The 135,766-nt window shown below is 51.8% G+C and overlaps 8 protein-coding genes and 1 long non-coding RNA gene across 17 annotated transcripts; 4 read left to right on the top strand and 5 right to left on the bottom strand.

Annotated features, from left to right (window-relative positions):
• Positions 1-4,277: 4,277 nt before the first annotated feature.
• CRABP2 (cellular retinoic acid binding protein 2) lies at positions 4,278-9,194 on the top strand. Its single transcript, XM_081121729.1, has 4 exons — positions 4,278-4,502; positions 7,760-7,938; positions 8,151-8,267; positions 8,734-9,194. The coding sequence occupies exons 1-4, from the start codon at positions 4,433-4,435 to the stop codon at positions 8,782-8,784; spliced, it is 417 nt and encodes a 138-aa protein (XP_080977855.1). The 5' UTR covers positions 4,278-4,432; the 3' UTR covers positions 8,785-9,194.
• On the bottom strand, positions 4,705-10,595 carry LOC308549261. Of its 2 annotated transcripts, none has more exons than XR_013997742.1 (3): positions 10,477-10,595; positions 5,970-6,076; positions 4,705-5,811 (listed from the first exon to the last, which is right to left on the bottom strand). It is a non-coding gene; the product is annotated as an uncharacterized lncRNA (long non-coding RNA). The 2 variants fall into 2 exon arrangements; XR_013997743.1 differs by lacking the exon at positions 10,477-10,595 and adding an exon at positions 7,637-7,743 and having other exon boundaries at positions 5,970-6,070.
• Positions 10,596-20,715: 10,120 nt separating this feature from the next.
• Positions 20,716-29,645, top strand: NES (nestin). The gene is made up of 4 exons (XM_081121728.1): positions 20,716-21,658; positions 22,705-22,829; positions 24,575-24,648; positions 24,893-29,645. Exons 1-4 carry the CDS (start codon positions 20,876-20,878, stop codon positions 29,134-29,136), a joined length of 5,226 nt encoding a protein of 1,741 aa, XP_080977854.1. The 5' UTR covers positions 20,716-20,875; the 3' UTR covers positions 29,137-29,645.
• Positions 29,646-37,886: 8,241 nt separating this feature from the next.
• On the bottom strand, positions 37,887-54,369 carry BCAN (brevican). Of its 2 annotated transcripts, none has more exons than XM_081120798.1 (14): positions 54,215-54,369; positions 50,256-50,366; positions 49,242-49,616; positions 48,754-48,928; positions 48,364-48,491; positions 47,601-47,894; positions 45,801-46,034; positions 44,606-45,247; positions 41,059-41,166; positions 40,319-40,477; positions 39,645-39,727; positions 39,135-39,279; positions 38,673-38,863; positions 37,887-38,347 (listed from the first exon to the last, which is right to left on the bottom strand). In XM_081120798.1, the coding sequence occupies exons 2-14, from the start codon at positions 50,344-50,346 to the stop codon at positions 38,240-38,242; spliced, it is 2,733 nt and encodes a 910-aa protein (XP_080976924.1). In that variant the 5' UTR covers positions 50,347-50,366; positions 54,215-54,369; the 3' UTR covers positions 37,887-38,239. The 2 variants fall into 2 exon arrangements, with proteins under 2 accessions (XP_080976924.1, XP_080976925.1); XM_081120799.1 differs by having other exon boundaries at positions 44,606-45,205; positions 54,215-54,330.
• A 10,472-nt stretch (positions 54,370-64,841) lies between these two features.
• On the bottom strand, positions 64,842-69,617 carry HAPLN2 (hyaluronan and proteoglycan link protein 2). The gene is made up of 8 exons (XM_081121243.1): positions 69,512-69,617; positions 68,802-68,860; positions 66,894-67,005; positions 66,317-66,670; positions 66,060-66,176; positions 65,762-65,944; positions 65,210-65,486; positions 64,842-65,109 (listed from the first exon to the last, which is right to left on the bottom strand). Exons 3-8 carry the CDS (start codon positions 66,979-66,981, stop codon positions 65,106-65,108), a joined length of 1,023 nt encoding a protein of 340 aa, XP_080977369.1. The 5' UTR covers positions 66,982-67,005; positions 68,802-68,860; positions 69,512-69,617; the 3' UTR covers positions 64,842-65,105.
• A 5,973-nt stretch (positions 69,618-75,590) lies between these two features.
• GPATCH4 (G-patch domain containing 4) lies at positions 75,591-81,877 on the top strand. Of its 3 annotated transcripts, XM_081120404.1 has the most exons (9): positions 75,610-75,683; positions 76,098-76,170; positions 78,255-78,392; positions 78,832-78,905; positions 79,004-79,096; positions 79,198-79,284; positions 79,890-79,981; positions 80,238-80,288; positions 80,498-81,877. In XM_081120404.1, the coding sequence occupies exons 3-9, from the start codon at positions 78,314-78,316 to the stop codon at positions 81,342-81,344; spliced, it is 1,323 nt and encodes a 440-aa protein (XP_080976530.1). In that variant the 5' UTR covers positions 75,610-75,683; positions 76,098-76,170; positions 78,255-78,313; the 3' UTR covers positions 81,345-81,877. The 3 variants fall into 3 exon arrangements, with proteins under 3 accessions (XP_080976529.1, XP_080976530.1, XP_080976528.1); XM_081120403.1 differs by lacking the exon at positions 76,098-76,170 and having other exon boundaries at positions 75,591-75,683; XM_081120402.1 differs by having other exon boundaries at positions 75,658-76,170.
• On the bottom strand, positions 75,924-84,737 carry NAXE (NAD(P)HX epimerase). Of its 4 annotated transcripts, none has more exons than XM_081120406.1 (6): positions 84,491-84,728; positions 84,272-84,380; positions 84,038-84,148; positions 83,844-83,957; positions 82,700-82,894; positions 75,924-76,134 (listed from the first exon to the last, which is right to left on the bottom strand). In XM_081120406.1, the coding sequence occupies exons 1-6, from the start codon at positions 84,670-84,672 to the stop codon at positions 76,009-76,011; spliced, it is 837 nt and encodes a 278-aa protein (XP_080976532.1). In that variant the 5' UTR covers positions 84,673-84,728; the 3' UTR covers positions 75,924-76,008. The 4 variants fall into 4 exon arrangements, with proteins under 4 accessions (XP_080976532.1, XP_080976533.1, XP_080976531.1 ...); XM_081120407.1 differs by lacking the exon at positions 75,924-76,134 and adding an exon at positions 80,097-80,264; XM_081120405.1 differs by lacking the exon at positions 75,924-76,134 and adding an exon at positions 82,032-82,439 and having other exon boundaries at positions 82,747-82,894; positions 84,491-84,737.
• A 1,695-nt stretch (positions 84,738-86,432) lies between these two features.
• On the bottom strand, positions 86,433-94,152 carry TTC24 (tetratricopeptide repeat domain 24). Its single transcript, XM_081121231.1, has 9 exons — positions 94,092-94,152; positions 91,895-92,601; positions 91,490-91,693; positions 90,864-90,992; positions 90,580-90,692; positions 90,136-90,234; positions 88,844-88,938; positions 87,379-87,534; positions 86,433-87,278 (listed from the first exon to the last, which is right to left on the bottom strand). The coding sequence occupies exons 2-9, from the start codon at positions 92,595-92,597 to the stop codon at positions 87,197-87,199; spliced, it is 1,581 nt and encodes a 526-aa protein (XP_080977357.1). The 5' UTR covers positions 92,598-92,601; positions 94,092-94,152; the 3' UTR covers positions 86,433-87,196.
• Positions 94,153-97,874: 3,722 nt separating this feature from the next.
• Positions 97,875-134,435, top strand: IQGAP3 (IQ motif containing GTPase activating protein 3). 2 transcript variants are annotated; one of them, XM_081121668.1, is made up of 38 exons: positions 97,875-97,945; positions 100,807-100,894; positions 103,285-103,441; positions 104,072-104,149; positions 105,458-105,534; positions 106,258-106,325; positions 106,417-106,530; positions 106,757-106,935; positions 107,359-107,446; positions 107,945-108,108; positions 108,636-108,723; positions 109,847-110,007; positions 111,403-111,560; positions 112,742-112,863; positions 112,964-113,127; positions 114,015-114,105; positions 114,937-115,104; positions 115,196-115,335; positions 115,439-115,609; positions 118,623-118,706; positions 118,847-118,918; positions 119,020-119,089; positions 121,733-121,941; positions 122,693-122,845; positions 123,143-123,306; positions 123,652-123,876; positions 124,739-124,879; positions 126,541-126,625; positions 127,040-127,272; positions 127,627-127,759; positions 127,893-127,995; positions 128,715-128,841; positions 129,885-129,972; positions 130,754-130,966; positions 131,458-131,624; positions 131,909-132,010; positions 132,462-132,570; positions 133,196-134,435. In XM_081121668.1, exons 1-38 carry the CDS (start codon positions 97,909-97,911, stop codon positions 133,307-133,309), a joined length of 4,905 nt encoding a protein of 1,634 aa, XP_080977794.1. In that variant the 5' UTR covers positions 97,875-97,908; the 3' UTR covers positions 133,310-134,435. The 2 variants fall into 2 exon arrangements, with proteins under 2 accessions (XP_080977794.1, XP_080977795.1); XM_081121669.1 differs by having other exon boundaries at positions 97,880-97,945; positions 107,368-107,446.
• The last annotated feature ends 1,331 nt before the right edge of the window (positions 134,436-135,766 follow it).

Below are 135,766 nucleotides of genomic sequence, written 5' to 3'. Positions count from 1 at the left end.
ACAGAGACTCAGTCCAGACCAGTGAATCCCACCTCCTCTGTCTCCCTTGCCCCTCCGTTGGCTCAGCCTGACCTGCTCAGCACGCTGGCCCAGCCCTGAGGAGAGCATTAGCAGATGGAGCTGGGAACCTGGAGGCAGAGCCAAAAACAACAGAGGAGCCGCCTAGCTGCCTAGGTGCTGTGCAGTCCATTTCTGCTCGAACTATAATGCCTCCTATTGCGGCTCCTTCCCCACTGTGGTTCTGACCCTACTGGGCCACACCTGCCTCCCTTTACCAGGGCCTGGAGCTGACTCTAGAGGTCACTGTCAGGTGATCTTTGAGTCCAGCTGCCCATACCTTCCCTAGTTCTCAAGGTCTCTCCTCAGTGCCCAAATGTTTCTGGGAAATGAGTCGCCTATTTTCTGGATCTCTGGCCCCATCTCCCAGCTTGTGCTTCAGCTTGCTGGAAGCCCTTTTTGGTCTAACTCCCATCCATCCTGCTGCAGTGGCAGTTTTATTTGGGAGAATCAGAGCCTTACCAGATTTGAAAAAGGCTGGTTCCCTGAATCCAGGGAGACCGGAATGGAACATTCCACTTTGTATGGAGGATCAGACCAGACCGGAGGCAGGATGCTCAAGTCCACACTCTGTGCTAAGTGAAATACTGAGGGTTCAGGGAAACCAGGAGACACAACTGTCCTGGCCCAGCCACTCCAACTCCTTTCTTCCACTCTCAGACCTCCCACCCTCTGTTCAAGTCCTGCCTTCTTTGCTGCCCCTACATGGAGTGTCAGAGACCCGGGTCCACCCCCACCTGGGTTTCATTTTTACATGACTCCCAGCCAACAAATTCTCTGACCCAGCAGATGCAATAACACTGCTCAGGGTGAGGCCCTTCCACAAGTGCTGAATTTGGCCAGAGCTTCTCTTTGGTCCCAGTTGGGGGTGAGGGTGAGGGGTACATGACCCTCCCACTCTTCCCATTCCTCCTCCCACCCAGCCTCAAGGGAGTGATGGAGAGGGATGGGGAGCCTCCTCTTCCCGCAATACATCCACTCTCATTCACACTTCTCCGGCCATTCAGAAGCCTGCTCATCTCCATTCCTTCTACTGCAAAACCAGCCACTTTCCTCTTAGCCACACTACAATGCGAACAAAGTCCCAGAATATTCCTTTCCTAACTCTCTCTAGCCTGCTTCCTCCTCACCCCACCTCCATCCTGCCTCTGTTCCCCCAGCTTTTCTCACCAACTTTGCACCTTCCCCAACTTGAGTCTTCAAATTCCTGGGGAGCCCCAAGAGGGGTACTACCAAGGCACCTAGAAAGGGGGAAAGAGTTGCCCCCAGCAGACCTGCCGCAGATCTGGTCATAATTAAAAGACCAGAGATACTGAAAAATTCCTTCTTATTGATCCCTGTGGGAAATTAGAGCCAGTTGTTTGTGACTGAGTGGCTGATGCTGACTAAGCTCCTCCCCATTGCCGGGTTCCAGGGCCCAAGTCCTTGCCCCTCTCTCTAGGCTCCTCCATTCTCCCATTATCCTTAGTCCCCTTTCTCCAACCCATCCCCACCCCCAGCCGTCTCATCCCATTCCCTTCCCCCTACTCCCTGCCCCAGCATCTTCCCTAAGCTCGACCCCCACCCACTCTGTGCCCACCCCTGCACTTTACTCCTACGGGGTAACAGGGCTGCTGGAGGCTGAGACCTCCAGCCTCGCTGCTCAGCACCCTCCTCCAGACCCTCGGACCACCTCCCTCAGCCACGGTTGGGGTGCAGGGGCTGGAGCTCAGGCCAGAGCTGCCAAACCACAAACACATCTGGAAAAAATTCCCCTCCCAGCCTGACTTCCCTTTGTCTTCTGTCTTTTTGGAAAAACTGGCCGGCTGGGTGGGGGGGAGAGTGAGGAAATAAAGGGCGGGGAGTGGGCCCAGGCCTCCCTTCCCCCACTGAGGGAGCTCCTGTCCAGCCTCCCCAGGATCCTCAGCCAGACCATGTCCCTCCTTGGTGCTACTGTAGGTCCAGGCTCTCTCATCCTGGTGATCATCTTCTGGGTGAGGTTTTAATATCCTCAGTCACCAGGCTTGTGGGGGCGAGGGCCTGCTTTGGCCCTTCTGTTTGCAATAGGTTATCTGTTGAGTGGGAGACTGGACTGTCCTGCCTGGGGGCTCAAGGGGGCTGGAGCGGAGTGGAGATGGACATAGTGACTTGGGTGGAGGAGGCAGGGGGCAGTGAGGGGGAGGAGGGGCAGTGGGAGTCTGGTTTCAGCCATATGCCCTCCCTTTGGCTGGGAGCCCGATTTCACTGTCAGAACCTAATCCCTCTCCCTTTACCTACAGCACGGCTGGAGCCGTGGGTGGGGGAGGAGCACAGGCAGAGCCTGCAACCCCAGGCCCTGAACATCCCCCAGGGACACCCCCTTCCCACTTCCACCTCTGCTTTTGTCTGTCCTTTCTCAGAGAGCTCCTCTACTTGCTGCCCTCTTACTTCCAGAAGCCCAGCCCTCTCCACCCCAAAATAAGCTCGGCTGCATAAAACCAGGACCCCTAAAACCAGGCTGAAGCATCCAGCTCCCTTCTTCAAGTCTGACAGTTTATTGATTACTGCTGATGTGGGGCCCCATCAAAAAGTCCTCTCTACAGTCTAACCTCCGTCTCTCCTGCTCCAGAGTCACCCTAGATGCTTAATTTTTTCCCCTTCATATCTATTATTCAGAGATTTCCCTCCTTACAGCACAGGGGGTCCACCCCCAGTGCGTTCTACAGTCCTCGGTCAATCCTCCAGCCCCTGTCCTTTGGCTCTAGGCCTCTAGACCCCTTCCCAGCTAAGGCCCCCAACCCTCCGGACCGGTCCGGGCTCTAAGGGACAGGGCTCAGAATCTGAGAGCCTGTCTTCTGCCCCACCCATGGCCACGCTGGCAGGGAGAGACCAGGGCTGGGACCAGATGTGGGGTTTCTCCTCCCCGCCTCGGAAGGAGCTGGGAGCGTAGTCCTGGAAGGGTGGCGGGGGTGGGGAGGGTGGGGACGTTGGGGCAGCTGGGCCTAGCGCGCGGATTCGCCCAGGGCACCTGAGCCGCAGCGTCCCTCCGCGCGGGACAGGCCCGGACCGCTCCGCGGGCTCAGGGCACCGCATCCCGCCCCGAGCCGTTCCTCCGCTGCGGGCAGTCTCGGGTCTCCAGCCAGTCTCCGAGGCTCGCAGCCTGGCCTCCATTTCTGCTTCGTGGTCCCCCGGCCCTATCCTTAGGGGTCTCTGCGGGAAGCTGTGCCCTGCCCCCCCCTTTGATCTCCCACTTCAAAGCCGCTCCCCAAGGGGCGGCCGCTCCTTCCGCTCGTTTTACGGCTGAGAATGGTGACACCTGAGACCCTGCTCCGCCTCCTTCCCCGGGCACCCAGCCTCCTTCCAACAGAGGCAACTCTGCGCGCCGGGCTCCGCGTCCGTCCCCGCCTCTCCCCCCGCAGCCTACCGCGATCCCTCGGGGGTCCGCGCAGCCGAGCTCCGGGGAGGCTCCCTAATAAAGACCCCGTGTCAAGTGATTGGCTGTGACCTCTGCCCTCCCCAGCCTCGCGCCTGCGGCTCCTGTTTAACCCTTTGATGCGCGCTCTGCACTTTAAGAAGGACGAGTCTCCCAGCTCCCACTTCTGAGGTCCCCAGATTGTACTGGACCCCGAAACCCAGTGGGGAGTCGGATGGGGGGGGCTGCCCCGTTCCAGCCCCTTCGAATCGTTCCAGCAGGAGGCGGTTTCGCCTCACTGAAGAGCCTGGCCCAGAACCCCGGGGCTCCTAGCCGGTCTCTGAGTTCAGAGTGGTCCCCGGGGATCCAATTCAGGCTTCAGTGGAGCCGGAGCTCGGGCGCCCCTTCTCTTCCTTCACCAGCTCCGGCTCGCGAGCGGGGGCTCACCCGCTGGTGATGTCGCCAGGTTCCCGCACCAAGGAGTTGGGTAGTTGTGGGGAAGCGGCAGGACATGACCCTGGGGCTCGGACTGCAGGACCTTAGACCTGAGCGTCTGCGCCCGGGGCCTGCCCCCCCCCCCGCCCCCGGGCTGAGCGGCGAGTCCTAGTCCCGCTCTGGGTCCGCTCCCCATCCAACCTTCGGCGCCGGGCGAGCTATCTCGGTCCCCAGCAACCCCTGGTCCCGCCCACGGAGCTAGATCTGGGGGCTGGGGGCCAGGGGGTGGTGGCGGTAACGCAGGGCCAGGGCTCAGGGCCCCCCAGGTGGGGTGGGAGGCGGGGCGGGAGGAGGGGCCACCTCGTTTTTTGGGCAGGGGCGGGCCCGCACAGGGTATAAAAACTGCCCGCGCGGGAGCCCAGGCCAGCTTCGGGGTTGTCCTGGGACGTGTCCTTCTTCCTGCGTCTCACGATCAGGCGAAGGCGGCGGCCACATATCTTTTGACTAAAGGACTCAGCGTCCAGTGCTCCAGCCGAAGGATCTAAGGGTACTGCCCCCAGCGCCGCCACCATGCCCAACTTCTCTGGCAACTGGAAGATTATCCGATCGGAAAACTTCGAGGATTTGCTCAAAGTCCTGGGTAAGGAGATTTTCCAGCACCTGGGAGAGGGGAGAGGAGTGGGGGCCCCCGGAACATTTGGAGGTGGGTAAGAGAAAAAAAAAAAGGGGGCTAGAATCAGGGCTTGGGAGCCGAAGCCCCCTGCATCCCCAAGAAAAAGGGGCCTTACACCTGGGGCCCGGGGCTCTGGGTCGGGACACCTAAATCCTGCTTTCTCTGGCCGGGCGCCCACCGATGCCAGCTCCTGCGGTGACTCAGCTGTGAATCAAGTAGAAACCAGAAGCACGAGGTCGGTATCCCTTGGGGTGGGGAAGAGGGGCTCTCCTCAGTTCAGAAGCTGCAAACCCTGAGAGGCAGGGAGCCTGGGACCCTCCCCCACCCAGCCCCTCGGAGACATTTGGGCCTCCTTCCCTTGTCCCCACTGGTCGCCCAGTCCCAGGGCAAGTTCATTACCCCTGCTCTCCGCCGGCCAGGTGATGGCCACCTCAGTGCCCCCTTGGTCCCTGTCCCATCCCCCTTCAGCACTTTCCCCTTGGCTCCCTCCTCACCCCCATCTGTGAGACACATATTTTCCTACTGTGAGCTCGAGTCCTAAAATCGCTCTAGATAATTATCACTTTCTTCGATTTCAACAAATGGCCTCGTGTGTAATTTCCTCACTCCCCTTTCCCAAAATCTGAGTTCTTGGCTCCCTTCCTCCCTGGAGACCCACCACAGCCCAGCAGGGTTAAAGATAGGGGAAGTGGTGCCCACCCAGACGGCCCTTCCCAGGTCTTGAGGGCCCTCTGTCTGGGAAAGGGGTGAAAGCTAGGAAATGGCTGGAGAGGGGGCTCTGGGAAGAGATGGAGGTTAGTTAAGCAATTGAGAAGCCACTTGGGAGCCCTAGAGCCATACGTTTTGGGACTGAACAGAGAAAACCTAGTCGGGCTGGGTGGGGAGGTGCACCTTGTGTGGGGCAGGGAGCTGTAGGAGTGAATTTGAACCTAGGAAGGGTCTGGAATGCGATAGGGAAAGCAGGGATATCCATCGTTCCTTGCTGTCAGTTCTTCTTGCAGTCTAACCACAGTACAGGTAGTCACGTCAGTCTTTCCTGTTCTGCCCTTGCTGAAATGAAAGACTGAAAAGATAGAAAATTTCCCTTCAGAAAGCCTAGATGTCGTTCCCTCCCCCATCTTCTCTGGATTTGGCCCCTCTCCCCCAGTGGATGAGGCACCCGCAGTCCCCAGCTGGACAATAAGATCCAAGGCTCAGCCTTGTTGTCTGTCTGGCTTCATCTGTTTGTCCTCCCTGCAGGGTCTCTCTCAGAGCCACGTGCGCTCCTCAGGTCCTGCTGGGGGACAGATTGAAAACAGAACCATTAACACAGTCCTGAGTCAGCCCAGGTTGGCTGAGCCTGGACCCAGCTCCACAGGCTGCAGAGGCTGGCTGGAGGGTGTCTCTTCTGAACCCCACAGCCTTGCCTCCACAGGAACCTCAGTCCCTTCTCACCTTCTTTTGCCCTAGTCAAGGGTCCTTCTTCTAGTGAGGGATGCTCAGGTATTTGGAGGATAGCTGTCCCCTCAGTATGATGGCCATGGCATGGACAGGTTCTGCTCCTGTAACAGGAAAGATGGGTGTTAGATAGTATGATGGACTCCCCAGGCAGCAACAGAGTGAAGTAGTCTCTGTGCAAGAAGCTGGAGTGGGACGTGTCTCCTCTACCAAGTCAATTGGACCTGGAACCTCAGTCATTTCTCCCTGGACCCGAGATTAGCAGTCAAGAACTGGGCTCCTGGGGCTCCTGAGTGACAGGGCTCTCCCCCTCCCACTCCCGCTTTCTGGACCAGAGTGGGCCTGCTGTGGTGCCAAGAGGAAAGAGGATTTGTTTCTCTAGGAACCCAGGTCTAGAGGAGGGGCAAGGAGTTTGGGCTAGATCAGGAGTGGGGCAATCCCGCTCACCCGGCCCAGCCCAGCTTGGCCCCCTCATCCCCACCAATGGCTTCTCTGAGGGATTCTGCTCCAGTCAGGGTGGGAGCCCAGGCCAGGAAAAGTGGCTTTAAGTTTAGACCTGGGCCCTGGCCAGAGGTGCCTCCCTGCCTGCTTGTCTTTCTGTCAGAGGGGTGCTTTCTTCTAGCTCCCCCAACCCTCTTAATAACTGGGGAGCAGAGGGAAGTCCAATCTGGGAAAGACTATGGGGGACAGGCACAGGGACTCTGAATGAGAATGCCTTACCACTGAGGTGGGGAGGGTGACCCTGGAGTCGGGGACATATCAGGGGAGATGTCCCTTTCTGTCCCTTGACTGGAGAAGGGTGTGGGAGCCTTCCAGGAGGGTAGGTGAGCAAGAATCTGATGCAGAGAATGTCTGAGCCCCAGCTCTGGCTTTTTTCTTTGCCTTCCTTTTATCAGTAAAAGTAACAGCAACAGTAAGACTAGCTACTGTTTCTTAAAAATTCAAAGGTGTGCCTGGCATTGTGTGCTAAGCCCTAAACACACCCACCTCATCACGTTTGCTAGACTTTAGAAGAAGCTATTGTCTCCATTTTACAATTGAGGAATCTAAGGCTCAGAGAAGTTAAGCCATTTGCCTAGGGTCACCCTGTCTGCAAGGAAGGCTGAACCAGGTGGAAATCAGGGCCTAATGGATCTTCCTCCAGAGCCTCTGTCTTCCCCAGGCTGCTGGTCACCTCTTCCCCTGCCAAGAATCCCTGGTCCTTCTCATTTTGGGGAGGGACAGAGATGGGGCAAATGAAAGCCTGCCTTGCACCAGACAGGGGAGGTGGATAGCACAGAGAGGGAAGTGGTCCCTACTTCCAGGACACAAGTGTGAGGCCTGGCCTGGGAGCATCTGCCCTGCACTTGGGCAGAGGTGAAGACACAGTGGCTCTAATGAGCCCACCCCAGCAGAGGGTCTCAAGTAGGGTAGACAAAAGGCCAAAAGTGAGGTGGGCAGAGCCAAGGTGAGCCCATAGCAGGATGCCTGCTGGGTGAGAGGAATGGGGAAAAGCCCCCCCTGAGAACTCTTAGAGTGAAGAGCTTATACTGGGGGGGGGTGGGGGAGTGGTAAGTGATCTAGGATGACTCATGGTGGGGGCGGGCAGCCAGGAGCAGGATCCTTAAGGGCTGGCACTGCCTCTCTGCCCCTCCCTAAAGCCCACCACCCGTCAGGGCTGCAACACTTGTCTGCTCCTTCAGTGCACTTTCTTGGAAACTAGGCAGACTGCTCCAGCTGTCTCATGGTGAGGGTGTAAACCAGGTGCCTGGAGCACCCCGAAACGTGAGCCTCTCTCCTCTCTTCAGGGGTGAACGTGATGCTGAGGAAGATCGCTGTGGCTGCTGCATCCAAGCCAGCAGTGGAGATCAAACAGGAAGGAGACACTTTCTACATCAAAACCTCGACCACCGTGCGCACCACAGAGATTAACTTCAAGATCGGGGAAGAGTTCGAGGAGCAGACTGTGGATGGGAGACCCTGTAAGGTGAGTGCCAGGAAGGAGTCCCTCAGGGCCATGGCTTTATTGTCCTGCCTCTCAACATGCCATTTTCTAGTCTTTTCCTGGATTCCTTACTCTTTTTCTAATGGAAAGTCTCTAGATAGTGGTGACTGGTAGAAAGGGGGTACATTCCCTACCCCTCTCACTACATTGTCCCTGCTGTGGACTCAGCTCACTTGGCCACCTCTCTCTTGCAGAGCCTGGTAAAATGGGAAAGTGAGAACAAAATGGTCTGCGAACAGAGGCTTTTGAAGGGAGAGGGTCCCAAGACCTCCTGGACCAGAGAACTGACCAATGACGGGGAGCTGATCCTGGTAAGTCCTGCTTCTTCCCAGCTAAGAACAAGCCCACTGCTACCTCAGGGGATTTTCTGGGACACTCCAGGGTGCAAGGGGTTCGAGGACAATCATGGTTGGTCTCCCCAACTCCTGATGGGGCTTCTGGGGTGTAACTACACTGTCCCTGCCTCATACAGTGCAAATGAGAAATGACGTCCTTTCTGTGTGGAACAATGGACATTCATTGAGAGGTCCCAGCAGTTCTTCAGGGGATCTCCTTGGCTTGGGAATGAGGACATGGGGTAGACCCCTGAGGCTCTGTTGCTACCCTCCTTCCCATGATGCCCAGGCATCTTGGTATCAGCTTCTGACTGTTGGTCCTGTACCAAGAAGCAGGTTTGGGCCTAGAGACAAAGCAGAGTTCCTTCATTCAACCCTCCTCTTCCCAAGCCACAGGACCAGAGGCCTCCCAGGCTAACAATGACTTCTAATTTCCTTCCAGACCATGACGGCGGATGATGTTGTGTGCACCAGGGTCTACGTCCGAGAGTGAGTGGCTATGGGCCTGATAGATGCCCAAGCCCATCCCCAGCCCATGCTCCTGTTTCACTCCCCTATTCCTTCTAGGCTAGCTCTCCCCTTCACCCATGTCACTTCCCCAGGGAGCTGGGATGCCTCCTGCAGGGGCTCTGCTATTTTTGGCCCCTCCCCCCCTTCCCTATACCAACAAAGAGGGATGGATTGCAAAATCCCAGATCACCCATTCCAGAATCACCCCGACCCCCGACCCCCTCCTCCAAATAGGCAGTCCCACCCCAATCCAGCCCAGAACAGCCTCTCTTTCTGTGAGGGGACCTGAAGTCCTAAGAGGGAAAGACCGGCCTTCTGGCTTCCACTTTGTCCCTGTAGCCTAAACAGTATAGAATATTTATTGGTTAATTTTATTAAAATGTTTTAAAAAAATAACCTGTCCCTGGCTCATTGGAAAGGAGATGGACGTGTTTAAGTGTGGGAGCTGAGGTTTCGGCAGCAGGGATGTGAGTTACGATCCTTCCCTTCATTCTTCTCACCACCACCCCTTCATTCGCTGCTCAGTCTATGAGCATCACCTCCCCTTTCCTTCCTCCAGCCTCCTTGGTCCCCCCTCTGGCTTCCAAGGTCACCAGGGCCTCATCCTCCTGACCTCTCAGAGGGGTGCTTGACACTAAAGAGCTGATTCCTATATTCTCCCACGTTCTCCACTAAGGTGACACAACTGCCTCCTCCTCCTTCCATTGTTCCCTCTCTCTCCTCCAAGCTCAGTCTGTGGGCACCCCAGGCCTAGCCTTGGCCTCCCACACGTTCCAGATGAGCTCATCAATGCCCCAGGCTGGCCTTGCTCCTGCCCAGGTCTCTGTGTCTGAGACAACCCTTCTCTGCCTTGAGATCTCTCACATAACCTTTTTGCCCTGGCTCCTGGATCTTCCAGGCCCCTGGGGTCCTTCTCCCACCCACCCTCCTGAACCTCCACACTCAGGTCTGTACTGCATTTTCCCAAATTCCATCCCGATCTCTCTCAAATGCTTGCCCTTCTTCCCCAGGCCACTGCCCTAGGTCAGACCTTGTTATCACTCACCAGGCTTTATACAGCAGCAGCTTCTAACTGGTTTTCCTGTCCTTCTCTTTCCTTCATCGTGTCATGACAGAGCAAAATGAGCACAAGAGTTAGAATAAGAAAGTTTTGAATCCTGGTTCGGCCACTTGCTTTGTGTGACCTCAGACAAGTTAGTTTCTCTAAGCCTTAGCTCCTCGCACAGCCTGAAGCGGCCTCTCCCTGCATCAGTGCTGACAGTCTTTGGACATGCTTCATAGGCTCTGTGTTGGCAGGTGAGCATCCTCTCCCTGCAAGACTAAACTGCCCTGGGGCCAGGGCCTACTGCTCCTGCCCCATGAGAAGCCACATACTGCAGCTGAGGGCAGAGGGTCAGGGCCAGGGAGTTGGGGAGACAGAGTCCAGAGTCTCCTCTGAGTGTAGGATGGGGAGGTGAGGGGTCCTTTCATTTAAAATCATCTCACTCTCATTTCCTGAGTGCCTCCTAGGATCTGGGTACCCTCTAGGTGCTGGGAACACAGCTATGAAAAAAATAGACAAGATCCCTGCCCTCATGGGGCCTGTGGGGAGAAACAGACCTTTAATGGGGAAAGGTAGACAATTGAAAAATAAACGCAGCACCTGGCTGGCATGGCTTAGCGGTTGAGCACTGACCTACGATCCAGGAGATCGTGGTTCCGGTCAGGACACATGCCTGGGTTGGGTTTCGGGCTCAATCCCTAGCAGGGGGCGTGCAGAAGGCAGCTGATCAAGGACTCATATCATCATCGATGTTTCCATCTCTCTCTCCCTCTCCCTTCTTCTCTCTCTGAAACCAATAAAAATATATTTAAAAAAACAAATGCACCAATAAATAATTGTATATTGTGCAGGTTCTGTGAAGGAGAGGGGAGCAGAGGGGAGTGCATGAGAAAGGAGGCCTCGCTTAGACTGGGGTGGGGAGAGGTGGCGGGAGGGCAGGTGTTTGGGAGGGCAAAGCACTTGGGGGTCCTGAAGCACCTAGTGGGGTAGCGCAGAAGGAAAGGTGCTCTAGGCAGAGGAAACCACAGGGTAAAGGCCCTGAGGACAATTTGGGGCTGAGGGCAATCTTCTCTAAAGTCCAAGCTTCTCAGAGCCCAGCCACAGGAGGGTGAAAAGGCTCAGCCACTGAGGCCCAGGACAGGAAGGCAAAGACAAGGGAGGGGGCATGTGTGATTCTCCCTGGGGTGGGGGCTGACATACATGGCAGGGGCACCAATAGGCTGGGAGAGTCTGTGCCAACATCTTAGGAAAGCTGAGGTGCATTTGCAAGCACATACCCAGGACACAGGAGCATGGAGCTCGGAGGGAGGCCTCGTAATGTCAAAACCAAGAGATTCAGGGCATAGCTGAGACCAGAGAAGAGAAAGCCTGGGGGGAGCCCAGGGTCCAGAGTGGTTTTGAGGGCCCCAGAACCCAAAGGCAATTTCCTGCTTACATGTGGCAGGAAGAGCCAAGTTATAGGAACCCATGAGGGAGGAGCTGGCAGAAGTGTGGCCAGAGACAGGAATAGAGGAAGAGAGAGACAGAGACGCAGAGGGAGAGACCGGCTGAGAGAGACTGGGGGAGGGGGACACAGTAGAAAGTAAGTGGGGGGGGGGAGGAGACCCAGACCAGAAAGGAAGAGTGGGGGAGGGGGAAGAAAGGGCCCCAGGGGTTGAGGGGGTCAGAGGAGAAGGGACCTACTGGTCAGGCCCTCTGACCCCAGGTCCCTACAAAAGGCTGCCTCAGGACCTCCACAGGCACAAGATAGATGGGATGGAGACTGAGGGGCCCTTTGTGGTGGGGGGAGTGGGGATTGTAGGAGATGAAAGGGAGCCGGCTCTGAGGAGAGTCCTCCAGGGTCCCCCACATCTTGTTGGCTCCCTTTCCCCTCCCTGCAGTGACCTCGGGAGTCTTCCAGAGTTAGTGGGGGATGGGGGAGACACTGAGGGGGTAATGGGGAGGAGGGGAGGAGAGGAGGAGCTGAGTCCAACCAGGTATTTCTCCTGGCTGGGCCAGTCATTACCTGAGAAAGATGGGTGACAGAGCAGAGGGACAAGGGGAACCTGGTGGGGGGGTGTCACTCAGTCTGTATAGATAGTGAATCAGAGCGTTGTCCCAATACACTAAGGTTGCGGTTCAATCCCCAGTCAGGGCACATATAAGAATCATAAATAAGCAAATGCATAAATAAATGGAACAACAAATCAATGTCTCTCCCTCTCTCCCTCCCTCTAAAATCAATAAATAAAAAGAAAATGAAAACGAATCAGTTATGCACAAAAAAGACACAAACACAGTGCCCACAGAGGCCCAGCAGTATGGCTGAGACTATTGTCTCAACGCCGGTCGGGGCCCCCTGGTCAGGTCCTCCCACCTCTCCTTCAAGCCTGCCACTGCCCTCCTGACCTCTTGGCTTCTTCCTGCCAGTCGAGAAACCAGTTCTGTTTCTGCCCTGGATAAGGATCTCTGGGCTGGGCTCTTCCCAGGCAGCGGCAGAAACCTGGCAGGCCACCCCCACCTCCGCCCCTAACCGGGGCTGCCAAGTTCTCCACTCTAGGCCCACCGAGGGGCCTGGTTCCTTCCTCACATTCTCTCCCCTGGCCAGCACCGCCTCCCTCTGGCCCCTGGGCACACACCCCTTGCTGCCTCCCCTGCCTCTGGGGCAGCTTTGTAGCTCTTACAGAGGAGGGACCCTGGGGAAGCTCCCTCCTGGCTCTGGGTCCCTAGGTCCCCAGGAAGTATCTAAGCCCCTTCTCTTCCAGTGACACTTGGAGCCTCCAGAGTTCCTTGCCAGCTCCATTCCTACCTGAGAACAAGTTCTCCTCGGGAGAGCCGTGTAGGAGGCAGGGTCTGTCCCTTGGCTTTTCTCCTGGGTGTCCATCCCCACTTCCCATTGTTTCCCATTGGTCTGCATTGCCTGAACCACCTCTGCCTCCTTCCTGCCCTTCCCCTGGCTCCCCACAGTGCTCTACAGTTGCTCCCACAGCAGGGTCAGCCCTCTGCACAGTCACTGGCACTAAAGGGGTAGGGTGAGACAGGGTTGACCACGCTTAACCTCAGCCTATGGACTCCTCTGGAACCATCATTCATTTCCCAGGACATTCTAGTCGCTTACTCATCCCTTGTAGCGGCAGCCCCAGACTCTTGCAACTAGAAGGAAGTTTAAAAGGTCATCACCTCCATTCTTCTGCCTCCTCAGGTCTGCCTGACCTGTACCTCTGCCCAGAACCCCAGAAACCTCAAACTGTTCCCTGTTCCTGTCCCAGCCCACTATAGGGTTGGCCAACCTCTCCCAGCTTCCCCCAGGGCTCCAGCCACTTGCAGGGGGCAGGGAAGGTTCACAAACAGAAAGGAGGCAATTCTGGAAGCCATCAGGGGAGACCTGGGGGAGTCTGGAGGAGACAGGACTCAGGCCTCGGCTCCCACCTCCACCCCTTGAGGTGAGCAGGTGTGACAGGCCAGGCTGGGATTCCAGCTGGTGACTCAAGCTGGAGCAGCCTGACAGCTTCACAGTCCTCAACAACAAGCCCTCCCTTCTGGCCATCCCAGGTGGAGCCTCAGAAGCTGGGAATTCTAGAACCAGAGAACAGAGTCCCGAAAGAAAGGGCCCTCAGGGATCATGCCTCTCCTTTGTTCCAGAGGAAACTGAGGCCCAGAAAAAGGGTGTGGCTCACCTGGGGAGTCACTCAGGCAGCAGGGGCAGGGAACTCACTGGTAAGGTGAAGGGGCTGCTTGAGTTCACTACAAACTGGCATGGTTACAACGGGTGTCAGCTGGACCCTCCTATCCTTTCTCTCTAGCGAGGGGAGCAGATTTTACAGTGTGGAGAGAGATATTAGCTTTCCCATAGTCTATCTTCCATCTCTCAGCCTTGAGTGGGCCAGGCCTGTGCCCCTCAGTGGCCCTCTCTCCTCCTGGGCTCAGGACAGGTGTGGGGCCCTTCAGGCTCAGGTGGGGAATTAGGGGCTAAGGTTTCAGCGGGAGCCTAAGGGCATGGGGATCCTGCACCCAGCCTGGGGAAGGAACACTAAAAGAGATTATTTTTTTATTTTTTTTGGTAGTTTTTTAAAAAATATATGTTTTTATTGATTTTTTTAGAGAGAAAAGAAGGGAGGGGGGAGAGAAATATCGATGAGAGAGAAACATCAATTGGCTGGGGATCAAACCCACAACCCAGGCATGTGCCCTGACTGGTGACTTCTCCGTGCATGGGCCAACGCTCAACCACTGAGCCACACTGGCCTGGCTGAAGGCGATTCTTTAGAGGCTTAATCCAGCCCCCAAAACCACTTCATCCTACACAGGGATGTGCCTGAGTATAAGGAAAACCAAGGCCAGGTCATTGCCTACTTGGCCACACTGGGCACAACTGTCATCACTGTTTTCAGGGGTGCCTATGAAGGCAGGCCCCAGACCTGGGCCAGGCCTTGAGCAGATGGGCAGCATTTATTCTTTTGACTAACATTTACAGAGCATCGGTTATGTGCCAAGCACTGTGGTGAGCAGGGCCAATGCAGTCCCTGACACAAGAGCTTCCCTTTGTCCTTCCACCCAGTGAGGAAATAGTCACAGTCACCGAGCTCCTATTATGTGCCAAGCATGTTGTTCCTGCACTTCTCCTCAGTTCCAGAGCCAGGATGGGACCTCTGCAGCCATCTCTGTGGGACAAGGGGTCAAAGAGGGCCCTCTCTTGCCATCACTGGCTTCTGCCATCCTCAGGCTGCTCAGCCTCAGCTCCAGTCCCTTTCCTCACAGCTGTGTATAGGGGCTAAATCTTTCAGTGAAGCTTTCCTGTAATTGTCCCGTCATCACAGCTGGACTCAGAAGGCAGCCAAGGAACTGCAGAAACACAGAGGCAGAAAAGTGAGGTCATCCTGTCTGGCAGCCTGTCTCAGGGCCAGAACATGCGCCACAACCCAGCTGAGTCCCAGTGCCTAACAGAGAAGGACAAATCCACCCTCCCACAACCTTCCCATTGTCCCCATTCCTCCAGGGAAGTCCTTCCTGAGGGCTAACTTAATTGCCTCCTGCTTTAGCTTCAGCACCTCAGCAGGATGGAACCCAGAAGACAGGCTCCTTTCCTCCAGTGGCTTCAGGGACTAGGAAGGGGAGGAGTGCGGGTGCCCCCGGTGGGGCACTTTCTCCACCCCTCTCCCCTTCCTTTTCTTTTTCTCTCCTCCGCCCCTCACTCTCCGCCTTCCCTCCTCTCTGCTCAGCTGCCTGGCTGGGAGCCAGCATTGTTCCGCCTGCTCCCGCTCACTCCGCCTTCTTTCCTTGCCCCTCTCCCCAGCCAGCCCACTGGGCACCGGCAGGCCCAGGCCCTGGCGCAGTGGCCCTCGTGGGGGGGGGGGGGAAGACCGTAGTCCCGTCCTCCGCTTCCTCATCACCCTGCTCTTCTAGTCCCCACTGATGGCCTCCACCCCAACATAGAAAGCTGGGGAGCTTGGGTTACTCAGGGCCTCAGGTTATTTTTAATGCCGCCAGCTCAGAAGATAAATATACCTCCCCCTCCCCCCAGCTGTCCTAGACACCCCACCCCCCTCCACACACACACACACACACACACACACACACACACACACACATTCCCTCCTTCTCCCACCATTCAGCCAATCCCCTCGGACTTGCCTGGACTCTAGTCCTCACATTCCCTCCTAGTGGGTCCCCCTCAACACTGGACTCCCAGCAGGAAGAGAGCTTGACCCCAAATCCCGCAGAATAGGCGGGAGGTGTCCTGGCTCCACCTAGTGCTTTCTTGAGACATCACATCCAACAAAGGGCTCTCTCTCTGCTAATCCTCACCAGAGGATATTTTTTCCATTGATTTTTAGAGAGAGTGGGAGGGGGAGCTGGAGAGGGGGAGAGAGAGAGAGAGAGAGGGAGAGAAAATTCAGTGTGAGAGAGTCACATGGATTGGTTGCCTCCCACAGAGCCCCCAGCCAGGAGGATGGAACCAAACTCAGCTCTGGGGTGTTGTCAGACCAGCATGCAGTAGGGAAGTCAGTCAGCAAACACCTGGTGGGAGCTCGGCGAGATCCTATGAGAAACTGACCCCACCTGCATCTTCCTCCCTGGTATCCTAGCCCAGCCCCTGCCAGCCTTCAGTTTTTCTTCATCTACTTCTCCCCAAAACTGAGTTGGAGCGAGGGTGGGATAGGAAGACTTGATTTTAACCAGGGGAGAGGGTTTGAGTCCAGGATTGGTCATCTCCTGTCCCCATGGGGCCTAAGGTGGCCCTGCTTGAGGTGCTAGGAGAAGCATGAAGCATAGGTCCTCTCTGACCCATCTCCCTATCTCCACCATCACTTCCTTCCCAGAGAGAGGGAAGTGCAGGCTGAGTCAGAACTCTGAGTTCAAGCTCTAGCTGTGTGATCTTGGGCAGGTTACTTATGATTTGTTGCCTCAGATGGAAAACTATGGGTGACAATGATGATAATATTACCTGCCTCACTATAAATCATCTTGCTTTAAAAAATCCCGCTTCCCAGCAATAGCGGCCCCTGGTGGTCATGCTCTGCTGCAGCACCTTCTACTTTCTCCAGGGTGGAGACCTAAACTGAGTCAGGACTGAGGCCCTCTGCTGCTTAGCAGGTTGCTCATTAAAACCACAGGCCCAGAGGGTGAGAGACTGAAGGAAACATCTCATTGTTCTCCCTTAACAACATTGTCCATGCTCAAGGTCCTTCCTTATCCACCCACCCCTACATTGCATCATCCTTCTAAATCAAAGCCCCAGCCCTCACAGTTCTGTGCTTGCATCCCTCCCTGTCTCTAGGGCCAGGCCCTTTACATGAAAGTCTTCCCTGTCCACTTCCTCCATTCCCACACCTAACTCTTCCTGGAACTGATACATCCTAAATATTCTCACATCTCTTCCCCCCTCTCTGCCCCTAGGTTCAGGTCTCATTACCACAAGCCTTGATGGTGGCAACTGCCAGGCCATCCTGCCTGTCTCCCCCACCTCACCCCAATCCTCCACAGTGATCTTTCTAGGCTAGGTCTCAGGTCCAAAGACAGGCAGTGGGGAGAGAAGTGCTCTGCTTTTCACACACACACCCCTCTGGTCTCTCTCAGGCTCCCTCCTCCACTGCAGAAGGGAGGAGGGAGCAGGGGCGAGTGCCACCTACCTAGTACTACAGTCAGCTTCCCTCAGATGCAATCTCCCTTGGGGCTAGTGATGCCCAAAGCTTGCTGACCCACAGGGGCTCCTTTCATGGAGTCCTCTTGGCCCACAGAACCTTACTTCTCTCTCTGTGTGGCCCCCTCTATTCCTGGCCACCTTTCTTCGGGGTCTGTTTCCTCTACTCAGTGAGGCCCAGAGGGCAGAGGAGCAAGACCCTTGTCCTAAAAGACAGCTGCCCAGAATCAGGGCACCAGTGGGTCCTTCAGTCAGACCCCCAACCTTGAAGAGTGGTTCCCATGGAAGTCCTCACCCACTGACCGTGGTGGCCTCAGCCTTCCCCTCTGAGCAGAGGGGCAGGAAGCCACAGCCTCTGTCCGTGATGCTTCACACAGCCTCTTTGCACCCCACCTGCCTACTCTCCTGTAGACTGGGGCAGGGGTAAGACCTTCAGGGTGGGTCTGGCAACTTTGTTTAGGATATGCGTGGTATCAGAGGCTATTATTTTTATTTTCAGGGCTTAGCTGCAATCCTGAGACATGAGTAGATTCAGAAAGTCTTTATCAGCCCTGGCCGGGTAGCTCAGTTAATTAGAGCATTATCCCCATATGCCAAGGTTGCAGGTTCGATCCCCAGTCAGGGCACATACAAGAATCAACCAATGACTGCATAAACAAGTGGAACAACAAATTGATGTGTTCTCCCTCTCTCCCTCCCTAAAATTAATAAATAAAAATTTTAAAAATGTCTTTTTAAAAAAGTCTTCATCAAACATTCCTTTACCATCTAGTTATCTTTCCCTGGGATCAATTCCAACCCGTAAAGGTCCCTCTTAAAATACAGTATCCAGAACAACACTCCAAGTGCAGAGGGCAATGAGACTGTCACCACCTCTGATCTGGACCCCTTCCATCTATTAGTCACTTATAATCTTTTTACTTTTTTAGGCAGCCACTGCACAGTGTCAGCTCATAAAAGGCTTGTGGGCTGCTACACCCACCAGGGTTTCTTCACTAGAAATGCTCTACTCTTTATTCTTCCTTTTTATGCTGGTTTTTTAAATTGATTGATTGATTGATTGATTGATTTTTATAGAGAGAGAAAGGAGAGAGAGAAACATTGATTTGTTGTTCCACTTAGCTAGGCATTCATTTATTGATTCTTGTATGCGCCCTGACTGGGGACACCTTGGCATATCAGGACGATGCCCTAACCAATTGAGCTACCTGGCCAGGGCTTATGCTGTTAATTTTTTAAAAACCAAAAGCAGAATTTTACATTTATCCCTAGTAAATGTCATCTGCTTCACTTTTTTTTAATTCTGTCAAAATCTAACTCTTAGTTCTTGCATAATCTGTTAATTTGATAAATACGGCTTCTATGTTTTCATTCATCTTTAATAAAAACTCATGACAGTCAGGACCAAGGACAGAACCTGATTAGACAGCCCAGAGCCCTCAGCTTGCTCATGGACATCTCTGGCGACAGCTACTGAACTTTGTGTCCACCACTGTAGTATCACATGGCCCATGTGTCCTGGGCCCAGAGGTTCAAGAAGTGCAGCCAAAAACCTAACAAAAATCCCAAGACTCCAGTGCAAGCCCTGGGGGAGGAGAGGAGGCCGCTTGGCCCACAGAGTGCCTGTTGAGTGCCTGCTGGCCCCCATGCAGGACTTCATTTTTCTGTCTGTCATTGTTTTAAATACTGTTTATCTGTTTAGAATCCGCTGAGCATTGATGGAGCTCTGTCTGCTAAAACCTACTTTCTCCTGCCTTAGGAAAATCAACACCATGCTCTTCTTTAGCATTCTAGATCATCTCTGCTCCCCATGGTCCCCAAAACTCACTGCTCCAGCTAAGTGGCTTTGTACAAAGAGCTTCCCATACTTGGTCTCGTTTGATACTCAAATGAAATCTATTAGGATGGGGAAATATTAATCTCCTTTACCAAACTGGTAAACTGAGGCTCACTTACAGAAGTTATGTGACTTTCCCAAGGTCATTCAGCTAGAAAGTTCACAAGTCAGACCCATTGCTCTTTGCACCAGACACAGTGCCAAATGTCTTCCCCTCTGCATAAGAGTGAGGGGTCCAGGAGAGAAAGTCACCCCTTCAGTGCCACCACACCTCTCCAGGAGATGTCCCTAAGGATTCCAGGGGATCCCAAGTATTCAGCATCTCTCTCCCCATAGGAAGGAAGTGAAAGAGGAGGGAGAGATCCCAATCAACTCTCTTGGACACAGCTCTTGGGGAGCCCCCAGCCTAAACCAAATAGTAGAATTTGTGAGGTAATGTGAGGAAGGAGTCTCTCCCCTCACTCCACATCCATAGGCCCTCCTGGCCTCCATTCCACATATTGGTGGTGAATTCCAAATCCCAGCTTGCCTGGGGATGGGAGGGGATGGGTAGGAATGGCCTGCTGGTCACTGACCTTGCTGTAACCCAGAAAACCCTTTCCATTCTGTGTGTTTCCCCAACTCCCTGCAGACACCTTGGGAGATAAGAGGGGCAATAATCTTATTATGTCTACTTCCACCACCAGACTATGAGCACCCGTCACTGTTGCTCTCACATCACCGATCTATGAGCTCTTCCAGGGCCGGGAGTGAGTGCTGACACATACTAGGTGCTGATCAACACTTGTAGAACTGGATTAGATTTATGTGAGCAGAATTTCTTCCCTAAGATCTCCTTGGTTTCATTTTCCCTGACTCTCCTCCTGTGGCCCTGCTTCTTTTTTACTCTGCAAACCCCAAATTCTACTGTCTCTCACTACCCAGGAGGAGGACCCCTCCTCCTCCAGAAGGCCTTCCCAACGACTCCCCCCCTTACCATTTCAGGTGAGCTCTCTGCTTCCTGAAATGTAGAACCATCAAAGGAATGTTTTGAGGATTAAGTCAGATAATGTAAGTAAAATGTTAGAACACGATTTGGCACATCACAAAGGCTCAATAAATCTGGGCTAGTTGTGATAAAGGAAAGAGCCGCTGCTTTTCTGCTTCTTCTTGGCCTGGTCTGTATGCCACCAGGGGGCGCCCTCTGCCCAAAAGTCCCTGGCACCTAGACCAGGATGGGGGCCTTTCCCTGAGACTGGGGGAGGCCTTGGACTAAGTAAGGTGGGTATGTGGACCTCAGGTTATGTGGAAGAGCAGCAGGAAGGATGGAGGTGAGTAATAGAGAAAGTACCCTTTCATTTTTCCATTTTCTGATGGATACAGAGGCAACAGTGTGTGCATATCTGTGCAGAGTCTCCCCATACAACATGTTCTTTTCCCCAGGCAGTGTCTCTACCTCTCTTTGCAATGCTACCTTCTTCCAGTATTTTGGGCGGGTGAGCACTTGCAATTTACAAAAGAACAAAAACAAACAACAAACAAAAAAGCATGGGATTTCCATCATTGCTCTGGAATGATGAAGAAACTGAGTCTTAGAGGAATTCAGTAAGTGATACCTTTCTCGGGTGTGCTGAGTATCTGAGACTCGAGTCCTCTCCCAAGCCTGAACCCCCTGGTACCCCCTCCACAGGCTCAGTTCTGTGCATAATCTGCTTTTATCAGAGGTTATGACCCTTCCTCACTGCCTCCTCCCTCAGAAAGCCACCACCATGGGATCAGATTCTCCAGGCATGGCTTTTCCTACAGTTCCACTCTCCATCCAGCGCACCAGGCCGCAGGGACACAGGATGCAGCTGCTCCTCCAAACTCTAAGGGGTTAAGGCCGAGGTCCCGCCCCCCCGCCCCCCCCCCCCACTGGCGGGAGTATGAATAGCCTCGCTCCCACTCCCAACTCTCTGTCGCTCAAGCTGCTCCTCACCCTGTCCAGTCATTGTTCCTTCCCATCTCCCTTCCCCTTTCATCCTAAAAACTTTAAGAGCCGCTGGCTTCTCCCGGTACCTAGCGTCTCTCCGTCTTCGGTGGGTCAGACGTGCAGGATGGAGGGCTGCTTGGGGGTGGAATCTTTTCAGATGTGGGAGCTCAACCGACGTCTAGAGGCCTACCTGGCTCGGGTCAAGGCGCTAGAGGAACATTATGAGCTGCTCAGCGCGGAGCTCGTCGGTCTCCGGGCACAGTCCGGGGACTCTTCCTGGCGGGCCCGTGCCAACGACGAACTGGCAGAACTGCGGGCCCTCGTCGACCAGCGCTGGCGGGAGAAGCACGCGGCCGAGCTGGCGCGCGACAGCCTGAGGGAAGAGGTGGAGAGCGTGGCGGGCCGGTGCCAGCAGCAGCGGCTGGCCCGCGAGCGGATGGCAGAGGAGGTGGCCAGCAGCCGGCGTGCGGTGGAGGCGGAGAAGCGCGCCCAGGCCTGGCTGAGCAGCCGGGCTGCGGAGCTGGAGCGCGAGCTGGAGGCTCTGCGCGCCGCGCACGAGGAGGAGCGCGCGGGCCTGACCGCGCCGCCCGCGGGGCCCCGGGGCCCCCCCAGCCCCCCCCGCGGGCCGCCGGCGCCGGGCCCCGAAGTTGAGGAGCTCGCGCGACTGCTCGGCGAGGCGTGGCGCGGGGCCGTGCGCGGCTACCAGGAGCGCGTGGCGCACATGGAAACAGCGCTGGGCCAGGCCCGCCAGAGGCTGGATCGCGTGGCGCAGGGCGCCCGCAAGGGACGCCTGGAGCTGCAGCAGCTCCAGGCCGAGCACGGCGGCCTCCAGGAGCGCAGGGCAGCCCTGGAGCAGAGACTGGAGGGCCGCTGGCAGGAGCAACTGAGTGCCACTGAGAAGTTCCAGGTGAGGAGGTGGGGGCCTGGGCGAAACACGGCTTCGAAAAGTCCCCAGGGGGCTCAGAAACGCTCTGGGGAAGGGAGTGGGAAGTGGGGGTGGAGATGGCTGCCCATTCGGGGACTGCTTCTTAGAAAACTCATAGCTGGTGCCAGAGGCCCTAGACTTTCACAGCTCCCTGAGTAGGGTGGGAATGGTGGCGTTCAGAGCCCTCAAATCAGACCGCCTGAAAGGGCAGACAGGCCCAAGACGCATGCAGCACCTTCCCGCTCTGATGGCCTCTGGGCCCCTCCCTAGGCTCTGCGGTCACTGGCAAGATGCCAGAACTTTCCTTCTCAGTGCTGCCTTATGGTCCTGCTACTCAGAATCTCCAACGTTCCTCACCTCCCTTATCCCCTGACAGGTGGGGGTGAGGGGCCCTGCAGGAGGGGCCATCTGCCCTTGTCCCGTGTCGTGGCTTCTTAACTCCCTGAGCACATTCCAGAAGCCTGGGACAGCTGCTCCCCCTCACTACACAGACGTGACCAGCAACTGAGAAAACAGCTCCCTTGCTGGGCCAGACAGAGGTCTCACCATGGCCACCTCCCCAACTCTCCTCTCAGAGGAGACAGATTCCAGGACATGTGGGAAGTGGAGGGGGTGGGAGCCTGGTGTGAGGAGCAAAAGACAGTGATTGGGACTAGGGCAGTTTGGCTTTCAGTCCTGCAAGCTCCAGGCCTCTTGATTAATCGTTTTTCCTTCTGCTTCCCTCCTTTCCCCCCCCTCTCCTCCTCTCTGTAACCCATCTCCTCCCCTCCTTCATGTCCCCCTTCCTGTGGAAGCTGAATTCTGAGAGCATGTGCAACCATTTAATCAGCATCCTCAGAGGAGGAGCCCCATGGGAGAGGGCTGAGAGGGGCCCTCATGCTCTTTTGGAGGCTCTAGAGGGGCTTCTCTGGGCAGGGAGTGGGATAGGGAGACAGGAATCTGCTCAACAGAGAAGTCAGGAGCAGAAGGTGCTGCTGCAGCAGCCAGGGACCCCGCCCTTTACTGACTGCCTCTGGCTTGCTCTGCAGCTGGCGGTGGAGGCGCTGGAGCAGGAGAAACAGGACCTACAGAGTCAGATTGCCCAGGTCCTGGAAGGTCGGCAGCAGCTGGCACACCTCAAGATGTCCCTCAGCCTGGAGGTGGCCACATACAGGTACAGGTTCACCCTGACCCACCCGGACATACAGATGGACACGTACATACAGGCTAGGGTGGAAGCTCCTCAGCTGAAGGCGTCCAGAGCCATGGGTGGTGGCAGTTCTGCCACCATTAGGTTCTGTGACTCTAGGCTGATCCCTTTCACACCAAGATATTTCCCATCTGAACTCACTTAATCCCCTATGGGTTCAGGACCAGAGACGTAGCCTGTGCCCAGGAAACCCCCCAAGGAGAGGTGATATTGCTGAGTGGGGCAGCCAGATGAGAGAGGGCAGGACATGTGTGGGGCATCTGTATCCAGACCCTAACCCCAAGGGGCTGGAAAGCCCTGTCTGTGTGTGTATGTGCTCACACTAAGGAGGCAACTGACTTGGGCAACCTCAGAAAAGAGGAACTGCAGGTGTGGGTAGCTGGCACTGGTTTGCACTGACAAGTCTCCTTGTTTGGAAGATGGAAGATGGGCTGGGTGACCTTCAAGGCCCCTTCCATCCTGAATGTCTTGGGGCCTGACAATTCTCAAATCCTAGTCCCTTGGCCCCACAGCCCTTCTGCTAGCCACATTTCCTGTTGGCTCAGGAAAGGCTGCGACTGCTGCGAGGGCTGCTTCTCTGGCCGTGTGGCCTTGGGAAAACTCACAGCCTTTTCCGGGAAACTGACTTGGTTGGCTGACCATGTAGGGCTTCGTACACCAAACCCACTGTGAGGGCCAGGGCTAGACAAGCTATGAAGACAGTGCTCCCCAGAATCCACAGGCAAACAAAAGCAGGGGTCCTAGGACAGGTTCTGGAGGGGAGGGGAAGCAGGGCCCAGAGTGGAAGGTCAGTGAGGACCCAGGGATGAGTGAGTGTTGCATGAGCTCAGAGGGCAGGATGCTGCCTGGAGAAGATGGAGGTGAGACCACAGACAGTACTAACCAGACTCAGAGATCTGGAGGAAGCATTGAGAGTCGATGTTCAGCATAAGCTGTTGAATCAGTTGTTTCCCCCTCCCCCTATTGGTCCCCTCCTCCTCAGTCCCCAGGGGGCACTGAGGCAGGGGCATGAACACAAAGACCTCCATTGCCCTGAAAGGCTTGGGATCCAGAGTACTTAGAGATCCCAAGATGAGGGCCTTGACCCCAACCCAACCACTGAGGGAAAGGGTCTGCGGAAGGCTTAACCTCTGGGTTTTTGAGGCTTGAAAAGGATTTGGATGAATTCTTTTGTTTTTTTTTCTGTGACTAGCTCCTGGGGCCCTGGGGGAGGAGGAGGGAGCCTATCCCATGGGAACAGCCTGAGAATTCCCACTTCCCCTGGGAAGCCCCCTCCTCAGACCCTCCAGATGGTGGTGTGGACAATGGCAGCTATTAGCATGAGAATGGGCCCCACACACAGAGTATGAGGTCATTGGCCTGGGGTGGGGAGGAGGAGACTAGTCTGAGCAATGTGTGTGTGTGTGTGTGTGTGTGTGTGTGTGTGTGTGTGTGTGTGTACACTGTGTCTACTGTGTGGGAATCTGCTTGTGTGTCTGTGAGCTCATCTGTGTGTCCCAAATATGTGTGTGATGCTGTGTGACCAAGTGTGTGATGTCTGGATATGTGATTATGTGATTTCATGTACACAGCCAAGTATAACCCCACCTGTGGCTTTCATGTGATAGTGGCAAAAATGAAGAGGAAGCCTGCAAGGTCAGGGGTTTTTTTCTGGCTGGCTTGCTTACTGGCCTGTGGACAGGGCTCACCCAAGTTTTCCTCATCCCTAGGACCCTCCTAGAGGCTGAGAACTCCCGACTGCAGTTACCTGGTGGTGGTTCCAAGGCTTCCTTCAGCTTCCATGGTAAGAGTTGGAGCCAGGTTTCCCCTCCCTAAAACTCTACCCTTCTTTGTTTTTCATACCCCAGAGCAATTTCTTTCTTGAGAGGCAACAGTCTAGGTCTTGACTCCTTGGCCCCCAACAGCTCAGAAAGTGGGAGGAAAGGACAGGGCCCATGGACACTCTTGCCAGAAATGGTAACTACTCTGTGGCCACATCCCTCCTGCCAGTACCTACTGACACCGTTTCTTTTCCTCCACCTTTCCAGACTCCAAGCTGGAGCTTCATTTTCCTGGGACCCCAGAGGGCCAGCGTCTAGGACCTTTGCTCTCTGTCCTGGGCCCTACTCCCCTCTCCTTACCCTTACCTGATACCCTTGAGACACCTGTTCCAGTCTTTCTGAAGAGCCAGGAATTTCTCCAGACCCGTATCCCCACCTTGGCCAGCACCCCAATCCCACCCACACCTCAGGCTCCCTGCCCTGCTACAGATGGAGAGATCAGAGTCCAAGATGCCCCTCTTGCTGTGCCCCAACCAGAGGTTGGGAGGCAACAGTGGGCTGAAGCCAATGTAGCTATTCCTGCCAGCATCCTGCCAGGACCAGAGGAGCCTGGGGGCAAGCAGCAAAAGTCCAGTACAGACAAGTTCCCTGAGGATCATGCTTCCTTGGCCCCACCCCTTAGCCTTGATCACCCCAGTTTAGAGGCCAGAGATGGAGAACCCAGTGAGACTAGAGTGTCCAGCAGATTCCAGGAGGAAGGTGAAGGGCAAATGTGGGAGCTGACAGAGAAAGAAATAGCCATAGAGGTCAAAGTGGTAAGCAGCTTGCAGCAGCAAATGCAGCAAGAAGAGGGGGATCCAGACATGAAAGAAATCCAGGACTCCCAGGGTCCTTTGAAAAAAGAAACTCTGAAGTCTCTGGAAGAGGAAATTCAAGAACCACTGATGTTTCCAGAAAAACAGAGCCATGAGATACTGAGATCTCTAGAGAAGGAGAATCAAGAACTATTGAAGTCTTTAGAAGAAAAGGACATGGAGGTAGTAAGAACTCTAGAAAAAGAAACTCTAGAACTACTTAAGCCTATAGGAAAAGAGGACCCACAGACATTGCAATCACTAGAAAAGGAGAATCAAGAACTAATGAGATCTCTTGAAGATAATCTACAGACATTTTTATATCCAGGGAAGGAAAATCAAGAATTAGTGAGATCTGTAGAAGGGGAGAACTTTGTGTCCTTGAGAGCACTAGAAAAAGAAAATCAAGAGCCACTGAGGTCTCTAGAAGAAGAGAATCAAGGGACCTTGAGATCTCTAGAAAAAGAGAACCAGGAACCACTGAGGTCTCTAGAAGAAAATAATCAAGAGACCTTGGGATCTCTAGAAAAAGAGAACCAGGAACCACTGGGGTCTCTAGAGGAAAAGAATCAAGAGACCTTGAGATCTCTAGAAAAAGAGAACCAGGAACCACTGAGGTCTCTAGAAGAAGAGAATCAAGGGACCTGGAGATCTCTAGAAAAAGAGAACCAGGAACCACTGAGGTCTCTAGAAGAAAATAATCAAGAGACCTTGGGATCTCTAGAAAAAGAGAACCAGGAACCACTGGGGTCTCTAGAGGAAAAGAATCAAGAGACCTTGAGATCTCTAGAAAAAGAGAACCAGGAACCACTGAGGTCTCTAGAAGAAAATAATCAAGAGACCTTGAGATCTCTAGAAAAAGAGAACCAGGAACCACTGGGGTCTCTAGAGGAAGAGAATCAAGAAACCTTGAGATCTCTAGAAAAAGAGAACCAGGAACCACTGAAGTCTCTAGAAGAAGAGGACCAAGAAACAAAAAGACCTCCAGAAAAAGAAAACCAGGAACCACTGAGGTCTCCAGAAGATGAAAACCAGAAGACAATGAGACCTCTAGAAAAAGAGACTCAACAGCCACTGAGGTCTCTAGGAGAAGACCAAATGATATTGAGACCTCTGGAAAAGGTGGAACCAGAGCCACTGAAATCTCTTGGAAAAGACCAGGAGATATTTAGACCTCTTGAAAAAGAGAATCAAGAGTTATTAAGGCCCCTAAAAGAAGAGAGTGTAGAGGCAGTAAGATGTTTAGAAACAGAGAATCTAGAATCAATAAAGTCTTCAGGAGAGGATCTGGAAATATTAAAGTCTACAGAAACTCAAGAGCCATTGTGGTCTCCAGAAGAAATGAATGGGGAGACAATGAAACCTCTAGAAAAGGAAATTCAAGAATCACTGGGGTCTGTGGAAGAGAACCAAGAGTCATTGAAACCTCTAGAAAAGGAGAATCAAGAATCTCTATCTCTGGGAGAGTGGAACCTAGGTTTGAGATCTCCGGAAGAGGTAGACAGGGAAAGTCAAAAGTACCTGGAAGAGGAAGAGAACCTGGAGAAGGCAGAGAACCAAGAGTCGCTGAGACCTCTGGAAGAGGAGGGACAGGAGCTGCTGCTGTCTGCGGATCAGCAGAGGTGGGAAGATATGGTGGAGAGCCAAGAATTGGATCAGGAAATGCCCTCTGGGAGGGCTGGAGTGGGCAATGAGGATGAGGCAGAGCTGGACCTGAGGGAATGTGATGGCTTCTCTGGAAAAGAGGAATCTGCAGAGGAGGGAGAGCTGCAGCTAACTGTCGCAGGGGGCGCCTGGAGCACAGGTGAGGGACACCCAGGGAGCCCAGAGCCCAAAGAGCAGAGGGATCCAGCTGAGGGCACCAGTAGGGAGGGAGGTGGTGAGGGCCTTCAGGACCTTGAAGGGCAGCCAGAGAACATGGGGGACCCAGGCCTTCAAGTTCCCTGGGGAATGTCAGAGGTGATAGAGCCAGCGTTGGAAAATGAGGATGAGGCCCCAGGGGGTGACCAAGCCTCCCCAGAGGTCACTTTGGGGTTGGAGACAGCCATGGGTGAGTCTGCTTCAGGAGCTGAGCAGGGACTGGAAGAGGAGGTGGTAGGCTTGGAGTTCCCAGGCCACCTGGCCAGAGAGGAGGTGATGGAGCCTCTCCTGGGGGAAGAAGGTTTGGAGGCAAAGAGGGTGCAGGGCTTGGGAAGGCCTGGAAAGGACCTAGAGGAGGATGCTGCTCTGGAGCCAGAGCTTCCCATACTGCTCAGGAAGAGCAGAGACTCTCTGGAGTCTCACGGGACTGGGGAGAAGTTGGAGCCTGAGGTCCCCTGGGGAGAAGAGGAGGAGTTCCCTGCTGAGACCTTGTGCCATGATGGAAGTGATACCCCTCAACCCAGGCCCCTGGGGTCAGAGGAAGCTGAGAAGGATGCAGAACCAGTGCCAGGGCCCTCCAGCCCAAGGCCCCCTGAGCCCTGTTTGCTCACCCTAATCCCCAAAGATGCCCCTGAGTCCCAGCCCCCAGCTGAGGGGAACCAGGAAGCTAGCTGGGGGCTGACAGGAAGGGCTGAGGCCCTGGAAAAGGTGGGGGGCGAGGAGGAGGAGTTGGGTCCTGGGGGGCTCCCTCCGGCCCTCCAGGATGAGGCGGAGGAGAGCAGAGATGAGAGCGAGGCTGATGAGCTGGGAGAGACCCTTCCTGACTCCACTCCCCTGGCCCTCTACCTCAGTTCCCCTGCCTCATCCAAGTGGGACCCAGCTGGAGAGCAGAGGCCCTCCCCTCAAGGCGAGACCAGAAGGGAAGGCTGGGATTTTGCTGTCCTGACCCCTGAGGGCCAAGGGACACATCCAGAGGAGGAAGAGGAGGAGAGGGGGGGAGATGAGGGTCAGGAATGTGGCCAGGACTCTGACCTGTCGGAGGAATTTGAGAACGACGTGGGGACTGAGGCTTCTGTCCTTCCTGGGGTCCCTGGGGAATTGATGGAGCCCCTGGGCCAGGTGTCCCAGGTGCTCCTGGAGCCTGCAGCCTGGGGTCAGGATGGGGAGTCTGATGGGTTTGCAGATGAGGAAGAAAGTGGAGAGGAGGAGGAAGAGGAGGAAGAGGAAGAGGAGGGAGGGGAGCCAGGGGCCGGGCAGTGGGAGCCAGGGCCCTCTGCTGGCAGCCTTCCTGCCCTGAGCAGCGCTCAGAGCAGCAACCTCTTGGGGTCTGAGGCTGTGGATGTCAGCGCCCCCTGGGATGATGGCTCCAGGGGTGCAGCAGCTGATCCCCCTACAACAGCCCTAGAGACTGAGTCCCAGGACAGCACTGAGCCCTCCGGCTCAGAGGAAGAGTCTGACGATGCTCCCTTGGAGGGGGAGGACCAAGTTCCTGGCCCTCTGGGGACCCTCAGTGGGACAGAGGATACCCCTGGTGTCAATGGCCAGGGCCCCAGCCTGAAGAAAGAGTTGGAGCATGTGAATGGGGGGTTGGTGAATGGGGTGGAGCAGTCTGAAGGAGCGGGGCAGGGAAAACTGGGGGCCCTTGAGGGGGACCAAGGGAGCCCTTTGGAAGAGGAGGAGGGGGGTGCCCTGAAGACCCCTTCTGCAGCCATTCCTCTTCATCTGGGCCCAGGCCAGTTCCTGAAGTTCACACAGCGGGAAGGAGATGGGGATTCATGGTCCTCAGGGGAGGATTAGAGACAGTGCTCATCCTGCACTTCGAACTTTAGTGGGGACATGTCCCCAAGCCCCCTCCCTGCTCAGGGCCAGCACCTTAACTTATGATCTCCTGTCCTGTGGTATCCATCCGAGCGGCCTGGCTGGCCAAAGTGAAATGGGTGTGGAAAAGGGACAGCTGTTCCAAGAATGGAGGCTCTAGGAATAAAAACCAGCCCCTCAGACCCTGCAAAGGGGACACGCTGCCTGCATTGTCCCGTGAGGTTTAAGCCAGCTGAACCCCTATAGGACTAGGCCCCTTTTCCTTGCACCCCCTTTCCCCCTCATTCCTTTAGCTGGAAAAGGCCTGGGGCCCTGCGGCTCCTCCAAGGAGAGGGTGGCTGTGGTGGCCTTTGTGCTGGGGTTCACCAGCCCTGCCTCTCCTCACTCTCCACCCTTATGGGGTGTCTGCTCCTGTGTCCTGACCCCCCATATTCCTGCCCCATGTGGCCCTGTCTAGCTCGTCACTGCTTGAATAAAGTAATGCTTCTACCGACAAAGTCTGATTTCTTTCTTCCCCAGTTCAGGGGGTCCTCGGGGCCAGCACAGGAGCTGGGGAGGCTGGGGAAGTATCGGGAGGTGCTGGTGTTGGGAGGGGCTGCTTCCTGAAGAGAGGAGGCCTGGGAGGCCTCATGGGAGGACAAGGCAGATGGACTAAGGCTGCAGCAGCAGTGCTGGGACCCCAGGGAGGCCTGGGGTTCCAATCCAGGTGATCTCAGTGCCTGAGCATGCAGGCGGTCATCATCTCTGCCACAGGGCTGATTACAGGGAATAGGACTTGTGCCACCCCCACTTTTGCCTGTCCTTCTCCCTGCCCTCAGTGCCGCCAGCATAATAAGCCCCTTTGCCCCCAAACCCAAACAGTTGTCTGGCCTGTGATGTCTGCATGGGCTGGCTGGGTCAGAGTGGGGTGAGGAAAGAGGAGGCCCCTTCTGCCTTATGGTTGTGTGGCCCCAGGTCAGCCTTAAATCTCTCTGAATCTCACACTCAGCCACACAAGATGGGTGCTGGGCTGGGTGACTTGGGGGGCCTTCCAGTGCAGGGAAAGCAGGAGGAAGGCTAGGGGAAGCCAGAGGGCTGCAGCTTTGACCATGAGTGGTTCTTTCCTCACTTGCTGACGCAGGAGACAGGGAAGCCAGGAACATGGAAGTGAGGAGGGGGAGAGACTGAAGAGCTAAGGGCTGTGTTGGTAACTGGGGTAGACAGAGGGTGAGGAGCACAAAGCCACAGCTTCTCTCCACTCCCTGCCCCCTTTCCAGGAGTTTTCTGGGTCCCTGTATAGGGCAGGAAGGGACCAGAGGTTCCTGGATTAGGTGGGGCCTGAAGGCTTTGAAGTCAGGACACCCAAATAGAAGCCACTCCCCAGCTCAGCTCAATGGGGACGGAAGATCTGGCGACACTTCTAAATATCTTTGGTGGGGGTGCGATAGGGGCTGCCAAACAAATATTCCATGTTTGGAGACAATCTCAAGTCTGGGAACAGGCTGAGGGCCTGGGAAAGATGAAAGGATGAAGCCTCAGCCGATCTGGCCCCAATTTATGTCCTCTGGCCAAGGGGGGGTGGACAGGAGGCCCCCTGACAGAGTCTCACTGTTTGCCTCTCTGCCTGTGCCTTTCTCCTCTATCTGGGAGTCTCTGTCTTGGGCACTCAGGCCCCCATTCCACACACACCCCTGCCCTCGGGGTCCAAGGTTCTGTCCCTCCCCACCCTTCTGGCAGCCCAAGCCCACACTCTCCTTCCTGTACTCACCACTAACAAGGCCCTGTGTGCCAGGGTGGGGACCAGAACACTGGCATACAGGCAAATAAGGCCCACTCCCTGACCCTCTAACAGGACACAAGAGCCCTGTGCGTGATCTCCCCGGGCCCTTGGGCACCTCCGCCTGGGCAAGGGACCAAGGACAGAGGCCAAGCCAAGAGCAGTCCTTCTCTCTGCCTGAGTGACCATCCTGTCCCACACACCAGGGTCCCCGGTTCCCCGCAGAGTTATCCAGACTAGCTGATTCTGCTAACAATCCTCAATAAGGAAGGACGTAAGTTAACAAAAGTGAGGACTTTCCTAAAGGGGGTATGTGATGGTAGGTGTTCTCTCTGGAAATGGTCATCTGTCTACACAGCAAGAGAAATGCAGGCTTGACAATAACAGAGACATTCCTGGTGCTGAGAACAGGAGCGAATGCCATTTTTCGACAAATATTTACTAAGCATCTACTATGTGCCATGCACTATGCAGGCACCGGGAGTCGAGGGTTCCTCGCTCATGAAGCTTTATCTTCTAATTGAACAAGGGCTTGAAAACAGAGAAGTGCAGGAAGTAAGGGGAGCAAGGAGCAGAGGACCTCGCCTGACCTGGGCTGAAGGAGGCGGCCAGGGAAGGCTACCCTAAGAACCTGAAGGGTGAGCAGGAGCTGCTCAGTGGTGGGAGGAGGGAGGAAAAGGATTCTGGTCAGAGGGAACACCATGTGCACCATCCTGGGGCAGGAGGGGGAAGCTTGTGCATTTGAAGAACAGAAAGATGGCTTGTGTGGCCAGAGGGTGGAGACAAGGGAGAAGATTGATAGTGAGACTGGAGAGCGAGTGGGGGTCAGTGGCCGAGGCCTTGCCAGGCAGCCAGAAAGTATGGACTTCTCCCTGAGGGATATGAGGAGCTGCTGAGGAGCAAAAATCCAGGTTTGCTTTTTTTTTTTTAAGATTTTTGAAATTGAATTTTAGAGAGAGAAGAAGGGAGAGGGGGAGAGAGAGAGAAACATAGATGTGAGAGCGAAACTTCGATTGGCTGCCTCCTGCACTCCCTCTACTGAGGATCAAGCCTGCAACCCAGGCATGTTCCCTGAACAACGGCCACCCAACTGAGCCACAATGGCCAAGGCCAGGTTTGCATTTTTAAAAAACCCTTCTGGTTACTGTGAGCATGGCCTGGAATGGGCAGGGGTGCTTCAGGGAGGCTACTGCAACAGTCCAGGTATGGTGGCAGGGGGATGGAGAGGAGGCATAAAAGAGCAGCAGAGTCTCAGGACTCGTGATCCACTGTGGGAGATAGGGGGATACGGCAGTGCCTGGGCAGCTGGGAGACAGTGGTCCCATCTCTGAGCTGAAGAATCCAGCAGGAAGTTGTGAGTTCCAAGAGGAACTGCCCTCATGGAGGGTAAGATATGAAGCTCAGGAGAGAGGATCAGATTGGAGACAAGAATTGGAGGGCTGCTGGCCTTGAGATCACCCATACAGAGCCCCCAGCAAACTCCTGGCAGAGGAAACACTTGGGCAGGGGCAGGAAGAGAGGCCAGAGAATAGGAGAACCAGGGGACTGTGGCACCTGGGAGGATCCTGCCATTGTAGAAAGCTCCAGAAAGCAAGGCCTTTGTCCAGCCTACTACCAAGGGTGTTCAGGAAATTTGGATTGGATAAATGAACTAATGAAGGAATGAATGACCGAGATGAAGTCTGACAACAGGAAGCACTTTGGAGGGTGGCGTCCCCTCCAGAGAAGGGAATGAGGAGACCGCACACTCTCTCCACCAGCAGGACAAGTGGGAGGTTATTTTAGGGCCTCCTCTGGGTAAACATAGCCTCTGAGTGGGGTGGGGGCAGGGTGGGCCTGGGCCCCCCTCCCTAGGTGGCTTCCTCATTTGTTTGGGGCACTTCCTTATAAGGCTGTGCAGGCTGAGGGCCATGGAGGGTGAGGTCAGGGCTGAGCTCTCCATTCAGCCCAGCCTGATGCTGTCCCTGTTGTCCCTGTGGCTGCCAGAGTCTCAGAGGAAATCAAAGGCTGAGACTTTGGGCTCCAGCCAAGGGAGCTCAGAGTGGGGCCTCTTAAAGGGCCCCTGAGCCTTCATGTCTGTTGTGGGGGCCCAGTTCAGGGATGGAGAGAGGGTGTCCTTCAGGGTCCTTTTGGAACGTAGTGCCGGGGACCCTGGTTTTCCCATCTGCATAATTGGCTCATCCTCTGAAGCTCCGCACAGCTCTGACACCCTGTGGTCTCACCTTTATCCCTTCTGCTGCAGGGGCTGCCCCTCTTGCTGTGGACTCTTGAGAGCAAAGACTCATTCACTACTTCCAAAGGCCCTGGTTCCTCAGCTCCCCTCAGCTCCCCCTTCTCAGCCCCTCTTTGGGGAACCAGCTGCTGCCACTTGACCCTGTGGTGTCACAGCTGCTGTCAGCTATGCCATTCTTGCCAGGCAGGGAAAGAAGAATGTGATTTAATTTCAACTGGAATGTGCTCTCTGAGGCTGCTCACAGAGAGGGGAGGGAATGTAGACCAACCCACCCAAGCTCAGGAAACCCAAGAGGGCTCTGGGCTGGGGACAGGCTCCTATGTCCTTATGGGGCCCTGCCCCCAGCCCAGAGGGGAGGCTAAGCTCTGGAAGGGCTCCTGCAGCAGGGTGGATCTTCATAGTAGGTGGGAAAAGAACAGGCTTCTTGTGAATAAAGAAAGGACCCAGGCACCTGTTCCTGAGTCCACAGGCCCACCTTAGAAAGATATGAGGAGAGTCTCAAGTCACCTGATCAGGGAAGGGACGACTTGGCTCGGGGGCAAGAAGAGAGACAGAATGGCCTGGGGTGAGGGTCCATAGAGTCTGCAGTGGAGCGTAGAGGAAACCACGGTCCTGTTTCCTCGCAGCGCTCTGAGATCCCATATGCTTCCATCCACTCTGGGAGCCCCGTTCCCTCTCCCCTCTTTCTAACCCAGTACCCCAACACTCAGGTCAGGCTTGCCTCTTTGCCAGCATTTCTGGAGCAGGAGACTCTGCCTCCTGCTCCCCACACCTTCCTCAAGCCCATTATTCCAGGCTCTCCAGTGTGGATGTCCCTCCTGTCACCTAACACTTGTTTTTTGTTGTTTTTTGGGGGGTTTAAAAAATATATCTTTTCAGAGAAAGAGGAAAGGAGAGGGAGAGAGAGAGAAACATCAATGATGAGAGAGTCATTGATCGGCTGCCTCCTGCACGCCCCTGACTGGGAATCGAGCCGCAACCCGGGCATGTGCCCTCACCCAGAATCAAACTGCGATCTCCTGGGTCCTAGGTCAACGCTCAGCTGCTGGCTGGGCCCTAACACCTGCTCTTGATGCTGTAGCACCAGTCCCTCTTGTCCCAAAGGGGTGGACCCCAGGATCCAGAGCCCAGATCCTAGAGCTCTCTTCCCCCAACAGTGTCCTCCCCTCCCAGCTTCAAAGTCCCCTCCCTTCAGCCCCATTCACTTTCCCCATCCCCATGACTCAGCTGTGACTCCAGAAATAAACGGAGTCAGGAGCCAGGGGGCCACTGTCGAGGAACCACTTCCCAGCAGCTGTGGAGTCAGCTGCTGATAAACCGGAGCCCCAGGGTCCCAGGAAGGGTGGCTGGGGGACTTCAGCAATGAGAAGATGCCCAACTGGTTGGCTCTGGCCCCTCCTAGATCCTCTGGGACTCCATCTTCCCTGCTAAGAGAACACTCCTCCCTGTCAGCCTCATTGGCCACTCACTCTCCTTCCCCATCACCTCTCCTCTGCCTTCCACACACCCCCATCTCTTCCAACTCCTGAATCACTTGGTGTCTCCTGGATTCCTTCCTTTTCTACTCATCTCATTCGCCAGGAAGTTGTATGTCAGAGTTTCAACTCACCTTGATGGGGAAACTGAGGCACAGAGAAATATCCCTTGTCAATGATATTAAGAGTCCCTAGATGCCATTTGGAGTCCACAGAACATGGGCCAGGTGGCTGTGGGTTGCTCCCCTTAAGTGCTCCAGTCCAAAGTGGCCAACAGCCTTCCCTCTGTTAAGCTATCTAGAGACTCAGGAAGGACCACCAGGGGCCACAGGTCCTCCCGCCAGGCGGTTGAGTAGAGCTGAGTCTCCCAGAGGGCATTTTCTCACATCCTTCCTCCTTCACCCTCTTGCCTTTTCCTCTTCTCCTTCCCGAGCCCCTCCCTGTGCTGTGCCCTGAATCTTTTAGTTCTCTCTCCCCAGGAGGAAGGAGGTTGCTTTATAGCAGGCAAGGTTGAGGTTAGATCACAGGAAGGACCTCTAGTCTGGGGAATAGGAGAGAGGGACCTGACTGCAGCCCCCACGGGAATCCTTCCCTCCCACCCAAAGGGGTCTGATAGGCTGAGCATTTTGGGGAGTCTTTGGGAGCTGCTGTCACAGCAGGCAGGCAGGACAATGGGGCCCTTTTCTCTCTGCCCAGAAGCAGGCCCACAGACAGGACTTCAGGGCTGGGACAAAGACCCCAGTGAAGTCAGCACATCGTGGATGAGTCAAGGGTGGGGAGGTGGGGGTTGGGGGAGGAATAAGGAGATGGGGTGTGGACCAGAGCAGCCTGGGGGGAAGCTGGGGGCCATGGCTATTGAGGACCTTGGAAGGCTCATCTCACTGGGCTCTTAGGCTCCTCTGCAATGCCCAAGCCCCTGACCTCCACCCAGGCTGGACCTCCCTCCTCCATTAATACCAATACATTCCCTGATCTCCCATTCATCCTTCATCCCCAGGGAACAGGAAACTCTGGGGGGACCCCATTTTAGACATGTGGGAAAGGCTGAGGGTTAACCACACACCCAGGGCTTGGCAGGTCTGTGGTACATCCCGGAGGCAGAGGCAGATACAGGTGTGCCCCTGCTCCAGCCTCCCAAAGAGATAGACACTCGTGAGGGGTCAATTCCCTTTCCCCAGGCCAAGACAGGCCCCATTCTCTCTCTGTCCCTCCCTGGATCAGGGTTGGATTCAGTGCAGGGTGTTGAGTCACCCCTGGTCCAGCTTTCCCTTCCCCAGGAAGCCCAACAAAGCCAGAAGGCTTCCGTTTTAGGCAGTCATGCCCAAGCAGCCCAGCAAGTGTGTGTGTAGGGGGAAGTATTCTAATTCCAGCCCTGTATCAACTTCTGGACCGCTCCTCATCCACAGATCAGAGAAGATGGTGGACCCCTGTCTACTGCTTGGGGGGGGGAGGGGGGGAACAGATTCAATGAGAAAGTGTTAAGTAAGGGGCTGGGAAACCAAAGTCCCTTCCAGCTCACCCCCAGGGTCTCTCTGGGAAATACAACCTGCTTTCTAAACTCCATCTCTGTGAGGATATACTTCTCAGAGAACTTCCCTTAAGAACCCAAGGACAGCCCAGCCAGTATGGCTCAGTGGTTGAGCATCGACCTACAATCCAGGAGGTGGAGGTTTGATTCTGGGTCAGGGCACATGCCCGGGTTGCAGGCTGGATCTCCAGTCAGGGCATGCAGGAGGCAGCTGATCAATGACTCTCATTGATGTTTCTCTCTCTCCCTCTCCCTTCCTCTCTCTGAAATCAATAAAGACATATTTTTTTAAAAAGAACCCAAGGAAAGACACTGTCCCCTCAGCCTTCTCTTCTTCAGGCACTATGTTCAAAGGCCCATCTTGGTATTGGACCACTCATGACTCCAGCTAAATATCCTGACATGCCTAAAAATGGAATGAGTGAGCAACTGAAAGGTTGTACAGGATAAACTGGGGGTCTATTCTGGTCCCCAAATCATCCTCTTCCCTGTAGCTCCTTAAAAAACAGCCCTCCTCCCTAGCTATGCTAGCCTGGGCTGTCTGGGGAGGACAGAAGGTGGGACAGGTGAGCCTTGGGGTGAGGTGAGGAATGTGGTGTCTCAGAGACCAGCTGGTCGGGGGTTTGTATACAGGGTGGAGGAGGTCCAGGAGCTGGGCAAGGATGGCCTGGAGAGCCCGTTTTTCTGTCTTACCTCACTGTCTCTGGGTCTTTCCCTGTCACTCAGCCTTTTGTTTCTCTGGATCTGTCTCTGTCTCTTCATCTTACAGGTTTTACTGACTTTTAGGAAAAAGAACAAGAACTGCTCATGTGGGTGAATGTGGTGTCACTCAGGAGTGTGTGCACGATAGTGTGCACACGTGTGGTTAAATGTGAGGATCTGCAACAAGAAGATTCACCCCCATCATGGAAACAGATGGCATCCTAACACACACACACACACACACAGCTGGTCATTCTCTGTCCACTTCTGAGAGTGACCTCACTACTTCAACCTCCGCTGACTCACAGCCCCCAGGCCAGCTCAGGCTGGCGGAAGTCTCACCCCTCCCCTTCGCCTCCCCCCCTTCTTGCCCCCCCCCCCAGCTTTCCGACTTCCACGCCCTGGGTAACTCAGGAAAAAAGACCGCAGCGCCCTCTGGCGGTACCCTAGGACTCCTCCCGCCCGGCTCCGCTCACGCAGGCGCACACGGCACTTTCAATCCCACGTACCTGCAGCCGCAGCGCCTTCTGCTGGCTACAGCCTATGAGACCTGCAGGTCATTCAGAGCCCAGCCCACAGCAGGGCTGGTGGATCCCTCCTTCTCACTTATCATGTGTCCCTTCCTGCATCTCTGCCTTCTCTGCTGGAAGTATGCCTTATTGCAATCCCTTCACCCTCATCCCCCTACCCAGTGACCCCCCCCCCCAGGAACCTCAGAACTGGGACAGCTATCTGCTTTTCTTTCTGGGCCCTCAGCCCCTACCCAGACTGAACTCATCTAGGTCTTTTTGACTGGGCACTCCAACTCCTTTCAAACACCCTGATGCTGTCCCCCCAATCCCGAGGGCCCCTTCATCCCATAAATACTTACTGGGCAGCCGCTCTGTGCCAGTCACTATTCTATCCCCTGACATCTTGGGGACTTCTCTGGCCTTCAGAAACCAATCAACCCCAAAGGTATATTTATATTTATCCTGTGAGGCTAATCCCAACCCCACTTCTCTCTGTCTCTTCTCAGAAGCATCAAACTCAAATGCACCCAAATGCAGCTTTATTTCCTGCTGGTTTTACAGGTATGCCATCCTGCAAACTCATTCTCTTGAAAAACTGAGAATGAGTGGCCACAGAGCCCCCCAGGGGAAAGGAGGGGACAGGGTGGCTGGCAAGGATGGGGCAGTTGAGGCACTTAGGGGCAATTTAAGGCCCTGAGGGGAAAACCTGATGCTCAGTGTAGAAGGGCCTAGGCTGGGCTGTAGCTGCTCAGGTATTTCCCAGAAGCCCCTTCAGACACTGTCACCTGGACTCCAGCTCCACCCCTCTCATGTAGTCACTTCCCATGGAGGGGCATGAGGGCAGTGTCGGGGGCAGCAGTATTCAAGGCCTTGCCTTTACGGACCTGGAACATGACTGGAAGGAGGGGTAAACAGCACCTTCCAGTGCCTCAGTAGCCTCCCCTGACGTCCTTCTGTGGCCTTCATTGGGCGCAGAGCTCGAGACTGGGGAAGACACACACACTCACCCTCAGCCCTGGGCTCATCCCCCTTCTCTTCTCAGAGCCTGCCCTCTGGCATTCTTGCTCCTTGATGCCTCATCTCATCAAACACTTGCCCTGGCTCAGCCCTTAAGGGACCCAGAGCTTGGCCAAATGTTCTGACATCAGCGCTGAAGAACCCCAGAGCATCCAGCCCACCTCCTTCCCTTGGCTCCAGAGAGGGGTAGTGATTACTCCAAGGTTACACAGTCAGTGACTGGCAGAATTAGGATTGGAGCCCAGTGCTACTGTTGGCTAGTTCCCCCCACCTGCCTCCTCTTGACACTCACAGGCCTGCGGGGCACACAGGAGATCTGGGGGGGCTCCCAGTGACCATTCTCTTGGCAGCGGATCAGTGGCAGGTTGCGTTGGGCCAGCCCCTCCCGGCACCGGTAACGAAGCACCGTGTCCACTTCATAGCGCTGTCTCGGGCGGCCAAACACTTGAGCCAGGGGCAACTCCGGTGGGGATCCACAAGACACTGTAGGGGAGACACAGTCAGAAACTGGGAGCCTGGCTCTATGAGTGACAGACAGTTCCCAGAATCAGGATGAAGATGAGAAGAGTGGGCCACAATCTGATACAAAAAAGAGCAGGGATTCTGAGTAGACCCATCTAATTTGTTATCCCTCCCATGCTCATGGCCTGGGACCCATTTCTGACTCTCTCTGCAGCTTTGCACCCTCCTTCTATACACACATCAGTTCCTGGATCCCGAGCCCCCACCCCTCCTCTCCCTTGTCCACCCTCACCCAGCCCCATCTTGCAGGTGTAGGACAGGTGGTAGTTGCAGGGCACATCGCTCCATTGTCCCTGATCATGCCACACCATGACCACGCAGTTCTCTCCCGACAGGAAGTAGCTGTCAGGCTGCCCAGGGTTCCAGTTCTCATAGAGCTAGGTGGGTGGGGATGGAGGAGGTGGTGAGGAGCTCCAGTACAGGAGCACTGAGAGGAATGCACCTGGAGGGCATGGGGAAGAGGGGTGGGAGGGGCACAGGAGAGGGCAGGCTAAGGGAATGGGGAGTAGGGAACCCCAGGAGGGGGAAAGGAGAGGTGAGGGGCTTTGGGGGGAAGGATAATGGGAACCAGAAGAGAAGACAGAAGGACACAAAGAAGGGAGGACCCAGGGAGAGAGAAAGGGCAGGGGGAAAGGAAGGAGCCAGAAAAAGGAGAGGGAGGATTGGGGTAACTGTGGGGTAGAGGTGGAAATGCTTCGAAGAAGCGACCTAGAGAACTTGAGAGGCGGCAGGAGCCTCTCACCAGAGGGACGCCATCTGACCACAGGAAATCGCCTTCGATGGTCCTGTCATTGAGCCCAATCCACTGGTACTCCCGGTATCGATCTAGAAAAGAACCGCAGGGGAGACGGTGTGCAGTGAGCCCCGCTGCCAGCAGATGGCGATCATTCCCCAGGATCGAGCGGTGGGTGGGTGGCCGCTGGAGAAGTCCTACCCGCCACCCAACCTCCTGGTTTCCATCGCTCCCACCTCTGCACGTGGGCCTGTGGGAAGGCAGGGACGTGGTGGGTGAGGGAAGAAGAAAAATATTACCCGGGCTAGAAAAGGGAAACTCTAGAAAAACAGTAAAAACGTTCAATGAGGTCAGGGTCGGGGAAAGCAGATGGAGGTAGGAGAGCCAGGGAGGTGAGAGCGCTGAAGGGGGCCCCTGGGCCACCCCCAGGCTGATGCAGGTGCATTTCCAGCTCTAACCTCAGCTTCCCGTCTGAAGCCCCACCTCCCACGTGTGGGGTGGGCAGGAGGGAGAGAAAGGAAAAGTGAATTAACAGAATGAGGTAAACCAAGTAATGAGTACCCGAATTAATGAATAAGGGAGTTAATTCATTAACATAGTCATTAATTAGCTGGTTAAGGAGTGAGTGCGTGTGAGGGAGAGAGAGCAGGCGCCAGGGTCCCTCCCGCCCGGCCCCAGCCCACTGTTGATGAAGTTCTGTTCCTCGGGCGTGCTGATGCTGGCCAGGTGCGCGCCATACATCCGGCACTGGGTCTCTGCCTCCTCCCAGCTCCTTCGTGTGGAAAAGTGCTTGTAGCAGGCGCCCTGGAAAGCGTCCCAGCCGGGGCTGCAGAAGCGGAGGCCTGGGGCGCAGAAGGGCAGGCAACTTAGGCGGGAGGATCCGGGAGCTCAAAGGGGCCTGGTCACCTGAAAGGGTCTTGGCTCCTCCCACCGCCGCAGCCTGAGGGGGCGGGGCCAGGGCAGGGGGCGGGGCCAAAGAGCTAGTAGGGAAGGGGGGGAGGGGGAGCCGGGAGGAGCCCTGGTGCCCTGGACCTGATGACTTTCTTCTCTGAGCGACTGGGGACCGGGGTGAGGGCTGGGAAACCCGGCCTGGGTCTCTGCAATTCTCCATCCTAAAAAAGAGCCCTACGCTCCTCTCTTCCCAGGAGAATGGAAACTGACATGTATTGACTCCAAATGCCAGAAGTATGCTAAGCAGTCCACCCGCACCGAACCCCTGAGAAAGGCATTTTTGGTTCCACTTAACAGGTGAGGAAATCGAGGGTAGGGCTCAGACAGCTTATGTGATTTGCCTAAAACAGGTTAATCAACGACAAAGCCAAAAAACAGTGCCCTCTGTCCTTCCTCTGGAACCAGCATGTTGTGGCAGGGTACAGGTTTCAGATCTATCCCCACCTCCCACCAGCCCCTCAAGCACACTCACCAACATCGCACAGGTCCCCCCCATAGCCAGGCAAACATAGGCAGCGGACCCCCTCCTCCTCCTCCAAGCATGTCCCACCATTGTGGCAAGGGCTGGGGACACAGTCACCTGAGAGGGGAGAGAAGTGAGGTGGAGGGAAGCAGGGGAGCATGGCCCTGCTGCCTGAGTCCTTCTGGAGAGGGTTCAGAGAGTCCTCAGCCACAACCCCCTTTTCCTGGGAGCTAAAACAGCACCCTAAAAATTCTCCCTGGAACCTGCCTCTGGTTAGAGCCCAGAATGAATTCTGGATTTCTCTCCACCTCCTGGGTCGTGTCAAGGCCCCCACTTCAGCATTGGCTCAGCTCTGTGCTAGCCATTGTCATGGCCACCAGTGTGGGCTTACTCTAACAGGAGCTGGGGGAAAGTGGCCAGGAAGGCCCTCAGGACTCAACCCCACTAAGAAGAAAGATATTGGGCTGTCAGTCATGAGACTTGGCTCTTGTCTGGCTCCCAGCTCTGCTGGGTGACATTGGACAGGTCACTTTATCTCTCTGGGAGTTTAGTCTCCCACCCCTTGTCTTTGTGCCAGGTCCCAGAACAGTTCTGTACAGTCCAGGTGGGCTCCATGGAATTGGAGGAGAGTCCCCACAGCCACCAGTGAGTGTGGCCTGCCCTTTACTGCTCCTGGGACCTGATATTGGGGGAGGGGGGCCAGATGGGAGCTAACCATTTCTCCTGCTGTCCACTGGGCAGAGTCAGCCCCAGAAACTGTGAATGAAGATCCAATACACTTCCCTTACTTTGAGCCCTACCCCCTCTCTCCCAGCTCTGGAATGAGGCTGCAGTGGCTCCCACTGTCCTGCAGTGTTGGCCCCCACACTCTCTCAACATCATCCGACCTCTTTGCCTCCCCTTTTATCTTCACAGACTCTTCCTCTTTACCAGACTTTCCTTTCACCCTCTAGTCCAGGTTTTCTGCAGGTTTGTTAGCCTAGAACCCCCTCTGATCCATCTCACAACCTCCTTTTGGCTCTCTCTTCTCCAGGCAGTCTCCTTAAGACTAATACACTACCATGAAGGCCTGTAATCTGCTGTCTGGCTCCAGCTCCACCTGGCTAGGCCACCTGCCTTCTCCTCTGGACACTCTCTAGATCCTGGGGCTGAGCCTGGATGCTGGAGGGGCTATCAGATTCTACTGCTTTCTGGTCCTGATGACCCAAGGAAAGATAACCCCACAGACTGAATGACAGCACAGTTCAGGGCTCTCAGCCCTGAGCAATAAAACCATCCTTGGGCAGGATCCTTCAGATTGTGGCACCCACCCCCTAGCAGCCAAGGCCAAGGCCCACATGCTTTACTTTTGCCCAAGATCCCAATGCCTGGTAGGGATCAGAGCAGAGGTGGGGGAGGGGAAGATGGAATTGATTCAAAAATTTTTGCTGCTGTGATCTAGCTGTTTGGGGTAAAACGAATCAGCTGTTCCAGCACCACTCTCCCTGTCTTCCCAATAGTTTTACCTACCCACCAGGGAAAGGGGGAAGGGGAGGTGTTTTATTTAACCCTTTAAGCACCAGACCCCACAGAGGGTAGGAGTCCTGAACCCTTCCCTCATTCCTCACATTTTCCTGCTCTTTCTGTTGTCTTCTCTCCAATCCTCCAATCCTGGGAGACAGAAACTCTCCAACTTGGTCCCTGGTGCCCTGCCCAGGCCATAGGTCCTTCCCCTCTGGCTGAACCTGAGCCAGGATGGGTAGATTAGGGTGAGATTTTCTGGTCTGCCTTCCTCCCCATCTGGGCCAGCTACTATACATGACCAGAGAGTTTTGTCTTCCATTCTGCTGCAACAGTAGCCAGAAGACCTTTCCGCGACTTCCAGGTGGGCAACTGCCCATGGTGCTCCTCTTCCCACCAAACCCCTCCCCACCCCACCAGCGCTGAAATCCAAGGCCAGCTGGGAGGGAGCCAACAGTTGAAATGTGTGAGCCTGGATGTGATGCAGGGACACCAGGGACACCCTGGGCCCTCTGGGAGAAGGGTTCCTGGGACTGAGGGCATCCCAGCCTTCTGCAGGGGCCTCCATCAGGAAGCTCAACCTTCCCTGAGCAGGTAGGGCTTCTCTAAAATGCCAGAACCTATCTCTCCATTCCCCTCCCTCTCTACTCCCTCTCTCCCCTTGCCTCCTGATCTGTATCTTCTCAGCATTAGGGACTTTGAGATCCTTTGGGTTTAGGGAGAGTAAAAACATTCTTCCTAAGGGGTTGGGATGGCCATTAGTGCAGGGGTTAATGGAGGAGAGGAAGGCTGTGGACAGTGGGATGAAAGTTAGACACCATTCCCTTGCTGAGATGCAGGGCCCCCCAGGGAGGCATGGGCCCTGGGGTACCTCAGGGAACCACACCTAGGCTGAGAGAGTTTTTCATCACTACTCTGTATATGTTCCTCTATATGGGATCCATTGAGATGGACCAGAAATGAATACAAATGTGTGTGCACACACGCACACACACACACACACACACACACACACACACACTCCAGGCTGTGGAGGCTTCTCCCCTCCAAGGGTGAGGGACCACACCTCCCAGCACTCATGCAGCTGATGGACAAGGACTCCTGTGGGTATGTGTACAGTCAGATTTTGGATCTCAGCACTCAGGAAGGAAAGTGGAGAGAGACCTGAGAACAGGATGAGAGAACAGCAAGGGGCTGTTAGATTGCTAGGACAGGAAAGGGTTCAGGCTGAAGACGAAAAAGGAAGCAAGGCAGAGCAGTGGGGGGGGGGGAGAGAGGGAGGGAGAGAGAGAGAGAGAGAGAGAGAGAGAGAGAGAGAGAGAAGAATCACAGAACTACCCATGACATGAATCTATGGAATGTAAAGGGCAGACAGCTGGGGGTGGAGACAGAGGGTGCCAGAGTTTTGGTTATAAAGCAATTTAATAGAGATTTATTTCCAAGGTTTGTTTTCCATGAAACAAATGAAAAAATACTTCACAGAAGTAGTCGCTTAAGGCTCTGTGGGATTAAGGGCTCTCCTGGACCCCAGAGGTTGAGAGGTGGGGATGGGGTCCCAGGCTTTCCTGATATTAGTGGGAGGCGTCTGAAGGGCATGGCACCCAGGAAGGGGGAAGGGAGCAGTGGGAGACCAGCCTGGGCCTTGAAGTGGGCAACAGGCGATGAGGGCTCCCTAGTGCATGAGGCATGAGGGTGATCCGTGGGGTGGGTGAGATGTGAGTCACAGGTGGAGAGCCCAAGAGTAGGAAAGAGTCTAAGGTGGTCAGTGATGGGGCTGGAGTAATAGAGTGAGCATTTCAGAAACAGGAAGAGTGTCTTAGGGTGAGGTTCAGGGCATTGGGGGCCATAGGGTGAAGAATCAGAGCTGGGGTGGAAGTCACATGGTGGGGTATCCAAAATAGGAAACCCACAGGTAGAGGTGGGTAGGAGAATAAAGGCAAAGGACAGGAGTTCGGGGCAATGGTGGGTTAAAGGACTACAGGTGAGGTGGCTCAGAGCTGTAGGGGTAGAAAAAGGAGGAAGAGAAATAGGGAAGCTGAGCCTTGGGCAAAGTTACCTGATGAGGGGGCCACGGCCACTCCACCGTGGCTGGAGCTGTCAGTGGGCAGCACTGGCTGGGCCTGCACTGAGGTCCCTGCTGGGACAATCCTTCCAGAATTCTCTTCTGAGGGGGCCTCCAGCTCCCTGGTACCCTCAGGGGCCTGTGTGGCTGGAAGCAGAGCAGGGGCATCCTCGGAGCTCCCTGTCTCCTCACTCTCTCCTCGAGGGACTCCGGACAGCTCAGGACCCCCAGTCTTTCCCCCCACCTCTCTTGCCCCAGTTGGAGTGAAAGGTGGAGATGCCAGGTTCCCCTCCCAGGGAGTGGGCAGAGTCTCAGTGGGTGGTCCTAGGACTCTTGGAGGCCTGGGAGCCCCTGGCTGTCCATTGGGAGGTGGCGATGCAGCAGGCTGTGGGACTGTGGATGACTGGGATGCCCGCGAGAGTGACTGGTCTAGGGCTGGCTCGCTGGGCAGAGGGGTTTCTGGGTCTGGGCTGCTGAGCTCGCTGGGCCAGGCCCACGGGGCCTCGTCTTCCACCTCCTCCTCTTCCTCCTCCTCCTCTTCTTCTTTCCCATCTTTGTTTTTCTCTTCTTCCTCCAATGCCTTGCCTTCCTCTTCTGAGGACCGCATGGGAGGTACAACAGATTGGGGTTCAAATTCTAGGCAAAGCACAGAGGATTCAGCACCAGGGACAGCACCACCCACTGGAAGAGGAATGGAAGAGGCCGGGGAGAAAGGCAGCTGGGGAGGGTGGGGACTGGGGCAGAGGACAGAGCCTGCACTGGGGAGAAGCTGTCTTTGCTCCACACCAGGAGAGTTTCAATAGCAGCTGCAATGTTGAGGCAACACTTGAGAAGGCTCTGTGAGCTGTCATTATTAGCCTGGGGAAACAGGGTCCTTGCATCTCCCTCTCCTAGTCTGTTAAAATTCTCTAGTCTAGTTTGGGTAGGTAAGGGAGAGGAGAGACCAAACAAAGGCTTGTCCTTCCCAGAGGGAAGCTCCTTAGTCCAAATATCTCTAGACCCAGAGAGTTGGAAGTGGAATTTGCTGGAAAGGCAAAGGTTGGAAGAGGGACAGGAGAGATGCCTTGCACCATTGAGCTGCTGAGAAAGTACAGGGCAGAGCCGAGCTGCCATAGCCCCATTATCAAGCTGGGCTCCTGCCCCTGACCTCTCAGGTGCAGACCTGCCCAGACTAAAGGACTTGAGTTACCTTGAAGGGTCCTAGGAGCCTCTGCTGGGTCTTCTGGAGTGGAGCTTCCACCTCCTCCATCCTCCAAGATGGGAATGGAGTAGATGGCTCCTCGGGACTCACTCTCCACAGCTTCCTGAGGCAGCTGCAGTTCCTCCAGGGTCTCTGTCACTGTTACAATGGCCTCCAGTCCATCAGAGGCTGAGTCAGAGCCTGGATTGGAGTCCTCAGGGGTGGCAGAGGGCTGGGCAGAGTCTGTTGCAGGAGTTAAGTGCCAGTAAGGGAATTAAATAGGTGGCTCTGTCCCCCCGGGTCATAGCCTACATGTGAGGGCTCTGGGTTATAACTCAGAGACCATGGAATTCCCTCAGTTCTCTCTCATCTTCCCTGTGGAGCACCCATGGGGCCATGGAAGCACCCTAGGATGTCACCACTTGTTCCTCAAGCATTAATCAAGTTCCCACTACATGTCATGCTGAGCATTCTCCGGGGCATTGAGAATACAGTGAAGAGCAAAACAGCAAGCTTCCCGCCCACAAGGGAATTTATATTCTATGTACAGGTAATAAGCAAACAAACAAGTATTAGAATGTTACCATATAAAGAAAACTTAAGCAGAGGAAGGAGGTGGGATGGGAAATACTGTTTCAGGTAGAAAGGTAAAGAAAGGCTCAGGGGAGAGATCATCCCACGAGTAAGGGATGGCAGCAGAAGGCTGCACAGAATGGCCTCAGCACCTTGGGCTTGGGGCAAGATGTGAGGGATCCCAGTCATCTCAAGACCTTTGAAATGGAAGGGGCCAGGCTGCCACCACTAGGAGAGCTGAAGGGCACAGGGCAGGAAGAACACTGAGTGGTCAACACCTGAGGATGTCAGTACTGAGGCAAAGGAAGGGGCCACCCTATCTTTCCGGGGTCTGCTCCCTTCAAATAGCAGAGATTTAGAATAGATTACCTTGCCTCTAGGGGAGTAAACCAAGAGAGGAAAACCAATGAAGTGAAGGTGGAATTGGGCTAAGAAAAGCCCTGAGGGCCATCTGTGCTCAGCCAGATGAAACAGGACAGCATGTCCTGCCCTTGTCACCTGCTCCAGTGAGCCTTGCTAATACCAGATAAGCAAACCTGTGCCCTGCATGCCTCTGTCTTCCACCTGCTTGCAACCAGAGTCATCTCCCCATGCCTCCTGATTCAGTTCCTCTCTCCATTTTCCCTGAGTTTTAGTCACCTTTGGCCTGGGCCCTGTGCCTCTGGGGGTCCCAGGCATTGCCCCCCTCATCTCCCAATATAAGATGTGGGCAGGAAGCCATCTCTACACCCAACAGTCCTTAAGGACCTGCTCCCTGTGGGGGAACCTGTATCTGTCCATCAATATTTGGTGTTTAAAGATATGACACTTTCAAGCTGAAGGTTCTGGAAACCCCTTTAATGGCTCTTGAGGGCATTTGGTTAACTAGAGCAAATCATTTGTTGGATTCAGAGATTGTCAGTCATCTCTGCTCTGCTAATGAGCTGGCCAGAAATGGAAACATAGTTGGTAGCCCAACATGGGAGAGGCAGTTTTGAAACTGGAAGAGACAAGCCTGGACTACTGATGTGGAGGGAGGTGAGAAGATGCAGAGAAGTGAGCACTCCTGGAGGCCACATAGCCAAGCCAGAGGATGTGACCAGAATTTAAACGCTAGTGACAAGCTGAACATGACCCAAGCCTCCTTCAGGCAAATGGCAAAGACCTGAGAGGAACTGCTCAGAGTTGGGGCAGGACTTCAGGGCTGACTCTGTCTCTGTGAGGTTGGTCTCAATCCCTGCAGGAAGGCGGGCTCACCTCGGAAGCAATAGACGTTGAAGCGGCTATGCTTGTTAGGGAAGCCAGTCTGGTTGGGGAAGAGGAAGAGAGTCTTGACACCAGGCAGGCCCCCACCGCAGCGCTGGCTGGGTGTGATGATGGGGTAGCGCACACTGCCGTCGGCCAGCCAGCCTGGGCTGCAGCGGTCCAAGCCACCATCCCAGGCTGCATACAGCTGGCCTGTGGTGGCGATCTCTGCTCCCCGCTCCTGGCAGTATGCCCGTGCTTCCTCCAGCGTCAGCTTGTCTGGGGGAGCACCCAGGAACAGCTCTCCTGGTGGGGAAGAGGAGACGGGGTTGCCAGGAAGTTGGTAGCCCCTTCTACCCTGGGTTCCCACAGGGACCCTGGGCAAGCTTCTCTAGGCCTCAATCTCCTCATCTGTGACATGGAGTCAATTATCTTACTTCATAGGACCAAAGTCTGGATAGAACCTCAGGATGGATATTATTGCTCAGAGGAACCTGGCCCGACTTCCTCATGCTGCTAAAAAGGAAACTGAGGCCTAGAGATGCTAAGAAGTAGAGATGCACAGCAGGTAACAGGAAAGCGAAAGTGCAAACTCAGTCTCCTATGCGTGCCTGAGGCTTTGACCATGAACTTGCCATGGTCAAGTTTGTTTCCTTACCCCTGGCTTCCCCCTTAAACACATGAAGGGCAATAGGTCCAGCAGAGGCCCCAGGAAGACCCATGGGCAGCATTAGATAAGGGGTTTGTCCCCTGGGAACCCCTCAGATCCAATCACCATTTAGGTCTTCAGCATAACAGTAGACATCATAGAGGTCATTTGGGTCCACCAGTCCATAGTTTCGGACACCAGGGAAGCCATCCATGTCTCCATAACAGGCCTCTCGTGGAGTCTGGATGGGATACCTGGGGAGGGAGGACCGACACCTTCACCAGGAAGCCGTCCCACGGTGGCCTTCCGAAATCACCTTGCTGTTCCATGCAGCCAGTTGTCCTCCCAGCTCTGCGGGGATGCACACCTCCAGGGCAGGTCCCCACCTATTCTCTACGGACCAACTTCATTCCCAGGAGGCAGGGAGCCCTGAGGCAGCAGGCAGCCCCTGGCAGAACCGGAGGCCACAGCTACCTCCAAGACAACCAGAAGTTCCCGGTCCACAGCCCAGCCTACCTGACAGTCTGGTCGGACAGCCAGCCAGCATCACACTGCTCATAGCCCCCAAGATAGGCTGCATAGAGCTGCTCAGGGGTGGCAATGCGGGCTCCGATGCGGGCACAGGCCTCCTGGGCTCCAGCGAAGGAGAAAGCATAGCGGGCAGAGCCTTCCCGGTACAGAAAGACGACCCCTGAGGGGCAGAGAGGACTCCTAGAGGCATGGTCACTCTGCACACTGACCTCCCCTCACCCTTCTTGTCACTCATCTGTCCACAAAAGGTAAAGTCCAGGTTACATTCAGTTTACAGAATAAGAGGCTTAAGTTCGACTCTAGGTAGAACTTCCCCCACTTGAAGAGAGAAAGGAGGTAACAAAGGCCTGCATCTCTGCATCTCATCGGCCATTGTCTTCCAGGTGTTAGCTCCCCCCTCAGACTGTGGGCTCCCTGAGGGCCAGAGTCCTCCCCTCCCCTCTTTGAACTTCTCCAGGTTGCTGCCCTCTCACCTTTGACCTTGACCTCCACTGCGTCGCTGCTGTCGTCGATGCCGTGCTGGACCTCGCAGCGGTAGATGCCCGAGTCGTTGGGTCTCAGCTCGCTCAGCGCCAGGGAGACGTCGGTGAGCGACGCGGGGTAGGCGGGCAGCGCCACGCGGAACCGGTAGGCCTCGCTCACCTTGACCCGCAGCCCGCGCGCCACCAGCACCTCGGCCTCCCGGCCCCCGGACAGAAAGGTCCACTTGACCCGCGGGGAGCCCAGCACGGCCCTGCGGCCCGACGGCGGCCGCGAGTAGTGGACGTGGCACGGAATGGTGAGGGCGCCGCCCAGCACGCCCTGCAGCGGCGGGGCGCCCGCGATGCGCACTCGGAAGGCCCGGTCCTCTGTGGGCGGGGCAGGACTGGCTGCGACTTCAGCCCGCTTTCCAAGCCCCTCTCCGGGATCCCTCCCGTCTCACCCCAAGATTCCCGGGCCTTGTCTTTGGGTTTTCCTAAACTGTCCCCAACAACCTGGGCCCCAGCCCCCAGGGTCCTGCAAACCCACCTCTAGATCCCCAGACAGATCCCTGAAGTCTCCCAGTCAATTCGCCCCCAGAGGACTGCCCTAAGGTTCCTGGCCCCCCCCCCCCCAAGGTCTTCAAACCCTGCCCCCTGGGTCCTACAGTCCTGTGCTCAAAATTTCTCAGTCTGTTCAGGATCTTTTCCAACTCCACCTCTGTTCTGCCTCCCAGCCCCTCATCCTGTCCCAAGGGTCTCCCACCCTCCACTCTAAAGGCTGGCAACCTTGCACCTTGTGCCTTTCCCCAGCCCTACCCCAAGTTTCCACATCCTACCAGGGACCCACAACTCATCCCTTCTTTCAAAGGGTCCCAGCCCAGACCCTTCCCCATAGTCCTCCAAATTCTATCTCCTCCCTGAGCCCCCCCAAGCTGAAAGAGGTTGGTTAGGGCAGAACAAGAGACCACTCCCTACCACAGGGAAGATGCAGGAGACAGAGGAAATGACCCTAAGCGGGTTGCTTACCTGAGCTGTCCCCTTCCAAGGCATCAGCTAAGGCCTCAGGGACCCCAGCCAGGGTCAGGGCTGCCAGCAGGGACAGGAACAGTGGGGTCATGCTGCAGGCTGATGGGGAGACTTGAGGAAGAAAGATAGGGTTAGACCTCAGGATGGACTTACCCTGGCTCCCCAACATATCCATGTGGACTCACATCTGGCCCCAGAAGTCCAATGCCTCCACCTCACCAACACTGTTTCTGATGACCAAAATTCTTATTCAAAGCCAATACCTCATTTCTAGTCATCTCACTGTATGACTTAAGGCAAGTTCCTTACCTTCTCTGGGCTTTTGTTTTCTTGTAAAAGAGCACCATTACTACCACCTCACAGCTTGTGATGAGGCTGTGTGTTTTGAGAACACTTTATATTCTAAAAAATCCTGTACAAATACACAGCATCCAACACACAGTAGGAGCTCAATAAATGCTTATAGCATATAGAATGAGTGGTGGGTGCTATATATCTATAAGTGTTTAGAGTTCTCTCTGCCTCTCCCAGTGCCAGACTCCTTCTTCATACCCAGAGTCTTCTCCTCCCACAGAACCCCCCCAAACTTCCCTTCTTGTCCCTTTCTCCCTGAGTACCGTAGCCACCTGGCCTCCTCCAGGAGGGCCTCCTAGACTGAACCCAGGCAATGCACAACTTTTCCCCAGCACAGCCCCTCCTTGACCTTCCTCCACCCCATCATTACTTATAAGGAAACTCTTCTCTTTACTCCCCAGCATCCTCCGCCCCCTCCTTGGCTGCCTTCTCTTTTCTTCCTCCCAGCCTTTCCTTTCTGTCTGGCACAGGCTTTCCCACCGGATCTCCTGGCTCAGAAACTAGCTGGGACAAAGCCCCTGTCTCTGCCAGTCTGGCCTCCATCCAGCCTCTCCCTTCCCCCACCCTAACCCTGGATTGGGGGGTGGGCTAAGAGGAGTGGGTGAGAATAAATGAGAGGTGCTATCTCCTTCCTGCCCTTGGTTATAAGAAGCTCTTTGAGAACCCAGAGTATTTCTCTGAAGATCTCACAGCATTTACACTCTCATAATGGAGGGATGGGGCTGTAACATTGAGAAATGGAGCCCAGAGAGGGATAGCGCTGACCCTGAGTCCCCAGTGAAGCCAAGGCAGGCACCAGGCCAATGTGCCCCCAGGACAGAAAGCTGTGGAGCTAGTGTCCAATGTCATCTTTAAGGGTAAGGCTAGAATTAGAAGACCATGAAGACCCAAGTCTGCCATGTAACAGACCAATGGTGCAGCAGGAGAGATGAAGGTTAGATTGCAGGCCAGACTTACTAGAGATCAGACTTATTCCCCCTGGCTACTCATTCCCATATCAGGCCCATTGTTCAACCTCCATCTTCCCTGCCTTCATACATGTACCACTTTCCTAAGCCTGAGCTGATGAGAAAGCCCGGTCTTCTTCCAGGTTCTACTGAGGATGCCTCCTCATCAGTGTGAGCCTCTGCTTCCCCCACTGTGATGGCATCATTTCCTCATGGTCAAAGTTGGGGGAGGAGTGGCTGGGGTCAGATAGAGTGGCCCAGGGCATCTCTCTGACCTCTGATGTGGCCAGATCAGAGGTGCTGAGACTGGCTCTGGATATGGAGGCACCTTGGGAAGACTGTTTTCTGGGGTTGGGGGATCTTTGCGGATGAATACCCAGTGCCTGTGGTGCTGTGGAGACTGTCAGCCATGCATTTGAGCTGTGCCAGGTCCTAGGCCAGGTCTCTCCCTGGAGCCCTCCCTCCCCTCTCTCTGGGCTGAAGCTGCTCACAGACCTGGCTCCCAGCTCTCTGATGGGTGGCCCAGAAACCCATATAGTTGGAGCCATTCTGGCAATGCCCTGGGCCCCCCTTTTGCCTCTGTTATGAAGGTGGGGGAATGAAAGGAGAATATCTGAGGCTGAGGACCTGGCTTTCCTGGAACAAGAAGGTTTCCCACCCCCACCTCTAGGAATGGAAATCACTGATCAGAGACAGAGTGGTCCTAGTTGTACAGTTCTTACAGTTAGAGAGCTCTGCCACCCCACCCCACCTGCCAATCACACCAAGCTTGGGCCTTAGTCCCTTCTTGGTACAGCTAGGAGTCCTGAGAAAACTTAGGCGTCCCTCATCAGGCACCAGACTCAGACCCAGGGATCCAGGCCTTGCCTTCTCCATCCCACACACCCGTCCACCTCCACTCCATCTTCTCATCAGCCAGAGTAGGACACACCACTCCACCCCTAACCTTGAGAGCTCAGTAGTCCTCCGGTCCCTTCCCCTGATGCCACACTGTCCCTCACTCCAGCTCTCTCTTGCTCCAGCATCTGGATTTCTGTCCTTGTTTTGAGTTTCTCAAGCTGTTCAGGAAGCTTTCCCCTTGTTACAGTATCATCTCTCTTTCTGACCATGGTCCTCCATCTCCCTCACAGGCGTCATAGTCCCAATTCACAGAGAATCAACACCAGGCTGTGTGTGTGTGTGTGTGTGTGTGTGTGTGTGTGTGTGTGTGTGTGTGTGAGACCCAACAACTGCCATCTCCATGCTGAATGCCCACCAGCTGGAATCCAAGGTCCGCTCCATGGGAACCGAGCTCCAGTGCTCAGCAGGATCAGCTGGGATGCACAGGAGGCGAGAGCTCGGGTCCCAACAGGAGGGAAGCTCTCAGCTATCCCCTTAGTGGCTGTGTGAGCAGCAACAAGAACCTACACAATACAGCCAGGCCTTCGAAGGGCCTGCAGGAGTAACTGCAGTAATGGTATAAATAGTCCTATTTACTGGGAAGCACAACTAATAATACCATTAGCAACATTACCAGATGAGCTATTGTAGCTCCTCTTAGTATAAAATCTGAAATGTAGACGATGCTCTTATCAATGGCAAAGTTAGCCATGACAACACAGCCACTGGTAGTACTGTGGGTGGGTCTATGGGTACTGTCCCTTGGTATTACTGGTATTTTCTGGAGTAGAAGTAATGCAGTTGTTTGTGTGTTTTTTTCTACCCTCACCCAACGACATGTTTTCATTGATTTTAGAGAGAGAGGTAGAGAGAGAGAGAAACATCGATGTGAGAGGGAAACATTGATCAGTTGCCTCCCAAACTCACCGCCACCAGGAAAGAACCCACAACCTAGTTATGTGCCCTGACATGGAATCCAACCCACAACCTTTTGGTGCTGGGGATGACACTTCAACCACAACCAACCGAGCCACCCAGACAGGGCAAAGTAATGCAGATATTAGTGGTGATAACAAAATTCATGGTCCTCTTAAAACCACGTGGGCAGAGCTATTCTGGAAATAGGGGAGAGTTCCTGGCAGTTCTAGGAAGGGAGGCAGGAGTGGTACCGGAGCCAGGCCCTTGTTAAATGCCTCCCAGGTATAACCTTAACTTTGTGGGGGAAAAAAGCTGTTTGGCCATTACACTGATCAGGAACCTGGTGTTCAGGGAGGTCAACTAACTTGACCAAGGTCACAACAAGTAAGTGCCAGGGTGGGATTCCAGCTCCAGTGGGCGCCGGATTACCCGCCACAGCGGCTCCTACCGGCCGTCCTGGGGGCTACGGGAGGTGCCCCTGGAGCAAGGGCTGCTCGCCCCGGCTCCTCTCGCGGTGCCGCCCGCAAGGCGCAGGGAGCCGGGGCGGCTCGGACCACCGCCCCCAGCCCGAGACAAGGGCGGAGATGGAGCGCGCGGCAGGGAGGGCGCGAGGACCGAGAGGGGCGTTCCCGTGGGCTCCAAGGGGGCCGCTGGTCAGACTGCGAGCACCAGAGGGGGTGCCAGGGGCAGAGATGATAGGAGGGGCCGCCGGCGCGCGGAGGCATCAGGGGTGGGAACACCTCGGCTCCTCAGAGGCAAGGGCTGGGGGGTGCGGGGCGCGGACCCCTGGGCGCCCGGCGGGCGCGCCCTTCTCTCTCCCTCCCGGGTCCCGGCGGCCGGGCTGCGGTCGCGCTCACCTACCGGCGTGCGGCCGAGGGCCAGAGTTGGGGTGCGGCGCGCGAAGTTTGTCGCGTCCCCTGGGGGTCTCCGCCGGGTCCACGGCTCGGTCCTGCTGCTGCGGCTGAGACTGCGGCGGGGACTGCGCGGGCGCAAGCGGAGGCTGGGCCCGCAGGATGCTCGGAAGAGGGCGCCGGGCCGGGCGCCGCACAAAACCCCCTTTCTTCCCCCCGTCCCGCCCTGCCCTTCCCCGGGGCTGCCCCCGCCCCCTGGCCCAGAACGCGGGGGGCTCGGAAAAGTCACGGGACCCGCTGCCTCCTCGGCGTCGGTTGCCGGCGGCAGTGGAGAGAGCAAGGACGAGCGAAGTAGGACATCCTTCTGGAGATGAGAAGCCGAAGACTTGGAGTAGGGAGGGAGGGCAGGCGGGGCGGGGAGGGAGCGGATGATGTTGCAGCTGGAGGGATGGTAGTTAGACAGCCAGCGGGACTTCCCCTTGGTCGGGGCAGAGGTGGAGGGACTCAGACTTTGAGACTAGGGAAAAGGAAGGAGAGAGAATGACACCACGCACACATAAGAATGGGGGAGGGAAGCCCGATTTTTGGAGGCCAGATGAGATGCGAAAGACCTTAGCCACCTCCCTGGAGGAAGTCCTGATTGGTTTTGTCTCCTGTGGTGCTTGCACTCCCCAAACCGAGGAGGAGCTGACTTTGCAGCTGGAAGGGTGAGGTTAGACAGCAGATTCATAGATTAAGCAAAGCAAGTCAGGATCTCTGGACACGGGGGAGCTGGGGTGGGGGCGGGGTGGCCCTGTGAACGAACATTACTGCTCAAGCAAACCAATGTGCAAAATGCAGAGGTTGCTGGGAGCCCAGAGGGCCCCCTGGCCAGGGCTGTCGCAGATGAATGTGCAGTCTGGTGCCAGGAGGTGGGCCTTGACTGCTGCCCAGCCATTGGGAACTTCTCAGCGCCCAGAATACCAATGACACCCCCCTCCCCAGCTCCAGGGCCTCTGCTTCCCTCTTCTTTCCCAGGCTTTCTTTCCCCTCCCTCCTCTTTCTCCCCTCCTGGGACGCCAGGCAAAGCCCCTGGCACAGACTGTGGGCAGGACAGCCAGACGCCTGGATTCTCTCCCTGTATACCAGTGGTAGCTTCAAGGAGAGCTTTTCTGAGGCTTTGATCCCCATAACCTTCAGCAGCACCCCCCAAATATCCCAAGGAAAGTGAGGTGCCTGCAATGCAAATGCAGACTAAGGGCAGGTTACTGTCCTCCCATCTGGACTGCACCCAAGTCCCTCCTGTATGGGAATTCTGGGCTGCCTTCTACTGGATGCCCCAACTGCCCCATTCACCCCTGCCTGGGCTTCCACTCCCAGTGCTATGAATTTGGTTCCAAGGCCTTAGAGAAGCTCACACACAAAAAGCTCCTCCCCCCCAATCCTTGAGGATCTAAAGATGGAGTTCTGGCCCCTCCCCAGAGACTTTTCTCCTGTAGAGACAGGACAAGAAGACCTAGGATGGAGGGTGGTACAGTCCCTCAGTAAGAGAAATGCCCCAGGCAGGGATGTGAGACTGAAGGGGACAGAGCAATGTTCTGGGGATGGTCTGGGGAGGAAGAGACTTCCGTTTATTGATTTTATTAAATAAATATTAACTGACTGTCCACTATGGACCAGGCACTATTTTAGGCCTTGGGAATGCTGCTCCAAGTCCTCTAGTGAAGAGAAGGATCTGAGGCCTTTAGGACAGATCAGCACCTGGTAGCCCAAGGACCTCCCTTGGCTCCACCCAGACCTTGTATCCCCCAGGCTGAAAGAGAATCCCCTCCCCCAGGACAGTCTCAGATGCGTGTGTACATCCAGCCTGTCCCCATATGGCTCTTCTCCGTAAGGGTAAGGGCACAGTGGAGCCAGGCAACCAAATGGTTCAAATTCAATCCCAGTGGTGGCTCACATGTAACCACAGTTCTTGCCTCCAGAAAACCTGTCTATGACCTGGGAAGACAGAGAAAGTGACCTTCCTCACCAACTCTCCTCATGACTAGAACTGTGGGCACAGTTTAGTGCCCTGGGGGAGTCCAACCTTGACTGAGGCCAGCAGCACCTGGATCTGGACAAGGGCTGCTACCGAACAGTCTGTTCCAAGACGCAGACCCCTGGTGGGAAACCAGACATAGTGAGAGAACAGTCAGCTGCTGCTGTGAAGATCTTGATGAGAGCCAGGATTTGAGTCATGGGCACTGAGGCCAAACTCCTGTTTTGCCATTTGCAGTGGCAAAACCTTGAAAAGGTCTTAGTTTCTCTGAAACCACTTACTCTTCTGTAGCAGCATCTACTATGCTGGGTGACGTCTATTGCACTGGGTGACATCTGTACTGGGTGATGTCTACTGCACTTGGGCTGGGTAAGGGAAGCACATGTCCCACCCCACCCCCATCCCCACACACATACACAGTAATCTCCACCAGATCTCCTGGCCAGGTAGTCAGTGGGCCACTCCTCTGTGAATGGGATGGGGGCTCAGTATTTGAGAGGGGAATCCATTCTTGAGGATTTCCTAGGAGAGGAATAAACACCTCCCCAAGACTTTTCCAACATTGCCAGCTGTAAAAATTCACACTGAAGTCTAATCATACTTTGCACTGGCAGTTGCTGATCAGGGACTTCCTTTATTGTCTTCACTTACATCTTAGCCCATGGCCATGTGATCACCCTCCCATTTCTATTCATTTTCTGAGCAGAGGCAAAAACCAATACCTTCCCTGCTAGGTCTCAGAAAGGGGCCCTCAGGGCCTGACTGACAGCAAACACAATCAATGGAAGCAGGGAGAATGCAAGTCAGATTTCAAGTAGAACTACTGGCCGAGTAACAGGAGGAGAATGTCTCAGGTAACCTTAGGTATCTCCTGGACAAAGAAATTGAGACCCAAAGAGGTGAAGTGACTATCTGGAGTCACACGGCAGGTAACGACTGACCATGACCAAAATGAGTCTCCTGCCTCCAAGGTCAGGGTCTTGCCAGGGCCCGGAGCTGTCTCTCTCAGGGGACAGAGAGTCGGGGAGGTGGAGAGAAGACAGAGAGGAGGGAGAGTGGGGGAGCTCTCCTCCCTTCCCCACGTGCAGCCCAGCTGGCTTGCCTCCCAGCCTCCTGAGCCCTGGGGAGTTTTCCAGTCTCTCCAGATGAGGACAGTCAATCTCCTGCCTCTCCCCCGTCGGCTGAGGTCACCCTCCAAGTTGAAGAAACAGAATCTCCCCTCCGAGCTCTCGTACCCTAAGAGCGCTCCATCTCCAGTGTCAGCCTGGAGCCTTCCTCACTGGATTCCCAACCGCAGTGGCCACTGGAAGAGCCTGTCCTTCCCAGCCCCTTGAACACCTGCTCCCACTTCCGCAGGCTTGGGGGGTAGGGGCCCAGGCAGCTTAGTTTCTCTCTGAGGCCCTGCGTGCCACACAGGCACCTGGGGCCTATGCCATGGGGATGCGCAAGTGGGGCCAAAGGGGAGAATGGAGGCAGTGCTCAAGGCTGGCACAGCTGTGTTAGGAGAATGGGGGCTTTGATAGCTTCTGAAAGGGTCCAGGAAGCAGGGGCTGCTAGCCCAGGCGAGGGGGTGGCCAGGAATGGCTGGGTATAGCTCTGAGGGCTCCTGAAGCTGAAAGAGAGTGGGGGATGGGAGGGGAGATGGGGTGGTGAGGAGACAGTGGTGGGGCCTACAGGCTGAAAAGCATTGTGTAAGAACCCTCGCTGTGTGAGCAGGAGCCACTGTGCTCTGAGCTGACAGACCCTCTCTTTAAGGGATGCAAACTCTTGTGTTCAGAGGAGACCGCCAGTCTTTTCCCCAAAGAACAGCTGAAGGTACTGAAAGGCTCGACCCTGAGTACAACCAAATCTACTTCTTATTTATTTTTTTATATGTTTTTATTGGTTTCAGATAGAGGAAGGGAGAGGGAGAGAGAGATAGAAATATTGATGCAAGAGAAACATCAATCAGCTCCTCCTGCATGCCCCTACTGGGATCCAGCCCTCAGCTGGGGCATGTGCCCTGACCCTGACGGGGAATCAAACCACGACCTCCTGGTGCATGGGACGCTGCTCAACCAACTGAGCCACACTGGCCAGGCCACATCTACTTCTTGTCAAAAATCCCCTTCCCTCAAGCTCCCTGCAGTCCTGTCTCTAGCTCCTAATGAGGAAGACCATTCACTTTTCTATGATGCTAGGCCAGCTATTAACTTCTCTGAGCCTCAGTTTCTTCACCAGCAAAATGGCACTAACACCTTGTTTTATGGTTTTGGTGTGGAACTATGTAAATGTTTTATATAATTAAAACACAAAATAAAATTTAAAGAATTAAATTACTTTTAAATTAAATTTAAAAGAATAAAAGTGCTTCAATCCCTTAAAATCTAAAACTTAAACAAATGCACCTAATTATATATGAAGTTGGAAGCAAAGTCATACAAAAGAATTTTCTTTCAAGTGATTATAAAACTCAGCATTTTTCCTATACATTTCTAAGAGCAAAAGAGCCATGGATAAATCTTAATGTTGGCATTACTATTTCAAGAAGTTCTATTCATTGTAATAAGGCAAATAATTATAGCAATAGTGTTAAGAACTAAGGTTTGCAGTGTGAAAAAAATGAAAGTTAAGCAACAACTACTAACCTTTAATCTGACTTGAACATAATAGCATGAACTCATGATGTGTGTGTGTGTGTGCACTTGCGTGCGTGTTCTCCAGTTTATATATATGTAAACATATATATAACAGTTTATATTACTTGTGTATACAGTTTACTTCAAAAAAGTAACAACCCGACAACAATGAGTGCTCATGCCCAGATCATAGTCTTGAACTTTCCACTAAAAGGAACCATGGCTCTGGAGGAATTCCAGGCCCGAGGCAGGATGATTTTTCATACTGGAGAACTCAGATCAAGTTCATGTGAAAAGGACCCAATTGCCAACTTGACAACATTCCCTCTGGCCAAACAACTTTAGCATTAAAATGAATAATGACTATAAGAGATGGAAGCACATCAAGTAAAAAAAAGTCAATGAGTTCATAACGCTACTAAAAAATAAAACCACTGGTCACCTTTGGGCATTGATAGTACACCAACTTACGATTTTGAAAATCAATAGGGTGTAGCAGATTCTGCTGATGACCCTGCTTATATCCTCTTAGCAGTTACCTTGACAAGCCAAAGGCTGCTGAGGATTTTTTCCTGATTGGGGAAGTATGCTTGGCCTAAGTGCACGGTAAGCCAGAACACCAGAGGATGAATGCCCCTGGAGACTGCCTTCAACCGGTGACAGGGTGAGTTGGTAGGCTAAACCCCGGCCCCTCACTCTCAGGCAGCAACACTGTGAGGCAAGTTCTCTAGTCTCCAACTGTCCACAGTCATAATCTGTTCAATTATTCGGATTACTTAATCAATTACTTATTAGATGTCTTCCCTTCCCTGTCTCACTTTCCAGATTTATTGAGATCAGGGAATTTTCAAATCCACAAAGTCATGAGCACGTGTGGGCGGGCACAGTAATCCAAAAAGGCACATTGTGATTGGGCAGTGAGTGGGTTCAGAGGGCACAAGTGAGCTACGTGAGCCGGAAGCCCAGGCTCCCACATTACTTGTCTCTGTCACACCCATGCCTGTCTCTCAGCTCACCCTATAGTTTTGTAGAGTGTCTCTGCGATCAGACTCCAGAGGAGGAAAGAGCCAGGCCTGGTTCATGGATGGGTCACTCTGATATACTGATGTGAGCTAAATGTGGACTGCTGCCACACAACAGCCCCACTCGGGGGTGTCCTTGAAAGATAATGGTGACAGAGGATCTTCCCAGGGGTTTCAGACAGTACACTGATCACCTAACTTTGCAGTGAGAGAGGGGACTTGAGGGAAGTATATACATGAACTCTTGGACAGTGGCAAATGGCTTTGTTGGTTGGTCAGGGGCCAGGAAAGGGTAAGACTGGAAGGTTGGAGGTAAGGAAGTCTGAGGAAGAGCTACATGGATGGACTTACAGCAGTGGGCACTGGGTCTCATAGCAGTACCATTAAAGAACATTCGCTGCAGCAGAGGCATGAACAACCAAGGGAACAGAAGGACTCCAGTGGGTAACAGCCAGCCTTTGTCTTCTGCTATGCCAGGGATCACACTGTGGGCCCATGAATGGAGTAGCTGTGGCAGTGGGCATGGGGGCTATGCAAGGGCTCACCAGCAAGGGCTCCCTCTCACCAAGGCGAATCTAGCTGCTGCCAGTGCTAGATGTTTGGCCTGTCAGCAGCAGAGACAGACATTGAACCCTGGACATAGTACCATCCCTCAAGGAGCCCAACCAGCCACTGGGCAGCATGTTGGTTACAATGTACCTCATTCAATCTGGGGGAAAGAGCAATATCTCCTTATTGGGAATAATATTCTGGATGTGGATTTACCTTCCCTGTCCAAGTGCCTTGGGCAGCACCATTATCCAAGGACATAAAGGAGATGATTTATCATAGTGAGATCCCATATAGTATCACCTCTAACTAAGGGGATCCACTTTACAGTGAAGGAAATGTGACAATGGGCATAGGACCATAGTCTCCATTGGCCCTATGATATACCACATCACCTTGAAATTGCTAGCCTGATAGTCCATCAGTATGGTCTCTTTATAGCACATCTAAATACCAGCTTGGGGAAACATCCTCTGGGATTAAGCTACTGGCCTTGGAAATACAGTATATCTTTTGAACCAATGGCCATTGTATCCCAGACAGCTAGAAATCATGGGTCAGGAACCAGGGTATGGAAGTAGAATACCCCTCTCACAATCAGTCCCCATGATCCACTTGGGGACTTTGTGCTTCCTGTTCCTATAAATTTAGGCTCCGCAGAATTAGAAGCCCTAGTTCCTAGGTTGGGAGATGCACCTATCAGGAATCTCAGTAAGGGTACCACTAAGCCTAAGGCAATACCAGCCTTTGGGTCATTTTGGGTATCTCATGCCAATTGACCAGTAGACAAAAAAAAAAAAAAAAAGGTACATTGGCAAAGACATTTGATCTTGATTACCCCATGTCCAATGGTAATCATGAACAGGCAGTTGCTGCAATGTTGGCCTCTCAAGGGCATGGAAATGAAAGGCTGAAGCCTTCAAGGATGAAGGTCTGGGTTTTTCCATTGTGAAAACCCAAGAGACCAACAGAATGAATTGTAGAGGAGGGAGATGTTGAATATTGATTACAACCTTGGAACCAACTGCAGCAATGGTTACTGTAGTCTGTGCCACGAGCCCTCCTGTTGCAAGACTTTTTTTTTTTAAGAATTAGACATTGCAATTAGCCACCACGTTGAAGAACCAGTGACAGGACAAATGAATTTAACATGGGGCTACAAGTGGATCTGAGCACTGCAAAGGCTAGATTGTAGATACGGCCCATATCAAAAGACTCTTAATGAACATCTGTGACTGTCTAAGGGCTTTTTTTTTTCTGGCTTTGGGAACATGTTTGAGCTCAGGACTAGCCAGGAACACTAGAGGGTTAATGCTTCCAGAAGCAGCTCTCAAACCTCCCAACAGGAAGTTTACCAATAATACCCTAGATCTTTTTCCCCTTGGGTGGGATTCTCTGAGACAGGTTTTACACTATCTTCCAGAATTCCCCAAAAGGACTGAGCCTCAGTTGCTCCACCTGCTCTATTACACAGCTTTCAATGGCCTCCTTCCCTTTCCTCTCAGTTCTGCACTCCTCCGCCAGTGCCTCTTAGCATGACCTTGTACTCAAAGTCTTGATTTGACATCTGCTTTTAAGGAACCCCATTGTCTCAGTCAGTTTGAGCTGCTCTAACAAATACCACGAACGGGTGGCTTAAACACTAACATTTACTTCTCACAGTTCTGGGGGCCAGCAGATCTGGTGTCTGGTGAGGGCCCCTTCCTGGGGGACTGACAGCAGCTTCTCATTGCATCCCCACCTAGTGGAGAGCAGAGAGAAGAAACTAGCTCTCCAGAGTCCCATCATGAGGGCTCCACCCTCAGGGCCTAGTTACCTCCCAAAGGCCCCATCTCCAAATACCACGGCATTGGGTATTAGGGTTTTAACATATGAATTTGGGGTGGGGTGGGGGGAGAGCACCAGATATAGTCCATAGTACCTACCTAAGAAAAGTGGAAGACAAGCATTGAGCCTACATTTCTTGAGTGGGTTATATACGTGTTAGGGTAACAAAACAGTTGATGAGGGAAAGTTTTCTTTATAGATGATTACAGATTATAGCTAATAAATGCAGGAATGACAAAAGGAAAACATCTCCATTTTGTACTCCTCGTGAAATAATGGCTCTAGACAATGATCGTCAGCAGCCATTACATAAGTTAACGGCTGTATGAGTTGATTGACAGCCACAAAAAGATATGTCCGCGTCCAAATCCCTGAAACCTGTAAGTGTTCACTTGTTTTAAAAAGGGTCTTTGTGTGGCCCTGGCAGGTGTGGCTAAATGGTTACAGCATCGGCCTGCTCATGGAAGGGTCATGGGTTCAATTTCAGGTCAAGGGCACATACCTGACTTGCAGGTTTGATCCCCGGCTGGGGTGTGTGTGGGAGGCAATCAATCAATGTGTCTCTCTCACATTGATGTTTCTCTCTCTCTTTCTGTCTCTCCCTTCCACCTTCTCTGAAAATCTATGAATAAAGTATCCTCTAGTGAGGATTAAAAAAATAATAAAATAAAATACTCCAGCAAAAACAAACATGATGAGGGGATTGATGAAATAAGGGCAGAATTCTGAAATGACCAAGCTGGCTGATGAAGTGGTTCATTACATCTTCTACTTTCTGTGCATTTGAAATTCTCCATAATAAATAGCAATGTGTAAGAATTAGTGATCATGTGTTTTTATGGGTAAAGAAACAAAAATTTGCATCAAATGGGAAGCTCCTGCCATGACCATTTCTCTTGACAAAGCCTGAAGGCATCGTTCTAAAGAAAAGCCATCTCTGCCTGCGGGCTGAGCTGCTGGACCAAGGATATTGGCTTTCTGGGCTCTTGACTCCATAATAGGCCAGAACTTAGAAGACTCAGAAGAACGGTGGGGGAACAGGGGAATGGGGGAATAGCAATGCGTCCCAGAATCTATACTGCCCCCCTTGGTGCTTGTGGTAGACGTGGGTACTGCTGCTGCCACCAAATAGTTCCAATTGTGCTTCTAGGCCAAGGTGACTGTTCTTTCCTGCCCCCTTGTGGTTGAGTGGGGCCATGTAATTAGTTCTGGAAAACTGAGTTGTGAACAGACGTGACAGGTGTCTCTCTGGGCTGCAGCCATTAATTGGCTGTGTAAGAGCCTCCAGAGCTTTTTATTTTTTACTTCTGGCATAGTGACTGACAGCATTTGAGATGGTGACTGCTCTATCAGCCTGGGTCCCTGAATAACTAAAATGAGAAGAGCCATCCGCTTGTTGACCACCATGCACATGTAGCCTGAGCGAGAAATAAATCTTTGTTATTTTAAGCCACTGATTGAGGTTTGTTATCACAGCATAATTTAGCTTGTCCTGGCTAACACAATGCCATACGGCAACCAATCCTATAAACTACCTGCTAAGAACCCGAATAATAATTGTTCTATTATTATTATTATTATATGTACCACTTACTGAATGCCTCTTATTTATAGCTGGCATGTACTACCCTGTACATTCATTGTCTCAATTCTGCTCACGGCAAACTTGGGAGGCACATATATTCAATGACCAAGACAGGAGAAATAAAGCTTAGGAACTGGAACAAATATTTCATTTGCTGAGGGTTATTGAAGATGCTATTCATTCGATCATTCTCTGTCCCTCATACAAAATCCTATGGGATAAATTCTCTTTAACAATGATAGCAAGAACCCTCTTGGGGTGCAATTTTACATATGTCAAGCGCCATTAGAAGGTTCATACCCTTTGCTCCAGTCATTACTGTTCAATAGAGCAGGCTTTTGTGGTGCAGTTAGATTGCATTAACAGTAAACAACAAAAAAATGATCTATGTGAAAAACAAATTAATGACATTCAAGTTTGTATGCTGAGTTACTGGTATGTTTCCTTTAGCCGGATGTTAAGAGTGCTCCTGGTCCAGCTGGCCCCTTTCCCTGGAGGCCATGGTGGTGGTGAGGGCTAAACCAGACGACCAATAACACCAAGTATCACCCTGTGGGGCCATGCTGGTGTGGTGTTCATGCTGCCTCCTCCTTCCATAGGGTTAATTTCCCGTTAGTTGTAACAGCGGTATAATTTTCCTTCCTTTAATAGTAGTCCTGAAAACCCTTCTGGGAGACTGGCAGGATACAAACAGATTTAGAAATATTTTTAGGTAGCTCTTGTATTTGTTCTGTGGTGCCCAGGGTGTAGGCCTGCGGGTAGGAGAGCTCCTGGCAGATTTGAAGTAATCTTAGGTGGGTTTGTGGCTCCCCCTGGTGGTGGTTGGCGCAACACCCTGGGTTCTCCGCGTCTCCGCCCGGCCAGGCTGCCCCCGGCGTCTCCAACTCTCCTTCGCCCTTCGGGTGCTCTCCCCTCGCCATCCCCTCTCCAGCAGGCAGGAGCCCCTCCTAAGCGCAATCTGCAAGCTTTGTCCGAGTTCATCCCCCTCACCCCGACTCCTCGCCACGCTTACAGCAGCGCCCAACACAAAAACTTCCCTTTATTTTATGGCTGTATACAGAGGTCAGTTAATGCCCCCTGGGCGCCCCTCTCGCCCCCTAGCAGTGGCTGAGTCGTCTGCTGGGGCACGCGAACAGCCACGGGGCCTCGATCCGCAGGTCCGAGGGTCGTAGCTGCACCCCGCCACCGGGGACGCCACCACCTTCCCTCCGTCCCGACACCCGACCAGCGGGATCCGCGTGCGCAGCCCACGGCCAGGAAGGCGGGTCAGGAGGGGCTGCCCCTCACCTGGCGGGAGGAGAGGCTCGAGAGAAAGGGGCGGCAAGAGCCTCCCACCAGGCCTCCCAGGCTTCGTCGCGCGTGTTGAGGGTGTGCGGCGGACCCCTACTCAGAGTAGCAGTAGGTCCCATAGCTGGCCTGCTGGGGCTGCGGGAAGCCGAAGCTGCGCACTCCGGGATCAGGGAGGCCCCCGCAGCGCGGCCGCGGCGTGGTGATGGGGAAGCGCACGCTGCCATCCGCCAGCCAGCCGCCGTCGCACTGGTCCAGCCCCGAGAACTTCCAGGCGGCGTAGAGGTGCCCGACCTTGGCCACCACGGCCCCGCGCCGCCGGCACGCCGCGTGGGCTTCAGACAGCGTCAGCCGCCCGGGCACGAAGAACACTTGGCCTGGGGAGCGCAGCGGGTCACTGACCGGGCGAGGTGCAGCGGGGACTGAGGCCCCCAGGGAGCAGAGTCGAGGGGTAGGCTGCGGAGGCGTGGGGCCGGGCTGGGTGGCAGGGGCGGGAGCGCTCAGGCAGGGGTGCAGGTGGGGTTGCGGGAGGCCAGCTGGCGCGGGTGGGCGGAGGGACGCCGGCTGCAGAGACGTCCCAGCCCCGCCCCATTCCCAGGCCCCGCCCACCCCAGGCCCCGCCCCCGGCGCCGGCGCTCGCCCCGCCCCTCACCTGCCTGCGCCGACGTGAAACAGAAGGCGTCGTAGCGGTCGCGCTTCCGGTCGCGGGGCCCGTAGCTGCGGATCCCGGGCCGACCGTGGCCGCCGCACGGGGCGCGCGCGGTGAGCACAGGGTAGCGCACGGAGCCCTCGAGCAGCCAGCCCGCGTTACACCAGTCCAGGCCCTCGGTCCACGCTGGCGGGAGATGGGGGGTTAGAGGCGGCAGAGGCAGGATCCAGACCCGGAGGTCGCCTCCGCTGGGGTCCCGGCAACAGCCCGGAGGGGGCTGGGCGGTGCGGGGGCCGCTCACCTTGGTACAGCTGGGCGTAGGTGGCCAGGCGCCCGTCTTGCTCCTCGCACGCCCGCTTCGCCTCGTAGTAATTGAACTGGTACCGGCCCCGGCTGGGCTGGTACGGAAACACCACACCTAGGGGGCGGCGGACGAGGGCGGAGGCGGGGGAGTCGGGCGGGGGAGGGGAGATGCTGAGGGAGGAGCCCCGGGAGAGCCGAAGGCCGCCCCACCCCCACCGCAGCGAGAGGGGAGGGGCTGGCACCGAGGGGCCTCACCCTCCAGGCGCAGGGTCAGCGCCACGCTCTCGTCCTCGATGCCGTTGATGAGCTCGCAGCGGTACCGGCCCTCGTCCTCCAGGAGCACGCCCGCGATGACCAGCGAGGCGTCCAGCCGGTGCGCCCTCCGCATCCTGGCTCGGCCCCCCAGAGCCCCGTAGCCCCGGGCGTGCAGTCCGTTGGTGATCAGGATCGGCGTTTCCCGGAGCTCCCCTGGCTCCACTTTGCTCCAGCGCACCTTGTAGCTGGGAGGCAGGGTGCCCAGGACGCAGGGCAGCGTGGTTGTGGCGCCACGACGAGAGTGAATGACCTCGTGGATGGGGGGCAGGAGGTAGTGGGGGCCCCGGTAGGATGCTGAGCAGAGGGGGCCACAGTGGCAGGAACCCCCTGGCCCCCCACTGCCCCAAGTGCCCATCCAGACCCTGTTCCCCAGGCCGCGCCATCCTCTCCTCCGCTGCCCACTCAGCAATAACTCTCACTCCCTGGGTACCTCCAACAGCTGCCTTTTCTACTTTCCCCACACCTGGAGCTTCTCCCCCACTGTATCCTAGATTGTGGGCAGGAACTGAGGTCTTACCTGGGTCTCCCAGGGCTTTGTGGAGGGTGGTGAAGGCCCACGGGAGAAGGAAGTGACAGAGCGTGGGGAAACTGAGCCAGCCTTGCATGATGGGGAGTCAGCCTAGCTGGGTCTACAAGGCACAGAGGGTGGACCATACTTTAGGGCTAAAGGAATGGGGGCAGGGTGGGGAAAACAGGGTTTGAGATTAACTCCCGGCAGGGATTTCTCAGAGGGACTGTCTGGCTGGAAGCCATGGGGGCAGAAAAAGGGGCTTATATTCATGGCAAAAGGAAGGTGGTGGGGGAGGGGGTCAGTAGCAACCACACTCCCACCCCTGCCCATCCTTCCTCTCTCTCATCCCTTTTGGCAGCAAATCCTCTACCTATCTCCTCATCATAAGCACCACTTCCAAGTCTTGCCATCTGGATTGCCAGCTCTCCAGTCTCTATCCTCTACCAACACTCGTTCCCATCTGAAGCCAGAGTAAATATGATCTGGTCACTCTCCTGCTTAAAACTGTCTCTCTGTTGCCCTGAGAATAAAATCCAGTCGCCTCACCACAGCTTCTAAGGCTCTGTGATCCAGCCTCTCCCTGCCCTTCACCACCTGCCCTCTGTGCTGTGCCCCACACGTTTGGACTTCTGGTTCAAACAGTCCAAGTTCACTCTCACCTCCTCACAGACATCAGTTTGGGCCTTGCCTTTTTTGGGAAGCCCCCCCCCCCCCCAGTTCACCACACTGCGGTGCACTGTGATCCACTTGTCTGGTTCCCCTACTGCACTGAGTTGAGGATTTTTTTCCCCTTAGAAGTATTTTTATTAGCAGCTAAATCAACAGTGTGAATTTGAAAGTTATACATATGCAAATGTAGTAAGGTTTTCAGTAATTATAAAGTATAAAAATTATAGCTATAAAAAAGATTTTAAACACAGTTGTCTATTTCAGTAGTTATTTTCTCCTTTATTGTATCTATTCTTCATCACCTTGATAATTTTTTAAAACTGAGGACCCCTTAACCTAGTTTTATTCATTTTTAAGATCTGATCCCTCCACTTCCTAACTGCATGACTTTGAACAAGGCACTTAACCTCTCTCTGCCTCAGTGAGGACATGGAGTAAGATATGGATAACAGCGCACGCCTCCCTTACTGAGTAGTTGTGAGGATTTGATGAAAATAATATATGCAAACTGCTTAAAATAGTGCCTGATATGTAGTAAGTGGTAGGTATATGTTTGCTCATTTCTGCAGCTCCCAGCATAGTTTCTGGCATACAGTAGGTACTAAGTTAATATGTGTTTGTGTGTTAATGAATGAGCTCAGATTAAGGCCTTCTGGGAAGGAGAGCTGGGACAAGGTGAGGGAGGAAACACTGAGGAGGAGTCAGAAAGCTTAGGAGCTGAGCATCTTTCTGCAAATGAAGGCCAAAGACGACCTTGCAGAAGGAGAAATGGGGGTTAAGCACAGAAAGGACTTCCCAGTGGCTAAAAGGGAAAGTATTTGGGACAGGGACATGAGCAAGAGAACCACTTCTGTACAGGAGAACGTGGTAAGCAGAGCCATAGTGGGAACTGAGACCGACTGAGAGGCCAATAGTAATGGCATTAACCAGTTTAATGTGCCCGAAATGGCTCTAAGCACTTTACATGTATACTTTTATATTTACACCTCTCAGCAATCCTACAAGGTAGGAACGATTATTGAATCCCATTTTATATACTCAAACAAAGGTGCATGCATTTTAGTAAACTTGAGTGAGGTAAACAGCTTGTAGGGAGGAGTTTTCTGGGATTGAATCCGGGTCTGACTGAGGCTTAAGCTCTTAATCACGGATCTATATTTCTGTATTTTAAAGCAAGGGCACACACATCTTCTTTATACTCCTTACAGAGAATAGAGAGGGGCCAACAACAGCTCCAGGGCCTACCTGTTAGAAGCTGGTCTCTTCACAGAGATGGAGGGAGCAGTGATTGGCAGCTTTTTGTCCTGCTGGAGGAGAGGTTCCAGGTGAAGGAGTTGCCTGGGCCACTGGGAGGTCCAAGCACCTCAGAGCCCTGGACTTGGGCACCTGGTCAGTGCAGCCTCTCCTTTTGCACCTTTGAGGAAAGGCTTCTGCCCTGAGATCACAGAAGAAGCCAAGGAGCCAAGAACTCCATTACCCATTACTCCACTAAGCTAGGCTAAGTGACCCGTGTCCAGCCCTGTGACCAGGCACTGTATCTGTGGTGCTCACTGTCCTGGGCCCAGGGGAAGATGCTGGGCTTGGGATATGGGGCAGGGACCCACTAAGGGGTATGGAGTAAAGGAGGCAACCAGGAATGGTCACCTGGATGACTGCAGAGAGTGAGGTGCCCCGTTTCATCTAGATGCTCTTGCACCAGAGAAGGGTATTGATTGGTGGGTATGAGGATGTTGAACCAATGGGCATGGCATGGGCATGAGACTCAAAGATCCATAGCTGTCAAATTCAGATGCCTCCATTTTTCCATATGGGCCTCATCTGCAGGCTGAGCTGTGGGCCAACAATCTTGGCTTTCTGGGCTCTGACTCCATAATAGGCCAGAAGTTAGAAGACCCAGAAGAGCAGTGGGGGAATGGAGCACCCCTCCCCTCCTCCTTTCCCAACAAAATCCTCACCTCTGCTCTCCGGTGCCTGGGTGCTCATCGCCTATGGGAAGAGGCTCTCGAGGTGGGAGCCAGACTTTCAGGACCTCCAGCTGCTTCGAGAAACCTGACCCCTTCTGTCCAGCCCCCGCATCTGTCCATCTGTCTATCCTTTCCTTCTCTGTCCCCACCCCATCAGAAGCACAATTTTCCATTGTCCCCATCTTTCCCCCATTGTTGAACAACAGGGGCCCTTTCTTTATCCTGTGGGCAATGGCAACAAAATGTCAACAGCTGGGGATGTGGGATGCAGGACTGGCTGGCACACACCACCGGAAAAAGGGTCTGGGTGGGGGTGGGCTTAGAACAGGAACTGACACCCCCAAGGAGGACAGAATGGGATGGGGGGAGAGAATGGTCAGTGAGCAGGTTGAAATGGAGTCTCCCTCAATACTGTAAGCTTCGAGGCTTTAGAGATCTTATGTGAGGCTGGGCTCCATAGAGGCCAGAGTGAGTGCTTAGAATTGCAATCGGGGAGATGGAAATTAAACAGCAAGGAGGATTTTTCTGTCTCCAGGAAGGAACATGACACGGGAATTCCTGAGGATGGAAGGGTTTGGGGAAACTCTCCAAGAGCCAGGTCATATTTTTTTTTTCCTCGCCTCCTCCCTCAGCACAGGTGCATAATCTTAAAGTTCTCACGAGAAGGGAGATCCTTAACTTACCTGGGTAGAAATTCACTTCTCTAAAGTCTCTTGTTCGAAAGTTTTTTCTGAAGTCTAAACTCATTTTGGAGTTCAAGCTCATTTTAAAAACCTTTCTGTTGAGGTATAATTTACAGGCAACAAAATGCACAGCTCAATTAATTTTGACATGTGCACGCACCATGTAATTATGCACCCCCCCGACCCCCCATCAAGACATAGAAGCTTTCCAACACCCAGAGTGAGCAAGCACATTTCTTTTTTGTTTGCTATCAATGCAGAGGGAGGACTCCCTCCATAAATAGCCATTTAGAAATGTTCTGAGCTTCGAATTGCCTCTTAGCCTTCTTTTACCTCCGCTGAGCAACCACACACCAGTAGTTTAGTGCTTTTAGAATCATCCACGTTCAGAACCGAGGGAACCTCAGGGTGCTTAGCCTCCTCGGTTATCAGAGGAAGAGGAGATGGAAGGGAAAGGGACTTGTCCAAGACCCTGCAGAAGGCAGCTGTTGAGTCAAACCGAGAACTTGCCGCTTTTTTCCGTGATCCATCTCCCACTCCTCTTCTTGACTCTCCAGGGTTTTCCCTGGGGCCAGATCTAATAACAGGAGCTCTCCCATGGCACTCCTGGGGGCTTGATTGACTGTCTGCTCCATCCTGTTTCTAAGCCCTTCCCTCCTCCCAGAGAGACAAACAAACGAGACAAATAACCCCCTGTCTCCCGGGCCAGGACACCCTGATCCCGCGCATCTGATTGGCTCCCACCCAACTCAAACAAACAGCCTCCCGAGGGAGGGAGGGGCACAAGGAAAGGCCCCGCAGCCAGCCTCGGCCACCCCCCAGGCCGTGCCTCACCCAGCGCTCCTTCCTCCCCAGATCACTTCTCAACTGTGGCTTGGAATCTCTGGTCTCTAAATCCACAAAAGGCTGAGTTTGGCGTGGGGGAAAACCTCGAACTATTTGATAGATGCCAAAAGAACCGTTTGAGGGTAGAATGAGAAAGGAAGAGATCAGTAATAAACACAGCGAATAGACAAGCTGTGTTTAGTTTGCTCAGTGACACTTTCATTCTGAGTTTTCCCCAAGACACTGCAAAAGAAGAATCTGCTCAGGCTTGAGTTGCCACCTTTTCATTGAATTAGCATCTTTCAAAGAGAAACTTTTGCCACTTATGGTACCTCTTGACCAGGGTGAGGTGGAATCATCTAGAACAAGCATGGGGTCCTGACACCTCTTTTCCTCACATCACGGGCTCAGCTTACACCCTCCAGGCACATTTGGCTGACTCATTTTCTTGACCCCTGCTGACGGCACGATCCCAGTTTATTGCTGGGATTGTCACATGAAGGACTAGAAGAGTTGGCAAAATGGCACTTTAGGGGAAAGATCGGGGAGGGACTAGGTGTGACTATACTCCCAGCTGCCTCCACCACCACCCTGCCTCCCTGCAGAGCTCTCTGGAGGTGCTGTGGGCAGCTTCACCTCCTCCTCTGCCGGCCCTGCCTTTCTCCTCCCTGGGGTCCTCCAGGCCGCCCTCTTCCTTCCTTCAGGTGTCTTGTGGGGCTGGATCCTGGCTGCACTGCAGGACAATGGGGGGGGTGTGTGTGTCCAGGGAATCAGCCTTGAGGAAAGACATGCTTTTGACTCAGGGGACCTCTCTGCACCCTGAACAGCCTTTGTCCTGTGGATAGAGCCAAAGGTGGGAAGGAAGTGGGAGATGAGGTCCGTGCCCTTCGGGAGGCTGCCAACCTGAGGCATGGGGCACGAGGCCATGTGGGCTATGGGAGCAACACTGGACCATGATTCAGGAATCCTGTTCCAGCCATATGCTAACCTCATATGAGATTCAAGAGCAAACTCCTGGAGCTTCAGGCTCTGTATCAAACAGGCACATCTGCCCCAAAGGACTGGCCAGTGTGAGGACAGTGGAACGGAATTCTACCAAGTGAAAAGCACACAGTGAATTAGGTTCATTGTTCTGTGGTTGGTTCAAGTTGAAACAAGGCTAGAGTGGGGGAGAACAGGGTGGGGAAAAGATGGGACCCATTGAACTCACTCACTCATCCTTGCGCTAGCCACATCCTCTAAAAACAGGTGGGCCCATCTGTGCAGTGAGGGTAAGCAGTGGCGTGTCCCCAAAGTCTGAGGCGGCAGCACAGGGGACGAGGGAAAGGGGAATAAGGAAGGAAGGGGGCAGGGGAAGCAAAAAGTGGTAGAAGGCCAGAGATCTTTTCCCCTTACTCTCTGTATTTCCATGTCTAGGGAGGGCGTGAGGCTGTCTCACTTAATTATTTTTATTTATTTATAACAAAAGTAATACATACACATAATGAAAAAGACTTCAACCACTACTAAAGGGGTAAAACAAAAAGCCAAGTCCTTCTTTCCTTCCTTCCTTCTCGCTTCCCCTGAACAATTAAACCTCTTCTGTGTCTGTCAGAAGTTTTTAAGACTCTATGAGAATGCAGATAAATAGAAACATCCATGATGCATATATTCTTTTAAAATTGATTTTAGGTAGAGAGGAAGGGGGGAAAGAGAGAGAAACATTGATTTGTTGTTTCACTTACCTATGCTTTTAATGGTTGATTCTTGTATGTATGTGCCCTGACCAGGGATGGAACCTGCAACCTTGGCGTATTGGGATGATGCTCTAATTAACCAAGCCATCCAGCCAGGGCCTTTATGTTGTTTTTGAATTGAATTGAAATCATATTATACAAACTGTTCCCTACCTTGCTTTTTTTACCTAATAATACGTTGTGAGCGTCTGTCCTATCAGCACATGGCATAAAGCTTCCTCACTCTTTTTTCTGTCTGCACAGTATTCCAGTGGGTGGCTGTAGCATAATTTAGTTAATGAGATGCCTACTGATGAACATTTAGGTTGCTAGAGGTTGGGACAATTAATTAATCACCTGGGAATGAGTCCATAACTCATTCCTTAAACTAAAAAAATTTCAGGAAGCTCAAAGATTTAAACGTGAGAGTAAGTTGCTCATTTTTCCTGAGAATAAGTTGCTCGTTTTTGCCCCCATGCATACAGGAGGTATACATTCTATTAAAATTCTGTGTGTGTTTTTAATTAAGCCAGGATGAATTATAGAATAATGATTTTTTTTTAATTAGAAGGCACATTTTATTGCTTTTTTAAGTGATTACACAATGATACACTTAATTGTAGACAATTTAACAAACAAAGTCATTTTTAAAAATGAAAATCCCCTTTAATCCTACCAAACATAGAAAATAACTTTTAAGGCTTTGTTGCCTATGCGTCTAAACTTTCAAGATATTACGTGTGTGAATTTTTTGTCGATTTAAATAACATGCAATACATGACATAGCCAGCAGGTGGCGGGAGAGACTGCATTACCGCTCAGATGGGCTCTGCAGAGCTCGGGCTCCGCTCGGACCTGGCGCCCTGTGGCTCATCGCGAGTCTAAGGTGGAGTACGTTCGGAGGTGAAAATGCTGCGGTAGAGAGCTTGCAACTCTGGGGGTGTCCTTCAAACTCTCGCTTTTCATGGGCTCTGCTAAACTGTAGTTGGGGGGGAGGTAGCCCCAATTTCTCAAAGCATTTTTCTTCGTAACTGTAGCAGCAGTGCCAAGAAAAAGACTACGGTGCCTTGCTGTTTTTAGTTCCAGCGGGTCTCTTTCCCACCTCTACTCTCACTAGTATTGGTGTGTGTTTTTTTGTGTTTTTTTTAAATTTATTTTATCGATTTGAGAGAGAGAGAAACACTGATTCGTTGTTCCACTTATTTATGCATTCACTGAGTGATTCTTGACCGGGGATCAAACCGGTAAGTAATCATGGCATATCAGGACAACCTAGCCAACAGAGCTACCTGGCCAGGGCCAGAGTATTGGTGTCTTTTATACTGCCTGGTTCAGAAAATTTTCCACAACATTTTTACTGATGTATCTGAAAATATATTTTTTTAAAAAGCAAAGCAAATGGATGTATGTGTCTGCTACCTTAAAACCAGCCTGCAATCCTCTGGGAGGATTTTTTTTTTTAAATGTTTTTTATAGATTTCAGAGGGAGAGACAGAAACATCAATGATGAGAGAGTCATTGGTCAGCTGTCCCCTGCATACCCCCCGCAGGGGATGAAGCCTGCAACTTGGGCATGTGCCCTGATGGGGAATCTAACCATGACCCCCTGGTTCATACGTGGATGCTCAACCACTGAGCCACACCAGCTGGGCTCTAGGAGGATTTTAGAGGTGGCAGCAAGCACTGAAAAGAAAGAGGACTCCTGTTATGCCCCACCCCCACCCCCACTGTTCATCTCCCCCAGCACACTGGGGTGTTCAAGCCCCTTCAAAGAAGCAGACACTGAGGCCAGGGAAAGGAAAAGAAGAACTAGAAGGACAGTGATGCAGGGCTCAGAGACGACTCTTGACCCCAACTGCAGAGAATGATGCTACCAAGGGGCAGATGGCAAAGGGGCTTCAAAGAGAAATAAATGTTTGTTAAGCAAAATCCACACTGGATTGCATCAAAGGCAGCCTGTGGCTGAGATCACAGTATTCTCATTCCATTGCCTTTTTCTGTGCTGTCTGGTTCTCAGTTTACTAACCTACAAATAGGGATAACTACATATAACACGGGACTCTGGTGAGAATAAAATATAATAATACTTGTGAATATGATATTTGAAACTGTAAACCACTGTTTTAAATAAAAACTACTATTTTAAAATAGTAAATCACTGCACACAAGGGAGTGGGGGTGGATGCCGGGTGGAGGGGATCACTGGGGGGAAGGGGAGACATCTGTAATACTTCCAACAATAAAAAAAAATCAGTGTACACAAGGTATGGTAATATTTTTATTATCATGAACTCAAATGATTAATGAAGTAGGAAAATTAGAAACTGCCTAAACCAAGGATTAGGAAATAATATGAGCCTTAGAAAAACCCTGTAAGACACAGGTGCACCTTTTTTTTCCTCAACAGAAAGAAAAATAACATTCTATCACAGCAATTTTCAACAGTGTGCCACAAGAATTTTTAAAACATGCAATACCTGACTAGTCAAGGGCACTGACCTCTTTTCCCTTAGATTGTCAAATAAAAAACTGACAACAGCCAACACAATAGTCATCTGGTGTGAATGAATCAAGATTATACCTATTTTTAAAATCAGATTAGCAAAAAAGCATATTTTGAGGGGTACTGCAGAATTTTAGTAATTAGCTTATGTGTGCCATGAGACGAAAAAGATGCCTTGGTCCCTCAGGCACTGCAGATGGGCAGCCAGGGGCACACCTCCAGTACCTCCGGAAATGGACACGCTCTGCGGCCCAGTTTCTATAGCAACCATAACAGCCCACCCCATGCTGATTCTCTTGGGAGGACCAGGATTTGGTTCCTGGATTCGTCTCTATGGTTTGGACAGCCTAGAAGGACCAAAACGACACTTCCGGGAAGGTGGCGGCTCCCGAGTCAGGTCTGGCACATGTTTCCGCCCAGGGCCTTCCGCAGTGACGGTAAGGGGTTGCTGTCTCCTGAGTGGTGGCAGTTGGAGCCTGGGCTCAGGAGAGTAGTTTTACCCAAGTAAAACTGCGGCGCGGGAGGGCTGGAATTTAGACCTCAGAAGGAAGGAGGCCTAGGGAGAAGGCAGCCGGCTCTTTTGACCCGCTGTAAAAAGAGCCGCTTCTCCTGGACACTCAGGTTGGCTGGAGGGGAGACAGTTCTGAAAGTGTGCTCGCAGCCTTCACAGAGATTGCGGCGCACAGCCTGGGACCTACTTGCTTTGGTCCACAGGTATCCATTGTAAGTCCGTCACAGAAATTCCCACCTAAGCCGTTCAGTTCAACAAATAACGACTGAACGCATTCGCGATTCCTGGCGCTGCACGAAGTGCACTGAGGTCAGGGAATAAAGCCTGTCTCCGACTCCAGGGCGCATTGTTTCGAATTTCTGCGACAAGAGACCAGGCTGTGGGAAGACGTACAGCAGAAAGCTCAAAGAGCGGTAAGAGGCCAAGGAATGTGATTAACGCCAACTCTGGAATACCTGAGATCCTGGATCTACTACCTGCTACTTATTTGATTTGGGCAATTAATTAAACCTCTCAGTGCAGTTCCTTCGTTTGGGAGGATTAAATGAGAAATCTGTGTTAAGCAATCAGCAACAGGCTGTCATTGAGTAAATGCATAAGTATTATTATTCCTACTGAAATCTGGGGGCTGATGGATCAGAAATAACTTCTGAGAAGAGGCAGAGTTTTGAGGTGGCCTTAAAAGACCTCACTGTTTGAATTTTCTCTTTAGCAGTATCAAAAAGCAAGATAGGGCCATTTTCTTACTCAATGCTTTTCTGTTGGGACTGTCAAGGCACCAACTAGGTTTACAGGTAATTGTCCTTAACAGTAGAAATGTGAGTCATTCTGAATTTGCTATTCTTCAAACCTAACCAGACTGGTCATCATACTTAAGCCTAATATATAATGTTTAGGAGGGTGACAATGATATATCTCATTTTTTTAAAGCATCCTTACTAGACCTTCCTAAACTCACATGAAAGTTTTTTGGTTTTGTTTTTTAATATATCTTTATTGATTTCAGAGAGAAGAAAGGAGAGGGAGAGAGAGAGATAGAAACATCAATGATGAGAGAGTCATTGATCGGCTGCCTTCTGCAGGCCCCCAACTGGGGATTGAGCCCACAACCCGGACATGTGCCCTGACCGGGAATTGAACCCTGATCGCCTGGATCCTAGGTCTACGCTCAACCGCTGAGCCACACCCGGCCGGGCTCACATGAAAGTTTTATCTTCAGAGCTGTCACTTTGGGGGGCTACAGGATTACTCCAGTAGTGCCACTGATCAGCTTTAAAAATAGTCTGCAGCACCTGTAGTAAATGATCTATACAAGTTAACTAGTGAGTCAAGTCAGCAGTTGTAGTCTTAGTATTGAATGTCTTGTGTGATAAGCCGTCTTAACCATTTCAGAGGCAAATTTGGTATATAAGTTCAGTGCCATTTTGGCTGGTGTGACTCAGTTGGTTGAGCATCATCCTATGCACTGAAAGGTTGCTGATTCGATTCCTGGTCAGGGCACATACCCAGGTTGTGGGCTCAATCCCCAGTTGGGGTATGTGCAGGAGGCGGCTGATTGGTGTTTCTCTCTCACATCAATTTTTTTTTCTCTCTCTCCCCTTCTCCCTTCCTCTCTCTAAAGTCAATAAAAACACATTTTAAAAAAGAAAACATTATAATAAAAAAACGCAATTAGTTGGGGATGTGATAGAAAGAGGACCACTTTAGAGTCAGGCAACTTGGGCTCATATCCCAGCTCCATCTCTTATTAGCTGTGTAACCCTAGGCAAGAAACATAGGTTTTATTTTCCTCATTTGTAAAGTAACGATAATACCTAGTAGGACTGTCAGTATTAAGTGAAACATAGTATGTGTAATCCACCTGTTGTGCTCAATAAGAGTGCCCTTCCTAAACTGTACAATTTCAAGAGGGGTGTTTCAACAAGATCAAAAGACTAGCTGTGGGGAAGAGGAGTGTAGCCCCCACACTGAGAGGAGTGTAAATGCTAGTGCATGGGTATAGGATATGGGCTCTATTAAGTACTGTTATAACTCAGGTTAACAAGCATCTCATTGCTTTGTTTTTACATGGTAGTAAACCACGGGATATGTTTTGGACTCTGCACACAAGCTTTCTGGGTTTGAGTTCTACACACATTATCTGTGTGACCTTGGGAAGGTCATCTAATCTCTTTAGGCTTCAGTTTTCTCATTTGTAAAATAGGGATAATCATGTTTTCCTGAATGTAAAGTTCAGGAAATCTTCCTAGGCTGGGAAGATTAAATGACATACTCTGCGTAAGGCCTTAGCATAGCCTGGCATGTGGTGAGTTCTCTGTAAGTGTAGGTATTATTAACTTCTGACATGTTGACATTGACCTCTCTATGGTTAGACAGGGAGCTCCCCAAGGACCAGGCCTCCTTCCACTGTCTTGCCTCAGTTTCAGGAAAGAATTCTTATAAGAGCAATAAGGATGGATTTGATGTATGATTTGGCACTCTCTCCTTTCCTCTTAAGGAATGGTTAAGTGACTTCTTCTCTGGTGAGGACCTGAGGACGGTGACCCTTTTCTCACCATGAAGGATACCCCGGAGGTCAAGAGTCATGGGATGAAGTTTGCCGAGGAGCAGCTGCTAAAGCATGGATGGACTCCAGGTGATCCCCAATTCCCTGCCTACCTTCTGCCCAGGGGAGGTGCATCACCCTGGATTACCCCTATGTAGTCCACTCAATTGGACGAGGAAAAGCTAGCTTAAAGGGAAATTTACAGAAGAAAATTTCTGACTTTTCCAGAAAAGGGGAGAAGAGGAAGAAATTTGACAATGGATAGTAAGAAAGAAGTGGTTGGGAGGACTGGGACAGAGGGGAAGAAACTTGGTACCTGTCCTGAAAGAATTATGAAGGAAACGAGCTTGACCTCAGATAAAGGCAGGGGGACTGCATGGAGAGGTGCTAGAAAGAATGGAACTTGGAGGGCTTCTGAGAGGACAGTTTGCCCAGTGCTAGGTGTATGGAATGGCAAGGAGGGGCATGTGTTAGGTCACTTGTGGGGGCTTGGGACAGGCAGAGTAAGCTAAATTACTGTCTTCTGCAGGCAAAGGCCTGGGCCGGAAGGAGAATGGCATTACCCAGGCCCTCAGGGTGACACTAAAGCAGGACACTCATGGGGTAAGACTGGGCAAGCTGGGGGAGGTATGGATAGGGAAGAGGGGGAACCCTTGAGGACAGGGAGGCAGGTTCAGGGTTCATACTTCTTCCTCTGGCAGGTGGGACACGACCCTGCCAAGGAGTTCACAGACCACTGGTGGAATGAGCTCTTCAACAAAACTGCAGCCAGCATAGTAGTGGAAACTAGGCAGGTATGAACTGTAATAGATGGGCATGTGAAACATGAGCGCCTGGGACATATGGAGGTGAGGGAGACAGGGTATGTCACCCACTCCCTGATACTTCCCCACAGGATGGAGTACAGATAAAGCACCTTTCTAAGAAGACCACCCGCCATAATCATCCCAAGCCCAACTTGCTGTATCAAAAGTTTGTGAAGGTATTAGAGGCTGGGTGTGAGAGGGTTCATCCTTTCTTCCTTCCCTGGTGTTCCCTGGAGCCTGAACAATTGCCTTGTATGCTCTACGTATTCTCAGGATTGTCCTAACAGTAGGGTCTTGTGACCAACCTTGCTGTTGTTTAATTAGACTGCCCAGACCCTGGGCAAGAATTGAGATTTCAGGTTACATGGACCCCCACCATCAGCTGAGGGGGCAGCAACAGAGTGGGAGGTAGGGCATAATTAGGAGCTGTCGGAGTGAGGCAGGGAGGGGGTGACCAATTCAAAAGACTTAGAAATCAGAGACTTGAGAGATTATCTGACCTATCCTCTTTATTTTGCACATGTGACCAAAGAGGGGGAAAAGGGGCTTACTGAAGAGCCCACAGCTGGCTAGTAATGGCAGACAGGACTAGAACCCAGGTCTTCAGACTCCTGCCTACTAGCAGTTCAGTGCACCTCTCTGTGGGTCTGCAAGGAGCAATATCGGGGGCTGGCAAATTTGTACCTGTTGGTCTGAATTCTTGGGGAGGCGTCCAGGAGGGAAGAGGGATAGCAGTGGTATGTTGAGTGGGCCTTGTCCACCTCATGATCCCTCCTTCTAGACTGCCACACTGACTTCAGGTGGGGAGAAGCCAGACAAGGACTTGGAAAGCTGCAGTGATGACGACAACCAGGGGCCCCAGCCTCCAAAAATGTGAGACTTCATTTTAGTGCTGGGGGTAGGTAGGAAGAGATGCTGCAGATCTTAAGAGAAAGGACCAAGTCTTAAATGCTTGACTGTGGGCTTCTCCAGGGTGGAACTGTGTTGTACTAATCTTTGCATCTCCTGCACCTAGAAAAGTGCCAGGTCCTGAATAGGAACTCAGTGTTGAAGAAATGTTTTAGAGGGGAGGAGAGGTCAGGCTTTTCCACCAGATCTGTAATTCCTGATCTCCCCCCACCCCCACCAGTCTGACTGATGAGATGCTGCTCCAAGCCTGTGAGGGGCGAACAGCACACAAGTAAGTAGTAGTTAGCTCCTGGGTCTCACTTTTCTCCCTATCACAAGCCCACCCCTGAGGATGGCCTATACCACTTCTTGAGTCTTTTTGACCCCAGGGAAATTATTTATTCTACCTGCCCATCTCTGAACCTACCAATTTCCCCTACCGTCTCAAAAATTAGGCCTATTTTTCCTGATACTCTCCCTCTGACTTTGTCCCTATTTCAGGGCTGCCCGTCTTGGGATTACGATGAAGGCAAAGCTTGCTCGGTTGGAGGCCCAGGAGCAGGCCTTCCTGGCTCAGCTCAAAGGCCAGGACCCTGGAATCCCTCAGCTGCAGTCTGAGAGCAAGCCCCTCAAAAGAAAGAAAAAGAAAAGGAAGCAGAAAGAGGAGGAAGAGGCTACAGCAATTGAAAGGAATGCAGACAGGGAGTACCCAGAACACACTGACCAGAGCATCAAAAAAAGCAAGAAGAAAAGACATCAAGAAGAAAAGGTCACAGATAAGAGAGAGGGGACCACTGTAGGGGATGAGGAAGAGGCCGCAGGAACAAGAGGGCTTGGGGAACTGAGGAGCAGAGAACAGGCTGATCAGTCTCCCAGGAAAAGGAAGAAAAAGAAGAGGAAGCACCACGAAGAGGAGAAGCTAGGGGTATTAGATAAAGGAGGAGATAAGAAGGCTGTAGGTGGTATCAGACCAGAGGAGGGAGAGAGCCGAGCACACACTGATCCACGTAGCAGAAGCAAGAGGCAGCAGGATGGGAAGGAAGACTTGAATATAGAGGATAATGAACTTGAGGAGGCTGTTGTAGATGGTGGTACCCAGGAAGCAGAAAGCAGAGTATGCAGTGATAGGAAAAGCAGAAGCAAGAAAAGACAGCGGCATCAAGAAGAGGAGGGTGTCTTGGATGTAAGGGATGGACACGAGGATGGCAGGGCTAGGGAAGCGGAGAACAGAGCACACTCTGGCTCAAGCAGCAGAGGTAAGAAGAGGCAGCAGCAAGCAGAGGAGGAAAGAGTCAGAGTCAGCACTGACCAGAGAACAAAAAAGAAGAAATTGAAGAAAAGAGACTGAAGGTCAGGTGAGGGTGGGCTTCGATTGATTTCTTTTCAGGAGTTGAAGCCTCAGAGACCTGAGATGATGTAGGTCTCCTGCACCCTCCCAGTGAGGAGTCCTTCCCAAGGAGGAAACTGAACTCCGAAATACTAGCCTGCTGAGAGGAGAGCAGTAGCACCATGCCTTCGTTGAGGGAGTGGGCATCTTCCCCTTTGCAGCTTCTAACCCAGAGATCATGAATTCAAGTGCCTATAGGAGCCAGGCAGCCAAAAGACAAGGAGTGCCTGGGGCCGTGGGAATAAGAATGCAAAAACCCTTTGAAGAGGCATCCTTGCTAAAAGAAGCTAAAAATGTAGACATGTGATATGTCCTGATTTTTAAATATTGTGAAACTAAGTATAACATACAAATTTAGGTCTATGAACTGGTTCTAATACTGTGCCAAATGAATCAATAAACATCAGCTTGGGCTCCTGGCTTACATATAAGTCCTGACTGGCATCTCCATTCTCAGCCTGGGAAGGTCCTAAATACAAAATAAGTTTCCTTGGTGTCTTTGAAGAAATTCCTTCTGTTAAATTGGCTGTGGTCTTGCTACATTGTTGACTGGAAGGGGAAAGCTTAGAGAACCTCATCCAGTGTCCTGTGGCCCTAATGGGCAAGAATAACGAGTATGTAAAAGACAAGCACACCTCACGTGGGAGCCTTTTTTAGCATCTGAGTCAATTTTTATTGCCCCCAAATGCCACAGCAACCTCTCTTGCTTATTCTGCTTCCCCAGAGATGACGTCATATCTCCATCGTTGCCTGCCACCCATTAACCTTTACTGCCAGAAGAGCTCTCGGCTCTCCACAGTTCTGGGGGAGAGAGGCACTAAGTCTATTGGGAAGAACACCCACACACCTTCCCTCACTGCAGACGATACACACACTCCGTGTCAGGGTACGGTGGCAGATTCAGCTGGTACTTCTTTTCCAGAGCAGGTGGTACGAAACGACCCCCCAGGTAATGGTAGCGACCTGTGAACTGGGTGGCAGACTTTTTGGGTGCAGTCAGGGAGATGAGCAAGTCTGGCTGGATCCCTCCAGAGTTTCCCTTCTCCACGTCCCATCCTGAAAAGAGGGCTGTACTCAGGAAGAGAAGAGGCCAGATGTCCTCTTCTGAACCTTGCTTTACCCTTGTCCTAAAGGAAGGGGAAGCCCCCTGCATCCCCACCTGAGGGATTTGCATCCTGGGAACTCATGTACTGCTGAAGCCAACATGTAAAGCGTGCTCCTGAACTCTCTGCTCCCCGGCTATGTTCTACACCTCTAGACTCATTTTAGACTTGGCTGGAGCCTTGGATCAAGAATCAGGACTCCTAAGTACCTACCTCAAGACAGGGCATGACCCTAATCCCAACCTCCTTGGACCCAGCACCTGAGGGAATGTCGATGCTGGCAATGGGCACAGTGAGTCCATTCAGGACACTCAGGATGCTGCGGAATGGCTCCCGAACATCACCCTTGAAGCTGAAGCCAAAGATGGCATCCACCACCAGCTCATATAGCTCATCAATCAGCATGGCCTGTGGCAGAGCAGGAAAAGTAAAGGATGTCAGAACAAGCAGCTACACAAAGAGCTCTTAACAGGAGAGGGCTGTCCTCTGCACCCAGAGGCACAAACACAATTTTGTCTCATTCAGATGGCATTCTGAGGCCTAGAGTTAAGTGCAAGTTGGTCCCTGATTCAGGCCAAGCCACGTCCAGACACCAAGTTCTGCCTGCTTGCCATTAGACTGAGAGTCAGGAGGGCCAGGTTCTGGTCTCAGCTTTGCCACGATCTGGTCTGTGACTGGAAAAACCACTTTCCTTTGCTGCACCTCAGTCTCTTAATCTGTAAAATGTGTTAACTTTTTAAAACTACCAAGCTCTCAGGTTTCTTGCCCCTAAATCCATGCATCTGCAGAAAGGGGTTAGGCACTGACTTCAGCTCCTAAGATAATGTGTTTACTGCATCCTAGGGGAAGAAGAATGACTACAGAGTAAAAGGAGTGACCGGGGAGATGAAGGGGAAAGGAAGCTTTATTTATTTATTTTAAAAATGTTTTTTATTGATTTTGGAGAGGGAAAGAGAAACATGGGTCAGCTGCCTCCTGCATGCCCCCTACTGGGAATTGAGCCTGCAACCCAGGCATGTACCCTGACTGGGAATCGAGCCTCCAACCTTTTGGTGGATGTGAGGACAGCCAACCACCTGAGCCACACCAACCAGGGCAAGGGGAAAGGAAGCTTTAGAGGTAGTATTGAGAACTCACAGAGCACATCTTATGGGGGAGGAGAAGGCTCTTAAAAAAAAACAAAACACTGCTTCTATTCAAATAGCATACTTTAGGCACCTTTTGTGCCAAGCACTATTCCTACCCTCTAAGAGTTTAACATCTAGAGGAAGATAAACAGATGAGCTCAGCCTAGAAACCTGAGGGAAGAGAAGAATACAGTGGTTATTGAGGAGGGCACTGAACTGGAGCCACCTACCTCTGGAGGCATTTCACTAAGGAAAGGGATGTCCATTTTCTGACATTGGGTCACCAGTGCAGTGAAGAGTGGCTTATTGGGTCTTTTCGGGTAATAGATGGTTGGCTGGTAGCCCTACGAGGAAAGGAAAGGGGGCAATTCATGTTCAGATCCTAGAAACCTCACAGCCTCCCCACAGCCTTTCACATACTCACAAAGAGTTTGAGGTGTCGGGCACAGACCAAGCCATCTCCTCCATTATTCCCAGGGCCACAGATGACCAGGACAGTAGGGGGATTCCTGGACAATGACGTGGGAGGATAAGCCTGAGAGTAGAGGCAGAGGGGATTCAGAGCAGCTTTGGACGGTAACAGCCCAAGCGTGGCTCAGCTGGCCCTCCCACTCCATTGTGCATAGGCCAGGGGGCCAGGGAGAGGTGCACCACTGACCTTGGCAATGGCTGTAGCACAGCTCAGCCCAGCCAGCTCCATAAGTTGGTCCACGCTGAACTGGTACTCGTTAAACAGCTCCTGGTCCACGGCCTGAGCCTCCTCCTGGCTGTGCACACCCTCCGTTCAGGGGCTCGGTCGCGAGAGCCGCGCTGCATCCCAAGTCCCGCACAGTAGGGAGCGCCCTCCGACCGCGCGCCTGACCAGAGCCCCGCCTACCTCAAGTACTTCACCACCGCGCTTGCCATGACCTCTGAGTCCCCGCGGCCACCCGAGCTCTGCCGCCGCGGTCCCCACCAGGTGGGCCCCGCACGACAGGCGTCGGCCTGGGACCTGACTCGCGGCAGGCGCGAGCCCGCCACCAGCAGCCCGAACCCGAGCACAGACCACAGCCGGGACATCCGGCTCTCGGTGCGCGCGCCTCCGGCCCGGCCCGCCGCCCTGGCGCACGCGCAGCGCTCTGCCCGCCCCCGACAGGCCGGAAGTGCCTCTCTGCTCCTGGGCTCTATGCTGTGCGCGCAATTGCTTCAAGTTTACCGTAGCAGTTCGCTCGGGTTCCTGTCACCTAGCTAAGGGAATTTGGACACTCCAGTTTCCTGTCTGTAAAATGGGATAAAAGTACATTTCATAGGGTGGTAATGCATGCAAAGCGTCGACAGGAGCGGTGCACAGGGCTCAATAAATTAAGCTAGTGTTCTTATGTACACTACTAGGCGTTTTGTATAACTTAGGACCCCTTTCCTTACTGCATTAGCTCTCCCTAACTCGGTTTACGATGATAGCACAATGTGCTTCCTAATCATACAGAATACTTACCTCTTTATCAAGATAAGAGTAATAGAAAATAGGTTGAGTATGCCATTGTCAAAAATGTTGAAACTATAGACTCCAGGTCATGATAATATTTCGAGAAAAACCTGGAGAGGAAAGTAAAATTTTTTACCCAAGACCTTTTAAGAATGCAAACACACTCTTGCATGGTTAAGGCACTAAGATAACTGTCCTGGTGGAATGAAGGTCGTTTTTAAGCTAGATTTATTCTTTTTCTGTATCATGAATTGCCTCCTGGCTAGTTCACTGTGAAAAGCAAGAACCCCTCCACATTTTAACTTCTCTGATAATCTTTTTAATTATGAGGTTTATCATCTCCTATGGGATGTACTCTTGAACTCCAGCTATACTTATTTTTACATTAAATGGTAGATCCAGTGATGGTTGATATTGAATTGGCAATACTCCTGGGTGGCAGATGCTGCTACTTGTCCCTCAAAATCTGTCTTTCTCCTTTGATAACAGAATCCCTGAGATTTATCAGGCCACATGGCTGCCCACCTAAACACTACATTTTCCCATCTTCTTGCATCAGCTAACCATGCACGTGTGACTAAACTCTGACCAATGAGATTTCAGCAGAAATGACATATGTCACTGGTAGGTCATACCCTTGAAAAATAAAGAATGTTTTCTTTCACTTACTCTTTTCTTCTTACTGGCTGGAAGGAAGGTATTCTGCTGGAGCTGGAGCAGCCATTTAGACCATGAGATGTAAAACCCAGGTTGAGGATGGCAGAGCATCTTGCTGGCTCCCCAAGCTCCACAGAGCCACTATATTAGCCCTGGGCTACTTATATGAGACAGGAATAGAGTCCTTTCTGGATAAAGGCACTGCTATGTTGACTTTTGTTATAGTTGGTGAATCTGCATCCTAATGAAGACATGTTGAATGCCTAACAAGATAATATACCCCATTTACATAAGGAAGATTAACAGCTGTGTCCCCAGCACCTACTTCTGTGCCTGGCACATAGTAAGTCCTCTATAAATATATTTTTTAATGTTTTTATTTGTTTCAATATATTTTTACTGATTTCAGAGAGAGGGAGAGAGAGATAGAAACATCAATAATGAGAGAGTCATTGATAGGCTGCCTCCTGTATGCCCCCTACTGGGGATCAAGCCTGCAACCCAGGCATGTGCCCTGACCAGGAATCAAACTGTGACCTCCTGGTTCACAGGTTGACACTCAACCACTGAGTGACACCAGCCAGGGCAACAATAATTTTTGAAGTGACTCACCTTAGTCAAGTCTTCTAAGGATTCAACTTTATTTTCACAGAAACAGTGCTTACTTTCACACTCTTGGCTCACTGATTTATATAATATTTAATTAAATTAGAAATTACAATAACACATACAACCAGCATAAATACATTTGTTGTCAAGCACAACCAACTCTTGGTAAACAATGGAACTGCCCAGCATTATAGAAGGGACTCACTGCCTAGGTTAGAATCATGGCCTTTCCCCTTACTAGTTGTGTGACCTGGGAATATAAACAACTTAGCTTTTGTGCCCTTTTTTCCTCATTTGTGAAAGGGGATTCACCTTTTGTGATAAAGGAGAAAATATTTGTGAAGCACTTAGAACAATGTGTGGCATATGCCAAGTGATCAAAAAACCTTACTTAATATCATTGTGGCTGCTGGCAGCAGTTGTCCTACAGGGAGGAAGTGGAGTGCATTGGTTGATTAAGCTGTACCTTTTACAGCATAGTCCCATTTCCCCTATGAGAAAATGGAGGTCTGGAGAGTCATTGACTCCAAAGCCTTTTGGCCAAGAAGTTGTAATTTTTAGAACTGGAAAGGACCTTAGTGATAATGAGGTTTGGGTCCAGAAAGAAAAGGGGGAGATTCACATCCATTTTCCTTTTCGATTTTTGCCTGTTGAGTCCAAAACTCCCAGCAAGGAGCAAACAGCCTAAGTGCTGAGATTGCAAAGCCCTTGCCCAGCCTGCTCTGGAGCTCACTTGCTGACTGTGTTGTATCCCGTGTCTATACAGCACTGAACAGCTGGGAAGAGGCTGGGTCCCAGAAACCCATCAAGTGTGTATGTTGGGGAGGTACCACTGAGGTCAGCAGGGTGGGGTCACATGATCATGCAGAAGCCAGATGTGGTGGGTCTCCTCTGTGGGTCCCTGCTGGAGGTTTCCCTGGGCTGTTTGAATGACCTGAAGGAGGCAGGGCAGAGCTTGCCAGTGGGAGTGGCTGTGGAAAGAGCAGGGACAGCCTGCTTTGGCTCTAGCTTCTGTTGCCCTCTCTGACCCTTACCTTTGCTGGTGGGCTGCAGAGCAGTAGTGAGCAGACTTAAGCTGCATATCCCCCCATCCAGCGGAACTCTTCCTTTCTCTGAGGTCTACAGTCAGGCCGTGCAGGAGGCAGGGAACATGCCAGGCCTCCTGAGCTGGGTGAAGGCTGTTCAGGTTACTAAAGGGCAAAGACAAAGAGGCTCAGAGCGCCATATATTCCCAAATACCAGACCACAGCTACCCCCAACTTTTTTTTTTTTTTTTTTAATATATCTTTATTGATTTCAGAGAGAGGAAAGGAGAGGGAGAGGGAGAGATAGAAACATCACTGATGAGAGAGTCATTGATCAGCTGCAGCCCGCAACCCGGGCATGTGCCCTGACTGGGAATCGAACCCTGATCTCCTGGGTCCTAGGTGGACGCTTAACCACTGAGCCACGCCCTGCTGGGCAGCTACCCCCAACTTTAACAGTGATCATGTTCCATTAAAATTGTCCAAAGTCACGTCCTCTCCAACTCCCTTTATCCATTCTCCAGGTCTCCTTTTCTTCCCCAGGGACCCACCCATTGGCTTGAGAGCACTGAGTACCGAATGCCAGGGCACTCTGTTCTGGGGGGGCCTTGGCTTCCAAATGGGAGATGGGCCCTAGGATGGAGAGGGGCAGACACATTTATTGCAAGCCTCTCTGAACCAAGAACCATCAATGTGGAAAAGAGAATGTTTTAGGAGAACAAAGAGGGCAGGCGTCAGGGAATATGTTGGTCACTGTACATGAAAAGGGTGTACCAAGGACTATGGTTTGGGGCAGGTGATTGACAAGCCTGGGCCCTCTAGTGGCCAGATGTGGGAATAACTTGCCAGTGCCTGGAAGGAACCACTGAAAAGAAGGTATCTTTGAATTCAAGTCAACAAATAGCAAAGAACTCTGCTTCTAGAGCTGGAAGCCTTTGAGGCAAGAGACTAGTAAACAGCAAGCTAGGGTAAGAAATGCACCAGGTACCTAGCATCTAGCAGGCTTGCAACAAACCCTGGGGGCTCTAGGATGCAGTTCTTGAAGTTAGGAAAGCTGTGGAAGCAAGGAGGAAGAGGTGATTCTATAAAGGGCTTGGGAAAATGGGCCAGGGTCCTGAGAGGAGCAGAAATGGGGGTAGGGTGGTTTTGGGTGTTAGGCCTAGAATGGGGAAAAGAGGCAGTAAGAGGAATGAAGTGAGTGAGGACAGTGTTCCCCTCAGCACGGACAGCCTACATCTACTCACACTCCAGTCCCTGCACAAGCCAACCAGTCACAGGGAACTTTCATGAAGCCCTCTTCCTTTTTCTCTTCATGACCCTCCTCTAACTCTTTGTCTTTCCACCCACCCAAAGATCTATAGGTCCCTCCTCCCTGGGGCACCTATGAGGTACTTCCCTACCCCCCACAGCACTGCTGCAACACCTCCCAACACCCTCCAGAGGCCACATGCATCCCAGCTCAGCCCCGCCTCACCTGTGCTTCGCTTCTGCTGGGACCCTTCCCAAGCTGGCTGCAGTCCCTGCTGGGCAGGCCCCACCTGGAGTCGGAGGCCTCCTTGGAGCTAAGGTCTGGGAATGAAGGGGAGTAAAGGGAATCAGTTTCAGAAAAGTGGCTGTGCATGTGCGCATGAGTGTATGTTCCCTCCAGATACGTGGCACCAGAGAGACAGGGAAGTGCCAGAGCAAATCAGCTGTGCCACATGTCTGAGAATGAAATTTCGGGGTGAAGCCCTTTGTTCTGTTAAGGCCCCCACTAGTAACTCTCATGTTAGAACTCAAGCTCATGTGCTATCAGATGTGGCCAGAGCCTGACTACCACCTCACTCTGCCTGGGGCCTCCAGGAGCGAAGTCACAGAAAGTTGGTGACCAACTCTGGGTGGAACCCCAGGTCCTCTGACTCCCAATCCAGTCCTCTTTCTGTACCAGGCTAATAAATTCTCTTTTAATCCTCACCTAAGGACATGCGTAGAGAGAGGCAGGGGGGAAGAGAAACATCAATGTAAGAAACAACGATTGGTTGCCTTCCATACATGCCCCAACCAGGGACTGAACCCGCAACCCAGGTATGTGCCCCAACAGGAAATTGAACCAGCAACCTTTCAATGCACAGGATGCTCAACCAACTGAGTCACTCCAGCTGGGCAGGCTAATTTAATTTTACTTACAAATTATACGTAGGGTGTCCTAGCCTTTAAAATAAGAGAAGACATAAAACCTATTAAATAAATAGAATAAATAGTAAAGTATAATTTCAGATCCCGGGATGGGAGAAGGCAGTTTGAGAGGCATCAACCTGCTGAGAACTGCTAGAAGGTGGAGAGAGGGTGAGGAGGAGCCAGAGCAGGATCAGGGTGGAGCCCCATAGAGAAATATCGGGTGAGAACTAGAGATGGGAGAGAGCACTGCCCCCATCCTGTGGCCCTTTAGGGAACTGCAGCCAAGAACTTAAAACTCCACCTCCTCCTTGGTGTTCAAGGTCCTTAATTGCACCCTTTGCCCTTCACCCACTGAGTTAGTTACCACTCAGCCAAGGCCCTGGCACAACCCTAGTGCTGGACACACGCCATGACCTCCTGCCCATCTCCTACCCCCAGGTGGCCTTAGGAAAGTGATACATGTACCTTATGCTGGCCCACGGATAGATAAACACAGAAAAGCAGTCAGGCGCAGCATCCCTGAGAACATCAGCTCTGCTTACCTCTGCTTCTCCCTTCTCCAGGTAACCTCTCCCCACCCCCAGCTCCTTGTCTCAGGTGTCATCTCACCAGGGTGTGAGTCGGGTCCAGACCACCCCGGGCCAAGTGGGTCCTCATGGCATCTGCCAGCTTGGCCACCAGCCGCTTTCGCACAGAATCTGGCTCCTTCTGGGGAGAGGAAGGGTAATGGGGTGATGGGGAAGGCCTGGGCTTTGTGGTTCTCTGGAAATTGGGGAAAAAAGAAATAGGAAAGGGAGGAAGGAAGGGGGCTTTGTCTTCCTTCTCTTTTGCCCCATCCCCATGCCTTTGCCAGGGTTCTGCCCAGAACTGTGGACAGAGACAAACTTCCTCACAATAGTGTCCCAGAACCTAGCACACATGTGCCCAGTGCATGTGTTTGATGAGTGAATGAGTGATGCAGAGAAGACAAGACATGAAGGCAGGACTATTGGCTGGAGAAGGCTTCCTGGAGGGCTAAGAGGAAGAGTTAGATTCTGGGATGGAGGGTCTCACCTGACACTGGGCCAGCGCTTCCTTATAGTACTTCAAGGCCTGATCATGCTGCCCCAGTCTGGCTGAAGCAGCCCCCAGGCCCTCGTAGGCCTGCCACTGTCCCTTCATGTCCCCTGGGGAAGAGAGCCTGACAGGTCCTTTATGGCTCCTACCCTACCCACCCTCCCCTCCAGAGGTACTCCCCACCCTCAACCCCAATCTGCCTCCCCACCATCCCCAAGGACTCTCAGCCAAGCTTTGCTCCACCACTCTCCTAAGCCACCTGCTAACCCCCTCACCCTCACCAGCATCCTGGGCAGCCTGTAGAGCATGTAGGTAGTTGTCTCTGGCAGCCTTGTGGTCCCCAAGCTGGCTCAGCGCAAATGCCAGGCTGCCAAAGCTCCGGCCCTGCTCCCACCGCTGCCCCAGAGAGCCTGGTAACAGAGCCCACCCAATTCTAAGAGGGGACCTTGGCCACTGGGGTAGCAGAACCCTAACCCCCAACCACCAAGAGAGAGTTTGCAGGAGACCCAGGCTCAGCCCCAGCACACCTTCAGATGTACCACAAAGGCCCAAACTTTCGATACCCATGTTCAGCCTCTCCTCAGTCCTGAGTTTTGGCCTGAAAGCCTCCCCCTGGCTATTCTGAGCCATGCGACAATCTTGTGAGGCAGGCAAGGCAGGTGTTAGTAGCTCTTCCTTCTGCCCGTTGCTGCCTTCCCAGCCCTAGGCCTCAGCCTTTGGGCCCACAACCCTCTGTACTATCTGGCTATCCCATCTCCTGCACCCCCAGCCCTCACCCCCCTGGTTCTGGGCTTCTGACCCCATAACTAGTCCTCAAGGTCCATTCACCATTCAGCTTTAGGGCCCCTGCTGGAACTCCCTCTTAGTCTCTTAGTCTCAATCCTACTCCCCAGCACCTGGTACTTACCATGCAGGTCAGCAGCCTTCTGGTGAAACTCCTGCGCTTCCTGATAGTTTCCAAGGGCATTGTGGGCCATCCCAAGGTTTCTCAGCACCGTGGCCTCCTCTCCTGGCCCCCGGCACAAGGGCAAGGCCTGCAGGAAGGCCTCTGCTGCTAGTGGGAACAGCTGGAGCTGGGAGTAGCCCAGGCCTAGGTCATTATAGAGTTGCCCTAGAAGGCAAGGCCAGGGTCACTAGTAGCCAGGTCAGATGCAACTGAGGCTATACTGGTGTAGCCCCTGTCCCACTCTCAAAGGGTCCCGCCATCCACTTCCCCAGCCCTCAGAAATGCCTCTGTTTCCACCCCACCTCTCAGAGTATCACCAGGTCCGAATCCGCCCAGATCCCACACTTCTCGGACCAAAGGCCTCACCAAGCAGTCCCCGCTCAGCACTCATCTCGGCCAGCCTCCGGCTCTCCTCCAGCACCTGCACCACCGCACCCACGCCATGCTGCGCGCTCTTCAGCATACACCTCGCCGCAGCCCCCAATGCCAGGGCTGCAGCCCGGGGCTGCCCTGCTTGGGCATAGGCCTCGCTTGCTTCCTGCAAGCAGCGGGCTGCTAGCTCAGGCCGTCCCAGAGCCTGATAGCAGGCTCCCATTTTTGCCTGGGCTTGCCCCTGGTCACCCAGTGGCTGATAGTGGCCCAGGGCCCTGTGGTACCAGGCCAAAGCTTGAGGCAGGTTGCCCAGGGCATGGTAGGCCAAAGCCACATTGAAACACTGGTCACCATGACACCTGCCCTGTGCCTTCTCTTCAGGTTGGGCTCTTAGGAGCAGCTCAAGGCCTCTGGCTGGGTTCCCAGTCTCCACGTAGGCTGCCCCCAGGTTGAAGGCACAGGCCCGAAGAAGAGGAGTGTCCCTTTGTCGTGAGGCTTTGGAGGCCAGGAGGAAGGCCCTCTGGAAGTTAGTCAAGGCCTCATGGTTCTGGCCGGCCAGTAGGGCCCCGTGGCCAGCCCTGGTGAGGGCCTGGATGCTGGCCTCTTGCTGTCGCCACTTTGTCTTCTTTTTCTTAGTGGAGCTTGAGGGCTCAGGCTCAGGCTCTTGTGGGGCATCCTCCGGGTTGGGGACAGACATAATACTGACAACAGAAAGCACAGGGTTCAATGTGTCACCCCTCGCTTCCTCCAAAGCAGGATCCCCCTAGGACAGCGATTGTCAACCTTTTTCATCTCATGGCACACATAAACTAATTACTAAAATTCTGAGGCACACCAAAAAAATAAATATAACTTCGATTCATTCGCACAGGACGGCTATTGATATTTTGGCTGCCGTCATTTTTTAATTTGACAATCTAAGGGGGAAAAGGTCAAGTGCCCCTGACTAAATAGTCAGGTAGTTCATGTTTTAAAAATTCTTGCGGTGTGCCAGTGTGACAGGGTTCAACCTGCCCTGGTGGAACCTCGGGGTTTCAAGGACTTCTCTCTGCCCTCTCGCTCTGCTTTACCTACCCATCGGGCACCGGAGCAGCTCACTCTAACGTCCTGACTAATTCTTAGTCAACTTTCAAGGCTCAGTTCAAGTAATAGCTTCTTCCAGAAGGGCCTCTCCCCTCAACCAACTGGGTTCTTCTGTACTCTCATAGCACCCTACGTCTTTTGTGGCATTTATCGCACTGGGCTAGAGTTGTTCACTTTCTTGTCTATCTCCCCTGTTAGATTTGGAGCAACTTGAAGGGCCTGACACATAGTAGATTCTCAATAAACATTTATCACATGAAATAAAAAGGTTACGGAGATGGATGGTCTGATGATTGCACACAATATGAATATACTTAAATGCCACTTAAAATGGTTTAAAACTATGTATTTTATATTATATATACTTGACTACAATAAAAGTGTTTCTTGAATGAATAAATGAATGAATGAATGGATGAGTACACACAGGACCTCTCCTCCACCACCTCCTTCACCCTGGGCCTCTGCAGACACCTCTCCACTCCTAATCTAGGTGTCCGGCTGTCTAATCTCAAGACATGGTTCAAGTCAGTTTAACAAATATTCGGTGAGCTCCTGCTATGCTCCAGGAAGGCACTGGGATCACAAAGCTGAAGAGGCTATTGAATTGGCCAGGAGGCGACTTCCAGGAGTGAGGATTCTTTCTCTCTATTCTTTCCCCCACCCCATACACACACACTCCCTATCTCAGGGGGAACTTCCTTCTCCCCTCTCCCCTTGGCTTTCTGCCTGCTGGCTAGTTCCAGGCCCCCAATATCCTGCTTTGGTCTCTAGGGTGCTCTTAAATCTAAATACATTTCTCTCATCAGCATGTGCTTCCCATTAGTATCCCTCCCCTAGAAAGGCAGAGCCTTTTCATGAACTCTCCTCCCAAGAGACAGGAAAGAGTGAGAAAGACCCAGGCACTGAGCTCTCAGCCCTTCCCCTCTCCTGTCCCACCGCCTTTCCCCAGTTTTAGAAGTAGGAGGAGGTGATACATTCTCTTTTAAAAGAAATTTCCTCTGCTCCTAAGAACAGCTAGGTAACTTGCCTCTTCAAGGCCTTCATCCTTGGGGTATTCCTGGCTACCCCTACCAGGTTTTGGGGCCCCAGCCATAGGATGCCTTACCTCTTTCGATCTTCTCCGCTGCTAGCCTTCTGGAATGGTCCCTCTGGCTTGGGTTACCTCCCCTAGCTCCTAGCACAGAGCCCTCCACCCCGCTCACCCGTTACCAGACAACCAGGTACCGCCCTCCACTCCTAGGGAATTCTTTGATTGACAGCTCAGGTGCCCTATCTTAGTGCGTAACCCTGCTGGTGCTTGGGAGCGGACTCCAGAATTTCACTGTCCTTCCTGTCCCACCACTCTCCACACCTGCAGACACCCCCCTGAAGTCCCTCATTTAAAGCAATGAATCAAAGCATCATGAGCTTGTTACTAGTTACAATTTTAAAGATCATCTATCCCACACCCTTATTCCACAGAGGAGGTGACCAGGCTCAGAGAGAAGGTGTGACTTGCCTGAGGTCACAGAGCAGTCATGCAGCTGGGATTAGACCCCAGGGCTAATTAGCCCAGGTTCAAGGAGGGTCGTTTCCACTAACTGTGGTTGGAAGCTTTAATAAGGCTTGAGTTGTCCCACAAGTGAATCCTTTCACACATACACAGCCTCTCCCTCTCTCTCTCTGTCTCGGGAACAGGGTGGGAGGTTGATGATCAGGAAAGGCCTGGAGATCAGAAGAGCCTTCCTGCCCCCAGACTCCTTTTCCCAGCTCCACTGATCTGCAACCTCCCAAGTTCTGCTTAATGAGAGGACGGCAGGCCCCAGGACAACGGGCTCCTACTACCCTAATTCACCAAAAGTGCTGGCCTCAGAAAGCAAATGTCCTCGTTTTTCTCAGGAAAGGCTTCTTTCAAGTAGATAGGGCTTTGCCAGAAACAAAATTATAAGGACGTAGTTGGGTTCACATGCATTTGCCTATCAACCTTTGCTGAGTGCCCACTGTGCCATGCCAGGGGCAGGCTCTCCCAGCTGCCTGCAGCTTCTGCCCCAGGGCTGGGCCTTTCAGAACTATCACAGCCTGGCCAGGACCAGACGTGCATCTCAGTCTGTTGTTGACTCCACAGGCTTCTGGAGGATTTGGGGAGGGGACAGGGACTGAAACTGCTCTAAAGACCTCTGAATGATCTAGTGATTATTTTCTGAATCCTTTTCTTGTTTGATTTCCTGCTGTATCTGACATATCCTTGCAACTCTCTCCTTACTTGGCTTCTATGTCCCATGTGCCCTGGCTCTCTTTCTCCTGCTCTGACGTCTCTGTCTCCTTTTCTGGGCCCTCTGTCCACCTCTTAAATACTAGTGTTCCACAACACTCTGCCCTTTGCTCTTTTCTTGCTTTACATGCCCTTCCGAGAACATTTCATTCATCCCTCTGATTTCAACACCACCAATAAGCTAATAATTTCTCAATGTATACCTCTAAACTTAGTTTGTCCAAGCAAAATTCCTAGTTCCTCAAACCTATCCATTCTATGTTCCCAGTCTTAGTTGGTAAACCATCAACCCAGTCTCTAAGCTGGAGACCTGGTAGACATTCATGACTCTCCCCTCTCCTCCAACTCTCAATCCTATTGGCTCTACTTCTAAAACCTCTCTCCAGTGCACCCTCTCCTCTGCAGTCTCACGCCCATAGCCTAAGAACTCAAGCTTGGGGACCGCGGTTGGGTAGCTCAGTTGATTAGAGTGTCATCCCAATATGCCAAGGTTGAGGGTTCCATCCCCAGTCAGGGCACGTACAGGAATCAACCAATGAATAAATAAGTGGAACAACAAATCAGTGTTTTCTCTCTCTCTCTAAAAGTCAATCAATAAAAATAAATGCATTTGAAAAAGAAAAATAAATCAGGCTTGGAGCCGGACTGAGTTTGAATCTTGGCTCTACTAGGTTTTAGCTATGTGAGATTTCTAAGCCTCAGTTTCCTCATCTATACTGTGAAGATTAAATAATATGGTCCTTATAAAATAGTGCTAAGTATAGTATCAGCATATAATAAGCGCTCAGTGCATGTTGATGTGATGGTCTGTAACTCTGGCATTTTCGACTACATCTCTCCTCAGTTCTTGTTTCAAGTTCCTATTCCACTGGGGTGGTGGAAACAACATGAGTCAGTTTGGTGTGCCTCCTCCTCTTGCCTAGGGTGGAGTCCAAGTTGGGGGGAGGTATGGATGCTAAGACTTAAGAAGGGAGGCCCATCTGGCCCTTGGCCACCTATTTACTCTCCACTGACATCTTTCTTATCCACCTGGCTCTTCCAGGCTCAGGGACCCTCCTCACAACCAGAAGAGGGAGTAAGTCATCTAGGTATTTCCTTTCTGGCTAGGTTGGGCAATTTCTGCACAACAGTCTAAAGGCATAGCTGCCTGGCTTGTTATGCAACTGTTCCTTCCCAGGGTCCTGTGCTCCTCCAGTCCTTCCCAGGAAGCAGGGAATAGGATTTCTATCATCAGGAGCCACCAACATCTAGATTCTCCCTACTTTCCCGCTGGTGGTGGTGCAGGGGAGCAAGGGGGAATCCCTTCTGGTCTCAGAGAACACCCACTCTCTTCAAACCCCACATCTCCCAAACGGTTTTATCTCAGCCCTGAGTCTCCTCTGTTTTTCTGAAGCTTTGGATATTTTCTGTTTTTTTTTGTCCCTTTGCATTTCTCTCCTGAGATATGAGCCTAGGCTGCCTAGTTGCTTGAATGGGGCACAGGTAGAAGGGCAAAAGGAGAAATACCAGATGGTAATGTACCAAAAAATATTTTTTCAGTATAGTTGTAGTTATAATTATTTTTATTAGTTCAAACCCTCATTATCTCTAACTCGTGCTATTGCAATAAACTCCCAATTGGTCTCTGTCCCTAGCCTCACTCCCCTTCAAGCCACTGCTGCAAAGGGAATCTTTATAAAATATAAACCTGGCTCTGACCTGTGTCTAAAGTATTCTTTGGCACATGACTGCTCCTCAGACCATGGTGACCAAGGCCCTGCAGGATCTGGCCATGGGCCTCTCCAGGCTTACTTCCTGCCTCTCCCTGGTTGAGGTTTGTTCCCTTATAAAACTGAACCGATTTTAATTTCCTGAATTCACCTCTTTGCTTTTGCACATGCTGTTTCCACTGACTGACATTCCTCTCTCCTTCAGTCTGTTGAATTTTTAACTTTTTAACTCAGATCAGCTGTCACCTCCAAAAGAAAGTCTTCCTGTCCTTCATCACAGCAATTAACTCTTTTTTTTTTTTTAAATTATGTCTTTATTGATTTCAGGGAGAGGGAGAAGGAGAGGGAGAGAGAGAAACATCAATGATGAGAGAATCATTGATCGCCGCCTCCTGCACGCCCCTACTGGGGATCCAACGCGCAACCCAGGCATGTGCCCCAACAGAGAATTGAACCTCTACCGTCTGAATCATAGGTCAATGCTCAACCGCTGAGCCACACTGGCCAGGCAGCAATTAACTTATCCTCTGTGTATCACTGACCTCTAACTTATGTGACTATGTTTATCACTCATTCCAGAACGGCAAGCTTCTTTAGGGCATTTACTGTGCTTATTTATCTGTGCATCCGTGGGACCAAAGAATACTATAGGAAAATGAGCGAGGTTAAGGGAAATAGTAGGGAACCGATAAAGGCGAGGCCAAGGGCAGGGGCTACTTTAAATAAGACGGTTTAGCACTAAGGAGCTCTGGAGGAACAGCAACCAGGATACCGCCACGAGGGGAGCACCCCTCCCGCTGGGGCGGTATCGCCGTCCTCCCCACCTACCCGCGCGCCTCCGCAGCTCGGAACTACAAATCCCAGTGTTCCCTGCGCGGGCACCGGAAGTGTCCTGCTGGACAGCGGTGACGGTGAAGGGCAGTGGCGGGCGGCGGGAGATTCAAACCTGGAGAAGGAGAAACATGGAGGGGAGAGGAACCGGCCCGGGCCAGGCGGTCTGTGAGTGTCAGAAGTGGAGGGCCCAGAGGTGGTGGCCCCTACTGGGGGTTCGGTGGTCCTGGGAGAGGGTGGGGCGGGGCTGGGAGCGGGGTCTACCAGGCAAAGGCCGGCGGGACTGTGTTCAGTGGGGAGGGAGCACTGAGTCCTGGCTCCCTGCGGGCAGGAATAAAGCTCTGAGCAACAGAACTTCCCCGACTAATGTGCTTACAAAGAGTTTTCCCCCCTTTCCCTAAATTCTGCGGCTCCTACATTTTGAGAGAATGTAGGTGGTCTGGATGGCTCCTTAAAATTCAGCAGTTACTGATGGCTGCCATGCTTGCTAAGCGCTACCCGGGACTGGACGCCTAAAGAGACCTGGGGAGTGAGGGGGACTAAAGTTTTGCCACCCCAAAATATGCCTTTTAGGATATTGACTTTAAGCTAGTTATTAAGCAACACAAGACTCAAAGAACCTTTGACTCTCTCTCCTTACCCGCCTACAGGAATACAGAAAAACTTGCTTAATATATAAACTAAATGTAGACACGGAGAAATCCAGCAAAGCCTATTTGTTGAACTCCCCTCTGTGGACCCTCGTTTCTGGGTGGCCCAGCGAGAGTTTGTTTACCACATATTTGCCCTTTCTCATCTACCTGTGACTTACCTGATTTCCGTTTGCAATCCCAGACCCATGCCTCGGTCTCCTTTGTGGAGAATGGCAGACAAGCCTCAACTGCCCAGTGCTTCCTTGGGTCTTGTATTCTTATGGCACCCCTGCATGTACATCCATAATAAACTTCCCCTATTAATCTGTCTCATGTTAATTTGAGTATTAGCCCAGCCAGAAGAACTTAGAAAGGTGGGAGGGAAGTTTTTTTTCCCACTCCCACAGGGGGATTCCTTGACTTTCTGATGCCTCTCTGAGACAATGTCTGTCAAATTTTAGGGTTTCAGAATTACCTGGGGAGCTTGTTTAAAATGCAAATTCATGATCCCCATCCCAGAGCTTTAACTTCAGTAGGTCTGGATGGAGGAGGGGGGCGGGTGCATAACTTGCATGTGTAACAAACCCTGCTGTGCTGCCTCACCCCAGGTAATTACAATGCAGTTAGTCCATGAACCACACTTTCAAAAACACTGCTTTAGAAAGTGAGATGGAGGTCAAAAGGATGGGGCAACAGAAAGGTTTCCATCAGACCTTCAATAAAAGGCAAAATTTCCTTCTTCCTTTCCATTGGGATTCAAAAAACAAAGCCCACATCCACCAATCTCTTGAAGGAAAGCTAGTTCCATATCTGAGTAGGGCAGGAAGACTGATTTTTTTTTTAGACTCTGTGTATGTACAAAGCCCTGCCCATGTCTCATAGTCCTCAATTCATAACTCTGAGGTGATGTCATTCACTTACTGGTTTATTTTCCATGCTTAGCAACCAACACAACACGTTCCTTATACACCCCATCTCACCCCATCGGTGGAACTGATGGATTTCCCGTGGTTGCCCAGGGCTTTCAAATCTGAACTTGTGTGTTTTAACTTGCTTAACTGCCATTTCAAATAAGCCCTGCCCCTCCCCCAAATCACTGCAGGATATGCAATATAAAGAAATAAGATATTGACTAAGCTCTATCTCTTTAAGCTCTCTTGAGTTTATTTTCTTGGTGTGTGTGTATAGCTTTCATTCTAATTTTTTAAAAATATGTCTTTATTGATTTCAGAGAGAGGAAGGGAGAGGGAGAGAGAGAGATAGAAACATCAATGATGAGAGAGTCACTGATCGGCTGCCTCCTGCATGTCCCCACTGGGGATTGAGCCTGCAACCTGGGCATGTGCCCTGACCAGGAATGGAACTGGGATCTCCTGGATCCTAGGTCGGTACTCAGCTGCTGAGCCACGCTGGCTGGGCTCATTCTGTCTAATTTTGTATTGTCTTCCTGAGGAGACCAGAGTAATGGCGGGGGAGGGGGAAGGATAAAGGGAGGCTGTGGCTAAGGCAGACTATGAGTGCTGTCTCATTTAAGGGATTCCCTGTTCTTGAGTTTGGGGGTCAGAGTATTGTCTGCATTTTTTTTAGCTTGGACACCTGTACCAAAAAGGAGAGTAAAGATACCTTTGTGATCTTTTAAAATTCTTTGTCTTTCCACTTAATCCCAAGTGAATGGCCTTTTTCAAGTGGTTCTTGCTATTGAACTGCCTTTTCCCCCCTCTAAGATTCTACTCATAGGTAGAATCCTTTGCTTCCTCTGCTGATGTACAGACTATTCATGGGCTGTAATCACATTTATCACATTAAGTTGGAGTTTTTTACTTACATGTTGTTCTGTTCCAATAATTATCTCTGTGTTTCTTGAGAGTAGGGATCCACTAGCCCAGTGACTGACATATAGAAGGTATTGAATGAATGAATGGACTTTGAATGATGAGCCCTAGTAGGTTCTGGGGAGAGTACTTGAGGAGGATGACCCAAGTCAGTTCTTGGAGAACTCAGAATCTAATTAGGGATAAAATAAGGAGCTAATTTGCCAGCCTAAGAGGGATCTGGATATTCCAGCTGGGAGGCCCTGAGGAAGGTTCATATAGATTTGGGAAGGTGGAGGTTGGGAAGATGGCTGAAGAGGAATGGGAAGGAATGCCTCCGATACAGGATGGATTCCCCTGTTAAAGGGTTCAGAGGCGACCCTTCAACAGGGTGCTGACTAGGATAGCTTTACTGGATGGGAGCAGAAGATTGGAGCCAGGGTGTCCTGAGAAATGGGAAACAGATATTTGGGAGATGCTTCTGGTTTCTGAGCACAGATGCCTAAGAAAGCCTGTTAAAAGAAGCTTCATTGCTGTGGCCCTCTATCTAATGCTCCCTTCATTGACCTTACCCCCCTTCACTCAGATGAACGCCTCACAGCTGAGGAAATGGATGAGCAGAGGCGGCAGAACGTTGCCTATCAGTACCTGTGCCGGCTGGAGGAAGCGAAGCGGTGAGCAGAGGGATTGCCTCTTTCTGGTCTCCCTTTCCCACCCTGCCACCCCAGGCACCTGCCCCCAAAGCAAATGCAAAAGGACAAAAGTCCATCCTGTGGGAAAGGGAGAGTTGAAATAGCATCTTTTTTTTAAGACTTTATTTTTTTTAGAGCAGTTTTAGGTTCACTGTAAAACTGAGAGGAAGATACACAGATTTCCCATGTATCTCCTGCCCCCCCACGTGCAGAGCTTCCCTATTATCAACATCCCCACAAGAGTGGTACATTTGTTACAATTGATGCAGCTACATTGACATCATTATCACCCCTAAGCCCCATTAGGGCTTACTATTGTTGTAATATATTCTGTGGGTTTGGACATATGTATAATGACATGTATCCTCCATTATAGTATCATACAGAATTCTTTCACTGCCTTAAAGGCCCTCTGTGTTCCAGACCTATTCATCTCCCTCTTCTCTAACCCCTAGCAACCACTGATCACTTTATTGTCTCCATAGTTTTGCTTTTTCCAGAATGCCATATACTGGTAATCATATAGTATGTAGCCTTTTCAGATTGGCTTCTTTTATTTAGTAATATGCATTTTAAAGTTCCTCCATGTCTTTTCATGGCTTGATAGCTCATTTCTTATTAGCGCTGAGTAATATTTTTGGATATACCAGCTTATTAATCCATTCACCTACTGAAAGACATCTTGGTTGCTTCCAAGTTTTGACAATTATGATTAAAGTTGTTATAAACATCCGTGTGCAGATTTTTGTGTGGACATAAGCTACAACTCCTTTGGGTAAATATCAAGGAGCACGATTGCTGGATCATATGGTAAGAGTATGTTTAGTTTAAGAAACCACTAAACTGTCTTCCAAAGTGGCTGTACCATTTTGCATTCCCACCAGCAATGAATGAGAGTTCCTGTTGCTCCACATCCTTGCCAGCATTTGGTGGTGTCTATCTTCCAGATTTTGGCCATTTAATAGATGTATATTGGTATCTCATCATTTTTTTAAAAAAAGAAAAATGTAAGGATTAACACACCCTTTTAAGTTTAAAAAAAATATTTTTAAGGTTTAAAAGTGTTTGAAGTTTGTAATTCCTGGTAGGAAAATATTACCTGAACGAAAACCCTAATGGCAAACCATCATAAAATGTTACAGCTGCATTTGGGACAGAGAGGTAGGGATTCTCTTCAAAGCGCCCAGCTTTCTTCATGAGAAGGTCAGAGGTACACTGGTTTGTATTACTGGGACATCCATTGGGTGATCTGAGTTGCTTTTTCTTCAACAAAGGCTTTAATTTTCAAAAGGAATTATGCTTGACCTCCAAATTTGACTGACAGTTTACTGATGAGATTCATAACCTTTGGGTTGCTCTGATATTTTGACATATTTGCCAGGTGTCATTCAACTTGTTCCTTTATACCCCATATTTCCTGTAAATGAATGTTGACTCTAAAGGCAGGATAAATGCTTACTACTTTCCTTTTTGTTGATAGTATATTTTTAATGTTCTCCAAAAAGGTAGGTAGGGTGGAGTAGACAGAAAATCAGGTGTCTTTGTCAGGGAAAGCATGAAGTTTGACTGGCTCTGTCTTTGAAAACAGCTATTTTCCTATAGTTCTTGTTATGTGAAGAAGTTTGGAAATTTCATGTCAGAGATCTGTCCCATATACAATCGTCAACAATAATACTTCACATTTATATTCAAAGTGTTCTCACATACATTAGTTCATTTAATCCTGACAGCTGCCCTGACACAGGGAGTACAGGTGGTGATATCTTCATTTTGAAGATTATGCAACCGAGTCTCAGGTGAAGTAGGGGAGATGGTGTGGAAAGCATGTTTCCTGATTCCAAGGGCTGTGCCCTTTCTGTCCCTCTGTGCTGCTCCCCTTCCGTCAACCCTGGGTGTTCCCCACTACCCTCACCATCACCAAAGCTGGGTTATGGGCTGTGTAGATCATTCAGGAAGACATGACCTTTCTGTACCTGTGTTCTCCAAGGACATGCAGAATGAGAGAAGTGAGCAGATTCAATTTGGTTGAACAGTTAAATGCATAACCAGACTGAGTGAGAGGTTATATCATGTAACAGGTAAGAGCCTGTTTAAGCCCCACTGAAGGTGGGCAGTTTTAGGATCTTGTCAGGGGAGATTTTCTGGGGTGGGTGGGGGCTGAGGATTGGCCAGTCCAGGTGTTTGGGGCAGCTTGGGAGAAGGTGGGAACAGCCAAGCAATGGGCAGAGAGAGGAGTTGTGAGTAGGAAAGAACAGGAGGCAGGAGAGTCAGGCTGCTTAGGGGGAGAGAAGGAGGGAAGGTTCTGTGATTAGAATGAGCTGCGGTGGCCTGCCAGAGCGGGTGAGAAGGTGCTTATGCTCTCATGCTCTCAGCTGGATGGAGGCCTGCCTGAAGGAGGAGCTTCCTTCCCCCGTGGAGCTGGAGGAGAACCTCCGGAATGGAGTGCTGCTGGCCAAACTGGGCCACTGTTTTGCGCCCTCTGTGGTTCCCTTGAAGAAGATCTATGATGTGGAGCAACTGCGGTACCAGGTGGGGAATAGAGGTCTCTACCTTCTATCTTCTTCCTCTCAAACTGCTCCTTCTCAAAGCTGTGAGAGTAGAGTGACCATATAACTTATTGTCCAAACCTGGGTACTTCTGAGGATGAAAAGAGTGTTACTAATCATTGCACTGGGACAACAGGTATCAGTTGATGTCTCTGTTAGGCAGTGTGCATTATTTTTAGCAAGGGACATTTGGTAGGTGGGCTTTGAGTTAACCCTGATATGAAGGGTTATTCTACCTCCAAGAAGACTATTCTACCACCAGACTACACTCAGAGGCTCGTGGGCTTTGCCACCTGAAAGTACTTCCTAGGCATACTGCTCCTTCCCGTGCCCTGGCCAGCCCAGCCTGCCTCTCCTTCCTGTCCCAGCTCTGTACTCCTCTGTTTTAGGAAGCCTTACAAGATTGTTAGCCCCATCCCTGTGCCATCCTTCTCAAATATCCCCCTGGGTCATCCATTCCTGGTGGTTTCTGTTGGTCTGTGTATCTTGGTCCTGGGGAGATGGGAAGTCCATGGGATAGGAACCTCGGGCTCCTCCAAGCTGTGGTCTGAGCTCTGCTCATAGGGAACCCTGAGAACTTGTGGAAATAGATTCTCTTCTCTTTCCCTTTCAGGCAGCTGGCTTGCATTTCCGTCACACAGACAACATCAATTTTTGGCTTTCTGCAATAGCCCACATCGGTCTGCCTTCGGTAACACTGGGCCTCAAGATTGGGGTTCATCTTTACTACTCACCAGCCCCCCCTAACCCTCACTGTGCACACACAGTTTATCTCCCTGAGACCCTTTAGCCTTCATCTCCATGTGTTTTCTAAACTAACTTAACCTAAGGGTTTAAATTCCTTGGGGCTGTGTGTCTTTGAACCAGGTTACTTGGTCTCTGCCCCCACTTCCCTGTGGGTAAAAAAAGGAAGTGAAGGCTGCCTGGCTCAAGTTGCATTGTTCCCATTAGGCATTGAGGCCCCTTTGTAATGCAGGAGATGGGGCTCATGTTAGCCAGCCATCTTTCCATGAGAATTTCGTAGTGTGAAACAAGGGCACACCACATTCCTAGGTGATAGACTTGGAAGCCTAGGCCCCAGACCCCAACTGGACAGATGCTACGTGTCTTCTCACTCTTTGAATTTCAATTGGCTTCTTATCTATAAAATAGGGATAGTAATCCCTTCCCTGTCTATCTTATGAGGTTGACAGGAGGATCACACGATCTGTGTGAATTCCCTTTTTGAATTGTAAAGTGCTATACAAACAAGACACGATAGGATTCTACAATGTATGATTTCTTTCTTTTTTGTTTTGCTTCATTGTAGAATGGAGATATAAGACAAGGAAATAGTAGTAAAGAAAGATGCTTTGGTGGAAGCAGTGGAGCCATGTGTCCTCAGTGGGGTTGGAACACTTAGACCTCTAGATTTAGTCCTTAAGAATCTAAAGTAACCAAGAGGTACTGAGGTTAGACCTCATTGTAGTTGCCAGGTGGCATGGGAAGCCATGCCTGGGGTAATCCAATTACTCTTAGAGGGGCTTCCATTGATCAGAGGCCTTTGGCTTGGAGACAGGGATGACATACCCTGACCCCTTGATGGTCCTTGGCATTGTATTCTTCACTGGGCGCTCTGTGGGACCATGGCCAACTCCCTAGCATGCCACCTTTCTGGGAAGAGTCCAAGGTGAGGGGCACAGGCTGGCTGTGTTTATAGGATGAACAGGGGGCCCATTTCTCCTGGTAGATATAGCCTGCATCCTATAGCCTTGATAGCCTTGTTTGGCATCCCAGTGTTTGATTAATCTAGGGCTGGGTCTTGGCTTAGTATGTGTCCCCATTGCCTTTCTTTTATACTGGGCTGGCTGCAAATGGTTGGGGAGACTGACCTAGAAGCCCCAGGCAACAAAGGAGCACACACCCCAGGTTGTGCTCAGCCCCCCTCTCAGCCCCCTCTCTCTATATCTGGTGGAGGTTAAAGGTTCCCAGTGGCACTAACTGCTTGTTTCCCCTCCAGACCTTCTTCCCAGAGACCACAGACATCTATGACAAGAAGAACATGCCCCGAGTGGTCTATTGCATCCATGCACTCAGGTGAGAGACTCCAAACTTCTGTCATCCTGGTTACTCTAGGTGGATGCAACCAACAATTGACAGCAACAAACATTGTAGCAGGAAGGATGGAAGATAGACCAGGGGAGCACATCTCAGGAGAGTAAAGTTTTAGATTTGTGTAGTTGTGCTTAGATTTACGTGCATGTTTGTGGGACATTTATTTATGACCTGTGTGGGTGAAGGAAAAGAGCAGTGAGGGAAAGGTCTTCAGTCTGTGACTGGAGTATACAAGACCCATCAAGAGCAACTTAGTGTGAACAGTGAAGGCTGTTTGGTTCTACTTACAGCCAGCCATCAGCAACCAGTTGGCTAAATCATAGAAAGTGATGGACCATTTCCTGTGTCCAGCATGTCATCACTTCCTGACTTCATTTCCCGTGTTCTTTCAAGCCTCTGTGCCTTAACTCAGTGGATCTCTCCATTATGCCCTTCCCACTCTATCTCCCTCCAGTGGCCTGCTGTTGCAATGTGCCCTTATCTGTGAAGCCTTCCCAATCCCCAGATTTCCACAGCATCTAATTTATCTTTTATAGCACTTGCTTTGGGCTGACTTCCAATAACATCTCTTCCCATGGATTGGGGATGACTTGAAGGCAGGTGTTGAGTGGTCTTCATCTCCAGGTCCCCATAGTATGTCCTGCAAACCCATTATGGGCAGCATGTCAAAATGACTAGACTCCAATGCCTTCCATTCTTTCCCAGTCTCTTCCTCTTCCGGCTGGGATTGGCCCCTCAGATACAAGATCTATATGGGAAAGTGAAATTCACAGGTAAGCCCGGTTCCTTCCCCAACCACCACAGTTCTGTGCAGGCTCCTGGGGGTTCTGGGCCTGATGAAGGGCACCTGTGATATCATTGCAGCTGAGGAACTCAGCAACATGGCTTCTGAACTTGCCAAATATGGCCTTCAGCTGCCTGCCTTCAGCAAAATTGGGGGCATCCTGGCCAATGAGCTTTCGGTGGATGAGGCTGCAGGTAGGGACTGGGCTCTGCTCTGCTAGGAGTAGGCTCAGTGGGAATGGGAGGACTGAGCCTCAGAGCCCGCAGGTGGATTCTGGGTACCTCTCATCCACAGGCAGGGCCATCAGGCTGCCTGGTTATCCTGGCCTTTGAGGATGGAAAAGGGATGATGTGAGAGTAGCTTGCAGCTAGACTGGGGTTTGTTCTGCCCTCCTGACCTTGTTTCTGTGCCCCCTCCCAGTTCATGCAGCTATTCTTGCCATCAATGAGGCAGTGGAGCGAGGGGTGGTCGAGGACACCCTGGCTGCCTTGCAGAATCCCAGTGCTCTGCTGGGGAATCTTCGAGAACCTCTGGCAGCCATCTATCAGGAGCTGCTGGCCCAGGCCAAGATGGAGAAGGCTGCCAATGCCAGGAACCGTGTAAGGAGGAACCTTGGAATTTAGGGGCTGAAAAGCTGGGTAGCTTGGAAAACCTTGAGTGAAACCAGGACTCCTATGTTCTGTTTCTAGGTTCCAAAGTTGCTTAGAGAAACTAACTTGTCAGTTATTTTGGAGAAATAGGAGAGGAACTTGGGAGAATAATGAGAACTCAGAAGAGAAGAGAAGAGGTTCTGGGGGGATAGATCTTCAGTGAGGGCTGAGAGAGACTGGAATGTAGAACTGAATGAGATTGGACTGGAGGTTCCAAAGGTTGGTTTGACCTAACTGTCAGTGCCGGAGGGTGGGACCCCACAATTTCCCCAGATTGCTTCCTACTAGGCTGACTTTTGGCCTTGGGAAGGCACCCAGAAAAAGAAATAGGTCTAGACAGGGAGGAAGTGAGAGAAGACTGACTCAATGTAGTATTTGCAGGAGGATGGAGAAAGCCAGGACATCTATGACTGCTGCCTAACTCAGGCTGAGATCCAGGGAAGCATCAACCATGTCAACGGTAAGATAGGCCAGGAGGGGCTTTGGGGAATGCTTTCAGGATGAGCTCCTGCATTGGGAGGTTTGGGGATGGTTCTCAGGCCAGAAGACCGTAGGGCCTCACTGAGGCCAACCCTTATCTCAGGGAAAGATCAAAGTCAAGGCAGTGTGTGCTCTACTTTTTGGCTATCAGTATCTGTCAAGGGGGCTTCTGTTTCAATGGAGATTCATGGAGAGGACACGGGGTTCTTCAAGAAGGGGATGTGGAGAATGGATAGGGAGGAGGAGATCAGGGCAGGAGGGGCTGCTTGAAGGCTCAGGGTCTGGGGTGGTGACATGGGAAGGCTGTGCAGATCAAGCTGCAGAATTTGGGCCGGATTAGTTGGGCCCCAGGAACTCAGGGAGCAGGAGTGGGGGTAACTCTGGTCTAGCAAGAAGAGGGCAGACTTCTAGGGCTGGGCTGGGGATGGTGGCGGGGGGCTTTCCCACATTGTCCATTATGGAATCTTGTCTTTTTCAGTCCATGGGGCTCTAGAAGTTGTTGATGATGCCCTGGAAAGGCAGAGCCCTGAGGCTTTGCTTGAGGCCCTTCAAGACCCTGTCCTGGCCCTGCGAGGAGTGAGGAGAGATTTTGCAAACTGGTACCTAGAACAGCTGAGCTCAGACAGAGAGCAGAAAGCACAGGTCAGGCTCTCTCTATCACCTGCTGCCTCCTCTGTCTGACTGTAGGATGGGGGAGGGCCTCTTACTTAGGCATCACCTCTGTCAATTCTTTGTATCCAGTAGGTGCTGATTACATGTTTAAATGGTGAAGTCACCCCAAAGCTTAATGGACTAGACTGAACAACTTCTGTTCTCTGAGATTCTCAAACTGACTGGGGGACCTAGGAGCAGTTCAATAGCCAGTGTTAGGTTCCCCCACTGCTGAATTGGAACCTCAACTTAATAATCTTATTGTCAGTGCTGTTGACTTTCTCCCTGACACTATTTATATTCATGTTACCTGTGTTTTATTTTAGATGCTTGCTGGGTAATAAAGAGCCAGAGGTTAGAGATGAGTGAATAGGGATGGGTGGGCCAACTAGTCTGCCTAAATGGGAGAGGTGGATTGATGGTGGGTGACTGGGTGGATCTGGGAGCTCATGCTGACAACTCCTAAAGCAGTTCATGGCTCTTGGGGGACTCGTTTCTACTACCTCTTCCTTTTCCAGGAGCTGGGCCTGGTGGAGCTTCTGGAAAAGGAGGAGATTCAAGCTGGTGTCACTACTGCCAACATGAAGGGTGATCAGGAACAAGCCAGTAAGTCATCTTCAGGCCGAGGTCTGGCCTGGATGTATCACAGGCTCTTGGAAGAGTACCTAGCCCGGCTGGTGTGGCTCAGCAGTTGAGCATCAACCTATGATCCAGGAGATTAGTTTGATTCCCAGGCAGGGCACATACCCCTGTCGTGGGCTTGATCCCCAGTAGGGGGCCTACAGGAGGCAGCCGATCAATGACTTTCTTTCTCATCATTGATGTTTCTCTCTCTCTCCCTTACTCTCTCTGAAATAAAAAAAGATATATTGCCAGTTTCTGTGTAGCACAATGCAAACTGCTGCCTGATTTTCCAGCCTGGCAAGGGATTTCTCTCTTCTCTCACATAGTGTGCCCTATTCCTGGCTGCCTGGAGGGACACTACAGATAAGTTCATTAAGCTTTTAGAGATAATGACAGTACCGCATTGGGCTGCACTCTTAGGGTAGACAGTTTCCTTCTAGGCACTTCCCCTTTATTTTGACAGTTTCAACCTGCTAGAATTCCTTTGCTTTCTGAGATGTAGTTATCTCCCAGATGCAATGACAGCAATGCACCATGGGTATTTTTGTATCTTTATTTCTCCCCGGTAGCTTGTGTGCTCCTTGGTGCTAGTGCCCATATCCAGTTGGTGTTTTATAAGCCCTGGTGTTTCAAAACTAAAACTACATTGATGCACCATGACCCCTTTTTTGCTTACTCCTGCCATTAACAGCCTAAATAGCTCTACCTTGGAGCTGTTTTTTTATTTTTCTGTGCTGTCATCAAGATTTGATCCCCACTGGAACCCCTTGACTAACCTCATCTTAGTTAAGCTCCATAGCTTCCTGTCAATCTATGCTTACCACCTTAGGAACTGCCCTCTGCCATGACAGCCACTCTGTGTTACCTGCTGAGCTACTCAACTTCTAGGCCTGACATATTGCTTCTTCCAGAGCCTCTTAAAGTGATCCAGCCCCTTTTCCCCCTGAACAGTGAGAAACACATTTTGAACCTTGCAGAGTAGTTTTTAAGAGTAGTTACAAAGCCATTACCCCTCAGAGATCCCCAGCAGAACCTAATTGGCCAGGAGAGTAGAAATGGCTCTGAATGGCCAGCTTGTGCAGCCTCTCTTCTTCATCCCTTGCAGTGCTCCAGGCTGTGTGGAGGGTCAACAAAGCCATCCAGAAGGGAGTGGCAGCTGACACTGTAAAGGAACTGATGTGCCCTGATGCCCAGCTGCCTCCTGTCTATGCCTTTGCCTCAGCTATGTACCAGCAGGAGCTGGCAGTACTCCAGCAGCAGCAGGGGGTAAGCCCCAGATATGTGGGGTCTTGCTCTTGGGTCCCTAAGTGGCTGGAGGGATCAAGCCGTCAGCCTAGAGCACCCTCTGAGGGCACTCTTAGATGCTGGCAGAGATTAGGGGAGGAAGGAGGGTGACCAGGCTTGCCCCACTGAGTATAGTATAATAGCCAATATCCTTGAACAAAGACTGCATTACACACTCATTTAATCCTTAAAAGAACCCTGTAAGTTAAGTATCATTTCCATTTTAGAGATGAGGAAACTGAGATGCAGAGGTTAAGCAACTTGCCCAACACAGGTGTAACTGTCAGTGTAGAGTGAATGCTAAGCTGAATGTACTGGCAGCCCATGCTTTTAACAACTCTGCTGTCCCACTTCACCCTAGTCTATATAGCTTCTCTGACAATGGGGTGATAGAACCCTCCCTTAGGGGGGATAGGCCTTTCCTAGTCTGTTAGAGGGTCTAGGCAGAGACACAGGGAGGGAAGAGCAGGTGATATAAGTGGAATATGACTTTAGACCAGAGAAATAAAGGGAGCAGAACTAGGGGTAAGTCTGGGAAGGCTTCCTGGAAGAGAGGAAGAGAATCGTACCCAGAGCAGGCTTTTATAGAGCATTGATTTCAGGCATGACTCTCAAGAAGGGCACAGTCTCAACACATCAACTAAGGACTAAGAGGTAAAATATAGTGACTAAGGTTGCGGACTTTCAAGCCAGGCTGCCTGACTTCAATTTCGCTCTGCTACTTCTAGCCAAGTGACCTTGGGCAAGTTATTTACCTTTTCTGTTTCTCAATTCATATAATAAATGGGAATAATAATATATTTCATGAGATTGTTGGAAGGATTAAACAGGTTAGGAATGAGCCTGGCATGTGTTTGCTATAATTACTCACAGTATTCTGTTGTAGAGGACAGGAAGTGTGCTCCAGGCAGAGGGAAAAGCATACATAGATGTTTGAAAAAGAGAAGGACTGGGCAGGGAAATGGGGCTAGGGCCTTTGGGGTGTGTGCAGGTGGAGGTGCCCACTTCACCATCCTGTCTGTGTGCCTGGGTCTTAGTGTACTTCTTCATGCGTAGAAGGGACCAGAAAGGGCTGGTAGAACTCACTAGTTGAGTGTGGTCTCTGGAATCAGGCAGCTGGGTTTAACTGACATTGCTTGATTATGGGCTCACCTGTGAGATGAGGGTATTAATGATACCTACCTCATGGCTTATTATGAAAACGAAATGATAATATGTGTGAAATACTTATACATTGAGCACATAGTCAGCATTCTCAAATATAAAGTATGATTGTTAGTGAAGGGGATTTGGGATAGAGACTGTGGGACATAGCAGAGTCTTGGGGGCAGGATGGCAGGTAGGCCCCAGACCCTTCACCAGCTCCCCCTATTGTAGGAGCTTGGCCAGGAGGAACTCTTCGTGGCTGTGGAGATGCTGTCAGCTGTGGTCCTGATCAACCAGGCCCTAGAGGCCAGGGATGCCAGGGGCTTCCGGAGCAGTCTGATGAACCCTGCCACAGGCCTGGCTGAGGTGGAAGGCGAGAATGCTCAGCGGTGAGAAAGGTTTAGCCCCGTGTTGAGAGTGGGGGGATGGAGGGGATGCAGCCAAGACCAAGTTCTACTTGGAGACTAGCCTTCTGCATGATGGCCTATTCTTTCTGGGAGCAGGTGGGGCACAGTCATTCCCCTTTCCTCCATTTGACCACTCTTGCATCGCCAGGATTTGATTATCTGCTCATGTGCCAGATACTGTTCTATGTGGGACCTACAGGGCATAAGTAATTACGATGAGAGGGACCTACAGGGCATCAGTAATTACCATGAAGCTGTTGGGGGCACAGGCTCTGAGAAGTGTACTTGGTATATTCAAAACACACCAGGAAGCCATCTGGCAGAGTGGCGTGAGGACGGGAGAATGGTGGGAGATAAAGTAGCAGAGGCCAGACAACATAGGCTCTGGCTTTTACTCCAGTGAGGAAGGAAGCCAGGGGGGTTTTGAGTGAGGAGGGAGATGATTTGATCTACTTTTAATAGGATCACTCTGGCTGCCGTGCTGAGAATTGAGAATTGATTACAGGTTAGAAGGGGAGAAGCAGCAAGACCTGTTAGAGTCGGTTGGAGTAACCCAGGCAGAGGCAATGGAGGCTTGGCCTAAGGCAGTAGCAGTGGAAGTGGTGAGAAGGAGTCACATTTGAGATATATTCTGAAAGTTGAACTGACAGGATTGGCTTACACAGCGGATATGGGATGTGAGAGAGACGAGTCAGATATGACTCCCAGATTTTTGGCCTGTGAGATTGGAGTGAATATTTACTGAGATGGGAAGACTGTGGGATACACAAGTTGAGCAGGGGGATCAAGTGGTCAGGTGTGAGCTGTTGGATTTGAGGTGCTTATCAGGCATTCACATAGAGATGCCAAGGACGCAGCTGGGATTTATGAACGGGCTGGAGGTATGCTTTGGGGAGTTATTAGAATCTGATGTTTCAAGCTGTGAGATGAGATGAGATGAGATCACCAAGGACATGAGCATGGCAAGAAAGGCAGCTTGAGCTTCTGGATACACCAGTGTTTAGAGGTCAGGGAGGAACCAGCAGAGGAGGCTTAGAAAGAACAGCTGGCAAAGTGAGAGGAGAACCAAAGACTGGGATATCCTGGAGTCAGGCGAGGAAAGTAGTTCAGAAGTGTCCCCTGCATTCTGGCTGATGATGCACTGTTGCTCACCCTGCTGCCAGTTACTTTGATGCTCTGATAAAGCTGCGACAGGTACATGGAGTAGATGGGGCCTTCTTGAGCTGGAATGACCTGCAGGCCACTGTGAGCCAGGTCAATGCCCAGGTCCAGGAAGAGACTGATCGTAAGTGGAGTGTGGGGCTGGGGGAGGACAGCCTACTGCGGGTTGCCCTGTCTCTTCGCCATAAGTCTGGGCCCTCTACCCACCTAGATCTCTTTCCCAGAGGTCCTCGCGGTTAGCCTCATCAATGAGGCTCTGAACCAGGACAGCCCTGAGAAGACCCTGTCCGCCCTGCTGCTTCCCTCAGCTGGCCTGGACAATGTCAGCCTCCCTGTCGCCCCTCGGTACCATCTCCTCCTCGTGGCAGCCAAAAGGCAGAAAGCCCAGGTGAGGTTTGGGCTGTCTGAGTTGGCCAACAGAACAAGAAGAACATCCCTTATGGTTAGGGCTGTGACCACTATGCATCATAGGAGTACCTGATGAACAGTCCCTTCTGGGGGTGGAGAATAGGAGGGGTTCTGATCTAGCCACGGGAGAAGATGGCCTCCTTGGCCAGGGCACTGACAGCACTCTAGTTGCCAGCACAGAGAGAATGGTGGGGCCTTGTGCTTGGGAAGAGCACAGGCCTGGGAACCAGAGAGCTAGGCTAGGCATATCCTCCTCTGACATTAGTAACCATGTGACCTCCAGCAAATCTCTAATGTCTCTGAGCTCCACTTACTCATCTATAAAATACTACATGATGTGTTCCTACCTACCTCCTGGAATGGGGGTAAAAATCAAATGAATTGAAGAATGTGGCACATGTAGTATTTCCACTACCTTGTGTGGTAGAGAAGTGTGGGAAGGAGAAGGTGAAGGTTGGGGTCAGATTGGCCTGAGAAGGTATGAATTGAGGCATAGGGTAATGGGGAGTAGGGGCAGGTGGGTGGAGCCTCCAGTGTTGGCTCTCTCTAGGCATGGCTCAGGCACAAACTCAGGGAAGTGAGCTGTTGACAGTGTGGTGGATACTGAGGTAAGTTTAAGAGGGTTCTGGGGATGCTGTGGCCAAGCTGAATTGATGTTGGGCAAGCCTGAAAACAGGTAGGAAGGAGCCTTCTGAGGGCAGAGTCCCAGAGAGCCACAACGTCATACCTAAGCAGGGCAAGAGGAGGGGAATGGAGGCTGCTGTCCATGTGGCTCCCAGTGTCAGCTGCAGTTGGGTTCACTGGGCGTCCAAACCTGGGAACCAGGGAGACCATTTTGGATTCTTCTCCTGTCTCTCAATTTTCCAGAGGACGAGAGATCCTGGAGCTGTGCTATGGCTGGAAGAGATTCGCCAGGAAGTGGTTAGAGCCAACCAGGACACAAACACAGCTCAGAGAAGTAAATGGGCTGGGTAGAGGGCAGCCAGGGTGGAGGAGAGGGAAGAAGCTGTGGGCTCAGCAGGAGCTCAGGTAATCAGGGCCTCCCCAGTCACCTCTGTCTCCCTTTCAACCTCTTTGTGGAAGTGGGCCAGAATCAGAACAGGAGGGTTGCTGCTTGGACCGTAGGATGGATTACCTAGCAGTCACTGGGCAGGACAACCTCAGGGGTTGAGAGTGTATTGTCTACCCACTGCGTCCTTCTGTGTGGGCACTTTCCCCTACAATGCGAGCATGTGAAATCAGGTGGGGGCCAAAAATTTGTACCATTTGCTATTGGTAGCTTGTTTGGGTTCCAACAGTCAGCTCTGGCTAGAGAATGTTTAGTCTTGAGTGTAGAGAAGACTACACTCAAGATTGGCTTTGAGGAAAAGTAGGCAGGATCAGTACAAATAGACACAAATGTGTTCTGTGTCTGGAGTCCCTATGTCCATCTGTCTGTCTGTGAGTGACTGGAAGGCAGGTGCTGCATCAACCACCTCCACTTGGACTTTATTCTCTTCCTAAGAAACTGTCCTGCGATTCTATGCCCATATCCTGCCTTTGACCTTCTGTACAAGCTGACTTTCCTTTTACCTAGCCTAACCCATGCTACCTCTCCAGGACGCCTTCCTTGACTGCTGTCTATTATTTCAAGCATAGCTGCATACTGCTTTCATGTATCTGCATCAATCCTGGGATACTCCCTGTTCTCTCCATCATACGGGGTGTTTTTGTGTCCTCTGAATCCCTTACGGGTGGCCAGGAGGGACTCAGGGAAGGATTGACTACCCCTTTCTGATGCCTCTTCCAGTGGCTCTTGGTGTGGCTGCCATCAATCAGGCCATCAAGGAGGGCAAAGCAGCCCAGACAGAGCGGGTGTTGAGGAACCCCACTGTGGCCCTCCGAGGGGTGGTTCCTGACTATGCCGACAGCTACCAGCGAGTCCTGGAAGGTGCCATGGCAAAGAAGAGGCGCCCAGGTAATGGCCCTAGCCTGACCCCAAGTCTCTGCCTGCCTCAGCCACCTCTGACCTCCACTGACTCTTCTTTGCTTACTTGGCTTCTGCTTAGGGGACACAGCTTTCTGGGTTCAACATGACATGAAGGATGGCACCGCCTACTATTTCCATCTACAGACCTTCCAGGGGACCTGGGAGCGACCCGTTGGCTGCCACCTCAACACCTCCCACCTGACTCGGGAGGAGATCCAGGTTGGCAGTGCCCGTGCAAGGGAGGGGACCGTGATGAGGGATCCCCTGTGAGAGAGGCTCCCACCCACCAGGGTACCACAGGCTCTCTCTCTTGCCTTCATAGTCAGCTGTCACCAAGGTCACTGCTGCCCATAACCGCCAACAGCTCTGGAAGGCCAACGTCGGCTTTGTCATCCAGCTCCAGGCCCGCTTCCGCGGCTTCCTAGTTCGGCAGAAGTTTGCTGAGCGTTCGCACTTTCTGAGGACCTGGCTCCCAGCAGTCATCAAGATCCAGGTGGCAGGCTCTGACTTTCTTAGTCTTCAGGGTCTGGACTTACTGAGCTTCATGGTTCCCTCACTACTTCCTTTATGCTGAGTGGGTTTGGGACGATCTTTTGGTCTCTGAACATACTGGTTAAGAGCACAGATTCTGGACCCCAGACTACCTGGGTTTGTATCCCAGCTCTGTCACTTAGGACAAGTTTCTCTGTTTATTCATCTGAAAAATAGGAATCTGGAAATTGTAGCACCCATATTATAGGGTTGTGAGGATTCAGTGAGATAATATCTAAAGTACTTTAAAACAGTGCCTGGCAGATAGGCTAGAACATGGCATAAGTGCTAGTTACTATCACCACCATCACCATCCAGAGGGTATGAGAGCTGCTTGTTAGCTTCCCCACGGGGAGAGTGGAATAAGATTTAGTAATATATCAGGGTTTAGACCCCAGGAGGACTTCCTACAAGAATAGGAGGAGTGAAAAGAGGGTGATGGTTAAACAGAAAAGGGGTGGAATAGCTCAGGGAAAGAACTTCTACCCTTTCTCTTTAGCCAGTCCTTTCCAGTTTTATTCTTGCAGCCTGTGGCTGGTCCACTGTGACCTCTAAGACTGACCCACAAGTATCTGGGACCTGAGGCCAACTAGAAAGATAGGCCTGAGGCCTGGGCACTTTGCAAGCCAGAAATGATGGGAATTGAGCAAACAGAGACCTCCCCAGGTAGATGCGACCTGGAGGGCCTCATGGAGATGTTGGCAGTGTAAAGATACTTTATTTAATGAACATCTCTGAGTGCCTAGTATCCGCAAAGGCTGCCACTGGCACTGGGCAGGGGTGGGAGATGGAGGAGAGACACAGCTGATTGATCACATCTCTCCCCTTGCAGTAACTGGAATACAGCTGATGTTAGACGTTGTAATAGTAGAGACACAAAGACAACCTCAGAGCATCCCAGGGAGACAGATGCACAGGCTGAGACTGGCAAATGGCCCTCAATTATGGATTAAGATGTAGGGCATGTGGGTGGTAATTGAGAGCTCAGGCTTTGGAGTCAGAGGCTGGAGTTTGCCTCCTGCTCCTACTATTTCTGGGTCCCGTGACCTCGACCACCCTACCTAAGCCCTCTCCAACACCGTTTCCTCATGCATAATGATGGTACTCGCCTAATCTGAGGATTAAGTAGGGAAATTACATGTAGCACTTAGTGCAGTAGGCGCTCCATTGGTGGTAGCCATTATGAGTTGCTAAATTTCAGGGCATCAGTCCCAGAACTCAGTACAGAACCTTAGTCATCAACATTTAGTGGTCTGAATCATAGGGATTCCTCCTATGAGCACAGGCTGGAATTTCACACCAACTTTCTAAGGAGCCAAAAAGCCACACCAACAGTGGGCGGATAGAGTCATTTGCTGCCAGTACTGGTGCTATGTGGGCTCAGCCTAGGTCCTAGGAGACAGAGGGAGAGGTAGCACAGAGCCTCAGGCCACCTGCCCTCCAGCTGCGGAGAAGGGAGATTCAGAAATGAGCCCGCTTGGGTGTGCTGAGACTGATCTCTCCTGAAAGCTCCCACATCATTCAGGACCCTAGTCAGAGTCCTAAATTCCAACCAACCTAGATTGGGAGGCCCCCTCTTTAAGGAGGAGCCATGTGAGGCGAGCAAGGGCAAGAGCAGAGAGACCTCTCTGCCTTTCACTCCAGCAGCTTTCCAGAGGGTATGTCTGCAGTACCTGGAGTAGAAGAGGAAGGAGTGCTGAGGAAAGACATGAAAACGGGGCCTCCTAGCCTCTAGGCTCCAAGAGGGACAAACAGCTGGTGTCATAGGGCCAAGCTGTCTCTTACATCCTGTCCCAACAGAGGGACAGTGGAATCCTTAGGCTAGGGAAAGGCTAGCCAGGAGAGTCAGCTTTAAGAAGGCCTGGGAGGACAGTTGGCTGCAAGGGGATGCTCATAACCCACCAAACTGTGACATTGTCAGTGGTAGAGTGTTCTCCAGGGCTGGAGCACCAGGAGGTATTTGACATGGGCCCTAAAAGACAGGAAGAATTTCAGAGGGCAGAGATAAGGCTGGGAGCAAGGGTGGGCCTGAACAAAGATTCTGGGCAGAAAAAATCATAAAATGTTTAGAAGAAAGTGGAATGTCTGATGTAGCTAGAATTCTTAAGAGGGTAGGGACCAGTAGAAAATCAGATGGGAGTGTGGGGTCAGGTGGTTGAGAACTCTGGGAACTTTGGGGCTGAGAGAGACATAGTCCAAATGGTTCTTTAGGAAAATTAATCTTACACAAGCTTGGGGTGAAAGGGAAGAGGCCCCTAGGAAGGAGACCAAAACAGAAGGGCGTCATGAGATTTATGTCTTAGAGACCAAAGGGGGTGTGATTTATGGAGGAAATGGTCCCTTGAACCCTTTATAGCAGACCTGTCAGGGGGATAGGCCATTAGCCTGACAGCTGAATTACTAGGGACCTTGGAGAGAAGATTTACTTAGAGCAGGGGAGATGTATGGTATAATTGTAAAGAAAGTAAATTATGAGAGTATTAGTGACCTGCTGCCCACTGGTAGAGATGGTGAGCACACTACTGTGCCTGTGCACACTTTACATCCATGCCACCATGTGCCTCCCCAGACTGTGCATGTGAGGGGGGATGGAGAGAGTGATGGTGTGTGGATGGACTCTAAATGGGTGGATGAGTGTGTAGGTGTACACTTTATTAATTTCTTTTAAGCCTGTATCTTGCAGTTGAGTTGCTGTGAGGAGGTATTGGTTGGCATGGGTATGTGTGCCTGATTGTATAATGCACAGGTACGAGCTGGTACCAGGGAGTGTAGTGGAGGGCATGGCTGGCTATGTGCAGGTGTTTGGTCTCCCCCATGAAACTGGAAGTTCTTTGAGAACAGGGCCAGTTTCCCCTTCCCCCTCCACTTGCCTGACCCCACCCTTCCCTGAAGAGCCCAGGACAAGGCTTTTGTACAAGCCTCACAGGCCAACAGTGACCAACCAGGGTGACTTCTTTTTCTGTCCTAATGTGCAGGCTCTTTGGCGGGGTTATAGACAACGGAAGATTTACTTGGAACGGTTGCAGTATTTAAAAGCAAACACAGATGCCGTAATCAAGGTAGCTATCACGATTTACGCAGGTTCCTGTCTTTCTTGAAAGATCTTCTGGGAAAAGTTTTTCAGTCCTCTCACCAACTTGTGATCTTTGGAGATGGCTGAATTGTCCTGAGTCTGAGGGAAGTGTCTCTCTTTTCCCAGATTCAGGCTTGGGCCCAGATGTGGGCAGCTCGGAGGCAATACCGTAGGCGTCTGGACTACTTCCAGAAGAATGTGAGTGTCATCCTGTGCCCCCTGTCCCTATACCCAGCCTTTACCCATGAAACCAGGGCAAGGGCAGTCAGTGACCCCTTTTCTATCTGTGTTCATGGCAGGTTAATGCTGTTGTGAAAATCCAGGCATTTTTCCGAGCTAGGAAAGCCCGGGATGACTACAGGATGTTAGGTAAGCTGCCTGGTCTTTCTCTGCATTGTGAGTAAACTGCCTGGCTTCCACCCCCTGTCTCTGAGTGTCTCTGCTGTGCAAGTCAGATGATTTTCAACAGTCAGCAAGACAGAAAGTCACCCCACCCCACAACTTACAAAGTGGGACGTTGGAGGAGTTATCTGGCCCTCTTCAGCCCTTTTCTCTCGTTGACAGCTGCTGTCCCAAACCTTGAGTATGTCTTAGGACCTGGAGTTGGAGTGGACAGAACAGTGAGGAGATGTGCCCCTGCCTTTGGGAATCCCCCAGTTTGATGGGACAAATAGGGATCCCCCCAGAGTCAGGCAGGTCTAGATATTCCTTCTGAGGCTACACAGCAAGTAAGGGGGAGGTACAAGTTGTCTGTGCAAGAATGTCAAATGGGTATTATAACAGAAGCCACCCTGCCCACCCAAATAAGAGAAAGCCTGGTCACAGGGACAGTTCCTCTAATCAGGTTCATTATATACCAGGCTTTAGTTATCTTTCCATGGCTACCACCAAAGCCACACAAAAAAGAAAAGAATCTTTCTCCTCTCCCTGGAGTTCAAGCCTCCTCCTGCTTTGCCCTCTCCCTGCCTATGACCCTTCTACCTGCTGACCGCTGTGGTCCAGCACACAGGAACCAGGTGGGGTTCATGGAGTCCTTTCTGCAGTGCTGGGGAACTTGAAAGAGTCCATCTTCCTGCCCCACAGTTCCCAGTGATGGCGTGTGCATTTCAAGCTTTAAAGAAGTCCTTCTAGGCTGCTCTTGGCTCCTGTCCATGGTCCAGAAGCTCAGCCCTGGAGTCCTCCTCCTTGTCTTGAGGTGGACTAGTGGTTCATGTCCAGGTTCCTGAAGAAGTTGACCCCTTTCCTTTCTGGGCCTGAGCTTACAGTCCTGGGCTCCAAGTTGAATATGCTATTCAGGAGTCATCTCCTTCACCTTCTCAGTCCTTTGTCCCACCCTGTCCTGCCTACGGGGGCACCACCGTCTTCCCTCTGGCCGCGGACTCAGCCCATCTGCCCCCAGGCTGCCAGCTGCTTTTCCTCCTTACTTCCCCCAGCCTGGCCCTTTCTGTTCTGCTCTTGCTGTGCACTAATAACGCAGCCCTGGCCATCCTTTACCTTCTTCTCTTTAGTTTATAGTTTTCGTGGAAGAACTCTGTCCCTGGTCCTGTCTCCCAGTTCCATTATCCCAAGCTTCACTCGGCACTAGCCATGTAGCCCTAGCCAAATTACTTGACCTCTTTATTGCCTCAGTTTTCTCATTTATAAAATGGGGATAATGACAGTACATATCTTGTAGGGTTGTTTGGAAGCCTAAATGAGTTAATGAACCATGTTTCATTGAATCCAGATGCTCTCAGTGGTCTTTGATTCCACCATTCTTCAGTCCTCCAAGGTCCCCGCTGTGCAGTAACCAGATTAATCCATAACCTGTGCATGTGATCTGGTCATTCTCCCCCTTAAATCCTGTCAGCAAATCCCATTTCCCTGGGCATAAAGCCTAGTCTCCTAACCACAGCTTCCAAGGCTCTCTGTGATCCAGCCTCTACCTGTGCCTCTGGCCTCACTGACCCCTGGCTTTGTCCCTCACCACCTGCACCCTCTGTGCTATGCTCCAGACATGATGGACTCCTGGCACTTCCTAAAACAGCCAATGTTCGCTCACTCTCACCTCCTTTTCACAGTCATCAGGGTGAGAACCTTACCTCCTCTGGGAAGCCTTTCTTCATTCGCCAGGTGGGTTTGGGTGGCCGGTTTTTGTTTTCCCAAAGGTCCCCATGCTCACACCTCTGAAAACATTAGCCACACTGTCGTGAATTGTGGTTTCTTTGTCTAATTCCCTTACTGGACAGAGCCTAGTTTTATGCACTTTCCACATCCGACTCTTTCATTTATTACTAGCTGTGTAAACTAGGGCAAGTTGCTTACCCTCTCTGCGCCTCAGTGGTCTCACCGATTAGTTTTAGTATACTGACCTCACAGGGCTGCTTTAAGTGTGTAAAGCAGTTTCTGCCCCATAGTGAATATTACATGTAGTAGCTTGGTTGTTATTCCCTGCAGCTTAGCTCAGAGGCTTCTCTTTGCTCAGATACCCTTTTCAATAGAGGTTCTGGGAGAAGCACCATATAGCTCTGACCTCCCTATAATATAAAACCTATCAGACGTCCCTTCTGCTGCTGCTCCTCCCTGACAGAGGAGGGTTGTGTGAGGGGTAGGGAGGGCTCAGTGGAGGCCAAGAGGTGGAAGTGAATTTGGGATGAAGGATGAGAGCAAGTTAGCTCAGCAGGAGTGGGTTGTAAATCAGAATAAGAGGGCCCCGGGGGATCATCCGAGGGAGCTAGGGCTCTGACTTTGGTGTGGAGGGTACTGGGATAGGCCCAAGTTGGGGGTGAATCCACAGGCAGGGCAAGGACAGCTCGTCCTCATATCATACCTGGTTAATAAGGAGCTCAGGGACAGGACTGACTAGGAGGCTGCGCATTGCCCTCCAGCTACAAGCAGAACCAGCTAGGGTTTAAGGGCCTGCTGGCCTCAATCAGAATGGGGACTGAGGGTGGGATAACTAGGGTAGGGGGTGGGTGGGGAAGCCTCTGGTGAGGGCATGTCTAACCCGGATTCCCCTTTCCTTCCTGCCAGTCCACACGCCCCATCCTCCTCTCAGCGTGGTATGCAGATTTGTCCACCTCTTGAATCAAAGCCAGCAGGACTTTTTGGCAGAGGCAGAGCTGCTAAAGCTCCAGGAAGAGGTGGTCAGGAAGATCCGGTCCAACCAGCACCTAGAGCAGGACCTCAATCTCATGGACATCAAGATTGGCCTGCTGGTGAAGAACCGGATCACCCTGCAGGTGAGGGGACTGCCGGCCCACCTTCTCCCCCAAATCTGGCTGCTTCTGGAGCAGTGATACTAGACATTCTCTGATTGCTAAACCAATATTTTTAAATGTCTGGATTTTATCACCTGGCTCAGGTCCTTAGTCCAGAGGTCCTCTGTCCTTCTAGTAATTTGTTGGGCACACGTGATATAGTAGAAAGAGCATTGGACGTAAAACTGGAATGCCTGGCTCTGCTGCTGCTTAGCGATGGTACTGTGGCTGTAACCTGAGTGTGTTTCCTCATTAGTAAAGCGGGAATAATGAGAGGGCCCACCTTGGCTACAGACAGCCATACAGACATGCAGGGATGGGGTAAAAGCACTCTCACCACTTAAATTTGTGCAGCAGTCCAGTAAGAACTAGGCGAGCATTTTAGACCTTGCTTCCTGATAATTGTTCAGTTGGTCCAAATAAACACTTATAAAAATTCAAAAACAAAAGAAGAAAAAGAACTAACAATAAAACCAGTGGACGTGATGCCTCAGCCTGGCAGCCTAGTTTTCTTTGGGGACCCACCCTGTGAGATCAGGGGTGCCAGGTGGAGTTTTGGGCCAGTAGGAGGGGCCCTTCCTCACCCTAGAACTGTTTATCTCCCTTGGCTCATGCCTTGAATACCTTGAACAGCAGAAAGCCCTGGCTCTTCCAGGCGCTGATTCTAGACCATATGTTCTGTGCTCCGGGCTGGCCTGGGCTGGCTGCATCATCCGCTTCCCCACCCCTGCAGGAGGTGGTCTCCCACTGCAAGAAGCTGACCAAGAAGAATAAGGAACAGCTGTCGGATCTGATGGTCCTGGACAAGCAGAAGGGATTAAAGTCGCTGAGTAAAGAGAAACGGCAGAAACTAGAAGCTTACCAAAACCTCTTCTACCTGCTCCAGGTGAGCAGAGGACTTTGGAAGGAGATGTCGCCACCATCTCCTGAGGGCCTGGGACCTTGAGGCCTTCAGGTCGGTGCTTTTGCCTCCATGTGACATGTACTTTCCCATAATCCTAATGCCTTACCCCCTGAGAAAGAGACTGTTTCCTCCCATTTGTCTGAAATGTTTCTAGTGTCCTTGAGAAATTGTGACAGTGCTTTCTCCATTCCAAGTTCCCATCAGGAAAACCTTCCTTTATCTGATCACTAGTCCTCAAAGTGCCTGAGCAGTCATTCCCGTCTCCCCCATTACTTGCAGACTCAACCCATCTACCTGGCCAAGCTGATCTTTCAGATGCCACAGAACAAAACTACCAAGTTCATGGAGTCAGTGATTTTCAGTTTGTATAACTATGCTTCCAACCGCCGCGAGGCCTATCTCCTGCTCCAGCTGTTCAAGACTGCGCTCCAGGAGGAAATCAAGTAGGTTTTCCAGATGCAAAGGAATGGAAAGAGAGCAGGTTAAGAGATCTTATTGTTGGTTCCTTCATAGGGTAGCTATTTGTTGAGGTTTGCGGGTAGGAATGGAACCAGGAAACCTTTTTAGTCTACCTCCTGTGAAGTGACTATAAGACATCTCCTAGGACAGCAGGGTGGGAGGACATAGGCTGCCATGTTAGCTCAAAGGATGAGCTAGAGCAAACAGGGCATTTTTAGGAAGAGGGACATCAGAGCAGGCTTTGAAGAGCCAAAATCTCAAAAAGGAAAAGCAACTGATTGTCCTACGCAGAGGTGGGAGGCCAGCTTCAATGACCTCTTGAACCACAGGTCAAAGGTAGAACAGCCCCAGGACATGGTAACAGGCAACCCAACCGTGGTGAGGCTGGTGGTGAGATTCTACCGTAATGGGCGTGGACAGAGTGCCCTGAGGGAGATCCTGGGCAAGGTTATCCAGGACGTGCTGGAGGATAAGACGCTAAGTGTCCACACAGACCCTGTTCACATCTACAAGAGCTGGATCAACCAGACAGAGGCCCAGACAGGGCAGCGCAGGTGAGCAGATGGGAGAGGACAGAGGGAGAGCTCTCTTTGATCAGCTCTGTCTTGGGCCTCATTGGGGAAGCTTGGGTGTGCTTTGAAGGTAAATGAGCATGCTGATTTATGCAAATATGACACCAGCCCTATAGGATGAAATAAGGTAGCCTTTCAGACCCCCTCTGGTAATTAACATGGAACTGATGTAAATGACACTGGACCTGGTGTGCTTGACATAGAAAGAGCAGCACAGATGAATATGCATATTTGTTTAATTGCCATGTCAGTGCTTGTAAATGATATCAGATTTGCTGGGAGTTGGGATATGGCCTACTTATTGATAGGAGTATAGATGAATATTCAGATTTATGATGAATAGGCAAATGAGATAGTGGGAGAAATATGTTGGCCTTATAGATTAGAAGCATTACTCAGATGCTTACGTACTAAGGAGATGGAACCACTGAGGAGAGCAGGTAGTGCTGGTGGTTTCTCCCAGTGGCACACAGGCTTGTAGGTGGGGGGACTGCTAGGCCCTGGCCCAGCTTTCCCTATTGCCCTAACAGCCAAAAACTAGATGCAGGGCAGCTCTGGTGTCCTCATTTCCCCTTAGGAGTCTTTCCACAGTCTTTCCCTTCTACACTCTTCCACCTCCCTGTGGGTACTCCAACTCTTTCTTCTTTACTTTCCACTCACGTGGCTCCAGTCCTTTCTGAGTCCTTTCCCTTATTCTGGCCTCATCCACTTAAGCATGCTGGGCTGCCCTTAATGTGTGTGTATGAAACCCTGTTGTTAGATGAAGAGTTTAAGGGGGAGGGCTTTGGGAGAGGAGGCCATGGGAAGGGGCTCTGGCTGATACCTTGTCTCTCTCTGCCCACAGCCACCTCCCCTACAACGTCACCCCAGAGCAGGCTTTGAGCCACCCTGAGGTCCAGAGACGACTGGACATCTCCCTTCGCAGCCTCCTCACCTTGACTGATAAATTCCTTGTAGCCATCATCTCATCTGTGGACCAAATTCCGTATGTGCAACAGCCCCACCCCAGCCTAGGCCAGGCCATGATGGGAAGAGCAGAGCAGTTCTGAAAGGGTGGGGCAGGAAAGGAAGGGAAATGTGGCTGGGGGTGCTCTAGGGCTTCTAGGAGATGAGTGGAGAGAGTGCATGAATACCCTGCTAGACTGAGCTGGAATACAGCATGCAGGTCTGTATGTGGCCTGTCAGGACACCATTGGAGCCAGAGAAGAGAACATCAAGTGATTATGAGGATATATTATTGTCTGAGAGCAAATGGGGGGAAAAATAGGATTCAGTCCATAAAGTCAAAAATAAGAAATACTTCAAACCAGTAAGCACTTTATAGTTCTCTCCTTTCTTAAAATTTATTCAGTAAGGGGTTTTTTGAAAAGCAAATGATTACAAATGTTGACAAGGTGAGCCTCATCCAGGTCATTATTTAGCCAGCCAGCCTTCCTGGTGCTCAGAGCTGCAAGAGGCAAGGTGGGGATACAGGTGGGAACCCAGAGTTTATAACTCTGCTCCCCAAACCTGGAGAACTGGATTAAGTTTACAGTTAGAATTCAGAAAAGATTGTCCTAGATCTAATAAAGGAAAGTACACAATGAGCTGTAAACTTCTGTTTCTGCTACCCTAGGAGATCGAAATAGCTTTTAAACAAATCTAAAGAAATTTGTAGGTGGTACATCCATAATAAGAATAATAAAAAATAATAAGCGAGTCTGGCGTGTTTGACTCGCACTCTACCATTATCCATTACTGTCACAGACGTAATTCCACTTGGTCTTCACAGAAACCCTGTGAAAGAGAGAGGACAAGAATAATCATCCCCACCCTGGCCGGGCAGCTCAGTTGGTTAGAGCAACATACCAATAGGCCAAGGTTGCGGGTTTGATCCCCGGTCAGGGCACATACAAGAATCAACCAATGATGCGTAAATAAGTGGAACAACAAATCAGTGTTTCCCTCTCTCTCTCTCTCTCCCCTTCCCCCCTCCCTTCATCTTTCTTTAAAGTCAATAAACATATCCTCGGGTGAGGATAAAAAATAAATAAAATCGATAAATTTAAAAAAAAAGAAAGAAGAATCATCCCCATCTTCCAGACCAGGGAAAACCTCTAAAGGGGAAGAAAATGGCCTAAGCTGATATCTCGGGTTAGTGGTAGTCAGGACTGGAGCCCTCCCCCAGCTCGTGGTTGTCCTGGCCTTGCCTCGCCCAGGCCAGGGTCTTCGCAGGTGCTCTGTGACAGCCGACAGGGTTGGCCACCTCGGCGCCTCCCGGGCTGTCCTGGGGCAGGGTTCTAGTGTGAGTGTCAGGCGCCCAAGGTACGGGCTAAAGGTGCCTCTGGAGGAAGGCATGGTAGAACTGGGGTCTGGGGGGCCCCCAAGGGGTACTATGGGGCCAAAGATGAGACTCTCAGGCCAGGTGGGAAACAGAGCCTAGTGGATGAGTGGGCCCTGGTCTTGGGTTATTCACATGAGCAGGAGGGAGGGACAAGGTCCAGAGATGTTTGGAGGAGGGCATCAGAGAGCTGGCTGTAGAGGGCCAGTGCTAATGCTCAGCTCTAGGGTGGCTGAGCCTGGGGAGGGAGAGGCAGGCAGGCACTCATGACCTGAACTCTGGTAGAAATGGGCAGGAACAAAGTACACCAATTGCTTTGTTCACAGCTATGGGATGCGATATGTGGCGAAGGTCCTGAAGATGACTCTGGCAGAGAAGTTCCCTGATGCCATGGAAAACGAAGTCTATAAGGCAAGTGTTGTCTCCTCCCCAACATCCTTGGCTGTCCTTTCCCTAGTGGTGCCTATGAACCCCCAGACTGAGACAAGAGGACAAAAACCCCTGTACTGTAAAAACGCAAGAAGGAAACTTGACCCTGGCTTACCAGCAGGGCTTAAGTGGCAGATGGAAAGGCAGCTGGGACATGAACTGGCAGTGGATAACCCTAGACTTGTCAGGAGATCTGGGTTCTAGTCCCACCTCTTGCTCAAGTTTGCTGTGTGACCTTGAGCAAGTTGCTGTCCTGCTCTAGGTCTTGTTTTCTCTTCTGTTAAATGACAAGGTTGGCCCAGATGGTCCTTTCTAGCCACATGAGCTGGGTGGGTGGGGCCAGGGCTGCCAAGGCAGACCCCAGAGCGCTTCTGAGATGGTCTCCTCTGCCCTCAGGTGGTAGGGAACCTCCTGTACTACCGATTCCTGAACCCAGCCGTGGTGGCCCCTGATGCCTTTGACATTGTGGCCATGGCAGCAGGTGGTGCCCTGGCCACCCCCCAGCGCCACACCTTGGGGGCTGTTGCTCAACTCCTGCAGCTTGCCGCAGCTGGCAAGACCTTCTCTGGGGAGAGCCGGCACCTGCAAGTCTTGAATGACTACCTAGAGGAGACGTACATCAAGTTCAGGTCTAGGGTCCTGGCACCCTGTTTTTCCCTGTCCCCTTTTTCTTATCTTTCATGTCCCACTTTCTCTCTCTGGAATCCATGAGGAAGAGAGGCATGGGGTGAAGAGAATAGTTACTGGGCTGGAGGGGAGATTGTTGGAAGGACTCCCCAGTGGAGAGATAAGAGGACTATTGAAGGAAGAGGTTTGGGGGGAATTGGGAGAGAAGTAGGGCAGGACAGTGGTGGAGCTGAGACTGGAGAGTCAGAGTTGGCTTGAACAGTCACTGGAGAGGGCCAGGGGAAGGGCTGTGGGAACAGAATATGTGGGGGTGCTGACCCACCCCACTCTCTCACATGCTCTCCCTGTGGAGATAGGAGGTTCATCTGCCGAGCCTGCCAGGTACCAGAGCCAGAAGAGCGCTTTGCAATGGACGAGTATTCAGACATGGTGGCTGTGGCTAAACCCGTGGTGTACATCACTGTGGGGGAGCTGGTCAACACACACAGGGTGAGGGGCTGCAACCTGGGTGGGGGCTGGGTAGGTGGATAGGGCTATGGAAGGCCACGCTATGGTGTAGGGTGGACCCTTGAAGGAAGGCCTGGCTCAGACCTTGCATCTCTTTCCTTCCTCCATGCTGCAGCTGCTGCTGGAGCACCAGGACTGGATCGCTCCTGACCACCATGACCCCCTACATGAGCTCCTGGAGGACCTCGGGGAGATGCCCACTATCCATGACCTCATTGGTGCGTGCTGAGGCAGCTGGGGCCTGCAGGGAGAGAGGGACAGGCAGGTGGGCAGGGCATGCTTACATGCCCTCTATAGAGTTTTTGTTCAGTCTGGGATGTGTGCCAGGAAGCTGGTTACACACTCATCCTACCTTTCCCTCTGGTTGGGAGGTGGACACATGGACACAGACTGATATGGAGAGAGTAGACAGACAGTAGAGAGACCCAGTATCATCATATAAATGGCCAATTAAATCACGTGAGATAGCCCTGGCTGGTGTGGCTCAGTTGGGCATTGTCCTGTGCACCAAGAGGTTGCCAGTTAGATTCCCCATCAGGGTATATACCCAGTATTCAGGCTCGATCCCTGCTGGGGGTGTGTGTAGGAGGCAGCCAATCGATGTTTTGCTCAGGATTTCAGGAGTTATGAAATGGGAGGAAGCTTATTACAGGGGTGAAAAGGCCGAACAGAGGTGCTGACAGATAGGAGAGAGCCAGGAGATCCAGGCTCAGGGAGATACAGCCCCCTGCCCTCAGGGCACCCAGGCTGAGGCTGTTGGCGAGTCATGTCTCCAGTAACACACGGGTAGGATCTGTGGGTAACAGCCCTCCCATTGGTGCTCAGGGTTGAAGGCACAGGGTGGTGCCATGAGTCAGTGTGGGAAAGCTTCCTGGAAGAGGGGTGCATGGAGCAGCTTATATTCCATGACCCGCTCCCATTTCTCATCCTACCTTAGGGGGAAATGTAGCTGCAGATGGGAGCATGGATCTGAGCAAGGTAGAAGTGTCCCTGACACTTACCAACAAGTTTGAAGGGCTAGAGACAGATGCGGATGATACCAATGCCCGGAGCCTTCTTCTGAGGTGAGAGTGGCCTTGTCCCCCTGCTGACCTGAGCTTTCCCCCTAAGGCCAATAAAGTGGCCTACACAGAAGTAGCCATTCCACCTTCTTCCTGGGCTCTCCTGTCCTTCAGAAAGTTCTCCCTGAGGCCTAACTGGCATTCCCCTTGCTGCCATCTCAGCTGTTTTCCTTCTGGCAGCCTCAGCTTCTGGTCTGTTGTAGCTGAAGGCAAAGGAATAGATAGGATATTGGCAACAATGATGTTTATGTATTGTTGTACTGTTTATCAAATGCTTTTTTATATGTTATCACTTAACCTTAGTAACAAACTGCGTTACAGTTGAGGAAAGAAGCTAGGGGTTAAGTGACTGCCCAGAGTCCCATGGCCAGTTGTGGTGGAGCTTGTGTTCTAATTCCCTGTTATTGCCAAGTGATGGTCAGGAGATAGGCATGGAGCTTGGTTTCCCCAGTTCTGCAAAGGTGAGGGAGAACTCAGAGGGCTGGGCTGGTCTTTGGGCAGAAGAGGAGCCAAGAGGAGATCGAGCCACCACCTCGATCTCCCTGCCAGCAAGGCAGCCCCTCCTCATTCATTCACGCAGTAAACAAGTGAGCTGCGTGTTCAGCTTTGTCTTGCCATCAAAGGCCTTGCAGCAGGGTGGGGCTAGGGGTGAACGCACAGCCAGAGCCTCCAAGAGGGAGGTGGGTGTCTGGTGCATTAAGAGCTGGGGAGAAGGGACACCTGGGTTGGGAAAGGTCTCACAGAGGAGGAAGTACGTACTTCAGCCGGAGGACTCAAAGGAAGACAGTTTGTGGGAGGACACTGTAGGCAGAGGACACTGAGAGCACAGTATGTTCAGACTGTGGTCTTTCTTTCTGTAGCACAGGGGTCTCCCTCCTGGACTGCGTTCTCCTCACACACACTCCTGCTCGCTCTCTTACCTCCCTAGTGTCCCTGGCAGCCATGATGCTAGGCGGGGTCCACTTCCTGTCAGCTCTCTAGCCAGCCCCACTTCCCGACCCTTCCCCTGCCCCTCACCTCTCCCCATCACCCCCTTCCTCCTGCAGCACCAAGCAGTTGCTGGCTGACATCATGCAGTTCCACCCTGGGGACTCCTTAAAGGAGATGTTGTCCCTCTCGGTGTCCAGCCTACAGGTACTGTCTCATTTGTTTCCACCTCACCCCACCAGCACTGCTGATTCCTTTCTCTCACCCCCACCCCCAGTCTGCTTCACAAGCAGACACCTCTGCTCACCAGAAACGCATAGGCTGAAAAGAGCAGCCTTAGCTGTGGGGAACCTCAGGCTGCAGAATCCTGGGACTCCACCATCCTCCCCACTCCCCACTAAAACAAGAGTGAGCTTTGCAGGGACACCAGCCTCTGATATCAGGTTAGGTGTGGTGGGGGATGTTGCACCAAAGGGCTGGTGCTCAGCAGAGGTTGGTCACTTGAAGGCCCGGAGGCAGGAGAAAGGTAAGTGGGTGGGGAGCCAGGGACAAATTGGGCCAGCTGGAGTGAAGACTAAGCCAATGGTTTCCCAGAGAAAAGGTGGGGACAGCCAGTAGAAGCACGTCCCAACACACAGGACAGGAGGGAAATGTTCCCAAATACCCTGGAGCCATCACAGAGCTCCAGTGTCGGGAAGTCACAGCCAGTGTCTGTCGGAATCCTTTATGCTGTACTTCCATTTGGGCCTCCCTTGGGTCTCTACTCCTCTTGGCCATCCATGGGGCCCTTCTATGTCCATGATATTACACCTTGATGTTCTTCACAAGCCACCCCTGTCTCTTTTCCCCAGAAGCTGGGCTCTGGGATCATGCTACTGATGATACCCTGAAGTGCCCCTTTGTTGCTGGTGCCTCTGGGGCCTGCCCTGGCTTGGGGGCAGAATAGTAGGGCCAGATAGACCCATGAAGCCATTATCTCCCCCCCCAGGAAGCTGCTCACAAGCGGCTGATGTGCCAACGCCAGGCCTATGAGGCACAGAACTCAGAGCCCCTTCGACAACGACGCTCACTGACAGCTGACTCCCTCTTGCCACTGGCAGAGAAGCAAAGGCGCGCCCTGCGGAACCTGCGCCGATTGGAGAGCCTGGGGTTGGTCAGTGCCAGCGATGGCTACCAGGGGCTGGTGGACGAACTGGCCAAGGTAATGACCTGGGCCTGGGATCTGTGTGCTTGTGTGTGTATATGTGTGTGCCTGTGTGTGTACTTGCGTGCATGTGTGCACATGCACATGTGAACATAGTATTGGCACCTCGAGGGCAGTCCTCTCCCTGGGAAGTGCCCACCCCAAGTTGTCACCAGCCAGGGGAAGGCCAATAAAACCCCAGAGGTTCCTACTTGAAAGAAAGGTCTTAAAATTAGTCAGGGAAGGAGATACTTTTGCAACTCTCTTTTACTGAAAATCAAGGAGCCTTGAAACAGTTACTCCTCAGTGGGGAAGGGCCTGAAGACATGATTTGAAGGTTTGGGATAGCATCCTTGAGATTGTCCTCCTCCCAGGAAAATTAGCCTTGAAGTCTCCTCTTCCTGCTTTTCCTGAAGGTACTCGGTGAGTTGTTCTTGGGCCTGGGTCAGGCCCTGAGGCTCTCCTGCCAGGAAGGGCCAACTCTCCCTCCCTTGGTCCCCCAACCCCAGGACATCTGTAACCAGCGCAGGCACCGGCAGCGGCGGAAGGCAGAGCTGGTGAAGCTTCAGGCCACACTCCAAGGCCTGAGCACTAAGACCACCTTCTATGAGGAACAGGGCGACTACTACAGCCAGTACATCCGGGCTTGCCTAGATCACCTGGGCCCTGGCTCCAAGTAGGTGCTGCCTTCATGTGTGACCCCTCACCCTGCCCATGGCGACCTTTGCCCACTCTCTACCAGCTGGGAAAGTGGCATCTCCAGCCCAGCAGGCCCCTTCCTAACTCGGGTCTTTAAATCTCCGTTGCAAAGTCTTGGGCTCAGGTGCAGCCCCTCCTTTATCTCTGACCAGTGAAAAGTCTACCTCAGGGTCTAATTTCTTTTTTACCAGCCACAGAAAGTACAGTCTTTGGTGCTGAAGAGTTTATTGGATTAATTCTCTGGGGCCTTTTTTTAATCAGGAGTTCTGGAAAAGGGAAGAAGCAGCGATCTCTTCATTACACTGCAGCCCAGCTCCTGGAAAAGGGTGTCTTGATGGAAATTGAAGATCTTCCCACCTCTCAGTATGTTTCTTCAGAGGGCAAAATGTCAGGCCCTTCCTGTCCCATTACTTGGGGGTGGAGCCCTGGGCTGGGCACCAGCTAGGAGGGGAGAAGAAGCATGGTTCCTGCCTTGAAGGAGCTGTTAGAATGATGGGGAGGACAGGACATCTCCAGACAAAAAGTTAAGGACAGTGGGCATAGTCTGGCGCAGTTCTAGACACCCCAAGGCAGAGGATGCTGGGAAAGATTCTCAGAGGAGAGAACACCTGAATGGGCCAGGCAGACAGATGTGAGGTAGTGAGCAGAAGTAAAATTGGGAGAAGACAGAGCCGGGCCCTGAGAGTGATAGAGGGGAAGTCTGGGCTCTGGGTGGCACACGGAACTGCCCAGGATGAGGGGCAATGGGTAGAGAAGAGTGTGACTCACCCTGGAAAGGGGCAGTAGTCCCCATTTTGAATCCTGTTCCTGATAGCTTCAGAAATGTGATCTTTGACATCACTCTTGGAGATGAGGCGGGAAAGTTCGAAGTAAATGCCAAGTTCCTGGGTGTGGACATGGAGCGATTTCAGCTTCACTATCAGGTGAGAGGACACTCATGAGCCCTCAAGACACCTGCCAGGCTTTAGGTGCCAGCCTCATGACAATAGGCTGACCTCAGATCACATCAGCTCTGTTCCTCACACAATCAGCATTGTCTGTTTCTGAAGAAAAGGGTGAGTGAGGGTCTTTACAGACCCTGCTGCCGAGCATCGGGAGAATGGCATGGGCTGGCAGTGTCAGAAGTAGGATTAATATTTGAAGCCCTCTCGCAGGTCAGGGACTTTACACGTTACCTCGTTTAATCCTCTCCACAGCTCTGAAGCATTAGGCCTGTTTCACAGGCCCTGAGGCTAAAAGGTTGAGAAGCGAGCCAAAGCCAGAGGCTGTTCAGGAAAGCGGTGACTTTAAATCCAAATCTTTTTGCTCTGCTATTTTGCCTTTTGAATGAGAAAACTGATTTCAGGCCCTAGTTCTGCTTGAATTGACGTTTGGTCAAGTCTCTGTACCTCTCCCTTGGCCTTAGTTTCCTCATCTGTGAAGTGGGGTTGCAGTGCCCCGTTGCAGTGGCTGCTGGATGACTGTGTAAAGCTCCAAGATGTTTTACACACTGGCTGGGCCGGTGAAGAACACTTACACTCTCCTCCCCGCCTCTTCCCTTTCTCCTAGGACCTCCTGCAGCTCCAATACGAGGGTGTGGCTGTCATGAAGCTCTTCAATAAGGCCAAGGTCAATGTCAACCTTCTCATATTCCTCCTCAACAAGAAATTCTTGCGGAAGTGACGGAGGCAGTGGGTGCCACCCAAGCCCTTATCTCGCTGGATGCTTTTCTTAACACTATTTGCTTCCCTGCAGACACCCAGAGCTCAGAACTGGGCAAGGCTCAAGGAGCCTTCACCCTTTCCCTAGCTGGAAGGAGTTTATTTGTCTACTTGACCACAAGCAGGGTCTCTAATTGGCTAACGTCAGCCTTGCCCCAGAGTCTGGCTGTGCGACTTTTAAGTCCCAGAACCCCATGGTTTTCCAGCTAGATGGTAGGGCATGAACCTAGGTGGGGTAGAACCCTGCCCTTTGGCCTGGGAAGGCAACTGCACTTGTGTCTGCTGCTGCCCTCCCATGGTCACCCCAATATTATATGCACTGCACTTGCAGCCTTATCTCCCTCTCCTTTCCCTGCAAACCCTAAGGCCAGGGCCAGGCTCCCTGTCCCTACTCCCATTTCATCAGCAGTGGGTGTTCCTGCCCTGCTGAAGCCCAGGCCACTCTGCTGCTACGACGCCTCACACCCTCCAGCCCCTCACCCTCACACCCAGGGGAGGCAGACAGTACCCTCTAATGTCCATGTGGGGTTGTGGCACTGTTATCCTCCATAGTGGCATAGGCAAGCTGACCCTCCCTTAACCACAAATCCCATTCCTTTGTTGATGGTCTGTTTTATATGTGGATCACCAGGATATTTATTCTCTCCCCCAGCCTTATACTTTGGATCATGGTTTTAATTCTTTAATCTTTTTGAACTTAGAGAGTTCTCATTTCCCTTATTCAAACTAATATTTATGCTAATCTTTTATACCTTGTATTTAAAGTCACCTTAGATCACTCCAGTAAATTCAATTAAAAAAATAAAGACTTAGGATGAAAACCTGAAAAAATAAAGTCACCTTAGGTGAAGGGCAGTAAGATTCCCACTCACGTTTAAGACCTCGTTTCAGCTTCAGATGGTACAGAGAGTGGCCTTTCCCTTTTCTCTTTCACCCTCAGGACTTGTACCTTAGAGCTGACTCTTCCGAGGCAATTTTGATAGATCTGCAGTCTTGTCTCTGCCTCTGTCTCTCTTGACCCCACATATACCAACTTCCTGTCCCTGTTGCCCTTCTGTTTAATTTTAATAAAAGCAGCTATTACCTCACATCAGTTGTTAACCCCTTATTTCATCTGCAGAGCAGGCCTCCACAGTCTTGGACAGATCTTTCCTGAGAGAGCTGGGGAGCCCTTCCTCCAGCCTTCCCAAGCCCCTGCCTGCCTCCCATGTGGGACCACTCTGCCCGTCTGAGCTTGTAAAAGCTTAATGAGATGTGGCATTTATGCCTCTCCTCCCTCCCCAGGGGACAGAGAGGAGGAGGAAGGAATTCTTAGGTTTCTATTCTGTGTTTATCAGCCACTCTGAAGACTAAAGCCAAGAAGAGGAGAAACCAGTCCGGACTCTATCCCACCCATTTTACACACATTTCCAGCAGGTTCTTTTCCTAAGCTGTGGGTGATGATGCCAGAGGTGCTCGAGCAGCACAAAATCCCCCTTTCGTGAGGAAAGCTGCCCTCCTTCCCTCTCTGCTTCCTAAAGGAGGGGACAGGGCAGCCCCTGTTGGGCCCCTGCAAGTTTGTCTGCTGAAGTCTGCCTCCCTGCACTCCATTCCTTTATGTCACTCAGGACTTGTCTTGCTGTCACATTCAATCTCAGTCACATCCTTTCCCCCTCTTAACATGTCACAGCAAAGACTTCAAGTACCACCTTGCTCTGGGTGACAGTGATACATCCCAGTGGATCCAGATTTCTGCACGTGATCAGTCATTAAAAATCTCACACCGAATAACTCCAGCATTATCCCACTGTGACGCTCCCCCATGATCACATGATCTGGGCCCCATATAGCACATACACGAATGTCACAATAGCTACTATTATTGAGGGCCTGCCATGGGGTGGGATATTTACATATATTTACTCCTCACAACTCTACAAAGGTTTGTGGTCACTATCTTTGTTTAATATAAGGCAACTGAGGTAAGTGGGGTTGGATAACTGCCCAAGGTTACACAGCTGGTAAGGGGCAGAACAGGGCTTTACATTCAGGCCCACCCACTCAGAATCTATATTCCCCGGCATTTTCCTCTTCCTGCAGCCCACTCTTTCAAGCCTGCCCCAACCCCTCCACTGTGATTGTTCCTGATGAGCTTCAGTTTATCAGTGTCCTTTCCTAACCTTCAGTGCTCAATCTGAGATACAGGCACTTGGCTCCTGCGGGTGGGAGTATACACTAGTGCAACAGCCTCTTTGGAGGACAGTTTGGCGAGAGAAAAAATGTAAGTGCAGGGTGCCAACCATTCAATGGGGAAAGACTAGTCTTTGCCAGATGGTGCTGGGATAACTGGATATCCACATGAAAGAATGAAGTTGGACCCCTACCTCACCATATACAAACATAGATCACAGATCAAATTAAACTAATTAAAATGGATCAC

Source organism: Miniopterus schreibersii (assembly GCF_964146895.1).
Source record: "Miniopterus schreibersii genome assembly, chromosome: 19".
In the NCBI taxonomy this organism is placed as follows: Eukaryota; Metazoa; Chordata; class Mammalia; order Chiroptera; family Miniopteridae; genus Miniopterus; species Miniopterus schreibersii.
The sequence above is the reverse complement of the archived record's forward strand: the minus strand, read 5'-3'. Positions and strand labels throughout refer to the sequence as shown.

Coding starts and splice junctions, on each gene's coding strand:
- CRABP2 (XM_081121729.1), top strand. CDS start 4,433: ATGCCCAACTTCTCTGGCAACTGGAAGATTATCCGATCGGAAAACTTC. Junction 4,503..7,759: donor GGATTTGCTCAAAGTCCTGG/GTAAGGAGATTT, acceptor TCCTCTCTTCAG/GGGTGAACGTGATGCTGAGG. Junction 7,939..8,150: donor TGGATGGGAGACCCTGTAAG/GTGAGTGCCAGG, acceptor TCTCTCTTGCAG/AGCCTGGTAAAATGGGAAAG.
- NES (XM_081121728.1), top strand. CDS start 20,876: ATGGAGGGCTGCTTGGGGGTGGAATCTTTTCAGATGTGGGAGCTCAAC. Junction 22,830..24,574: donor CTGGAGGTGGCCACATACAG/GTACAGGTTCAC, acceptor CCTCATCCCTAG/GACCCTCCTAGAGGCTGAGA. Junction 24,649..24,892: donor GGCTTCCTTCAGCTTCCATG/GTAAGAGTTGGA, acceptor CCACCTTTCCAG/ACTCCAAGCTGGAGCTTCAT.
- BCAN (XM_081120798.1), bottom strand. CDS start 50,346: ATGACCCCACTGTTCCTGTCCCTGCTGGCAGCCCTGACCCTGGCTGGG. Junction 40,478..41,058: donor GGGGGACCTGTGCGATGTTG/GTGAGTGTGCTT, acceptor TCTGCGCCCCAG/GCCTCCGCTTCTGCAGCCCC. Junction 39,728..40,318: donor GGAACAGAACTTCATCAACA/GTGGGCTGGGGC, acceptor GTTCTTTTCTAG/ATCGATACCGGGAGTACCAG.
- HAPLN2 (XM_081121243.1), bottom strand. CDS start 66,981: ATGCAAGGCTGGCTCAGTTTCCCCACGCTCTGTCACTTCCTTCTCCCG. Junction 66,177..66,316: donor GCTGACCCTGCGCCTGGAGG/GTGAGGCCCCTC, acceptor GCCGCCCCCTAG/GTGTGGTGTTTCCGTACCAG. Junction 65,945..66,059: donor CTACGCCCAGCTGTACCAAG/GTGAGCGGCCCC, acceptor ATCTCCCGCCAG/CGTGGACCGAGGGCCTGGAC.
- GPATCH4 (XM_081120403.1), top strand. CDS start 78,314: ATGAAGGATACCCCGGAGGTCAAGAGTCATGGGATGAAGTTTGCCGAG. Junction 78,393..78,831: donor AAAGCATGGATGGACTCCAG/GTGATCCCCAAT, acceptor TGTCTTCTGCAG/GCAAAGGCCTGGGCCGGAAG. Junction 79,285..79,889: donor TGTATCAAAAGTTTGTGAAG/GTATTAGAGGCT, acceptor CCCTCCTTCTAG/ACTGCCACACTGACTTCAGG.
- NAXE (XM_081120405.1), bottom strand. CDS start 84,672: ATGTCCCGGCTGTGGTCTGTGCTCGGGTTCGGGCTGCTGGTGGCGGGC. Junction 84,149..84,271: donor GTGCTACAGCCATTGCCAAG/GTCAGTGGTGCA, acceptor CTCTACTCTCAG/GCTTATCCTCCCACGTCATT. Junction 83,958..84,037: donor CCCGACACCTCAAACTCTTT/GTGAGTATGTGA, acceptor CTTTCCTCGTAG/GGCTACCAGCCAACCATCTA.
- TTC24 (XM_081121231.1), bottom strand. CDS start 92,597: ATGTCTGTCCCCAACCCGGAGGATGCCCCACAAGAGCCTGAGCCTGAG. Junction 91,694..91,894: donor TGCTGAGCGGGGACTGCTTG/GTGAGGCCTTTG, acceptor CTTGCCTTCTAG/GGCAACTCTATAATGACCTA. Junction 88,939..90,135: donor TGGACCCGACTCACACCCTG/GTGAGATGACAC, acceptor CTTCATTCCCAG/ACCTTAGCTCCAAGGAGGCC.
- IQGAP3 (XM_081121668.1), top strand. CDS start 97,909: ATGGAGGGGAGAGGAACCGGCCCGGGCCAGGCGGTCT. Junction 97,946..100,806: donor CGGCCCGGGCCAGGCGGTCT/GTGAGTGTCAGA, acceptor CCCTTCACTCAG/ATGAACGCCTCACAGCTGAG. Junction 119,090..121,732: donor GGATGACTACAGGATGTTAG/GTAAGCTGCCTG, acceptor CCTTCCTGCCAG/TCCACACGCCCCATCCTCCT.